Source organism: Diuraphis noxia, unplaced genomic scaffold, assembly GCF_037042655.1.
Source record: "Diuraphis noxia isolate RWA-SAM2 unplaced genomic scaffold, SU_Dnox_SAM2 contig0004, whole genome shotgun sequence".
Lineage (NCBI taxonomy): Eukaryota > Metazoa > Arthropoda > Insecta > Hemiptera > Aphididae > Diuraphis > Diuraphis noxia.
Genome location: NW_028301714.1, coordinates 10,358,104 through 10,502,282, shown reverse-complemented (window position 1 = coordinate 10,502,282; position 144,179 = coordinate 10,358,104). Strand labels below are relative to the sequence as shown.

Below are 144,179 nucleotides of genomic sequence, written 5' to 3'. Positions count from 1 at the left end.
GGTAAAAAAAAAAAATTAGCCCGCCGGCGCCGAAAACTCAAAGTCGCCACTGAATTTCGCTCCGGTTGATATATATAGGATTATTTTACTATTGTATATAATATATGAAATAACATACTAAACATAACGTGTATATATAATTATTATCATATACCGAATTAACGCGACGCTGCAAACTTTGAGTAAAATACATACATATATATATATATATATATATATATATAATATTATATTATAAATTTTTGACGCGCAGACGACATTACGCGCGTGTTATTTTACTTTATTTAACATGTTGCGTCCCAACTGACGTCGATTCATATATAAACGTAGAAATGAACACTTGATGTATTTAGTTATAATGTTATTGTTTACTTCACTTAATACAAAAATACAATTATAGTTAAATGGTGAGATGAGCGGCGTTACGACCTGACTTCAAGGTGTAATTTGCTAAGTCTTTGAGTGGTGTTAAAACCTGCCTACAAATGTCTTGTTTAGCCCCAACTGTCTAGCTCTTATTTAAAAACCGTCTGGCGAGCTGTTGTCCTCGTCTCTCTTATTAACGATTTGGTCCTTAGGAGTGGTGGTGATTTTCCTGTTACCTACGTCCTACATGTCAACATTCGGTCTTGTGATTCAACTTAATGTGCTGACCTTTTCGTATCCTTTCACACGGGTCTACAGTCATTTCTGAGAAGATACGTGTGAAAACAATTTTTCCACGTTCCTATTGTTGACCTCTGCATGCTTCTGATATTAATGGCTTATTAGTTTCAGTCATAGTTAATACTTATTTCATATCACAATTATTGCTCGTACATATTTTTTAGGTACGTAATAACAAACACAATACTATGCCATCGTCGCATTATTTCTGTATCATAATATAATATATAGGTACCAGTATTATATTATGTACGTATAGGTAAAATGATATCGTGCATATACACTTACAGCTCTCTACACATTATAGACGTAGAAATAATAATAATAAATATAGCTGCTTCTGCGCGCGGTGCATCGGCCAGTAGTACCACGGGTGCTGGAAAACTCGTCCGAAACACGAACATCTGTGGCCACGACTACTATTATAATATTACCTACAAACATAATAATAATATCATACAAGTACACGATACATTATTATTATTATATAATATGTACAAGTTGCGGTCCATGTATGAATGTATATATATATATATATATATACTATGCACTTGATATTGTATATTTAATGCGCACCTTCGGTATTATATTATTAAAAAATTTTTTTTTCTTATATTATTTCTATTAAAAACTACCATTATTTTTATTATTAGCGCCCGGACGAAGACGACGACGAGACTGCGCGATTGCGTCGTATAATATAATGTAATATTATTATAATACACTCGAAGCATATAGGTACGTCTTAAATTATGTGCCTGACGTTTCCGCCGACGGCGCGACCCGACGATTTCGGGCTACTGTTTAATAATCGCGCACTACGATGCTAACCCGCCCGCCCGCCTTACACGCACGCGCGCACGTCCTCCCCGAGGGGGTCGAGCGGCTTCTGCTGCTCCCGCGTGGTTCTTCGTCGTCGTATCCACCTCCTCCTCCTCCGCTCGATCGTGCTCACACACATACACAGTTTTCAAACTCGCTCATGTTTTCACGTACCAACCTACCTATACTACCACATTATCCCTCTGTGTATATATATATATATATATGTGTATTTATTATTAAAATAGCTTTGACTACCGAGTTTATAATAATAATATTACCTACATATATATATATATATATATCGATTATAATAATACGAGCAAACCGTGTAATTTATCGTGTGGGCCAACGATATAAAAAATATATACAATATCGGTCCGCGTGTGTGTGTGTGTGCGCGCGCGCGCGCGTCCGATCGTTACGAGGCGGACTTAATTAAAGTCGGTTTATTATTAGGCACTATGAAATGTTTATAATATCTTATATTATTATTATTATTATTATTATTATCATCATCATCATATGTGTATATTATACTCATATGACGACGAGAGGTATGCGGCGTATATAGAATAATATCGGCGGGGGCCATTCATAAATTATGTAACGAAATCCGTATATACACATTTATTAATATTTTATGTACTGCGGGTATATAATATGGTTTATTCGTGAGAGCCACCGCGCGTCGTCTAGTGCGCACACCCATCTCACAATATATATTATACTATTTTCACTGCATAGTCGTAGTTGCCTGTTATATATATTAATATTAAAGTTTTATATCGATTTATCGATCGTATAAATCCAACGCGTCTATAGGTAGACGTGATGCCGAAGGGTCGAAGCGCTAGTATTATATATGCCACAGCATCGTCAATTGAACCACAATTTTTGTCAAATATTTTATTATATTTTTTAGAGGTTATTTCGTATTTTTTTCCAAAGTTTCTCGATAACAGTCATCTACATAATAATATATCCGTTGCAGAGGGTACTGAGTTTTCATTCCTCGCGTAATATGCTTTTGTGAAAATTCCCTAAGTTTTACATTTTCCAATATTTATACAAAGAAATAATAGAAAATACCATGAATTCATACAATAAAGATCCCTTTTTTATGCTAACGTCTCTTGTTCAGCATATTGAATTCAAGAAGTTGTTGGCTTATCATTAGAGACCGGATTTATATGCATTTAAAAAATAAGATGTTTCTATGCTCAATAATTTCATAAAAATAATCTTTTACAAGCAAAAACATTCTTTTATGAAAAAATATTCATTTTCATAAAAATGTAATAAATACTGAAAACAAAAAAAAGATATTTAAACTAATACTAATCATTAAAAAATGATTCAAACAGTCATATTTAATACATAATATGGTGTTACACTGGTCTACCTACCAACTATGTTTAATTGTATTTTAGATGTGTAATTAAGACAGTAATTAAACTAAGTGTTATAATATGAGAGACATTTTAAATATTAAACTTGGTTGTAGCAGCTACAGCAAGTGACTTTTTTCCGAAACATTTATGAGATAAAGATGATCCTAAAAAAGAAGTGAACTCCAGACTAGAATCATCAATTCAACTACTCTGACCATAACCATCAATAATATAAAATATATTGTTGCTATACTGTAGTAAAAACAACAGAGAATAATAATATAGAACATTTATCGATACAATTTCGTTTAGTTTGATAGAATTGCGAGTTACAACTTGTAAGTAACTATAAACTGGTTTATTATAGGAAGAATAGAGAGAACTATCGTATATGGTAATATTTAAACTTTTTGGGCAATTTTTTTTTTTTTTTTGAAAAATCCATTTTACATTGAATTCCTAATAGATTTCCTGATTTGCAGACTGCTGAATCAGTATATCCAATAAAATGATAAATTATATCATACGCTCGCCTAACTATCTTGTTATAATACATATTATTAATAAGCAGTGTGAACTATATTTCTCTCGTGTATATATTATAATAAAATATATTAAGCTGTTTATGTTTTTAACGGCGAAGCGATGATTCTACTGCGTGTAGATAAAGGCACTACAAATGCTGCCGATCGGATTTATGTGTTTTTTTCACTCTGTCTCTTAGACGTCCACCATTGTTATGCACTCAAACGTCTCAAACACACACGCGTGCGCCTCAGTCCGAGATTTTTTTTTTTTGTTTTTGCCACAGCTTCAGTGTATACAATATATAACATTAAAAATTTATAACTAGTTACCTACCTGTAATGGTAACATGTATATATATATATAATATATGAATTGATTTAGGTGTATTTATGGTATTATTCGGTGTGTATAGATATACGAACCAAAATCGCGGTGGACCTTCCAGAGACTACACATATATTATAGAGAGAGGTAGAGAAAGAGAGAGAGGGTGAATGAGAGATAAAAAACCGATTGCAAATAAACATAATGTTTTTTCGTGTATTACACATAAAACCCGTCCCGTATCTCGAATCTCGATGATAATATTATAGGTAAAACTTTGCAATAAAAATATTAATAAACGAGCTCGGACGATATAAGATATAATGTAAGTGTCATAATATAATATTATAATGTACGCACGTCCAGTATTATAAAAAACGACTGCGCAACGGTCGAGCGTCAACGATTAATTCTTTCGATTTTGATCGGTTTCACGTATATATATTTTAATACTTTCAATATGTAAAGGAACATAGTAAATATTCTTCAACATGGCCTGCCAAAAACACTCGAGTTAAAAAATGGGCACATAATATTTTAATGAACGGCGTGCTCAAATTATATTATGTACACCGTCGTACATATGAGTAGAGTGTAGGTATAGTAACTATATACAGGGTGTTCCGTGAGGATTTACCCATTGCAATATCTCCTGAAATAATGGTGATATCAAAATTCTGGTTTTTTAACAAGACTCACAAGGATAAGAGCTACAATTATTTCATATTTTAATTGATTTTAATATTTTGGTAAAAAAGTTAAAAGATATATTTTTTTTTTATTTAATTATTTCCAAACAAAAATTAAAGACCGCTATATTGTAGAGTTTATTTTTCTAAAGATATTGACGTTTCAAAATTTTATTTTCATTAATTTCCCGATTTTTAATAATTTTTTTTAGTTTCGAGAAAAATTGCGAATTATTTAACATCGTAATGTTATCAAACATGTGACCCGCCGCGCCGCGCACATTCCCATACGGCCGGCCGAATACCTTCCGTGTTCCAAATACATAGTTATAAATTATAATCATATTTTATTTCTAGAAAAAATATTAAAAATCAGGAGATTAATGAAAGTAAAATTTTGAAACGTCAGTATCTTCAGAAAAATAAACTCTACAAAATGGCTATCTTTAATTTTTTGGAAATAATTAAATAAAAAATATATTTCTTACATTTTTTACAAAAACATTAAAATAAATGAAAAAATTGTAGTTCTTATCCTTGTGAATCTTATAATAAAACCAGAATTTCGATATCTCACGAAATAATGGAGATATCGAAATGGGTAAATCCTCGCGGGACACCCTATATATGATTTTTTCGTTGTTTCTGCACAGCTGATAATATTCTGCAGCGTGTTTGATCGACTAAAAAGAATATAATATGCATAATACGATCCGATTATCTGATTTTCCTGCACGTACAGTTTACGAAATGTCATGGGCGATAGATGGTATATCTTTTCGTTTTTTCGATATTATAAAATTATAACATTATCTCCATGACTATACGTTATGCACTCGGCGCGAATTGCACTATAATCGCAAACACGTCGTTATTTTTTTTCAATGCATTGCATATACGATAGAAAAATGACCATTTCAACTTAATAGATTATAGATAAGTGTATGTATGGATACACTCAAATTAGTCAAATTTAATTCAATAAAATAGATAGCTGAAAAAGAAAAATCAGTCGGCGAACAAATAAAAAAATTAAATGACTGCCGATTTCGAGTTAACGAATCGTAAAAAATGTATTTGTGCCCAACTGCTGCTATAATAATAGTCAACTTATTAAAATATCTCAGACATTCTAATATGCATCATCATAAAATATAAAATTGTAACTTAGCTTTTTGTATTTTAATTTACTATATTGACATTTTAAATTTTGCTGCATTCATATTATATTTGTAGCTTTTTGATACTCATTGGACAGTTTGAAAAATTATATTTGATAAGTGCCATCTATACCACAATAATATATTTTGTTAGAAAAACACAATATGAATTATTGATGTGTAACAATTGTTAGGCATACGAGATATATTATTTTTTTTACATACTTTATTCTATATACTATCAATGACCAATGTAGATGGTATATTATAATAATAAATGTCAAATATAAAAGATTCTTTTTAGGATCTATAAATGAGTATAATATCTATACTTTGCTGTATGGAAAATGTATATAAGTATACACAATTTGTAAAGTAGATGTTTAGAAATGTGAATATACAGACTGATTATCTTGACATTCAGAACACTCTAAAAGTCTAAAGCGGTCAATTTGAGGGTTTTTATTTTTTTTAAATTTGATGAATATACTTAAGAAAACTCTAGCAATATTATTACTGCATAGATGATAAAAATCAATATGTAAACAAATTAGATTCACTGGAAAACTGGAATTACTAAAATAAAAATTTCAAATTGTGCAAAAACTTTTTTTTGATTTCTTAAATATCAGCAGATGGATACTTTTGTCGTGTGAAGAATCTTTTGTTGTTGTTATAATATTTTTTGTAGAAGTAGGTATACACATTTTAAAACTAATCACATGCTGAGTAGGTAATCTCTATTTCAATGATGCCTCTATTATCCCGCAATATTATAATACAACATATGATGGGTTACATCTCACTAATTTCAATGAAAATGAACATAAAATTAATATTTTATTATTATCTCCGGGTGTTGAAATTCTCGTTACGTTAAATGAAAATCTTGTCCTGTATAAAATTTATAACCTCAAAATTAGTCTAATGCATAAGTGCTATTGTTAACGATCTTTCACAAAAAACTATTTTCATGGCATTTTAAAACCCTCAAATATACAATATATATAGTATTATACCTAATATTAATATATAACAAGGTAATATTCACCTAACGTCCTAACATGATTACTTCCTTCTATTTTATTGTTATGGATTTTCTATAACATTTTGTATAAGTTTACTTAAAGACCATAATATTTTCAAAAATATATTTGAATTTTAAAGCCCTTTAATGTGTGTCCTGGAATGGAAACTTCTTTTTTCAAATGGCAAACTCTGTTGTATACTATGATTGTTGAGCAGATTACTTTTGTATAGTTAGTAAATTTGATATACCTGACTACTAAGAAAAAAATCCTTTATAATTATTTTAAGTTAGAAATAACTAATAGGTACATAACTATTATAATAATATGTGATATTTAGTTTGGTATATAGATAAAATGTATATTTTATTGCACACTAAAAAATAAAATTCTTACAATTTATACAAAATAGTAGGTAATATATATTTGTATTATTTAACATAATTTTTAAATCATGATAGTCCATAAATCTTTTAAACTATTTATTAACATGTAATATTTTCCTAATAATATACGAAGCTTGATTATTATAATATTATTCAAAAACTAATATTTCCAATTTAAATTTATATTCATACAATTTAAAAATATAGTTTTATACCGATACAAAACACTATACTGTATTAAATTGCATATACAAAACGCGAAAACCATAATATTAGAATTAATGATAAAATTGGGGGACTATACTTGGTGAATCGCCCAGTAGGTACAGTGAACACATACGAGTATCACGGATATTATAATATATTAAAATACGTAAAAATAATATTTATGAACGTTGCAGCAGTTGACGTTTATTCGATTAGGTTCGAATTCGGTTACGATATAATATTAAGAAGAAAAAAAAAATTGACACTATAGTATAAAGCTTTAATAGTGTAATACAGTATATTAAATGATGCTCAACTACAGGCTCAATGCATACAATATCCAATATCCATATTATATAGGTATCTATCCATTATCCATCGCACGTGTATAGGGTACGTACCTATTACTCGATCGACACATCTGCGGCAACAGCGATCATATTATTTTCAGAACGTTTACGTCTCACGTCACGATTCTGGTGGAATAGAAAGAAAAAAAAACAAAACCGTTCACTGCGAGCAAAAATACATACATATATAATAATATCATAACAGTGCCTATACTATATGATATAATATTAAACAATTGTAACACCAGCTGAGCACATAAGTACATAATGATGTACAACATAAAATACCTAAGGCGCTCAGGAAAAATGGGACGAAAAATGCACGATAATGACAAGTGTGGCGCAAAACACTACCGGGTACCTACCTATTATAATCTATACATATGCGTGTATCATATAATATTAAGTATCTGGTGTACTTGGTGCACGACTTCAGTCGATAGGAATCGCCGATTGGACGTGTTCGAAATCAACTAAATATCGGGAAATCTTTACATATATTTGCGTAAATATTTTGTATAGGTACACGACCAAAAGAACCGATGAATTTAAATACGTTTTCCGCACGACTCATTCCAGCAAGTATGTGACGCAAAACTTGCACTTTTAAACTACTGTTTTGGATTTTTCATGAATATTCGTCTGCTTAGATTTTAACTTTTAGATTCCAGTTTAGATACTCTTCCGATCAAAAATAATACTCTGTTGAAATGCGCCATATTATTGCACTTGTAAGAGTGTTTTTTAATTTTGTTAGATACTATTACGTCATGTGCCTACTTTTTTTATTTTATCAAACCAAAATGTTATTTAATATTAATTCACCATATTCTTTCGCTATGGCGAACGAATTTTCCATTTTCAATTACAGTACATTATTTTATATTTTTAAGTGACGCTTATATTTTGACAAAAATAATATGTGATGGATGTTTGAATTAAAAATTAATGCCTAGTATTAGGAATTAAGACGATAAAAACAATAAAAAATATACAATAGTATAAATATATAATATATATAATTAATAACCCATACTAATATTATATTCATAATGTATTAAAATACAATAATCATATCATATATATTAGGCTGCAAATTATAAATTTTAATAATAATATTATTATTATACTAAGGATTTAATAAACATAACATTTTTATTTTATTTGAATATAAACAGGAATACTATATAATGTTTTAATTCATAGATTATTATATAATATTAAGGAATCGGCTGTTTATAACTATATCTAATCAGTAAATTGTTTTTTTTTTTTTTTTTTGGGGGGGGGGGGGTCAACCGACGACGCCGCGGGAATTGTTTTCGCATTACTACCGCGACGCCGCCATCGTTTATTTTACATCAATATTAGGTACAAGTAATACATCAAATAATTATACATACAGGCTTTCACCACGTGGGTGGTAGACGGGACATGTCCCCGACTTACCCCCTTACATTACTTTTACAATCATAATTTGCATTATTGGTCGTTTTGTCCGGATGTGTTAAAGATGTTTTTGCGAGCCGTCTGGAGTCCGCCGCCCTGGAATACTCCGTGCCTGGTGCGTTCTTAGTGCCGGCCGTAGTCCGCCGCTTTCGTTTCCCGTTCTGCGATCGTCTTTCGATCCCGTATGATCGTTCCCTCCCTTGGTGTCATCGTAAGTGAAAAGACGTAGGATCGGTGACACCTCCGACAATCGCGGTTCCGTGACTGCGAGTGTCTGCCTCTATACGTTATCGTACCTGCTCCGGTTCAATTTTCTTTGGTTTGAGGGTTTCGACTCGTGGTCCAAAATTCCTGACCGTCCGCCTGTTGTATTACGTTTGTAATCAGACGTACGTCTATGATCTTAACGTTCGTCTTCCTCTTTGGTCGACTGAATTGACTCAACCATGGCGACTAGCTCCAGTCGAAACTGATCAGTAGCTATAAAATATTAAATAAACATGAATTAGGAAATGTATATGATTAATTCATGTGTTTTGAACTTTTTTTAAGTATGTTTATATAAATTTGATGTTATTTGTATAATGTACTAGGTATGTAAAAAATATTTCAATAACATTTCTACGCTAGATTTAAATTTAAATGATTTTTTATAATTTTTCATAAAAATGAAATATTTCAAAAAATATAAATTTCATGAAATTTTAAAACCCTAGCTTATAATCGATTTGATGATGATGTAATGTTGTATATTTTATCTATAATAAATTAATAAACCATTCAGTGCGCAGTAAAAAGTTTTTTATTTCAAACTTTTATCAAGTCTATACCTACTTTTATCCCACAAGGCCACAACGTTCAATTTATTTCATATGTTTAAAGTAGCTCTTACGAATTTGTTACGTATTATTTTAGTATAATATGAATAATATTTATTAAGTTTATTTTCAAATATATTGTAAGCCAAAAATTGTAGATATTGTATGGGTGTAGATATAAGACGGATTGAAGAAACGTAAATTTATAGATTTAAGTTTTTCTTAAAGATTCCATAACCCAAAATCTGTATTTGGCATCAATATTTTCATTTTGTATCTATCACATTGGAATATCTATCTTATACATTATAATTCAGTTCAAGTGATGATAAATTATTTTTTTTGTCATCTCAAATAAAGCCAATGATGATTATATAATATATATGTATTATATACATATAGAACAATAAACGAGGCATGAAATAAACTCTTTATTTCTAATCCAAAATCATAAATTGAATTAATTTTTTTAAAGAATTCAACTGTTATAAATTATTTTATGATTATAATTTTGTATTAATTGTACAATATTGTGAACCAATGATTGTTTTTCACGAACTTATCTTTTCATCGGTTATTACGTCTTATTATTTTATGATGGATAGTAACACGTGAAACTAAAAGTACACTAATAAATTTTCATCTAGTGCCGTTTAAAAATTGATTTATAGTAAGTTGTATAATGAAGCATTATTATTCATTTTTTATGGTGTCACTTTCAATCATAGTATTTTCATCACACGGCGATATGGGTAGGCAAATTACTTAACATATCTAAATATGTCATTAGAAACAGTATATTTAGCTCCTATAAAATCATAGGAACTACGATATTTATTCAATTTAAAACTATCATAACATTTAAAGTGATTAATTGAAAACTTACAGATGGTGCTTATTACAAATAAATTATAAACTATTCGATTGACCACAGTAAATATTTATCGAATAAACCTAATCTAAATAATAATAATACATATTTGTCAGTATATTTTGTATATTATTTTCAAATGTATTAAATTATTTTATAAAATTAAATTGGAAAATAAATTAAAATCAAATCCATGCTAATAATTCGTATAAGTAAATTGATAATCGAAAACGCAACTATAGAAATTTGAAAAACAGTGGATCGTAGTCGTCTTTCATGATTCGAAATATCCATCAGTTGTAAGCTCTTCACCACATAGTTTCTGCAAATGAAATAAAACGTTGGTTTAAACGGTTATTAATTACTAGGTTTAGGATGATTATGAATATTGTGCATCTCATAATGTCATGTAGGTATATACTAACCAACAATCCCATTATAGGCCACATGTTTCTGAGAACTTGACGAGAAAACTTTTCGGTTTTCTTGCCGCATTGTTCGCGAATCCACCAGCTCTGCGATTGCCAATACTTCTGATAAATGCTGTCGAAGATAATTAGTCTCGATAAATCAACAGAATACGTTCAAATAAAAATATTGATTGTGCATGACGAAAAATTATCATGGACCTTGAATATTACTTAAATATAAAATTATGCTAGTATACAATAATCAAAAACTCACTAGCATTTCTCGAAGTCGTCCGTTTTCGTTGGTATTAGTCCGAATTCTACCTCTTGATTTTCCGAATGAATACGCCATTCATCGTCGGATTTATACATTGATTTCGTGCAAGCCGAGTGAACTCTAAATTCTGATTACGATTTAATTAATTTGATTGAACTTTTCTGATAAAATAATATTGCACAAGATGGGCTCATATAAACCTTTTACTAATGGACCGGCCTGTCTTGTTAAGACAGGTGGAGTCTATCGATTGCTGACTTATTCTGACTCATTAGATAATAATATTTATGTACATAATATTCATAGTATTTATTTATACTAAAGGGGCTGCGTCACCGCGTCATGGCAGTAAGCCACTATCAATGTTTTGTTCATAGGATGTCCGATCCATGAGTAAAAGGTCTGCGGATGGGCTACAAAGGATTTATCATATTTTTTTATCGTAAGTATACAATGGTGATATTATAAAAACATCATCGATGAATAATTGTTTATGAAATGTGACCTTTAACTGTATACTAATATGGTTCACATTAAATTGGGCCAACGACCGAATCATTCAATTGAACTGATGTATATAGAGTTAGTTTTGTTAGGTACCAATAATATTAATATACTTATAGTTATATAGTTAATAACTCAAACTTCGTGAGGGAAGTCTTTTTTACGACTACCACCATGATAAACCAAAAAACTACATTCACCGTCAATAAAATAGAAGATTAACATTGAACGGAAGAAAAAATACAAATAATTACTTAGCTAGCATACATAATTTCCAACATGAATTATTATACAGCTTAATAAGTACAACGACAACACGTAATATTGCATATTATTACATATGTAAATAATATTCAATATAATATCTGTACTACAATAATAATATTATAATATTATAATATTATAATATTATTATTATTTTGAATTTTTCTATCGTATTATATCTTACACTACATATGGAATTTTTTTAATGTGTAATCTTACCATTCTTATAATTCCGGCCTTCGATGCAGTGAATTTCTGCGCTCTCAGTACGTGGCAAATACGAGAAGAAGATGTTTCGCTCTAAATCAGAAATATACCAATAACAACTTTGTATGTACGACCACATACACTTGCCGTGTCGTTCAGCTATATCGAATCTGTGTTTGACAAATCGGAAACACAAAAAGGAAAATATTAACAACAGTATCGGTGCATTAATTTAGATAATTATAGGTATATTGTACATAGGTAGGAATCCTAAACAAGTATAATAATAGTAATAATTATTGAATTGTAGCATTAAAATCAGTGACACTGCAAAGCAAAGATGAATCAAAATTATTCGCTTGACTCCATTAGCAGGTGCACCAAACCAGTTTTAATAACTCAGTGTGGCCGCTATAATGTCACCCTATTAATTGAATAATGATATAAACACCCAACCGTTATTTATTTGTTATATTATTGATATACAAGGTGTGACTGATAGAATTGACATTTGGACTAACTTTTTTTCACATTAATATTTTTTTTATTTATTTTTTTTATTTTTGTTCATTAATTGGACCTAGCACTACATGTATAATACATTTTTTCATGTTTTATTTTTATGAACTGAAAAGAAAAATTAATTTAATTAAAAAAATGTTGGATAAAATCAAAATAGCCTATTTCATAAATCTGATTATAAGAACAATTTTTATGGTAAAATCAAGTAGTTTATTTTTTAGAATTTTTTTAAAATTCAATATTTTTTTGGTTTAATTAATTTGGAACACAATAACTTCTTAAGAAATATGATTTTTGAGAATTTGCCGACATGAGTATATTTCTTAAATTATTTATTCATCATAAAATATTTAAAAAAAATTGTCATACTATGAATTGGCATAATTTTTTTTTTTTTTTTGGTCAGGTCTTTCTGTTACACCCTGTATATGAAGCAAATCTGGAATTATAAACTATTAAAATATAGCAATAAAAGTTACATATTAATACTATTATAGTTAAACATAGTTTATCTATATCATAATATTCATATATTTGGCGATACACATATATCATTGTCATCTTAATAACGTGTATAAACATCGTTTTGTTTAAACACCATTTACAAAAAAATTCACTAGATTCTCAATTTTTTCCTGCAATTACACCCTGTAACACTAATAAAACATACCGGAAATGTTTACCACCTTCAGATAGTAATTACAAAATATTTCCATTAAAACAATTATGATTATATAACTCAATGCCCCTGAAGATGATTTTAATTAAAATAACTCGGGATAATTTCCTTCAATAAATGACAATAACTTGTTCACATTTGAATACTTTATCCTATGGTTGTATATTCTTATAACTATATTCTATAATATACTGATTACTGACGGGCAAAAGTTGAAGTCTGTATATTCAAAACTATCAATATTATCGGAAAGAGTTTGGAGCCAGTCTGTAATCTTTGGTATTGTACTACAGTTGCCCATTGAATTCGTTTCTTCACAAACCCATTTGACCGCAATCTCGGATCTCGCCAACACCATCAAAGTAGCTGAAGAAAGAGGAAGAAAATCTTGATTTATTATTGTTCGTATAAATAAAATGTCCTATCTATTACAAGTATAATAACATAACATTATGGTCGCACAAGAGTCTAATCCCAAATCAAACCATTAAAATGAATAATAAGGTATAAGTTTATATTAATAAAATGATACTCACAGATTACAAAGAATAGTTTCAGCATATCTGTAACATGGTATACAATATTTAGAATTTATTTTTATTATTACCTTTGAGATTTTAAACTCAAAGGTAACTCAATTTTAAAATTAACTGTGAAAGATCATTAGGATTAAGATGCTGCATTAATATAGCAATTAAGTTATGTAAATCTTTAAACATTAATTTTAACAAATTTATCAATCGATATATAGTTCTAAAAAAGAAAAATTATAATAATATTCTAACGCTGTTTTTTTTTTTTTTTTTGGTATAAATATTAGTTTAAGTACAATTCTTATTGCTGAAGTATTAGTTTTTTATGTAAAAAATTATTTTCTTACTTACTGCAGTAGTCTACAATAGCTATAAAAAATTATAAATTGAATAAGCAAGCAACTATATAATTACAAAAATTCTGTTTAAATTTGAGTGATAAACTTAAAAGAAAATCACAATTAATCCAATACTTGAGAATGATCTGAGTAGAGTGACCGATCTATCCCTTGAACGCTCACGAGCAAGGCCAAAATGATTCAAATTACTTTGGTTTGCCTCGGCTGCTTTTATTTAGACCTTCTTGACATCTTTCCAATAGGGTGGGGCAAATTGGTTTGGATATTACTATAATAACGAACACGTCGTGAGGACGTTTTTTTTTTTTAATCGGGTTAATGCAAATTTCACCAGATAACCTTAGTTTCCTGTAATTACAAATGCGCATAGTTTTTAGTACCAAAAGTGTGTTCAGATTATTAATTTAAATAAACCAACATCGATATGATATCTAACTTTGAGGCGTAGTAATCTAAAAAGAGAGATAACTTTAACATTAATGGTTTTATATTACTCATTTTTTTTTCAATATTTCATCATTAACTGATTATTTTGATGTGCTTTTATATTCAATTATGTAATATATAGGCTTATTCTAAGAAAATAAATTTGAACCTAAATTAGGAAAATAAATTATATTTCTTGATAAAAATGCTACTAATGAATAAAGAGCTACAACCTATGTATTGTAACCATACAGACTAAAGAGTATGTATGTATGAGTCATAACAGTTAAAGAACTCTTTATAAGTTAACAAAAACCAATATTATATTAATAAATCAAATCAAGTAGGAACAACAAAATAATGGATATCTATAGAGGTGTGAATATCACATGTTTGAACGAAGAAATAATGTATCACTGATCCTACTGTTGTATGACACTTTTTAGTCTTTGTACGGCCTCCTAGAAAAAAGTTAAGATCCCGGACAGTTTGTTTTATTTCAGATGGTGTAATAAAATGTATATAGCGGACAGTTTGTATTGTTTCAGCAAAAAAAATTGTGTATATCACGTCATCATTTGTTATTACAAAAACAGGTAGTTAATAAACAAAAATAATGATAATAGTTATTTTAATAAATTCGTGTTTAGTGAATTTTCTTCAAATCCGATTGGAACTCTTTTCATGTGTTACAGACAGAAGAATTTGATATTTTGATTCTCTACAGTTAAAAGCTCGGCTTTTCATATTGGTTAGTACAAGGTTTTCAACTTTAATATTTTATTACTAGAATCGTGGTTGTAATCAGTCCATTACGAAATAATTCATTCTATGATATAACTCATCGGTTCATAAAGTTTCGTAGTAACATTACCTGTACAAATCACTTTTGAACAATTTAAATTTGATTTATTTATTATCAAAGTGGCATAATTATACTATTATTCAAACATTTTTTGATTTAGTTTTGTAGTTTGGTTTTAGTGGTGTATTTTAGAGTGTAAATAGATTAAGTTCTACTGATCTACTGTGTCATCAAATGCGATCATGATTCACGATCTAATGTTTCGAGAAAATTGATTTTATCTTAATATCTTGTAAAATATATTTCCCGGTTTATTTATACCGAACGTAGTGCCAATAATCGATTTTCAGGAGTCTAATATCACCGTACAAAGTGTCAGCGGTATGTAACTCAAACAATAGACAGTACAAAGTCCAGAATGGCGTCCAGAACATATCCAGAAGATAAATATAACAGCTACTAGTATAATATATTGTATACATTTCAAAACAATACACTTCTATTCAAATATTTGTAATTTTTATTACGTTATTAACATCACAAATTACAATATAATATTTATATATATATATACATAAATATTATTTATAATAATGTGTATGTGAACATGAAAATTTTGTGTCTCGCATGGAACTAATCATCCGACATTCATGCAAGTTTTTTGTTATAATAGAATATTTTACGAAGCAGGTTTAAGTCATAGCTTTATAGACCCTAATTCTGTCCACGAAATTTTTAGTTATATAATAGGATACTGGTAGCGCCATCTGTCCAGTAAAATAAGATATATTGATAAATAATAATAATAATAGGCAATAATAATGATTAGTGATTACATAATATTTGCGTAATACTAATCATTTAAAGTTGGCATTCAGCTAGGTATACTATATTATAGTGTAAAAATGTATGAAACTTATAATGATGTCATGTTACATTTTTAAACGTTATCAATAAATATATTTATTTAGTTTAAAAAATGAACATTTCTCGATCATTTAAGTGTTGTTATATTGAAATTTTAATGTATTAAATTGTATTTATTACAGAGCACAATTAAAATCTTTCTATTTTAAACTTAGTTATATTCCCGACCACAAATATATTTTTACGTTTGTCATGGACCATTTTAATTTGTCAAGTATTGTTTAATATTGATAATATTTAAAACGTTTATTTTCGTAAATTATGTGAATTTAATAACATATAAATAATTGGCTTATAGCCAAATAAACCTTTTGCATAAGAGTTCCATGTTATTTGATCAGGTAAATTATACCCGGCGACAATGGATCAGCGACATTTAATCAGGATAAAAAAGAACCAGCACCAAAAATATCTGGCTTAAAAATTTCCGGTTAAAGATAAAAATATAATGTAGAAATTATTATTATAATTTTTAAAAACTTCAGGTAAAAAAAATAATAATTAGTCAACATATAAATTATAAATTATTGTTGAAGACATAATAATATACTGGAATTATAAAAGTAATATAGTTATATTCTATAATATTCTATTATACTTAGATTATTTTTCTAGAATTCTAGTTCTAATTTATATACATTTGTATTTAGTTTTTTTTTTTACCGGACGTTTTTCAGCCAGATATTTTTTGTAATAGTTGTACAGGTTCTTTTTGAACCGGTTCAAATGTCACGGATCAATCGTCGCCGGATATAATATACCAAACCAAATGAGGGTCACCTTGCCTAGGTCGATGTTTAAATAAATTATGTAAGTGTCTCATTTAAATATCTATTATTTATACAGTTCTAAGTGAGGATAAATTATTGTATTGTGACTTTAAATACATTTACTATTTATTGAATATAAATTAATAAATAAAAAAAATGTAAGAGCATAATACAATGTATGCATTATTTCAAGAATTTAAAGCATTATTTTCAATTATATTTACACTGGGATGCCATTGAGAATAGGTAGTCTACACACTACAAAAATGTTTGAAGAAAAGATGTTTGAAATCACGATTGTCCGTATTAAAATTATAAAAAATCAAAAAACAAAATTGAGTATTATAACAGAATAAAATACAACCACTTTACCACTTTTTAACATTAGTGTTATTCTTTTCAAACACTGTAGAATACCTTATATTTTTTATTATTTTTTTTTTTTTTATATTAAAGGCTTCAACAACTAGGTCATTAGCCTGTGGTTGTGGTTACAAAATCATTAATAAGTAAATATACAAGTAAATAACTAAGTTCTAAATTAAGGTTATGTTACAGTTGTGAATACCTTATATTATATTATCATTTAATGTGAATTTGTGAATACCTGTTCACTGTATATATGTATGCCTTCTTTATAAATTGTAATTGATATCCTTTTATGGATATCATGGAGAGATCATCGGAACACTTTTTTAGTAACCTAATATAATTAACAATTTCAGTTCTGAATTTCAACTAAAGATTTTAAGAGAACATATTATTTTTTAATTTTATTTCATGTACCTATTGAAAATAGCAGACATAATAAAATAAAATTAAGTGGTTATGCATATATGATATATCATACAGTATAATATTATCCAAAATCCGTTTACATTGTGTCATTAATTTTCTAAATTAGATAATCGTTCTCATCAAACTACGCATATAGTTACTCATAGAAAAGATGCGATTATAATCAAGAATAAACGAAGATAAAATAGTGTGATAAAATATTGGAAAACTTTCAGGAAAAAATGTATGTTTATAATATGCAAAGAAGATATAAAAAATTATATGTGAAGATTATAACAATAATGAATTATTAGATATTTTTAGAAATGTTTTTCATTGACGTTTATTTTAATTAGAAAATAATATTATGTAAGTGTTGATAATTTGACTTTTTTCAAAATTAATTTTAAATGTTATAAATTATAATTATGTAGTACCTATGAATTAAGACAATTTTTAATTTATATGACTTAAACAAAATAAAAAAATTAAATTAAATTAAATAATCAAATTTATGCCTTAAATACATTTTTAATTACATATATATTATGATGTAAGTATATATCAATCTATTTATTCTTTTATAAATTAAATATACAATGGTCTCGAAAAACATGTTTAAAAATTAAAATTATTTGGTGACGATAAAATATAAAAAATGTTCTGAATTTCAATCGTTTCTCAAATAAAGTTCTGAATAAATATGGTTCTTCAATTCATTTTCACATCGGATGACTAAGTATTATTAATAGGACTTGGAACTTATTGGACCCAAAGTATAAAAAATATTTATATAAATATGCACTAAAAAATTGTGTTCTATGTAAAAAAATTATTACAAAATATTAACGCGATAGAAATTGAATGCGTATCGCACCGTTCGAAGTAGGACAAAATAACGAAAAAATTTTAAGAAATGCATAAAAAAAATGTCATATTATAATGAAAAAAGCTATATCACAACATTGTCATTAAATTAATAGTTAACTGCGATGATAACAATAAATACCTAGCTACATTATATAATATTGAGGTATATATTCAATATTATTATTATTATTAGACACAGTTTAAGACAGAAAAACATCAATTTTTTTTTTTTTGGAAAATATTAAATATTCATATGAAATCAAGAAATATTCACATTTTTCTCTAAAATTGATGAAATATGGATCTGAACTTATCTATATTGAACTTATCATTGTATAGCTCGGATTTCTTGCTTGGTATGCTATAAATCGAGAGCATATTACAGAATAATATTCAATCCTTACAACTTTCGAACTCTACAAATTAACCTTATTAAAAATATTTTTTTTATAATACCTAAATAATCACTTTTTTATTGGCATCATACGTTTTTAATTTCATGTTTATAATCATAAAAATTCTTAGAATTATATATAAGTCATATTTTAAACGACTATAAAGCTACTTAAATGACTAGCAGATCAGTGAATCGACATTTTGTGTGGCGTGCCAATTTTAATATACATTGGAATAAACAAATGCAATTAATGTATGCTGTCATTACAAAAAAAAAAATGATGTTTTTTAATTATTTATAATCATGTGTTAATTATGATAAATAATCCAAATAACATCAGTTTTTTCATAAAAATGAGTGTTTAACATTAAAAGACTTGCCTAATTACATATAATTAAATTATAGCATCGATTAATAATGATTTGTTTTAGGTAGGTAATTATTTCACAAACCATTATTGTTGGATTGACCGCAATAATAAATATTTATCTTTCAAAATCTAAGTTACTATATTTTCAAGCGCATTATGTTATTTTATAAATTGGAAAAAAAATTACAATTAAATTTGAGTTAATAATCCGTACAAGTAAATTGATAAACGATAACGCAATTATAAAAATTTGAAAAGCAGACGTTCAAAGTTGTCATTCCAAACAGTCGGTCATGTTTCGATGTATCCGTAAATTGTCAGCGGCTCGTGACACATTCTCTGCAATAAAAGAAACAATGGTTAAGACGGTTACTATTAAGTACTTAGTTTAAGATCTATAGGATTATTATGAATCTGTGTATTTCATAATTTCATAATTTCATCATGTCATATTGTTTTAAGGCTTAAGTGCTTACTTATATATTTGATGGATATATTCACATACATTTTTCAGAGATTTAAAGGTTATAAGCATCCTAACCATATAAAAATGGGATATGGTTATAACTTAACATTGTTATTATTGAACTAACTACAATATTGCAAAATTATTGATGTCATATGATATGGAAAAGAAATGAAACTACTATTGTAATAAATAATTATTATCTGATAATTATATTGTAATAATTATATGTACAATTGGTAAAAAGTTTGACTAGTAAAAAAATACCCATAGTAGTCGTCACTCACATCTAATCAACTTACAAAAACGGTTCAGTCAACTACTTACGATCGGTGGATCGGTGGAAGAATTCGTTGTTCCATATAAATTATCGAAATTATCGATAATACTCCAACAATTGTATAATATAACCATTTAACTATATGTATACCCAATGTCCAAATAGCATACAAATAAACAGATTTTTTGATAAATATTAATGGACATTAACAATAATCATAAACTAACAAAGCAAAGTTTCACACAGTATACAATCTTGAATGCACACATTATTATTTTCTACAGAACACCGCAAACGCCAAAACTATAAATGTTAAAAACTAGTGGAGCTCATTTTTTGAACTCTGGCATTTAGGTAAATAATATATATTGTTTATGTGTATTCAATTAATATACTATATACATAGATGACATCATAAAATATACATTTATGAATAAAATTATTATAATAATATAGGTTTTGAAAACAATAAATTTTGATGAACTGTGTACCCAATTAATATAAATTATTACAATTATTATTAATGGCCATAAGTTTGTATACTGACCATCAATGACATTAAGGGCCACATATGGCTGAGTACTTGACGGGAAAACTTTAAGGTCTTCATTCCACATTTTTTACGAATCCATGTCATCTGACTGTACCAATACTGGCGAACGGTGCTGTCGAAAAGCAATATCGATAAATCAACAAAATATTTTAAGTAAAAATATCGATTGTGCAAGAGTATTGAATCACCATAATATTTTAAGATATTACGCGATAAATAAAACTCACGTGCATTTCTCGAGGATATCCGCTTTCTTTGACATCAGTCCGAATTCCACCTCTTGATTTATCTGATGAACAGTCCATGGATCGTCGTAATCTATTCCAAACATGGAATTCGTGCAAGTCGTGTGGTCAATAAATTCTGATAACAATAAAATAAAATTTTATTCAGCATTCCCGATAAGGTAATATTGTATAAGATGAACGCTTAGACGTTTTACTAACAAACTGGCCTACTTCACGGTTCCACCTTATCAAGATAGATGGCGCTTTTCGGCTGCTGGCCAATTCTGATAGGTACAAAATGTGAACATATATATTATATACATATATTACAAGTATGTATATATAGATATATTCAAAATAAATATTTATACTCAACGCTACAACAAATATATATATATATACTATATACATAAAATAAACATATGTTTATATTCATGATAAATATTTATACTAAGCGGACTACCTACATCAATGCGCCGTGTCGGCATCGGCATGGGTCGACCTCTGAGTAAAAGGTCTGCGGATGGACTACAAAGTGTTTATTATATTCTTTTATCATAAGTTCCTATACAACGGAAACATTATAAAAATGCCATGAACCAATAATTTTGTATGAAACGTGATCTTTACTTGTATTATAATACAGTTAAGTACATATTAAATTGGACCAACAATTGAACTGTTGTAAAAAGAGTTGGTTTAGTTAGGTATAACAATAATTATTATAATAATTCCATGTGTGCTATGCGTATAGAAAATATAATTAATAACTTGAATTTTGGTGGAGGGAGAAAGCCTTTTTATATGACAAGGACCACGATATAACTATATTCACCGTCAATAAAATAGACGATAGACAATGAACGGAAGAAAAAAAAATTAATAATTTGCCAGCCAGCATATATAATTTCTTACTAGAATATTATTATACCGTTTAAATACAGCGACAATACACTGATGTAATATGCATATTATTATATATATTATATACGAATAATTTTCAGTGTATTATCTGTATGATAGTAATATAATTATAAAATATTTATATTTTCGAATTTTTCTATTATATTCTTACACTAACTACCTAGGTATGTATTTTTTTAACTTTTAAACTAACCCTTCTTGTAAGGTCGGTCTTCGGAGCAGAGATCCAATGGGTTCTCTTCTTTTCGTAAAGTATACTCGTTTAAGGCGTGTCGCTCTTCTTCGGATACATAATTCTGACAACGTTCAATGTACAACTTCATACACCTGGCGTGACGTTCCACGATTTCGAATCTATTTGACAAATCGGAAACATGCATTATATCAATGCATAAAAATTAGATTTAAAAAAAAAGGGCATAACTATGTACTAAATAAGTATTATAACGATATTGATAGCAATGGAACTTTAGTCTCTTTAAAAATCTCTGACACTTCAAAGCTGAGTCAAAATTATTTGTTTAACACCTGTGGCAGGTGTACCAAACCAGTTTTAATAACTTGATGACTATTGACTACACATGCCATATAATAAATATATATATAACTATTTTTTAAATGAATTGTATAATAAAATGGATAGTCATTCATTTTTTTTTTTTTTTTTTTGTAATATAAAATTGGTATATACTATATATACGAAGCAACCCAGTAGCGATAACCTACTCAAATACTGCAATAAAAGTTACATATTAGTGCTAGTTATACCTATAATGTTCATACATTATGCGATACGCATAAATAATCGTTAATATATTACGTAATGATATATATTGGTACATTAACATCTTTTAAAAACTATTTCACTGCTATAAGCCTGCATTTCTGCGCATTAACACTTATAAAACATTTTGGAAATGTTTACCACCTTCGCTACGGATATTTACAAGATGTTAACATTAACTACTTAACTACTCACATATAACTTAATGTTCTTAAGGTTGATTTAACTTAAATAACTCGGCTTAATTGTATACATTAACTTTACGCAATATAGTACATAATATATCTAACTATGTGCAATATCCATCTTTGTATACTTAAATATTGTACTATACTATACTAACGGGCAATAGATTAAGTCTGTATATTCGTCAGTAAAAATTTTATCGGAAAGAATTTCGAGCCAGTCTGTAAGCTTTGGTATGGTACTGCAGTTACCCATTGAATTAGTCTCTCCACATATCCATTCGATCGCAATATCGGATTTCACTAATTGATTTACAACCTGGGATTCCGCAAATTCATTCGAAATTCCAGATTTTGCCAACATCATCAAAGTAGCTGTGGAAAAAGGATAAAAAATCTGATTTATTAACATTAATTCCATAAATAAAACCGTGTACTCATAGAAAGTTTTATAAAAATAATCATAAGATATAGGTATACATTTTAATAAAATGGTACTCACAGATTATGAAAAATAGTCTCATCATATCTGCAACATGGTATATAATATTAAGAATTATTTTTATCAGATGAGTTTTTAAACCTCAATATTATAATAATCATCGAAAAAAACATTTGGACTTAATTAAATAATCAGTTGAATTATTAAAGTATTTTAGAACATTAATTTTAATCAATTTATCAATCGATGTAATTTTTTTTTTAAATAAGTAAAATTATTATAATATTCTGATATTTTTTTACTAAATTATTAGACCAAGATTAATGTTTAATGTTGTTGAAATGCTCTTTTTTAAATACACCTATTATATATTTAACATTACATGTCTTATTTGATAAGTAAATTGAAATAATATATTTTATAAGTCAATAATGGAGTTTTCAGAAATCAGTGACCAAAAAATATGGAGATCGCATATTTTTATCGAGTGATGATCAACAATTTAATTCAATAATCAACGTTCACTAAATAATAACTTTAATTACAATTGACGGGTAAATTAATATTTTTATTTATAGATAATTAAAATATTAAGTTCCTTACTGATGATTGCCACAGTGATCTGTAATATCTGTAAAAATGTATCTGCTGAATAAGTCTGTTGAATAAGTAAGTAACTATTATTACAAAAATATTGTGCAATATATCGGGTAGATATTTATGAAAAAATAATTAAGAACATACTCAATAGAAAATCACAGTTGATCCAATACTTGACATCGACCCAAGTTCAGAAACTGATCAATCCCTCGAATACTAACGAGTAACGAGTCACAACCAAAATTCTACTGATTTTGATTTGCCCCGACTGGTTTTATTATGATCACTTTGACATCAGTTCAATGGGGTGGGGAAAGTCGGTTTATTATACGCCAAGGCCGAGTTTTTTTTTAAATAATATACCTACTATTATTGTTTTTACTATTACGGACACGTCTTACCGACGTATTTTCTTCTAATCGGGTTTCCGCAAATTTCGTCAGATAACCTTAGTTTCCTGTTATTGCAAGTGCCTACGCATAATTTTAGGTACCAAAACTCTGTTAATAATATTAATTTTAATACACCTACATCGATATGATATCAAACTTTGTGGCGTACAACTAAATAGAGAGATAATTTTAACGTTAATAATTTTGTATTACTTAAATATTTTAATATCTCTCCATTTACTGATAATTTATTATTTTATGTGTTTTACTTTTGATTTCCAATAATATTATAATAGTACATAGTTATACACAGGTATTGATCCGAGAAGAAATGTAGAAGTATGGATTAGTAGCCAAAATTTGATCTAATAGATTCGATTTCCCATGAGTTGTATGTTGCATTTATGTTTAAATTGTGTGGCTGCCACATTGGAATATCTATTTTATATACCAACTATTCTCAACCTTTTTATATATTGTATATTATACAATTCTAAAATTTGCACGTACAATTTGACCATTTAGTTTTTTGCTTACCAAAAATGTATACGATATTTTCTATGCGTGGAATTGTATTTCATTAGAAACTACAAAATGATAATGATATCATAAGCATTTAATGCGTAAAAATAAAATAAAATATGTACAGTTAGATTATTTATATTATTATTAATATCAAATAAACCAAATAATATTCCGTTTTATTTTATAAAGGGAGCTTATTTCATAGGGTACCGTCTGAGAGGTTTCCGCGTACCACAGATTTAGACACGTTGCTATATATACCTACTGTTGTAATTGAGTGTAAATAATTTTAAATAAATTAAATCAATGATTATTGTCCACTCTTTATTTTTTTATATATATATACAATATATATATATATTTTTTATATATATAATATGATAATAATAACGTATCTTGTAAGTTGTGACTATATGGTTGTATTTTGTTGTAGTACAAACAAACTGTTTTTTACAATCACTCTCTCATAGTCATTTAATATAATATTCTAGTAAAACGTTAATTTAGATTCAATGTCCTAACAGTCACAGACTCTGCTTTAAATTAATCACAAGACAAGTAACAAATATTATATATTATTTTAAATAATGTAAAAATTATTATTACACTCAATTAAACTGTTACTTAGTAATCTTTTAAAACTATTGATATCGGATATACGAATTTCAAAAAATTTAAATCTATATATCTAAGTTTAAATGATTAATGTCAGGAAAAATTTAATAATAGTAAAAAAGGAAAACGTTCAATTTCATAATGTATAGATATACCGATATATAGTAAACGTACAACTAAAACTTGGTAGTAAATTTTTTGTCTAGGATAGAGTTTATCTCAACAAAAACACTACGTCAACTCCGTGTAAAAAAACGCTAAGTAAAAAAAAAAAAATATATAAATGCAATAAAATGTGTGATATAAGGTGGAATCTAAGTAAATAGTTTAATGAATAAAATGTATGTATAAATAATTAATTCAAATTTAATAAAAATTGGTTATTTATATTAATTTATAATATGAATTATTTTAACTCAAATTGATCCAATTTTGGTTTACTTAGCCGGAAACAATTTATTTATTGTAATGGTGCTTTCATTATTTATTACATAAACTATTAGTACTTGGCTATACATTTTTTAGACTGAATCTTCCGGCCAAGTAAACCAAAATTGGATCAATTTGAGTTAAAATAATTCATATTATAAATTAATATAAATAACCAATTTTTATTAAATTTGAATTAATTATTTATACATACATTTTATTCATTAAACTATTTACTTAGATTCCACCTTATATCACACATTTTATTGCATTTATATATTTTTTTTTTTTTACTTAGCGTTTTTTTACACGGAGTTGACGTAGTGTTTTTGTTGAGATATCATTAGTTTTTATTAGGGTCAAGATGTTTTTTATTTTTTTTTCCATTATTATGATGTAATGTCTTATTTATAATTTTTTTAAGATGTTTAAACATATCGTTCTGTACAAAAGTACATTTTGTTTCCTATACTTCAGCACCCATTTTAATACTCTATCTGCACACCTACCTTGAACCAGAGGCATTTTTAATTTACCAATTGATCTATTGGCACATTTTTCAATATTTAATAAAATGGAAATAACTGTTTGGATTTTGGATTCTTTCTTTTTAGTGGTACTTCATGTACCGTGTTAATACTGCACTGTTTAATAGTAGTACTATTATAACTTTCAACTACGATTTTAGATTGAGTAGACTCCTGATATTTTTTTTCCTCATATCTCGCGCCTTTTGGAGTTAAGTTACCATTTTTAATGTAGACACAAATATGAAGACAGTCACAATAAAGTATTATAAATTATAATAAAGACTGTTATAATAATAATTATTATTATAACGACTATATATTATTTAACAATAAAATGCTCAATGGAAAATGATAGATAGTCGATACGGTTAGGTTTGGTGATACCACGTGCATTGAATAATAATATTATGGACACGAGACAATAACGCCGACAACAAGCTCGTACGCAGGACGCGAGACGAAAGAACGAAATTTCAAATTAGTAATTACGAAAACAGAATGCACCGATACCGATAACTGATAAGCGATTGTGGACCATGTTCGCGTGTTAGTATGTTGTATGTGTCTAGCGGTGGGGGGAAGCAATAGTAGTGGGAGACACACGCCGCCGTCGCAAGAATCCTCTCACTCGTCCCGTCAACATGACGCGTTTAATACGGCTGCCGGCGGCGAAAGTAATATAAAATGATCACTTAAATATCCACAGTTTTTTGATCATAACTAAAATACTATTCAACCGATTCTATTTAAAATTATAAAAGCACGTAGCCTATGATTTTCTCGATCGATTGATATCTCATTCTAACTATTTGGTTCATTTATTAGACCTACAGCCTTTAATAAAGAATACCAAAATATTAACACGTATTAAATGGGAATGTTTAGGTTTCTGTATATATACACGGTCGAGTGCTTCGCCTTCCTTTTTTTTTTACTTAGCTCGCGACACTACCGTGTCGCTGGATTAGGTAATTAATTTACTGAACGATTCCACATAAAGTCACGAATTAATATTATTTATGTTTACTTATATATAGTGTTTTTAAACACACGGCGATATGAATAGGCAAATTATACAGGGATTGAATATTAAATCAAATATAAAAATTAATAAATTCTATTTAAATTGGTATGCATAATATTACTACACAACATAATATACTGAAAATCAAAAATCGTTGACATTGCGCCACTAATTAACATTATGTGTAAACCATTAGATTTTTTTTTTAAAATGTTTTCTATATTCTATTAAAATCAGACAATTATTAATGATGATTACTGTAATAAGACTTTCAAAAAAAAAAGATGATTTTTAATTTTTAAAATATACCTTATCAATGTAGTAAATGATAAATATATTTTTATTTTAATATGATCTTAACCTCGTAATATCCGTTACCATTGCTTAAGTCCTATTAACCTTAAAAAAAAATATGTTTTAAATATTTTTTACTGCACCTAATATTTTATTAATTTTTTTTTTAATTACAGCATACATTTTTGATTTTACATTCCAAAGCTTAAAATTTCATAGAATTCTACTTAAATGAGTAACATGTATAAAATTCGTATTCCGAAAGAATATAATTACATAGTTATTTTATTTTATTTGAAGCTACTTAAAGATATGAGCAGAGCAAAATATTAACATTTTCAAAGTATCCCTTAAGTATAATATACATTGGAATAAATGGATAAAAATGTATGCTATCATTAAAAAATAAATGTTGATTTTCATAATTTAAAATAATATTCCAAATAAAGTTGGTTTTTTTAAGAAAACCAGTGTATGACTTTAAAAAAATCGTCTTATTAAATATTTTTTATAATTATTATTAGGTACATCGATCATAACTACTAGTTATGTGTATGTGCAGTGACTTTCAAACGAATTGTATTTGTTGAATCAGCTGCAGTCAATATATATCTAATTACCTTATGTATACAATGCAATGCAACCAAACTAATAACAATTTATCTTAAAGTCGGTAAATTTTCAAGGTTCAAGCTCACTTTATTATTTTATTAAATGGAAAAAAAAAGTTACAATTAAATTGATTTAATAATCTTAAAATATAAATTGATCAGTTGTGTGATTATGTAGATTTGAAAAGCTGTGGCTTGCATATTTGGTTTGGACTGTACATCGCCTCATGTTCTATAAGATGATATATCATGGCACATTTTCTGAAAAATTAATAAAACGTTGGTTTAAAACGGTTCAAGTACTAAGGTTATAGTATTATTGTAATAAAGACATATTTAATTGTTTTTTAGATTTGTTTTATATTTATTGGATATGTTTGCATGTATTGTCTTAGATTTTTTTTTAAAGTTAGGACCATCAAGTACTGGTATACTGTAAAATGAAATATGAATGGTTTTATATTACGATATAACAATGAAATAAAACATTACACATTTTAATGTATAATATAATATATTTAAAATATTATAAGATTCTTATAGTCTGTACAACTGGTAAGACAAATTTTACTACCTAACAAAAAAAATAAAAATAGTCAACCTACGATTTACATCCCGAATCTAACTGATTTACACAACAATTGATCGGCCGACTGCCTCCGATCTGTGGAAGAAACCTATGTTTTATATAAGTAAACGAAATGATCGATAAAATTATAATTCACAAATACGGTTTATCGTATAATAGGTATAACTGTCGAGCTATTCCTTATAGTATAAGTGTACAAATAATTCTAATATAAATATTAAAGGATAAACAATGAATAATACTAATAATATAATAATCAAGTAAAGTGTCACACAATATGCAATCATGAATTATATAGGTATATATTATCATACAGGTGTCCCGCGACCCCGCGAGGATTTACCCATTGCGATATCTCACGAAATAATGGAGGTATCAAAATTCTGGTTTTATAATAAGATTCACAGGGATAAGAACTATAATTATTTAATTTTTAAATTTATTTTAATGTTTTTGTAAAAAAATTAAAAAATATTTTTTTTTCATTTAACTATTTACAAAAAAAATTAAAGATAGCCATTTTGTAGAGTTTATTTTTCTGAAAGTATTGACGTTTCAAAATTTTATTTCCATTAATTTCCTGATTTTTGATATTTTTTCTAGTTTTGAAGAAATAAAATATGATTATAAATTGATTACTATTAGGAACACGGAAAGTATTCGGCCGACCGTATAGGAATGTGCGCGGCGCGGCGGATCACATGTTTGATAACATCATGGTGTTAAATTATTCGTAATTTTTCTCGAAACTAAAAAAAATATTAATAATCAGGAAATTAGTGAAAATAAAATTTTGAAACGTCAATATTTTCAGAAAAATAAACTCTACAAAATGGCTATCTTTATTTTTTTTTTTTGAAATAATTAAATATAAAAATATATTTTTTAACTTTTTTACCAAACCATTAAAATAAATTTAAATATGAAACAATTGTAGTTCTTATACCTGTGAGCTCTATTACTAAACCAGCATTTCGATATCACAATTCTTTCAGGAGATATCGCAATGGGTCAAACAAACCTCACGGGACATCCTGTATATTTGTATTGAACACACATTTCGAACCAACTAAAATGTTTAAAAGTAATAGAGCACGTTTTTTCAACCCTGACATTTTGGTGGCCAATATAGGTAGGTAATAATATATATTGTGTGTACATATTATATTATAAAATACATATAAAGGTACATATACAATATTTTTATTTTATATCACATGGTTTGATAATAACGAATTCGGCTGGTAGGACTTAATCAATATAAAATTATTATTACTAATTGTCATAGGTATACTGACCGAATACATCGATAATGGCCACATTTTGCTAAGCACTTGGCGGGAAAACTTTTCAGTCTTCCTTCCGCATTTCTTACGAATGTTCAAGACCATACTATACCAAAAATTGTTGATAAATCTGTAGAAAATCAATTTCAATTAATCAAAAGAATACGTCAAACTAAAAATATCATTTTTGCAGTTCAAAATAAACGCATTGTGTATTATTTTAATAATATTATATTATTATAAAACAAACTAAGACTCACTGGCATTTCTTATGGACCTCGATGGCATCTATTGTTTGTCCGTATAACAACTCTTGAATTTCAACGTATTGCTCCCATTCTTGGTCGGCATATAACAATTCTTTTGTGCAAGCTACGTGTTCTCTAAATTCTGATAACGATATAGTGAAAATTAATTTAGCACTCCTGATAAAATCATACTACGTAAGATGAGCAACTAACTATTTATCATATATTTTTTTTTTTATTGTTGGTATATAATGGAAATATTATGAAAACACCGTCGATGCATTATTTTTATGAAACTTAAAGTATACTAAATGACTAGGTATATGACATTTATACATTACCAAGGATAACACCGTTCGATCGAACTGTTGTATAATGAGTCAATTTAATTTGTTACCCATAATTAAATATAATTTGTTCCATCAGTGGGCAGTGTGTAACAATAATGTAGTGTCAAAACATCTATTATTGCACTGTGGCCTTTCAATAAAATAGGCCCAATACCTAGCATCTATATAGTGGCGGTCAAATTATTTTGTCAAGGGAGGGGATATAACTGATTTTTTAATATGTACTATTTAATATATAATTTATGGTTATTAGCTTTTAAACATTAAAAAAAGGTCGTGGGGTAACCCTCCCACCGTTTGATCACCTCTGCACCTATAATACATTTCTAAAATATTAAATATGGTCACAATGTTACAACTTTGTATTTTATAATAATAAATAATTTTCATATTTAATATTTTATAGTTTTTACTGTTATTCTTATTTATTGTACTATACTATTTTTTACGAGAAAACTAACCCTTCTTGTAAGGCCGGCCTTCGGTGCAGAGAGTTTCTGCGTCCACAATCTCTGGCATGTACGTGTAAAAGATATTTTGTATGGCTTCAGACATATAAGTATCACAACTTTTTACGTACGACTTCATACACTTGGCATGCCGTTCCACGATGGCGAATCTGTATTTGACAAATCAAAAACACAAAATGACAAATTAACAATAAAATCAGTAGAACCATTAATAAATATGATAACTATACTATTTCAGGGGTGGACTGGCCGGAAGACAATCATCGGTGTCCTATCTTTTTGTATTAAGTTGTTTAATGGCCTTCAAACATCTCTCTAAATACCCAATAAATAAGAACTACCAGTTGGCCTGTAACCCAGTCTACAATCTACCCCTGAGGCGGGTAATTGTTCATTATAATTTGTTAATATTATAATATGGAGTGCTATGCATATAATGTAACTGACACTGCAAGCAAAGATGAGTGAAAATGATTCTTAGACAACAAGTCCAACAGTGGTGGCGGTTATACCACAAAACAAATTAAAAATGTATACATAGAAAATGTTTTGACTTCATATTCGATGGATATTTAAAAGATATTTCCAATTAATCGAACTATTAACTTACAACTTCACACCCGTAAGGTTGACTCAACTTAACTAACTCGATTTAATTTATTTCATTAAATTTCCAATTTATGGTTTTTTTTATATATTATTCATACTAAGTATTTATCTTATATTACTATTAAAATATAATAATATACTGACGGGCAATAGTGTATGTCTGTATATTCGTAATTATCGCTATTATCAGAAATAATCTGGAGCAAGTCTGTAATCCTAGGTATGGTACTGCAATTGCCCATCGCATTGGTATCTTCGCAGATCCATTCGACCAAAATCTGGGATTTGGCCAACATTATCAGAGTAGCTGTGGACAGAGAAAGAGAACACAATTTATTAATATTAATTAAATATCTCGAGAAGAAAACGGTGTGCCTGTAACACGTATTATAAGTAATAACTTAACATTGTAGACGCACAAGAGACAAATCGCTAATTCGACTTTATTATATGTAGTGTTGTGTTATAGTCTTACAAAAATCATAATTAGTTATAAGTATATTTTAATAAAATGATACTCACAGATTACGAAGAATAGTTTCAGCATATCTGTAACAATGTATAATAAAATAATCAGATTTTTTTTAATCACATGAGTTTTCACACCTCAATATTATAATAAATTAATAAACTATAAAAAGTCATTCGGATTAAGAAGCTACATTACTATAACAATTGAGTTATGTAAATCCTCAAACATTAATCTCAACAAATTGCCAATCGATGAATCAAAATGGCTAAAAAAAAAATTAAGTTTAATTATTATATTATTCGAACAGCCCGAACAGGTACTGTTTTCTTTGTTATATAAATTATAAACCTAAGAACAGTTTTTAAATTTGTTGAAGTGGACTTTATTTTTGTTTTTATAAATCGGTTATATTTTTTATATGATGCATTTCATTTAATTAGTTTGTATATAATTACAGTATAACATAGGTATAGTATAACCTATTTTTCATTTATAAAGTTACTCATCGATACTAATGGATCACAAGCTGCGCTTGAGGATAAGCAGACTCGAGTAAAAACTTGTATAATATTATGTAACATTTTTTTGTTTCGCTATGTTTAATAATAAATAAATCAATAGCTAATATTAATAAATAATACTAACTTTGTGAAAAAAAACATAGATATATTTTCTCACAAAATTAAATGCACTTTATATATTAATGTAGCCTGTATAGGTACTGCATTTATTAATCACATGTATTCAGTAATTCATAAGGTTAAAACATATTAAATGAAATAATTTGGAACGTCTGTTTCTATATTAATAAATAATAATATATATAGTAATTTATAATACGCATGATTTGAGAGTTATAAATATGATAGATTTGATTGTCATAAGTAAATAATATCATTGTTGATAACCAACAATTTAAAACATCATCGACTTTAAAATATTGATAAAAATCATAAGCTTAATAATAATAAAATTAACAAGTTTACAAATAACAAAGTTTTATGTTTCTTACTGATGATTTCTTCTGCAGTGATCCGTATATATGTATTTGACGAATAAGTCCGTTGAGCTTAAGTATTATTCAAAAATACAGTAGTAAATCGGAAAGAAAAATTATAAATAAACTCAATTGAAAAATCACAGACGATCCAATGGAGTCAATGGAGAGAAACTGATCTAAACCTCGAATACTCGCGATCAAAATGATTCTACTGATTTTGGTTTGCCCCGACTGGTTTTATTTTGACGGCTTGTGAGCAGTCCAATGGGGTGGGGCAATTCGGTTTATTATTCGTTAAGAAAACGCTACGCGGACATTTGCTGTCTTCGTCTTACCAGTGCGTAACATTTAGTAAAATTATGCTCACCAGATGACGTTTAGCTCAGTTTAAAAATTAGAGTGAATCGACTTTTAATACAACTTGATGGTGCGTGTGTGTGTGTGTGTGTGTGTGTGTGTGTGTGTGTGTGTGTGTGTGTGTGTGTGTGTGTGTGTGTGTGTGTGTGTGTGTGTGTGTGTGTGTGTGTAACACGTTTATATTTGTGTGTGTATGTGGGTTCTTACAATACTTTAGTTTTTAAGCGAACTATGAGCATTTTCAATATAATATGTTGTTTTATATGGTAAATTATTGTAAAAATAATAGGTCAATACACTGTAATTTTTAAACTTCCGGAGCCAAACGTGATCTTCTGAGTTTAAATTTTCCATGTTACGCATTTGTATGACGGACAAAACAAAATATGACAATGTAGCATCCACTTACGGAATAATTATTTAAAATAAAACTATTATTATTATTACCTATTATTACTATTATTATTTTTATTATTATTATTATTATAGACACGTCGTGTGTACGTATTGTTCTAATTGGTTTTACACTTTATTTTATGTAAATTTTGAAAGATAACCATACGCATATCTAGTAGTGTAGATAAAGCCATATTTCAAATAGTTTTATTGAAGTATACTGACATCGAGAAATAAGAAATATGCCTAAATCAAATATTTTAATAGCTCGTCATCATCGACTCGAATTGATATTTGTTTACCTATTCAATAAAAATAATAATAATAAGTATTTTGTTAATAATGAAAAATTAGATGTCGTAGAACGCTTGTCAGACATGAAACAAATTTTTCTTAATTTTGAAATTATTTATTTTAGTTCTTTTTTTTTTGGGGGGGGGGGGATGATTACTCCACCGGCACCGAACACTCTCTAGTCTCTCTACAGGAGCTACTATATACTATACCTGAGCTATTTTATACTTATACGTGGATATCCCATACCGTCATCGGTCGTTGTCAACGATGAACAATAATAATAATTGAATATTGATAACCATTTGCTTGCTAAATAGGTAGTCCTTTTCAGTAATAATATTTTCGTATATACAAATGACAAATTATAATTTTACAGTCAATAACAAAAAATATAAGCAACACAATTTTGCTTAACAGTTATAATATTGGTACCTATGTACCGTTTCAACCGTTGTCTACGGACGATGATAAGCTATTTCCTGATGAAAAAAAAAATTAATTAGGCTATAGCGAATAGACAAAAACAGATATCGAATTGTCCATAAATGATAAACATATAATATTATATAATATATATAATATGTTGTAACGTCGAAGCATTACCACGACGGCGGCACGGTATTTTTATTTAACAAAGACTACAAATAAAAACAAATTAATGACCAAAGAAATAATAAAATAGTATCCAATTATACAATAAAAAGGTATCTATTTAAAATACTACTCAATTGTTACATTGTACTTTCAAAATAATAGTATTTATAAAATATATTAAATATGGGGAAAAAGGTATATGAATCCTTTTACTCAAATACTACAACCTTCATGTTGTTAACATACAGAAACTGGAAAGCTTTGAAAGTTAACCGGAAACAATATTATTATATAGCTAAGTAAGTAAGTACGACAAAATAGTGGACATAATATTATTTTCGTGTAAAGTAGTGGACGTATCGCATTTTTGAACGAGGAAAAAATTACACCCTTGGAGAATCGCACACGAATGGTTGGTAGCAGTGGAGACTCGCACACATAACACAAAGGCAAGTCACATATATCCATCTACCCGAACCCCGAACGACCCTCTTTTGTTGTCGTAGGCCGAACAGGTGGTCCGGTGGTCTTACCGAATTCCACGTTGAATCGTTTAATAATAATAGAAGGAATGTGGACATGTGGTGCCAGCAAGGCGGCGACGACCGGCGACGTTCTTATAAGCCTGCACGTGTGATCGTAAATAAACAAGTTTTCTTTGTTGCTGTGACACACCCCTAGTGTCGAGGGTCTTGCCTTTATATTATATTGTCGGTATTAAACTGCTTGCATTATATACACACTTCAGAAGGTTCTTAAAAACGTTATCTACACAGTCATCGAAAAACATTAAAAATACTGGAATATTATGTTCCGTAAAATGTTATTCACTTATTGATAAAGAAGACATTAGTACCATAGAGTTTTATTTTTGACGAAATTGCGTATTATATATTAATCATAGGAACTTGAAACTATTTTCACCACAACACCTATACAGTATTATATTATTATTATTTTTCTTGCACAATGAAATGTTCAAAATATTTAAGCTGATTATCTGCATCACAGACTTCTCTATATTCAGGCCAATCGACAGTACGCCGTGATATTGACTATTAAATTAATAACAATATTATTAGTAATGCATCTACGATATAATATGATAATAAATAATTGTGCGATATAATATGCAATTAAATAATATTATAAACGGAAATCGATTGTATTATAAATCGCTATAGTATAAACCTACGTATCTACTTAAAATTAACACTTAGATAGTTTGGATAAGGGGTGAAAATGTAGTAATATATCATTCGACTGCCGTGGAATGCGAGAGAAAGTGTCAAGGTTGTATATTTTGGCGACAAACAAGATTTATTGTAAACATGTACACGATTATCATATTATTCTTTAATTATTAATTATAATTCTAAATACTTCAGAAATTTACACGTCGTTGAAACCAAATATTTTAATCAAATCCATAGGTAATATCACTACTATGCCTATCTACAAATTATTATAATTCACTAAATTATTGCTATCATTTAATGGTCTTGCATAGAATAGTTACAATGAAATACAAAGGATAATATTGTTATACGCACTTAAATACCGTTTTATGATTGGACTGTCGACATTTTGAGAAAATACAGCCCTATATAATATGCAGATTGTGCTTTTGAAAACAGTAGTGAAATGTGTAAATTTAAGTATGTCGACCAAATTTAGATATTAAAAATGAATTAAATATGAAATTTAATTTAAAAATGAATTAAATATGAAGTTATAAAATTAATATGTTTGCCATCTACAGTGTTCCAAATGAATATAAGGACGCACCGGAATATTGATCAGGTTCATAAAATGTAGAAATTTACTTTGCCCTTCCCATTCGTGAAAATCTTTAGGTTTTTAATACATACAAACATTTTTGGTTATTTGATTTTTCCTCTTTTAGTACGTAAGTTATATTTTAGTTTTTGAAAGTTATAATCATCTTTTAAAATTTCAAAAATAATGATTTCTATAACAATGTTGGCAGAATTGTATTATATAATATTGTTTATGTAAAATGTATATAAATTCTTATACATTGTAAATAGACAATATCAGACTAATAAATAAAAAATACATAAACATTATAATTTTTTAATTTTTTAGCGACTTATGAACTAAAAAACTAATCACGTCAACTTTATTGGTTTTAAAAACATTTGGATTAGAAAATATTATTATTCTCGTTCTAAGATTTAATTGACTCAGCCATGCCACATAGTTTGGTCGTAACTTTCAGGTTCGATCATGTCTCCATGTGATCTTTTATTTCAATGTATTTTTTATTGTTAATTAAATTCTTGTTTTTCGTTTCCATTACAATCAATAAACACACAATAATTTGTGGGCCAATATTAATATATAAATAGGTATCCAAACACTTACTTTGACTAAACGCGTTCCATCGAAACATAAATCAAAATCTTATGAGACCATCATATTATTTACTTCAAATTAAAAAAAATACATCTGTATAATATTAATTTTTACAACTATCAATTATACAGTCCGAAATAAATAAATAATAATATTAAAAATCAACCGTCACATTTACAAACAAATATATAATAGTATTGGTAGTAGATACAAAATATATCATACATCATAATATAGTATAAACCTAAAAAATAATTCCTACCAACTTCATCAAGAGTACGTGGCATTTGTAAACGTATTGATAAATATTATACCATTTATTATGGGTACCTAACTATATATTATATTAAAAATAAATACAATACTACTACAATCAATCATAAATGATGTTAGTAATGACTTACACATCAAATAAGGAACATATTTTTAAACACAAGAACTGTAAAGTGAATAACCTATATAGGCAAATTTCATACGGCCTAGTAAAATAAATGCGACGACAGACTTACGCTGCAGGTAGAGAGTGTGGTCGAGAAATCCGTCAAGGCTGCAGTCGTAAGAGACCTTTTCGTCCTGTCTACTTCCAAAAAAAAAAAATATACATATATACTATAATATAATTTTATATATGACTACGAAAAATTTCTATTCACAGCTTTATAAACAATAAGATATTCATTGTGAATGATTCACTTTTACGTAATATAAACACAATCCTGAGGCGGTATGAATATTTTGACAAATTTTATAGGAAGGAACGCTAAAATCTACTCCAGCTGAGCCACGCTACTTCCAATTTGCCACTGAATAAATGATTTCAATAAAGACTATTTTATATTGTATAAACAATATGTCAATATTATATCTATTAAATATGTATGTATTTATTTATTCATTTAATACATATTTGACACATGTATCATTTTATACTTGTTGAACTTTATAAGTGCAGGTGGCAATAACTTATTCTTTCCCATAGTTATACGACAATCGAATTCATTGTTACCTACTACCTACCTACCTACCTATATTGTTACTTACAAGGCTAAAAACCAACTAAACGGTTGAATACCTAAAAAAATGAGTATAAATTTTAATGCCTATATATACTAATCTCATCACAAAACTTATAAATTAAAAAATCATACATACTACCTCTGACATATGACAATAACTGTTTTTACAACTTTAAACTCTTTAATACCTTTGGTGACCTACTACCTACCCTTAATAATATATTAACTATATTTATTGACTTTATTTAGGTCTTGCAGTATCAGTGAACCATATCGTCGTTTTAGTGAATGTATTCAACTCGACCACTGCAGCTGCCATAGTCGTTTAAAACATTTTTATTATGAATATTAGCTTTGATTTTAAATAGTCAATATAGATAATATTATCAACGGTATTAAACAATAATTTTGGTTACTAAAAAAATAAGTATAACATAATTATTATTTTCAATAACTTTCAATTTGACATTTGGCGTACTCTAATTAATTTTTAGTGTTAAATTTGATTTTATCAATTATTATTTACATCTTACTACCATACTGCCGTCATAAGCCATTATCAGTTGCTTAATTTTTGTCAAAATCGAGTTTTCGGTGTCTATCGACAGAGATTTAAATTCATTATCGATTCCTGTAATAAAATTAAAGGTTTTTCTCATTAGAAATCTATATAAATTTTATAAGAAAATAAAAAAGTAATAAGTGATCAAGTAACTCTTGATGTTACTGCTTTTTTTCCTAGTAACTATTGTATTCAAAAGGTAGTATCTCCAATAATTTTAAAAACCATTTAGCAGTAACTCCAAATAAAAGTGTACTTACTGCTCTTAATCTTCTGACTAATTTAAGCTAAAAAGCAGTAAGACCATTAAAATCCATAGAAATGTATCACACAATTTTATTTTTGTGTTCAATAGTTTCCTTATGAAAAATACAATAATATACCATCTCTTTAATGGTTAAAAAATTATTATTTTTACTCTACGGTCTAATTTAGTGTTGAAAACAGTTTTATTGTTTCCTGAAAAACTCGTTTTTTTTAGTTACTGCTTAGTGGCTTATGACGGCAGCGTAGGACAGGGCCTATAATATATTATATAACATAATATTATACATTTATATAGTCAACAACGAGTTAATTTCTCAAGTACTATAATTACCTAGTCGTAATATAAATTTTTTTAAGATCTTAAAACCCTTAAGAAAATACGTAGGTATGGAATACGTTTTGAATTTAAAAATCTTTATTTATCTGTTATGGTAGTTGTTATTATACCTTCGCATATTAGCACGTATCAGGTAGTTTTTAAAAACAACACGTCTCGTGAAAGCTAATGGTCTATGGCGATATAATACTTATATTAATATCGATAACCATTAACCAATATAATGCGGAAATAAACAGTTAAAGTCAACTCTCCGATCAAAATATTCTAAGATAGGTACTATTATTATCTATTTCTTACAAGTACACATTATAAATCTTATAGATGTCTAAAATTTGCAAATCTACAAAGGTATGAAAATAATATCAACAAATGCAATAAAAGAACCTAACTATAAGGGCATCATTGCATCAATTAATGTGAAATGTTATCATTTAAGGACAGGCACATATTCGTTATTTAAGGGGTATAGTATAGGCAATTTATATGACATTTGAGAAGAAGAATTATGGAGACTCGTACATTTGAAAATTAATAACTTATTTTTGAAACATTAATAGATTTTAATTACTTGCCGTAGCACCATGTGTGCTGAAACATTTTATGATTATAATAAATATAAGATTTTAATAAGTACCTGCTATATATAAAAACGTTCATAAAATAAATTTTAAAAAAGTTTATTCTTCATGAATTAAACATGTTTTTTATGGCTTAATTAACTTTAAGTAGGTAAAAAATCATAAGATTTTAAAGATTTATAAAAACATAAGCTACACGAATTCATTAAATATATTTGCAATCAAATTCATTTTTAATAACTAGATTTACAAACTGATTTTTTTTAATTTATTTAAAAAATTATTTAATTTTAGTATCAAAAAAAGATAATAATAATAATAAGTAAATAGTGGGTAAGTGATAGTGATGATCTATATACAGTAGGTTACAAGTGATGGTTCACTGTATTAATAGAAGGTGTTTAGGTGTTAAATTTGAATTCAATATGATATTATAATATTATTGTCTAAGTAGGTACGAAAAATGATTTTGAGCAGAGACAGTCTGTCTGCCTATGCCTTTAGGATATTTTGTATCATATTCGTATTATTATTATTACTAGGTAGGTTGAATAAATATTATTTGTATATAATTATATTATGCTTTAAAAGTTTGAAGTACCCACGAATAATATTTTTAAATTACGGCAATTTAACTAAAATCATTATTCTTGATTGTTTAATATGTACCTAGGTAATTTCGTTAAAATTTTAAATGAAAATAATCATAATTTTTTTTAACCGTTTTTAGCGTTTTATGTTATAATTATGTTATAATTATACGACTTAAAAATAAATAATCATATTAAAATAAAATATTTTTTTATTTTATTATCGTCATAACTATAGGTAGGTAATTAGGTATTATATATAAATAATATAGTGTTTCTGTTTAACATCATTTTTGCATTGCGCCATTGCGTGTAAATTTTTTGGGTAATGTGGGCAGTGCCGTGTTAAGGTGTAATGCCGCCGAAGGTACACATATTTCACATATTTTGCGTCCTCATAACTCCCCTCCCCCTAAATCATAAAATGTAAGAAAAATTCTAATTTTGCCGTCGGGTGGCGAATGCCCCCTTTACCCATCGGCCATCGTTAAACACGCCTCTGTGTGTGGGGACAATTCACTCACGACACTAAATGCCACAAGATATTTAATACCCCGACTTGTTAGCCAGGATTTCCACATTTGGATGTAGGTAGGTATCTAATAACATTGCATGGATATCGTACAGATAGTATCGAGGTAGCTCGATAATTCATATTAAATCAATCCACTTTAGGCAGTTTTATAACACTTTAGCAGTTTACTGATAATTTACGTTTTATTATCAAAATCGTTTTTCAGATTGTAAATTTTTTTTGTTTTAAAAAATCAAAATAATATTTATATATTTTAAAGATATATAGACCTATGCAGACCTTACGGTGTTATGTTGACCTACTTATTAAAATGGATACCAATTTTTTATTTATAGAAAATATATCGTTGCACCGCGTAGTCAAGCTTTAAGGTCATATATAATAATAAATTGTTGAAAAAAAAATTATACATTTGACACATTAAAAGAAAAATACATTTGTCTAATGAGAGTTGTCACATTTTTCTCAAAAAAACTACATTACCTATTTTATAAGTTAGGTTTTTTAAACAAATTAAAAGCAGACGTGAAAATTGTTTGGAAATTAATTTAAAAACAGTATCAGAAAACAAAACTTATCAATTTCTACTACTTTCCATAGCGCCACAGCGATTATAGAATACCTATGATATTGACTTACGAATAGTTGGTAAACAAGAAAACATTTTAATGCAATCATTAATTAATAATATTATAATATGTATATTGTATATTCATTATATTAAAATATTATTTTCCAAATTATAAGGAACTATTGTAAATATACAATAGGTAATTGTAGTAGGTATTAAAAAATGTACAAGAACATAAAGAAAATTATTAGGCTAACATAACCTTATAGCTTCAGTCTATCTATATCTGACTCATTTCTCAGATCATGTGGTGTTGAAAGTAAGCCCACACAATGATTTCAAAATCAATTCACTAAACTTATACCAGTACAAAAAAACATTTTCCTATAATATTTTTAAATTTGTTTTTTGCTTTCTTTTTTTCATGATATAATTTTCAGTAACACACATAGTTTAGTGTTTATTTGTTATAATTATGTTTTTATCCATATTTATGTATAATATATTCATATAGACATATAGTAACCAATTGTCTTTGAATTCAAAAAATTAACTCTGTACATATTGTGTTATGCATTTTTAGATTAGGGGTCTAATAGACTCTCACGCAACTATGAATGTTAAAAAGAGGCGCAAGCCTGATTAAGGATTAAGCTTCTGGCATTCTGGTAAATTAAAATCTCATACAGAGTGTATTTGTTCATATAATTTGCAACATCTCTCCTAAGACGCATAAAATGGCTCTGCAGCGAGGAATCAAACCATGATATGTGTTTTTACTCTTCACGCAATTCTCAGAATTACTCTATAACAAGTTATCATCAAATTCTGAAGCTCCACCTTGAAAAAATAAAAAATTACTTTATTAAAAACAAAAATACAGATTGATATAAAATAAAAATAAAAATTTGATTATAAAAATTAGCTTCATCGTTTTTTTTATTATTATTATTCTTAATTAATAATAAAAAGATAAATTAAAAAATAAAAACAAAATACAAAATGCATAAACTTCTGAGCCCTATTCATAATTATGAATATCTTATTACTTTTTTACTGCAATAATTTGAGTTTTAAAGAAATAAATAAGTAAATTTTGTAGTTATCAGGCCTATTAGGTACAAGTAATCAATCAAGAAGTCAATGTATTTTAAAAAAGATTGATCATTTAAACTAGCGTCTTTGGATACCTGCACTCATTTAGATTACGAATAGATTTAATAATGTTTTTTCTAAGATATTGAACAAATCCTATATCCAACATATTTTGATCATTATTTATTTCATTATTTAATCCAATTATACTAATTATTGTCCGATAATTTATAGGTGATAAACTTTGGAATGTTTACTGTTTTTTTGTTATAAATATCTAAAAACATAAATTTGGCTTATTAACACATTGATTTATGAAGTTCTCTAGCTATATAAATGTTTGCATAATGAGCCAAAAAAGTATAATTTTATAATTATTATTCAACTAAACTCAATTTTTTTCTCAATAAAATACAATTAAATTTAAATAATCAAACTTACGCAAGGTTTTTTAATACTGAATGTATCTGAAAAGCTTTTTATTTTTAAAAGCCTTTATTTAATGGATGGTGGATTGGAAGGCAAATTAACTGATAATAATGATACAATTTCATCTTCATCGTTTGTACTTTTTGCACAACTGACAGAAAACTAAAATATAATAAGAAAACAAAATTAAGTGTAAAAATATTCAATAATAATAATATAGTAATTAGATACCTGACCATATGAATTAAAATTTTTTTTTAACATTGACAAAATACAATTGATATCAATGAAATATCCATTAAACCTTTGATATTTAATAAATTAAATCATTTATAGAAAATAACCACCTAAAATAAAAATCATAATTCATAATTATTATTAATATTTATTGCTTATTTGTAAACGTGAAGTAGGTAAAAAAGAAAAATTAATAAATAAGTGAAATAATTTAAATACATTATTTATCTAGATTTCAGTCCTTTCAAACAATCACAATAATTGTAACGTCTTGCAGTAGGCTTATTATTATTTGAAACACTTGAAAGGAAAAATTTTACTAATTCTGGATGAACTATTTAGGCTTAAAATATATAATATACCACAGAAGTCTTAACTTTTAGTCATTTTTTGGATATTATATCATAATATATCAAGACATTTTTTGATCCAAATTGCAGTAAAATTATTTCACATTATAAACAATATGGAGCAACAAAGGCACCGCTTATTTTTCATATTGGTTGAAATTGTCTAATTTCTAGTATAGCTTACTTTTTTCATTCTTACAACAATAGGTCATGTTGGAACAGCAGCTTTTATAATAATCCCCATGATTTGATTTTGATTAAAAATAAAGCATATAGAGTCAAAATGAACAGAACATATTAAACTGTTCATAATTATATCAATGGTGTTTAAACCAATTTGCCAATTTAATTTACAAAATTCAACAATTTTCTTTTACCGGAAACGGCGGAAACCTTTTAAAGTAAATAATTATTATTTAAATTACGAATTTGTAAAAAAATTAGATGTGTGGTGAGTGTTTACTGTGTACTGAATTATCACTATTCACTAAACAGTTAACAGTAACAGTTGTTATCTCTTAAAATGTAATTTTACAGAATAACTAATAGATTATAAATGAATAATTAATTTTACAGCATAGGAAATAACAAAAAAAGCACAAAATTGTTTTTAAAAAGCAATAAAGCAAAAATTTACATATATCATATGTATATATATTTTTTTTAAAGTAAAAGTAAAGCATGACCAAAAATTAACATGAATTAATTGTAAAACTGAAATAAAATTGAAAAATTAATTTAAATTATAAAAATAATTCACTACCATATAATTGGCAAGATATTCAGTAGTGGAACTGACTCTAGTGTCTGACAGGATGTTTTTATACATTTATAAAAAAAAAAACATTTAGTCCATACTGCGTATTCCGTATTTTCTTATTAATTAAATTAAATTTTTTTATTACTATAGCTTTATAAACATAATATACAAAATTCACAGTTAGAATAATTGAAAAAACCAAAAAAGCATTTACCTACACAAAAAAAGGGGAAAATGAATTGGTATATTTGGAAAAAAAATGTTGTGAAACGAATTTATGTATAAAAATTAGACTTCTATCTCACATATAAAACAAGAAGCATTTGCTTTAAAACCTGAGCCTTACTAACTAGTAACTACAACAGTTATTAGTTATTCAAATTACAAAAAAATGAGAAATTGTTAATTTATGAAGTGAGTATGAATATCCAATCTCGTCAAAATTTAAACTTCAAACGTTCATAAAAAATAATTTGATGTTCCTGTAAACTTTTTTTCAAATATTAAATGATAGAAAAAGTTAAAAGTAGTTTTGTAATACATTGCCAAGTCCTAGATATAAAAAGAAAATTATTATGGAGTTCTAACTCAAAAAATTTTAGAATTAATGTTCATGATTTCGTTGAGTTTTATAAAAAATCTAACTTCAGATAAGACACTATTGTGAATTTACACTCAACTTTTTCAATTCTAAGTGTAGTGATGAATGTATTTTACCTATTCACTATAATGTGTGTTTTTTCTGCAGCTCGTCATCAACATTTGTAGTAGTAAAATGCTTCAATTTTTGACATCATCATATCTTTAGAGGTTAAATTAACTTAAAAGTTTTCAAAGAATTTTTTGTTAGGTACCTGCAATTATACATAATATGACCGACACCAAGATTAAACACACTTCAATACTATAACAACAAAAAATGTATTTACCTACCTACTTTAAGGTTTCCCAAAGTTTTGGAGCAACAAAAATTGTGGACATGTGGCCTCAGAAATGTAGAAGAGATATGATTAGTAGAATCCTCAAAAGTTATATATTTGTTCAATACACTTTAGTTCAGATGTTTTGTGCACAATCTGAAAGCAGAATACTAAGGTAATCTTCAACAAAATGTTGCCTTTGGATTCTAACAAATAAATATTCATCACTTTTTATGACACAGTCATAGAGTTCAAAAATTAAAAAAGGATGCTGTTCTAAGTGTTCCAACATTAAAACTGCCAGCAGCTTTTTTCAACGAAAATAAGATATCTATATCAGCAGTCAATTGACAGAATAGAATAGATGCCAAATAAGCCAAAAAGTTATTAATTGATAAATAATCATATAATTTTAGTAAAAATGAATATGTTCTTTAATTGTATACTCATATTTAGAGCCAGAGTTAGAGCTTAGATTTGTATGCATTTATTGCCTTTAGATGTATGTAAAAAATCAATCAATCAATCTGAACTGATAATAATATATTCAAATATGTACCAAAAGTTAAAATTCATTATTACTATTAAGTATAGTATCGAAACCAGAAAATGTATATATTTATTTTATGTTTCATTCTAAAAAGACCAACATAATAATCACTAGCTTGAATGTAACGTTGTTAATGCATACATCTTGACTACCTACCTCGGTTGTTAAATGTAATCGATTTAAATATTATTAAAGATTTTATATTAAAAGTATAATAAATTGTTTTCCTGGATATTATATTTACATTTTTATTTCTTCAGGTTCACAATGAACGTGTTACATCAAGTCTTTTATCAATATTACCACCTGCAACATTGATCATTAAATATGATATACTGGACTGAGAAATCAATAAGGAATCACATATGAAAATCCTACATTCTTAATTACTAACAGATAAAGAATAATATATTATGATCTTGATTCATCTCACTTACTAAAGCTTCAAAGATTGGACACCGTTTTTATTTTAAATAATGCAGAAATAAATACAAAACCAATATAATCATTGATAACCAAGATATCATCTAAAATAAGTATAAATTCTGAATTGAAAAAAGAACATTTAACATGTGAGATGTGAAGAAAGTCAAAGCCAAATCTAAAATTAGCTTCTCAACTTCAGTCACATACTACTGCCACAGCAGTACAGCACTCCAACATCATACACCTATTGAGTATAAAAAATTATTAAATGATACTGAAAATTTCATACTGATTATCACTAATTGGTTTGTTATGGCTAATTTTGCTAATCCAAATAATAAAAGCACAACATTAAAAATTCAAATCACCATATAGATCATTTTTATAAGATCAAGACAAATTGTTGAATTATGTTTAGGATGCTATTATTTCGATGAGATGTAAAGGAAATGACTATCTGAAAATTTTCCATAAAGAAATTTCAGTATATCAGTTAAAGAAAAAGTTTAAAAAGGTTCAAACGTACATTAAACAAAATATAATTATATCAATAAAATATTTTAATTACATCAAATGACCTATGAAAATATTACTATAGTACTACTAAGTTTTATATATATATTTTTTTAATATTGTAAGCTACCACATAAGTCATTAGTGCTATTATTACAACTAATACCATTATTATAATTTTATTTAGTTTTAAATCTTTCATTGTTTTTTTTTCATATTTATGTATCTGCCTATTACCTGAATCTCTATTTTAGCTTCATGTAACACACCTCTCACAGCCAATGTAGTCGAGGCAATAATATTATTATTATTATAAGTATTCAATTTTTGTATTAAAAATATTTAATCAATTCATAGTAGAATGATTTTACACATATTAAATTGTTTAGTTAACTAGGTAATAGTTAAAGTTTTCTCAATCATTATAAATCTGTTCCAGTAAAGTGACACAATAAAATATTACACTCTATATAATATATGGCACATGACATCTAATACAAAAGGGAAATAATAATGATTTAATTTAAAAGCCAAAAAAGTAGTGATAATTTGAAGGAAGGCAAGATAATGAAGAAGAAAAGAGAAGTAATAGTGTAGCCCAACTGGGTCAAATTGGGCGATTGTATTAAAAAGGTATTTGAAACTAATTTCTGTAAGATTGATTTCACAAAATGTTACAGATCGTAAAACTAGTTGAGGGGTAATTTCAACTATTACCTACCATCAATTTTAGCTCAAAATACCTTTAGATTTGACAAAATTTAAATTAGTTTAAGTTGACCAATTTTTTTTCTGGAAAAAATTTGAATCAGACAGAAAATTATACATAGATCGTACAGAACACTTTGTAAAAATTAAATCTTGTATCATTGTAAACTTTAATTGAATACTTGAAAATATGAATTTTGTAGATTACAATTTAAAATCAAAAACAAAAAATCTTTCGTTCAATCTATAAAAAATTTTCTGCCGAATTCAAATATTTTTTCAGAATCAAAATCAGACAACGTTAGCTAACTTTAGTTTTGTCAAAACCACAAGGCAGTTTTAAAATTCGTGTGGGTCGCTAAATTTTTTTTATGGGTCGTGGTTGATGATCCATAGATAAATATTTGAAAATAATTTTAGCCGTTAATTTATAAATGCTTAAATGATGTTTTATTTGATACCTCTACGTATAATAATAATAATAATAACAATGTGAAGATAACTAGTATTGTAGAATACTCGTATACTAATATAGAACATATAGATTTTACAATGGATATCAATATTATTTTATGATTGAATTATTTTACCTGTACCTAAAAAGGTACATATATATTAATTTCATAGGCTTTATACAGCCTATAGGTACAGTAGGTACACAGTCAAGTGTCTCTCGTGTTTGCGTACTTAGGGATTTGTACCATGGACGAAAACCTGTGTAATATAACATAATTTGGATACGGCCACAATTCGCGATTACAATGAACTCCAAAGGAGCACTGCGGTTTGGCCTTCGCAGGTAGGCGAAATAAGGTGCCCAACGCCAATATCCATTATACGTATATAAGTGTATAGTACTTCATGAACGTTGTGGTTATGCTACCATATATATTACCATTGAATATAAGATATTATAATACTAATACGAATACTATAATAAATTATCCTAACCTACTGTTGGCCATCAGACGTAAAAGAAATGAGAATTAGACTATAAATCAAAATAATATATTACATTATAATATTCTATCTATACTGCAGTGGTTCTCAAACTTTTTTGATTACTGGTCACACTATTATACATTAATAGTTTTCGCGGTACAATCAAGTCGATCAACACAAATGTACCGAAATCAAGTACCTGCTGTTTTCAATATTTTTTACCAACATAGTTACAAAAATCCGACGTTTCTAGCAGCACAATGTTGTGCCGCGGTACACCGGCTGATTTTAATCCTTGATCATAAGAATTTATTAATTTATAATATGACTTGAGATAGTTTACAACTGTGGATACGTGGATCGTACAGATTTTAGTTTATAAATACTCTGAAATGACATGTGTCCAAAAAAGTTTGAAGCAATTTTATTGTTATTAGAGTGATAAGTCTTTGTATTTGACGAATAATCTAGGTACACGTGTGTATTAAATTATTAATTTGTTAAAATACCATTTATTGGGATTACATCTTGAAACAAATATGAGAGATCAATGTATGTTTATACCTCATATAGGTACCCAATAATTACAACTATTTAACTGATTTTGTGAACATTTTAAATTGTTCTCGGAGATATCAGAAAAGTTTAGAGAGTATAGTTTGTGAACCACATTCGATTTATACAGAATGATCCAATCTGTTACAGGTGAATTGCCCATCTTGGTGGAATTGGTTCATAAAGTGAAGTACATGGACGCAATTTCGGCCGTGTATTGAGGTACACCGAAATCAAGATCCAACAATAAGCGCTGTATTTTATCATATTTCTTTTTTTCAAATGTTAAACAGCTAAAAATGGACCTGGATCACCTGAAGTTAATAGACCAAAAAACTACTGGATGGTTTAAAACCATTGGTTTTCCACATTAGGTTTCCAACATTTTTTTCAACTCCTATTTAAGTGTATAGCTCACACACGATTTTTTTTTAGCTTACGAAAAAATAAATTCATTTTGCTTATACCTACCTATCTGAATGATTACATATTTCTATTCAAGTTAAAAGAAATGTGGAATATAAATTTTTGTACAAATATTTTATTATAACTACAAATCTTTGGCCCAGGCAACATCAGGCACGACAACTATTATAATAATAATAAAAATATATATTATGCCGACATGATCAGTAGTAATTGCAAGATTGCAGGTCAGGTACATAACACAATGATATAATTTAATATGTATATGGCCAAGCGGAAATCTGCACACAGCTGAAGACTATAAACTAGCATTCTGGAGCTGCAGAAATTCGCAATTCTCATCGATCGGTTCCGGCGATGGGATAATTTCGTCGTTGGTCTGACCGATCGCAACTTCAAGAGTCGCCACTGTCGGAACTTCCATGTTGGTCATGCCCGTCAACAATTCAGTCGGGTGGTCCGTGTACATTTCCTCGTCTTCGTGCATGGTCGACAATTGGTACGGGTACGGGTACGGGTCATCGTGCATGAACTTGGGCGGGTAAGCATAATAAATACACTGGTACAAGGGAGGTGGCTGAAAAAAAAAATAACAATATCAATAATTAGCAAAAAAAAAAAAAAAAATGAACATTTAGACTTAATTTTTTGGAAGCAGCTTGGCTTGATTAGTATGAAATAAATGGTAACTACCTCTCCGAAGAAAAAAAATTATTTAAAAACCAAGATTAGGTATACTACGAAATATCGGCAAGTAATCTTGTAAAGTAAATTTTTCAAAGTTTATGTTGTTTTTTTAACAAGGTTAAGTAAATTTAATATGTATCAATAAGAATAAGTTCAAAGTTAATTAAATTTTATGTTAAGTTTAAAAGTTATAAAGCACACAATTTTTTTAAACTTTTTACTATAGGTATCAGGTACTTAAGTTAATATAGTATTTCGATATTATAGACGTTTTTGTCACTAAAATCATAACTTACATTAATATAAAATCGATTGAAATGTAATTTAATAAAATTTAAAACAATTGAGTTAAATTCGTAGTTAAATTATCGGAATCCTAAAAATAGATGATTAGTTAAATTAAAAGTAATTTTAAAGAATATTGACATTGACTTTAAATTTTCAAATCGTTAATATCCAGCCTTACTAGCTCCATTATGTGTATATTAAATTATAAATATAATATATTATAACTAAACAACTACTGATCGTTGTCCTTTATCATGCGTGATATAGGAAAGGTGTGAGAGTTGTATAAATTTGTATGATATTTTATCTCTGGGATTTGAAATAATAATATTTTCGGAATGCGAAAAAGTGTTAAATGATTAATATTAGAAAATGTGAATGATGAAAAGCACCTCGTCGCCTCTATAGTCACATGGTCACGCCGCTGCAATCGCAGTAGCATGGGTAAAGTATTGTATATCCGGTATAGGTATGAGTATCTATCGATATGTTATTTTATTGTATTTAAAAGCACTAGATACTATACTTTATAGAATGAGATAATACGTACCTCGTCGGCGTCGACATCAAAAGGAACTACACGATCTTTTCCAATGTCTTCGTAACGCGGCGGCCTGTCTAGCATTTTCCTCATGATGAATTCGTCCAATGTAATTTCGCAGGCCACAGCTCTCAACAAATTGCACCTGTAAAAATGTCATTAGGTCAAACTTGGGTAAAAAAAAAACCCTACTAAATTATATAAATTATATCCCGGCAGAGGGAGTATCCGATGCATAAACACAATAATACAAGGTATTCATTTTTTTTTTTTTTTTTATTGAAGTACGTATAAAAAATTAAAGATGACAAATAATATGGGCAATATATGCTAAATAATCTAAAAATAGTCAATATATATGCACATAAATGTCAAATATGCAAAAATATGCAAAAGAAGTTTACATATTTGTAATTTAGACTTCATGAATCGAATTTAAATCTTTCTCGGATGTAATATTTTGGTAGCGAAAAAAAATATGCGAAGTCATAAACAAAAGCTCAAGTGATATGTCATATTCGAGCAAAACAAATAATAACTAATAACTAAAAACAGTAAAAACCCTTGTTCACATGACGTAAACGGTGTCTGAACTATGGCTTTGTAGTTTACACCTATTATTTTTGAAAGGTAATTTAAACGTAGTTAATAATAAGTATGTATATATTATTTTAAAAAAATGCACATATCGTATACCTACTTGAAGGTAAAAAAAAATAGTTTCTTTTTATGAGTAAGTTTAAGAAAACTACAAATTGTTTTAAATTTAGTTCAATATAAACAACTCATACGTGCCTAATACCTAGTATTTATTTATAGTTTTCCAAAAAATGATGGGTTAAAAAAAATTTTAATTGGTATAATAGTTAAAGTGGTTATCACAATTAAAGATAGTACTATCTTGGTTATTATTGTTATTAAGATAAATAATTATCGGCTTCAGCTTACTGCTTGTTACTCAGTTCTCACTTCTCTTACGTAGTATGTTCTCTTATTCACTATTTAGTTTTTAATTATAATGTAACTAGCTGATCCCCATGCCCTTCGTTGCCCGTTAAAAATACAGACTCTATATGTTTCAAAATGTTTGTCTAATTCGTCGTTGATACCCAGATAGTCATGATCAAAACTTTCCATGACAAATTTCCGTGGATTTACCGTATCTTTATCTCAATTAAAGATTTTTAACATAGTCATTTAAAATACAGGACTAAATGTATATTAAATCATAATATTTTATCAAATTTTTAGCTTTGTAAAGGTGAAATAATTTTTAAAATCGATACCAAATTACAAATAACAAATTACTAATTTCTTATTATTCCATAATAAATTGTATAACTGTTAGCAATTCAAAAATAACTGTATGTTTATTATTATTATTTCTATAAAAAATATCACATTTGCAATAAAATAATTAGGGGCCACCTATCAAGATGAAATATAGCCTATAGATTCATGGGATACCTAGTGTACCTTTCAGATGGATAAAAAAAATGTTAAAATCGGTCAAGTAGTTCCAATCTTCCAAAGATTAAACTGAATAAAAGAACATACTTTCTTCTTTATATGATATAATCTTTTCAACCCCTGTAAGGGTTGAATTTTGAATAACTTTTTAGTGTGTGTCTGCATCAGTGGCGTCATTTGGGAGGGGGGGGGGGGGTTGGCAAGGTGGGCATTTGCCCCTGTCTGATTTTTAAAAGCAGACCAATGGGCCGGTGTCCAGTTTTTGTTATTTAACCATTATTTTATTTTATTAGTGCAAAGACATGATTATTTACAAATTATAGTCAAAAACTCACAATGACACATTTTTAATTAATAATTGATAGTAAGAATAAATTTATATTTAGACGCATGCGGGTTGTGCATGACGCATGTATGTTTTGTGTGTGCAATGTGTGCATGTGTAATAATAACGATAATAATAATTAATATCATAATCCCATATAATTTTATTTATAAAATCTAAAATTATTACAAATTCTAAAAACAACAATCGATTTACACTCTTACCTATTTATCATTGGTCTCAGAACTCAGACTTCTGTCAACTTGCGATAGCCGACAGTCGTGTATCACAATAATTCACTGTAAACCACCTATACTGTATTTTGTTTAATATTTAGTATTTTACCTAGTTTAGTAACCGCTTGGCGCTTATTCTACCTATATTAATTATATTCGTGACGTGTGTTCTCATTATTCTTTTGATATGGACAAAACATTTCTTAAAAAAAAAGTAATGGGTGGTGCGGCTAAAAACCGTCGTGCAAAAAAAATAAAACTACTGTAGTTTTATTTTTGTAGTTTAACTACAGCAAGTCGCCCAAGAATCAAAAACAATTTCTGAATTGTTTAATAAACAAATAAACAAAACCTGAACCAGTAAGCAAGCAATAATAAATAAAAAAATTGGTATAACTTAAGATAATATTAATTTCTAAATTCGATTTTATGTACCTATCTTTTAGATTGATGCACAATTAATACAACCTGCAGTTATATTACAGTTGAACAAATTAATCGAAGAACAAGAATATTCAGTTGATTATCCTGTAAATGATTATTTTTTTTTTATAGACTCAAATTATAATGTTAAATAATAAGTATACTTTTAAGTTATAAATATATAATATATTTTAGGATGATCATGATAGATCTGTTAGTTTGAATATTGAACAACCAGATCCATTTACAAATGAAGATGATACAATGGACAATAAGGTGTGATTTTTTTTTTTTAATTTAGTAAAAACAAAATTATTGTAAATATCAATCTATAAACAAATTTTTAACTTTCTCATTATTTTAGGATGTAGTCGTAGTGCCAAGATCAGCAGTTGATGTTTCTATTCCTACAATTGAAAAACAACACATGTGTGATCCAGTAAGTACCAAACAAATATAAAATAACTTGCTTACATTATGTTTTAATTAAAGGATTATTTTCATACTTTCATAGGTGAAACTAAAACTCTATAAAGTAGGGTGCTAAAGTATTAAAAACATAAGATTGATGGTATTTAATTATAATTATGATAGTTCTTAAGAAACAAGGGGTGCTAAATTAGAACTTAAGGGTATTACTTTAAGGAATAATTCCTTAACTTTCTGTCAATCCAAATTATTTTTAATATGCATAATACATTTAATATTGTTTATAGGAAATTAATAGGTTTGGCACGGGATACTAATTATTTATTACAAATTTTAAAAATCAGCACATTTACTTCACATAACTAAGTCATTTTATGTGTGATTAGGAAATAAAAATCCTTTTTATATTAATTATTTTTATTTTTATATATTTAATGTAAAAACTTATTAAAATATAGGTATCAAATAATATTTTATTCATAAGTATAGTCAAACAATTTACTTATATTTTATTGTATTTTTATCAATTTTTTGTATTGGAAATTAATATTTATAGTACCTGTATAATATTTTATTTTATATTTGGGTGTATAAAAAAACCATTACGTTCTGCCTCTAGCCCTCTGAGTGCTGAGTCTGCCCTCTCTTAAATCTGTCCCTGCTTACAGCATATAAAATTACCTAATTTAAAATAATTGAATAAGTTAAAACTAACATTTACTTTTTGTGCTTAGGTTCAATTGCCTATAAATGCATTTCAAGAAAATTATGATATATCTTTATCAAAAAATGATGAACTAGTTCAGCCAGAAATGTTGTTCCCCGCTACTAATGGTCGACGATTTACAAGTAGACATTATAAAATTTACAACTGGATAGAGTATTCTGTATCAAAAGATGAAATTTTCTGTTTTCCATGCAGTTATTTTTCTGCCAACATTATAGCCTCTGAAAAAACTGCTGGTAATTTATGTTTTGTTAATTATGGTTCAAAATGTAAAAATTGGAAGGAACAGACCTTATCTTTAAACAATCATCAGAGATGTAAGACTCATGTTATCTGTGTACAGCGTTGGAACGATTATATTCTAGTTAAAAAAAACTATTCACTATCTATCGCTAATCAAGTTAATAATGTACAACAACAAAATATTATTGAAAATAGAGAACATTTAAAATTCTTACTAAAGGCGACACTTTTTCTGTCAAAACAGGGTTTGGCATTTTGTGGACATAATTAGTCTGATATTTCTAAAAACAAAGGGAATTTTTTAGAAATGTTAGATGTTTGCTGATGATAAAATAAAATAACGATTACAGGCCCGTTACGGTCACTACACAAGTCCTGAGTATCAAAATAATTTTATAAGTAGTATAGCTCAATGTACAAGTTAGATTATATTAAACTCTATGAATAAGTTTGGTGTCTATCAATTATGGTTGATGAAACCAAAGACTTATCAAAAAAAGAACAAATGAGTTTTTTAATGCTGCAGACAAAGAACTAAATATTTGTAAGAGATCAATTGGTTGCTACTACATGGCAAATTCAAATGCTGAAAGTTTGGCAAGTGAAATAATTAAAATACTATCAATAAATAAATTGGATATCATGAACTGTATTGGACAATGCTACGATGGAGCTTCTGTTATGAGTGGACAGTATTCCGGTGTTCAAGAAAGAATACGCTCTAAAGTTCCTCACGCCATTTATGTCCACTGCTATGTGCTCATCGTTTAAATTTATGTTTAATTCAAACGCTACAAAATATATCCCACTTATGTAATTTTTTCAATACAATTCAAAACTTGTATAAGTTTTAAATGAATGGGCAAACAAGGTATGAGCTATTTGTCAGAGCTCAAAAAGATAAACAAATACCTGTAATTCATTTGAAACGGTTGGTAGAAACAAGATGGGCATATTGGTATAAATCAATACAAAAAGTTAATATGCGTTATACTGAAATTTTAGAAGTTCTATCAATACTGAGTCATCAGGGAGATCAAACTGCAAGAGCTGTATGTATATTAAGTGAAATTTCAAATATTTCATTTATAAAAACTTCTCATGCTATGGAGATTTAATTTCTTAATAAAAATAAATATAATTTGTTTGGTTACCTAATACTTTGTGAAAACGATTACTAAGTTATTATGTTATTAATCATTAATCATTTGATCGAATTTATTTGCTTTGTTATGAAATCTTAATTTAAAATATTTGGCATCACCAAATTTATTGAATATAGATGTGGAAAGTTTTAAGGCAGAAAATTTTTAAAAAAAAATCTATAGACAATCAAATGTTGGCACCTTTGGAAATGGCTGAAATTGTATCCTCCAACGGCTCCAACACATTTCCAAACTTATATAAATTGTTGAACATGACTTATACAATCTCTATTAGTAGTGCTACTTGTGAAAGAGCATTCTCTGCTATGTTGTGTGTAAAAAATCGGCTATGTTCAACAATGTCACAAGACCGTTTTTCTAATTTAGCTTTATTAAGAATAGAAAGAGATTTTACCAATAACATAGACAGTGATACTATTATAGAACATTTTCTAGGTAACAATAAAAATAGATGAGTGGATCTCGGTATGTAAACTATAATCAATGACCTATGTGACCATATAACATTTTATGTAAAACTTACAAGTACATCAATTTTAATAATATAGTATGCTAATAATTTGTCATGCTTGTTTTTTTTTTTTTTTGAGTAATAATTATTTTTCGGTGGATGGGGCCATGAGGGGTATGGTTTCTACTTCTTGTAGCTATATGCACACCTTTTTTATTTTGGATATCTATCTACTAATTTCTTTAAATATGACCACTTTATAGAATTTTCATAATCATCGTAGATTACAGATTGGCTTGCAATTATATGTTGGATAAGCTTTAGCATGTGCGGATAATAAGGGTAGAATGTAGGTATATCAGACAACTTGATATAGGTTGGGAAAACCAAATATTCATATTTCCAATAGAAATTATGGTTCCTACACAATTGGCCATACTATTATACTAATATGTTATGCAGCGCCACAGAATGTGAGCAAATAACTTTTGAACCACTTTCATAAATAAAACAACACTTTTCACAACTACCTAAACCATCAATGAAGAAAAATAAAATTGGAATAATATAATATCTATTCATAAGCTATAAAAGCTATAGCTTCTTTACTAAATTCAGAGGAACAGTCAACACTTTTATACCATTTTTTATTTCACAACTTAAATAGAGTATAGATATATTTATAGCAAAACTATTTACAAGTAGGTTAATTTAATAAATTTAAAATGTATGCACGGCTCCTTCAAATTAAACTTGTATTAGTTGTATTGGAGGTGAAGTTCTTAATTTAAAGTTATATCATATTAATTTGTTATGAGTATGACTTATACATTAATTTAAAATAAAAATTAATAAATCTTTTAAAATAGATGTTATATTGGATAAATTATTTATTAAATATTTACCATTGTTATTAATTACAAATTACTAATGTTGTTGGATTAAAATTAATCACCAAAATTGTCAAAGCACCATAACATATATTCCAAACCCATTATTTAAAATGATCGTGGATCTAGTGTCTTTAAGACATATAGTTAAATAACTCAAAAACTACTCATTTCGATTTTGGTTCTGGTGAGTACTAACATCAACATTCAAATTATCCACTAAATAATTATTTAATGTAGAAATTTTTATTTCCACAGAGCACTTCTTAAGAAGTACGAATATTTCAAGAATTTGAAAATATAGGTAATCTATATTATTTGTTTAGGTACTTAATATTTAAAAAATATCAATTTTATATAGGTCACTGCATTATTGAAGAAAATTAGAGATGTGTGTGTTGATGAATCACTCTGTATACAATGTAATTCTTTAATCGTTTGTATTTGAACATATTATATATATTTTCACAAATATTCAAGTATGTATTTTAAATACTTTTAAAAATAAATATATTTTACAAGACAGCTTTGAGTACAGTTATGACTTATTCATAATCTTCAGTTAAGTCATCAATATACATTTTACTGCACATGTGAGCTTTTATAAAGTTTAATTTGAGAATATTGATTTAGTTTCCTAAAAATAAACTTTTAATAAAAAAAAATTTGTTTGTTTTTTTAATGGTACTTATTTGTAACTAATCCTATAACTAGGAAGCTGGAATACTTTGGACACATTTTAAGAAATAGTCAACGATACAGTATACTACAGCTTATATTACAAGGAAAGATAGAAGGAAAGATAGAAGGAAAAAGAAGTGTCGGAAGGAGACGGCTGAAGAATCTCCGTGACTGGTACAATACAACATCTATTGATTTATTTCGGGCATCACTTGACAAGAATAGTATAGCCAATATGATATCCAACATCCGGAACGGATAGGAACTCACAGAAGAAGATTTGAAAATATTAGTGTATATTACTATATTTTACATACATAAAATGGCATTTACAAATATAATTTTTTTGACAAAAATTAATTTAACCTACGTAGTGTAGTCATAATGCCTAGCAGAAAAATAAATTACATTAATCGCAATAATATCATAAAATATACTTGGTATTTAGTTATATTGTAGACCATCGTCTTGGCTCAGAATCAATTTCACAGGTTTTCTTATACATTAAAATTAAAATTTCACATTTCCAATACATTGACTTTAGACAAGAAAATCATATAGGTAGTAAATAAAAAATAGTATAGAATAGTACACACCTAAATTACAGTTAAGTGTTACCTACATAACTACTTTTAAAAATAAATTATGTTGCAAGACAAATAAAAGGCATGGTCAAAAAAGGATGTGAGGGCTTTGCCGGTGGTCAAAAAATATTCATATCCCCTGCCATAAAAACTTTTTTTAATTACTTATGTCACTAATCTCCAATTGTCAACTCTTCTTGATCTACTTAAGAACCTATTACAGTACTACCTAAAGTTACATATTAACTCTCCAGAGTCTATAATAACTTTTTTTATCTTTATACATTGTAATTATATTTTAATGATTATAATAATAATTTGAACTTACTAATTTTTTGTATTTTATGTACATTTGAATCTCATTAAAAAAGATAAATTATATACATCATTATAGTAAATAATAAAAATAATAATAATTTAAATTAACATTTCAGCTTAATTTTTACAATTATTAGGTATAATATGAACATTTATTTATAATACAACTCGGGAGAATTTACATAATATTATGTTGACCCGGGAGGTTATTACCTAGTTTTAAGTGTCTTAACTATTGTGAGAGTAAATCACTGTCAAAAAGGACAATGGCCGCCGAGGAGTTTATTCAAGATAACGCCTAGTTACCTATCTGATATCTAATTCCCAATATACCTTATATTTTATTTATCCTTTATATCTGGCGATTATAAATTAAGAATATTACTCACAACATGTCAGCATCACTTTGGTCGTCATCGGGGTTTCTTTCTGACATATCGTCATCAGGGTCCCTCCCTGGCAAGTCAGCATCGCTTTGATCGTCATCGGAGTCTCCTCCTGACATACCGGCATCGCTCTGGTCGTCATCGGGGTCTTCCGCTGACATACCGGAATCGCTCTGGTCGTCATCCGGGTCTTCCCCTGATATATCGTCATCGGGGTCTTCCCCTGATATTTCGTCATCGTTTTGGTCGTCATCGGGGTCTTCCCCTGACATATCGTCATCGCTCTGGTCGTCATCGGAGTCTCCTCCTGGCATGTCGACACCGTTCTGGTCATCGTCGGAGTCTCGCTCTGGCATGGTGGTATCGCTGTGATCATCAGAGTCTCCAACCGGCATGGCGTCAACGCTCTCATCACCGTGGTTTGACGTGTAGTTGTTAACCTCATTCATGATTTGATGTCCGAGAATGATTGCCCTCAAAATCGGATTCCTTGCAAACATCATCCACCTTATCCGCTCATTATTGACATTAATCAAGCAGGGTTCCTCGGAAACAGGAGCTTCGTCATAGCATAGATTATAGTCGACGGATAAGTGGGATTCGCCGTCGCTCGGCGACATCGTTGCATTGTTTTCAACCGAACTGCTCCAACAGGAATCGTTCGAACTGCTACTTTCATGATCAGACATGTTTTCGAGTACCGGGACACTGGACAGCTACAATACGACTACTACAACATAGACGATAAAAAAAACCGCAATCGTCACGAGCAAAGGTTCTGAACGTCGGACGCGCGTGAAGCGGTTGTGAAAATCGACGTGACGATGAAAACGATTTCAGGCAAACGACCGGCCCAATGATGTAACGACAATCTCATCAAACAGTCACATGTGCGCGTGGTATCGTAAGTGTCGGACAACAACAAGTACAATGTCGGAGGTCGGACACGGACACGCGTGGGTAGGGTGGCAGGACACGTAAGGAATGCGGAACCCGCAGTGAGGCGATTGGTTGTGCGGTACCTCACCACGGCGGCCAGCGACCGTGGCGCACCCACAACGCGTCGGGTGGCCGGACGCTTGGATGGTTTTTTCCATGGAACGATTAAATTAACGGACAACCATCGTGGGTCCCTAGCACGATGCCTACCTGTAGAATTGTACCCATCCAATAGGTACTGACGCGCCGAAACAGCAGTGCAGCTGCCGCGGCGCCTCCCAGTCGCGCCAAAAATCGAAGTTCGACGTCGCGTTAACTACAACAGCCGTCGTATGAATACACTGCGACAGTGTTACAGAGTAAGATTTTGAGATGGCGCCAGCCCCGAACCCGTGTCAAACCCATAATAGAATAAACGTTTATCATTCGAATAATAAATGCATTTATTTTGTCACGCCGAAATCGACGTGACTCACTGGCAATTAGTGCGTCTGGAGCAGACTAACGATATTGTTTCCATTTCGAACCGAATGCTCTGGTTAATCGTCATTACCTGTAGTTTTCCGTGTAATTACCTATTAGCATTGATTACATCGTATACAATATAAACAAGGATTTCGAGTTATCCAGGTAGTCGATTACAAAATACTTGAAATAACCATTTATTGGTTATTATACGTTTCAAAGAAAATAACGACACGTTTAAAAAAAACTATTAACCAATCTTTACCTAAAATTTTATCATGTATACGGCTGATTTTCAAGTAATAACTTATATTGATACTTTTATAAGAAAATTAATTTTTAGTCTTGTGGTAAATACCTACCCATAATAATATGATTTTTACATATGCCTAATGCCTGGATGATTAAAGAACTCACCAGGTAAATAAAATCGATGGACGTTTTTTATTTTAAAATTATTTTGTGTGTAAAGGCACAATAAACATTTTTTATAGGCAATCAACTAAAAGTTATATTACCTAGGTAATTGAAATTTCGTGATTATTTCAGAAAATCTAAAAATTATAAGTATCTATTTAATCAAACATATGCAGCCCACGCGCTGAAGAGGCCTGTGGGCGCCTGGCATTTAACTTTTAGATTTTTCTTAATATATGGGTATACCTTGTACGAGAATATCAAGTTATGTATATTATAAGTTTTAACAGCGACCAAAAATGAAAATAAATATTTATTTATTTTTAGTGTGGAAATGTGTTCGATGATAATTAGTGTAATATACATGAAGATTATTATAATAAAGAAAATCAAATAATATACTTAAAAACGTTGGTCGGTACAGACAAAGGGCTGCCACTGCCACAGGCCACTATAATATGTTATTCAAACTCACAATGTATCTAATGATAATAATGATAAATGAATAACAATTACCTAATACTAAGTAATAATTAATAATGAGTTATTGTGTAGTTATGCTTGCACATTACTTGGGTCCTCAACTTACGAAGTTACGACCTATTTGATAAAGCCGATAGGTAATAAGTTTGCTACACAGCATGGCGTAGCCAACATATTCATCTGGCATAGTTAAGGCCAATATCTTTTTGGAACCTCTTACGATCACTCATTATTTTTATGTTTTAAAACTGATTAAATAAATTACTAAAAATTTTCAAAAAAACAATTTAATACATTAGATCAAAATTCTATTGAAGAAATACTATTTGTATACCTGATGTTATTTCTCCATTTATCATTTGGTAAAAATTAACAATTTTTATTATTCGACGTTAAGTTATTGTTAAAGAAAAGATAATTGCATTTTTATTTTTCAATTAATGATCAAAAAGAAGTCGCATCAAATTTTACTTTTTAGACATTTATTCTTTGATAGAATTTTTTAAAGTCTTATTAAACAATTAATAGAAATAATTTACACAATTTAATTAGATATTGAATACATATCAAATGAAAAATGTAATTCTAGTAATGTTTGTAATACTTCATTACAAAATAAAATACCTAACAATAATTTATTCTTGAGTACCTATAAAAGAGCTTATTCTGAATTTCAACACTAATATATAATTACGTTATTATTATTTTATATACTTTTTTATAATAACTGTATATTATTTAATCTTTTTGTAAACACTGAAATCAAAAAATTGTTTAATTACAAATAAAATAGTTTAAAAAAAAAAATAAAAATAAAAAATTGAAGAAGTCAGTATTGTAATACATAGGTGTATTAGATAAAAAAAATAAGTGACCTCAAATGCAACCAAAAGGCAAAAAAGGCATGGACCTTAATTGTGCTGACTGTATCTGAGTTGGAGTCATAAAGCATACTACATAACTATTGACAATGATTGTGTATTTTGTGTATCTAAAATTGATAATCATGTATTATAGAGTTCATAAAATAGTATATGCTGTAGAAGTATAAAATCTATAATTAGGTCCAAGTGTTTTTGAGAAACAAATAGAATATTTAAAAACGATAAATAATATCTCAATCCTATATTTTAATAAAATTATATCTTTTAAATTTCAACTTATAATCTGAATTATTATGACAATTTGATTTAAAAATATGTTAAATTGTGAATATTCCCTACATTTTTAAGTGCTATAGAGTTATCAGCTTGGTTTAAATATTACAATTACACTATTACCTACCTCCAGATGTTTGGACTTTTATTGGGCTCTTTAAGTTAAGAATTCGAGGTTGATTAAATACACCGTATATTGTATAATACCTACATTTGTATTTAAAATATATACATATACAATATAATTATTATGTCCTAGGTACCTGACTTGAACTACCTGTGGACTATGCTGTAGACCTAAGATTGCTGGGTTTGAGTCGAGTTCCGAAATTTCTATGCTAACTAGGTAGTAAGTACTATACACTAGCCAGCCAGTAGGGTCCTAAATTAGTTTAGGTACAAAATACAACACTATACTGCCTGGATCCCGGATTTTTTTTGTGGTAAAAACTAAAATTTACCTTCTAATTTTAACAGGCTGAGGCATTTAACACTATCTATAATATAAAGTCTATACGATATATTTTGGAGGTATGGTTAAAATTTTTTTTTGTTAATAAAGATATAAATTATTTTTATTCATTTTTATGATAATTTGTAGTATTGTACGTATTTTATGTTTATAAAATATGAGCAAGGTGAAATAATCATTACAATATCGTACACAGATATTTTATACTAAATTCGGTAGACGTAATAATATTATATTGCGAAAAGACAAATTCGATGTTTATTTTTGATGTAATTCTAATAAAAATTATCGTATATGAAATTTAAAATTTTCATATATGATATAATATTAATTATTTTTATCATTTTTATAATAATAACAATCATAAAAATATGATAATTAAGTAAATAATATAGAAAATACGATAATTTTTTTAGAGTTACATTAAAAATAAATATCGAATTTGTCTTTTCGCGATATAATATTATTACGTCCACCGAGTTTGTTGAAAAATATGCGTGTACGATATTGAACGATTGTTACAAATTACTTATATTTTATAAATATAAATTAATATGTACAATACTCCAAAATGTACATATTATATTATTATACATGCATATGTACCTATGCATGTATTTTTCTTCCAACATTTTTTGTTTTGAAACTTTAAAAATGTTCCTAATGAGCCACTTTGTGCTAAGTTTATTTTTATTATTTGTTAAACTAATATAATTATATAAATACTGTTTGTAGTAATTACATAGTTGAAAATTGTTAAGTATATTTTAAACTAACAATAATTACTATGGTGAAAAAAGGTCTGGGGGTAACAGGAAGGCATATTGTCATATAATATAGATTTTATAAACATTAAAATAACATTTACAATAATATATTGCTGACTAATAGATATTAAGTCCCTCCTGCATGTGTCATCCGCCTCTCTAAACCTTTTTACCGGGGTTAATAATTATTGTTAGCTCAAAGTATACTAAACAATTTTTTAATTATGCTCTACTAACAGTATTTATATTAGTTTAACAAAAAATAAAAACTTAGCACAAAGTGGCTCATTCAGAAAATTTTTATATTTTAAAAACAGAAAATATTAGAAAAAAAATAAGCGAAAACAAAATCTGTCATTAATGAAAAAAAATGTCACAAAGTGGCATTTATAGTAAAACAAAATAACTAGGAAAACAATTAGATTGGATAGGAGACATAATAAATGAGAATACGAGATGGTAAAGTGGTTGTTGCAGATTTTGATTTGCTAAGTAGGTATATTTCAGTCCACTGGTCACCGCTTCAATATTATCTTAACAAATTATAGTCAGCATATTTTCAAGTGTATTATATTATTTTATTAAGCACAACAATTTATAATGTGTAAATGTAAATTAATAAACTACAACGCATGAACGCAATTATATATAATTTTAAAAAGCAGTGGCTTACAGCCCACGTCGATGAGCCGAAGATTAGGATAGACTGAATAACACATCATGTTTCATAGTGTGATAAATCGCTGTCGCAGATTTTCTGAAATCAAATAAAAGTTAGTTTAGAGTGAATACCACTAGGGTTAGAATGTTAATGAATTTTGCATAATTTTTTTTAGTCATACTCTGATGCACATTACAGAACAATTTATTATAAATCAATTTGGTATGACATATCAGCAATTATCTACTTACAATTTTACTTTGCATGTTTTTTAATCACTCATAGCCTTTAAATGTATGTTTTGTATTTTATATTTTGTAGTTATTTTTTTTATTTTTTTTTTGTTTATTGTACATATAATTTTATTTCAGTTTTCAAAGAAAATGTAATAAAATAGATTATAATAATGTAACAATTTAAAATAAATTTTGAATGAATAATAAATAAAAATAATGAAATTTATATAGCACTATATATTATGTGATATTTAATTATTTTAAGGCATAATACCAACATGCTTTGATAAATTATGTTGAGCTTATTTACATGACTTTTTTAATACCTAATACTAATAGATAGATATAGAGTCGACCTAACTATTACTAATGAACATTAAAGGATACAAAATACATTACTTATAGCATAAACTAACCAGCTAGTGCCTAGTATAATAGGGTATCATATAATATATTAATATGCAGCCGTGAATTTTTCAGTGGGAATAACTTAATCTCCTCTTTTTATCTATTGCTTTAGGTATAATATAATATATGTGGGTATATAGGGCTTAGAACCTTTGGATTCGGGCGTACCAAATAGATATAAATAATAATTATTAATAGTTATAGCCTTATAGGTATACTGACCGCCATCGCTGAAAAGGGCCATATGTTGCCGAGCAGTTCGCGGAAAAATTTTTCTGCCTTTAATCCACATCTTGAACGCATTTGCATGTATTCCAACCGCATGAACTCCTTGATATATCTAAACAAATTGAAAATATGTTAAATAAAAATATCGATTGTGTGACCTAGGAAAACATATGCCTTGGTATTATCCCAATATTTTTTTAAAATTAATTCAACATGAAGGGTAGAATTTCAATTAAAACGTATTACAGTATTTAGCATTTATATTTTGCTAAAAATCATTAATGTACCTATAGGAGAAAAAATAATAGTGTTGCTTGTGGTTTGATGAAAGTATAACATATAAATATATAATCAAGTAAAGTAGGAAAAAAGAGGGGTCTAGATTGATCCTGTCTCATACAGTGAGTAACAGGTTAATTATTCTAGTACCTAATTAGTAATTAGTAGTGATTTGAGTAGGGTAAAGCGAACTGAGCCGTGTTATAGGTAGGACGCACAGGAACTCTTAAGTTAACGTGTTGAAGGAGAGAAGGAGAATCAATTTTTCACAGATAAGATTCTAAACGAAGATCAAGGACAAATAAGACGGCTATCGGTCAGAAAGGAGATGAGATAGGAGATTTACGTTTTGAAGTACTGGGTCATATAGCCATGATGAAGAGGATACAAGATATATTAAACTTGAACCCGCCGAAGCTGAGAAATGTACGCTGATGGACACGTTTCATTCATTGACAGTATACCATTGAGTAAGAATACCAGGAGCGACGGAACCATACTCAAGAAAGGACCTGAATAATAAACATTATAAAACCTTTAAAGACCTTGAAAATTTAAATTATACACCGTGATTCTCTCCATAAAACCTAATACCTACCTTAATAATTGACTTGCACATAATACGATCACTATGAGTTCTAAGGAAACTCGAAGGAACAATAATAAAACCAATAATTATAATATACACACTAAACTAAAACTCACTGGCATTTTTTTGGGTCTTGCTCACGCCAAAAATGCAAGTTTACAATGTCCTTTATCTGATCATTTTCCAGCTCCTCCTGTTTTTTCCGTTCATATTGCAACTTTTGCTCTTCCACATAATTCTGCCACTGCTTGTATGGTACTTCTAACTTATGTTTGGATTTGGCCAGTTCGTTTGCACAAGCTATGTGTTTTTTGAATTCTGACAACGATAACAACATTTAATTGAGCAGGCTTAATAAGGTAATATTACATAAGATGTATTACTAACGATTTATCATATCTTTTATCGTAGGCACTTACAACAGAAATATTATAGAAAATCATGGATAAATTATCTTTTTGAAACTTCTATACGTTTTACTTACATTATATGTATTGGGCTAGGTAACGATAGAATTATTCATTCAAAGTGTTATTGTTGTTAGTAGTATTGTGAATAAAATGATTAATGAGCTAGTTTAGTTTGTATTTTATACTCGCAACTAACCTAACCCTAGGTCCATCATATCTATTAATATTCCATCCATTATCAATATAATTATAATAATATAGTTAATACATTTTAATTGGGCCTCCTCCCCCCGGAAAGGTGTCAGTTAGGTAGTATTAAAATATGATATAATATAAAAGATTATAATGTTAGGAGTTTTTTTTCTATTATTCATATAATAGGTAATACTATAATTTAATGTGTTAACAAACCTCTCTTGTAAGCCCGGTCAATGGTACAGAAATGAGGGTCATCAAACGTAGGCAAGTTATTCGAGAAAAAAGTTTTCTCTTCTTTGGTCATATGGTCATAACAACTCAGATAGTACGCGTGTACACACTTGTCGTTCCGTTTCACGATATTGTATCTGCGTTTAACAAATCCGAAACAGAAAATGACGAATTAACAATAACATGGGTGCATTAGATTATATGATGATTAATAAAATGTATAAACATAGGCACAACTAAATCTCTAAAAATAGGATGCTTTAATTGTAAATGCTTCACAGCGCTAAGTAACAAACCTATATAATAATCAATATTTGAAAACTTTATATGATTTATTAAAATTTTAACAGATTTCATATGTTATTGGTGAATACAAAATACATAATTATTATAATACTCTGTTTATAATATTAAAACATTTAAGACTAATGGGACATATAATAGGTACCGACTGACAGTACCTAATATTGCGTGCAGACGTGCAGTCCACCCCAGTGCTTATCTGTACTATATTAGGTACCTATAGAGCTTTTTGATTTGACCCATTTGCTAAAAATAGCTTGTAAGCAATTTGCAATATGTATCTAATAATATTCTATTCGTCTATCAACTATTATAAAAATACGGAGTAATTCATGACGAATTCATTTTATGACTAAAATAGTATTAATCAATAATTTTTATGATAATTAATGTTATATAATTACATCAAATAATCAAATAATTTCATGATTTGTTTTATACATAGTGTTTTCTAGGAGCAATATAGTGTCTATAAATAATTTAAGTACTAACTTAGTGTTATCAGGTATCTATAATCTATATACAATATTCAAAGTAGGTACTTATATCAGATTATTATATGGAAAATATAATGATTCTATAATTTAATTCTAAAATTGTTTTTTAACTCCTGCTTTACATTATTTTGTCCTGCCTAGTTAGCATATACCTTTCAAAAAGTTGAATTGTCAGTATTGTCACCCCTGTAAAGTTTTAATGTAAAAATTGATTTTATTTCATAGAAAATGTTCAACAATTTTTAGTAGTTTATTATAGAAAAAAAATCAAAATATTGGCTTTTAAAAGTTATCAATGGACTCGAATTCATATCATTTAATTACTACATTTATATGACACTTATTGAGTAATAGGCAGTAATGCGTCGTATTTTAATTAAAAATTGATTTAAAAAAAAAATTATCTTATTATTGCGTACAATTACTGTATGTATATATACAACGGTCAACGATATTATATTCAAACTTTAAAATTAGGTAACTATTGCTAAAGTTATTATTTTTTTACTTTTTAACTTAACTTACCAATTCAATAGTTTATTTCTAAATTGACTCAAAAACTTAAATTGTAAAGTATTCATTGTACTAACATAACTTTTTCATTTAATTTGAAAAAGTAATAATTAAAAAATAATAATATTTATATATATTAACTCAAGTTAATTGATTTCAATAACTTACCCATCTTTGAATATATTATATAATAATAAATTATATCATTAATCTAATTATTATTCAATAATATACTGACGGACAATAGTAGGTGTCTGGATATTCGTTAGTATTGCTGTAATTCTCCATCGTTCTCAAAAAGCGTGAAAAATTAGGTAACGTACTACAATTGCCCATTTGATTGATATCTTCACAGATCCATTCGGCCGCATTATTAAATGTCACCAATGTCATCGAAGTAGCTGTGGACATGTCCGAAAAAGATAAAGCCGATTTATTAAATATCTCAAGAAGAAAACGATGTTCCTATCTCATTAGGTATATAATATACTGTAGATTCATAAAAAACTAATCTCAAATTCTACCATGGTTGTGTAATAATTTTGTAAAAACAATAATTAGGTATGTATATTTAAGAGGTCTGCACATGACATATTTGTTTTCTCAAAACACGATGTATATGAAAATACTCTTACGCCTCTTAAAATGATTCAATTTTGTTTTTTGTTTTTAGAAGAGAAAAAAATTTTTATCGGTCACATCGTACTTGGATGTTTTAAATTATATTTCTCAACCGTATGTATAATATACGATTTTGAATTTGACCAATTTTTACAAGCTTTTATTATTTTTATGTTTGTTTTGACAAACAAATAAAAATTTAATTAAATGAATTTAGAGACATTATCTGCTTTAAAAAAAAAATTAAATCAGACTACCCCATGACGATTCAGTTTTTCCTGTAAAGCGTGTTTTGAGCAAAAAATCACGCTCTTCATTTTTGATCAGTGGTACCGTTGACATGTGGGCACAAAGGGCACCCGCTTACGATTTACACTCATACTAATCGTCATTGACGACTAACACAAAATTTATGCTTTTGATGCATTTGATGCTATGGTTGATAGAAATTAAATATATTAATTATTGCCTAAGTATTTCTCCTTGACACACGACCAGGCCACTTAGAAAAAGGTACTCACTGATTACGAAGAATAGTTTCAGGAGCATATCTGTAACATATAATATTTGATATAAGAATATTTTTTTTTTCAGTTATGAGTTATTACACCTTAAGTAGATAATGACTAATGAGTAATGACTGATGAATATATATGGCTAAAGATTTCAGCATTTATGCCTTAAAGAATCAGCAAATATGCTATTCAAGTAATCATTTAAAAAAAAAATGTATTGAATAAAACTTTTTTTAATATCTAGATAAAATTTGAAAGATTATAAATCTTAATTTATAATAAAAAGTTAGCAAATAATTAATTTTATTTTTCAATTTGTTATCTTGTATACTAATAAATAATAATATTATATAAATATAATAAAATAAAATTGTTTAATAACAAAATATTGCCTTTCTTACTGATGATTACTGCAATGATCTGTAACAGCTGTAAATAATTATTTGTTAAATAAGTCCGTCAGATGAATGTAAATTATAACTATTATTATAACAATGCTGTAAAAATCGAACATGAATGTATGGAAAAAAAATAAAAATGAGAATAAACTCAAGAGAAAATCACAATTTACTGCACTCTCAGCAATGATCGGAGAGAAACCGATCCATCCTCGAGTACTCACGACCAAAATTATTATTCTACTGATTTTGATTTTACCTGACTGGTTTTATTTTGACCAGCTAAATGGGGCGGGGTAAGGTTGATTTATTATTCACCAAGGTACAATTTATTAAAATAATAATCTATTATTATTATAACAATTTTACGGATATGTCGTATAAAGTATTTTAAAATCGGTTTTCCGCATATTTCATTAGATAACCATATTTCCTCGTTATTGAAAATATGCATAATAGGTAGAATGTAGTAAGTACCAAAAACTATATTTACATTTTTTATTGAAGTACACCAACATGAATTTGATATCAAACTTAGCGACAAAAAACTAAAAAAGGAGACTATTTTAATATAAATAAATATTATTTTCGAAATTTTGATCGATTTCAACTATCTATTGCAATGATTTGTTTTTGAATTACAACAAAATAAGAATAATATAACTGAATAACAGTACCTAAAATATATTATGTATATGATATAACATAATACATGTGATATTTTCGGCAAAATACAATTCTATATATGAGTTGATATTCCATATTACTAATTGTTTTTTCCAGTACCATTTCTATTATTTGTTTATAGAATATTTATTTTATATTTATTATTTTGTTAACCGTAAATTTAATGTACGATGACGAAGTGTCGCTGACGATAACAACTATACTTATTTATATTTTATTATATTTATGTATATAATTATACCAATTAATTTATAATATTGATACGATTGATTGAAAAGCGTTTAGACAGCAGTCGCCGCTAACATTAGGTGTATTATTTTAATGGAATGTTAGTGCAATCAGCTCGACTTATGGTCCTATAACTAGCTGTAATCCTAGTCCGGTAACTTTAAATAACTATACACGAAATTTAAAAGTATTATATCTTTAAAATATTTTAATAGCATTATAATATTATATTAACAGAGTTTGTATAAAAAGAGATTGGGTGAGATATTATGGTCAAGGACTGCGAAAAGTCATTTCAAGGTCGTAATTTTTGGCGACAAACACGATCAGGTATGTTATATTATTATTTTAATAGGCACCTATAGTATAATATGACAGTATGACACCAACAAATTTAACGCTGGTTAATTATATTTCATCAAAACCTTATATTTTAATAAAAACTATAAAATAATAAGCTATACATTATATAATACTCATCAATATTGTGCCATTGAATGATCGAATACAGCGTAGTTATAGACAAATATAAAGGATGATTTTATATCATCTTGTCCATCTTATAGTTTTACCATCAACATTTTGAGAAAACACAGACCAGCTAACTGTAGGATTTTCTTTCAAAAGTAGTGACGAAATCTATAGATTCACGAATGTGTTAAAAAAATAAGAATAGATGTAATTTTAAATGGAATATATATTTATATAGTTATCTATAGTCCTCAGAGTCCTCTTAACTAGTTAATATCTTAAAATATAAGTCTAAAAATTTTTAAATTTTTAAATTTTAATACTCTTTAGAAAATATGTAATGTTTGAATTTAACAATATGCATTTATCTGATACAGTTTAGTTGTTGATTTTTATTCTTAGCATATAAGCACGTATTAGTAGGTAGTTTGTAAAATAACACACTCGTGAAAGTTGATGGTCTCTCTGCCCATTACACTATGTCTCGGACTGACTGACAACATGTTCTCATATTGATATCGATATTCAAGTAAACTCGGAAACAACTATAGTTAGAATGTTAAATCTCTAATTAAAATGTTCTAAGATAATACCAATATTTTCTATAAAAATTACACAAATTAGAGACTTCCCGGTTTTCTACTGTCAAACCATATAATAATGGTATATATATATATATATATATAAAACATTGACATAAATACCTACTTATAAAGTTTAACTGCAGCAATAATATTAATTTGTGTTGATAAAAAATAACTAATAACTAATTATTTATGCTAATTTTAATAATAAATAATTTAAGTACCTACCTAACCAAAAACATATATTATGACGTATTGATGTAAAAAGAGTTCGTAAAGCACTTAGTCAGCACAACCACACAATCGAATTTCGAATGTTCCAGTTTTAATTATTAAAATTATTATTTATTGAGAAAATCAAAATTTATAAACTTAACCTCTCACTTGATTGGTATATTAAATATTGAGTTCGCACTATTATATACAATATAAACTGAGTAATCCACCTTATATTGAAGACTTTACTAATATAATATACTTAATATACTTAGTATATTGACCTACTAATTCTCACACACTGTTATTGGTTATCAAGCGCCGGCGCCAACGTTTCCACAGTCCATTGATATAACTATACTATTAGAATTTAGAAAACATAATAATTTAATTGTCATCATCAAAATATAAAATGGTAAATTCAATTTTTTTTTTTATCAGTATTATGATTTTGTAAATATGTAATATTAATGCACTACATAAGTCTTAATAGTCTTATAGTTATAATCACGTCAAAAACACTTCATGTAAAAAAAAAAACTAAGTTAAAAAATAAATTAATTTAGTAATGAATAATGATTAAATTTTTAAAAGATGTGGTTAGTATGGAAACTAAGTAAAATGCCATTTTATAATATTACAAATACCTATGACGAAAAATAATATCAATTGTAATGTTAAATACTTGGTCAACATATTTTTTAGGTAACGATTTAGCAGGACGTAGGTCGTAGGAGTGCCTACTTAAATAAATACAAATAAGTAACCACTATAGTATTTTTATAATTAATAATGTATAAACAACATGTTGACTAAGTATTTAAAATTACAATTGATCTTATTTGTCATCATAGGTATTTGTAATATTATAAAATGGCATTTCACTTAGTTTCCATATTATTATTATTATATCACGTCTTTTAAATATTTAATCATTACTAAATTTATTTTTTTTAACTTAGCTTTTTTTTTACTCGAAGTGTTTTTGGTGTGATATCAGCTATTTTTTATTATGTCCGCGGCGACTGGCATCATTTTCAATAATAAGTACTTATTTTTTTTTATTAATTGTTTAAGACATCAACTACATGATTATTATCCGGCGTTACATTTTTAAATTACATTAATTGCTTACATATATTGCTTAATTGCTACTACCTATTTTTACAAATGTGCATTTTAATCTTATGTTCGAAATATTTAAATAAGTTGACGCAGTTCTGTTGAGTTGACGAAATTAAAGAGTCTTTTGGCCGCGCGTCTCCGGAGTGGGTACTAACATCTCGTAGAGTGTCTCAGGAAGTTTCAGTTCAATGCGCCTTTCACTAAGTACTTATTTATTTCTATTGTTTGCCGAAATATATAGCTGTTTTCTGTTAATTGCCACTTGTGTTGTATGAAAAAATAAATTCTTACAACTTAGGTACCTACCTATAAGTACATTTTATTGGGCCTATCAATGTATCTATCTATAAATATTTTTAAGCATAGTAATTTAAAAAGTAAGTATAGTATAAATTTGAGTATAATTACTTATTTCACATTTTGCAATTTATATCCTAATAACAGAGTTAAATTACTATAGCTGTAAGTATATAATATTAGTTGATGGACACTGGACAGAAAGAAATATCAAACAGATTGTTTAAATAAATCTAAATACCTGCCTGTACTATTCGATTGAGAAAATTATTGTAGCATAACTGGTAGGAGGTCCATTTCAATGGTATTCCTACTTACAAAATTTAAACTTCTGACCAAGTCAAACGTTTTTATATCGTTTGAGCCGAAGTGTGCACGAAGTCTTATTTTATGTGCAAAAAACTTAAAGCGCTATCACAAAAACTCCATTATTGTGTGGGGTTAGGAGAAGCATTGAAACGGAACACTCCTTTTTGAAATTTGAAAATTTGAAATATATCTTATATAAATTAACGTCATATAGCAATATGTTTAATAGTATTTAACATTGTTACTATTGTCGTGTAAATTCCAATACATTTTGGTTCACGAAAAGTGATCGTATTCAAGGCCGATTGGTGGTGCTCAAATATTGCTGAAACAAAGCGTTTTTTATATTGTACGTATTATAGTTGTCAGTTTTTAGATAGAAACAGTATATAGTTTTAAAAAGAGTTCTAATTTTGATAACCACTAGTGATGTTAATTTGCCACTTGCAGACGTAATTGCTCATTTTTCGTAAACCTGACTGTGAAAATAGTAAGAACATAATAAAGTACAAAACAATTCCTATTGTATAAATTATCAGCTAAGGTGGGCATTAACTTGTTCAAAAGTTAAAGTGAGGTTAAAATGTTAATTTTGTTAACTTTTTAATTTAACTAGTTAATTAATTTTATTTTTAACTTACTATTAACTTATTCAGTTAACATTTTTATTCTTACAACTTAACTTTTTGTAGTAGATTATAGTCGTCGTGTAATAATCGAGTTAATTTTATTTCATGGCATACGTTATTATCAACTAGACAGTAGGTATTGAATCATTGACTTTTTTTCGATTTTGGTAATTTATTTTCGAATTATTTAGTATAGTAATCTAATTCTTTACGCAGTGTTAAACGTCTATGGTAAATGTAACCTAATTAATAAAACTAACATAAATTAAGACGGGTTTTCAATGGTAAAACTCTTGCTCCTGTTATTATACGTTCGTAGCTACTACGCTTCGCGTCACTACCGTCGCGCTGGATATTTAATACTATAATATATATTATAATCGTATAAAATAAACTACAAACCAAGATAATACATATATTATAACTAAAATAATATACTAATCAGAATCTAATGAGTAGATAAGGATTTAATTTTTATATGCACACATCATTCGTATTATTTATGTCAAATTTAATTGTTTGATAATTTTTCAATATTTCATTGTAGACAATAATTGTATATTATTTATTATTACGCTTTGTATTCAGAGACTAAAATATAATATAGTCCTTAAAAATAACTACCCACATAGGTTATATTTATATCTGTATCATAATTATTATATTATATAATATTAAATAGTATAGATGATTCACTAAAAACGATTGACTCGATATATTATAGAGGGGGAAATGGAACTCAGTACATCGCACATTATACAGATTTATTTTAAATAGTAGCCACTAACCAAACGACCGTGGACCGTTTGACTGTACATGAGTACAACTTATCCATTGTGCCTTTTTTTTCGCATTTATCTCCGACAGATATTAAGTGTTTTATGTTTGATACACCTTATAATTGTAATTATTATTCAAACTAAATATCGTGTGACGTTATTTCAGTCATTGAGAAGGAACTTCGGTTCATATTATATTATGATTACAAATACCACGTGAGTATTTTATAATAATATGATCAAAAGCCATAACCTATTTAAAAAAATCCTTGAAAATCAGTACCTTCGAGACTAAAACGAAAAGAAATTTGTCAGAAACATAAATATCCGAAAAATATTTTATAGTCTAGATGGGACTTAAATACTTAATAATAACAACAAAAGAATCAACAAAGATAAAATAACTGACATAGAGGCAAGAGCAATGATAGTTTTTGTGAAAGTTTACCTTAAGATGAGGACGCTACACCCGCATGTGCTGTCTCCGTCTTACAAGTGCGTAACATTGCAAAAACTGTTTCGCGCGGGAAAGAACCGAGAAGGCTACAGTTATAACTAAGAAACGAAATTTTCACCACATAATAAGGAGAACATTTACTGTGCAACGTTGTTTTCAATTTTTCGATATCACAAATATAAAAAAAGTTCTTATTGTTTCAAAATTCATTATTTTTGCGTTTTTCAAAATCGAATAACTTTTTTTCAGTTCTTATATCGAAAAAATAAAAACAGCGTTGCACAGTTGAAATTCCCTTTTATCTGTGGTGAGAATTTCGTTTCTTAGTTATTACTGTAGCCTTCTCGGGTCTTTCCCGCGTGAAACAGTTTTTGCAATGTTACGTACTTGTAAGACGGAGACAACACGTGCGGGTGTAGCGTCCTCTTAAGACAAAGTTGTAATGATCATCGTTGCCAAAACAATACAACGTATCTCCAAAATGTATTTTTTCAGGAAACGCCGCATTAACTGATACGGGTACCAATGATACTAGGTATTATGCATGACAATGTTTTAACATTTATTCTCTCGTTGGGATTTGCATTATGTGTGGTATTTTCAGTTGCGTACTCAGGGGTTGGGTTTTAGGATTCTGAGCCCCTTTGAAATTTTTTCATTTAACAAAAAAATATTTACCATTTCAATATATAGAGTCGATCAATTGTTGGTAATTTTTAATAGATGTAAATTAAATTTTTAATTTATTATGAATTATAACTAATTATATAAAAACTGTTAAACAAAATGTTTAATTATTTACTCATGTACAACCCTAACCGAACTAAAATCCTCCGTACGCTACTGGGTATTTTAACTACATTATGTGTTTATATTTCTGTAAAATTTGAAATGTATGACTCATTTTGTATTTTTTTGGAGATACATATTTTGTATTATTTTGAAACGATGTTATATTATAATTAGATACATCTTAATAATAATTAAAACATTAAATATTATTATATTTGTAATAAATTACCAGGTTAATTATGTGGTGTCTCCCTCGAAAATTCAGTATTGTTAAATTTGTTAGGAGCGTAAAGACAAAGCTTATAGAATAATATATTATAGAATATTTAAACCCTCCCCCGCCTAATATTAGCCATGATTTCCATCTATAAATATAATCTGATTGTATTAATATATATATCATTACATATAAGTATGCAGTTGAATATAGTTTTATTTAGGTAGTTGTAAATTATACTGAATTTACTTATCGCCATATTATTGCTAGACAGGTTGTAAACTGTCATGACAATTATTACTATTGTTTTAAATAATAATAAAATAAAATTGTATTTATACTATAGTATGAAAAATATAATATTCAAATACGCAAGAGACTTGAGGTTGATATTTTTACTGAAATGGATATACCTATTTTTATTTTTATATCGTTACACCATTTATTTTAAAGTAAAGAATATTATAGATCTTCAACACGTTATAAATTTAAATATTTTTTATAAAAATAATAAAATAATACGCTATTTTTTTATCCATAAAAATTAGATTATTTGTGTTTAATTATAAGTTAAATACAAATTAGATTAAATGAGAAAATTAAAAAAAATAAATAATTTTAGAGTAGTAGAAAAAGAAACTTCTTAATTTCGTCTACCTTTCAGTCATTGTCATAATATATATATACTTTTCACTTTTCCCTTGGATATCAAATTAATCGAGATGTAACTTTTGGTTGAATTATCAAAAATAAAAAATGTTCATGTCAAATTAACGATGTACATACATTAGTTATAATTATGATTAAGCATTTTGTATGAGAAGAGTCAATATAATGAGTAAACACATACCTCACAATAAAATATAATCAAACGATATAATTGTGTTTTTTTATTACAGGTAACTTGTCTTAATAATTCATTTATTAGGAGCAATAATTTACGCATTTGACAGAGAAGAACCGAAACACTTTCGAAGATGCTTAAATCGGGAGTTCATAGACAAATATACGCCACTATAGCCGGTAAGAGCACACGTATAATAAACGAGCATACAATAATTTCTAGATAAAAATTATGATTGATCTTTAATTTCTTAACACAAAACAACAAGTCACATATATAACATAATAGTCATAAATTTAAATAAAAATGTTTGGTGAATTATATTTTTAAAGTATTTAAAAAACTATAAGAATTTAAATTATAAGTGGAGCGATATTTCATCACTTTTTAAGACGATAAAAGTTACTTATTTGATTTTATACTGCATTTTTTCTGATTGGAAAAATAATCTTGTTGATACTTAAGGGGATAAAAAATAAATAATGTAATATTGTAAACTGTATATAAATTTGAAAATAATATATAAACGCAGTTTTTAAATACACATTATAAGTTTTAATTTGAACGAAATTAGACATTTAAACAAAGAATAATGATTTTTGTTATTTTGTTATAATATTAATATTATTTATGGGTACTTGAAACTTTTAAAATATATTATTTTACACACAGTGGAATGACATTTTTCGAAAAATGTTAATTTAACCTACTGTAGTACCTACAAATGACTTATAGTTCAATAAAATTACATTAATCTCAATAATATCATATCGGTACAATATACTTAGACATAATGATATTAGAGACTGACAAATCGTCTTCAAATTTAACACATCCACTACGGTGACTGCTTTGAAACTTAATGTACATCTGAGTGTTAGTAGTGTTATCCAATCGCCATTTTTCAATTTGAGAACAACAATTTATCAGTTTATCCAAACTAAATCTGATTCTATGAACTTTCCTCACTAATTCAAAATTATTTTTTCTACATATTATTAATTTATAAATCATACAGTAAAAAGAGGTCGTTATTCATATTATACTCATTTATATAATACTTATAAAATAACTGCATTTAAATATTTACACAAAACATTTTGAATTAAAGCTACTGACTTTCCGGTATCTATATAGATCAAAATTGCACATATTATTATTAAACAAAATTATTTCCTTCTGCATGAATATTCTACTTAAAAATGGAATGAGTCACAATATCTACTGCTAAAACTGTGATATTAAATGACCTGTTTTAAATAGGTTTAATTGTTTTTGGATTTAACTGTCTTTAATATACTTACATCAATATGATTTATGAATATCTACCTAATATAGGAGTCTATAAATAGTTAATACTAATCTAGTAAGTAGTAATATTATTACTTTATACAATAATGTAACTGGAATCTGGAACACTAGATTATGAATTTTGTGTTAACCGAGTATAATTATTATTAATAAGTAATTACTATAGTATAGTTTATGACTTGATGACTGATGAATATCAATATTATACTTTAACTATAAATAAGTCCCATTGAGTATTACTAAAGGCGTTTAGATTAATCAAATAATTTAAATATAGAAATTGTTGCTGCATAAAGTGATTAACATATCGAACAATTAAAGTTAATGTTAGATATATCTAAAATAATAATATGCTTATGACTTATCGTCAGCAATTAAAACCTTGTGCAGTTTAGTTTTACTATGACGTTTGCATTATAATAAACGATGACAATGGGAATAAAAACATACCGAAATTTCATCAACTTTTTATTATATTTTAAACGAGAAGTCATCGAACCGAGAATACAACCATCTGCTTGCATGGTTCATAATATTTTGCAATAATCAAATGTTATAGGTACCCATGTAGACGGAAATTTATGAAAAGGACGTGTTTATACTGTGTGAATACTTTTTTTTTTTAATTTTGATGGGTCTGAGTCTCACCTTAGGGCTTGTTTTATAATTTTGTATCAGTATTTGTATCAAATTGCCTTAATATACCAATATTTTTATGCAAAGTTGATTAGATTTTTTGGACACCAATCTATTATACAAATATGTTGGAGATTGTACTAAAAAAGTCGTATTTTTTATGAATAATAATATTTAAAGATAACATATTTTAGAACACTATTATGCGAGCAGTGGCTTGACTAATTTTTTTCTACATTTAACGATGCAAATTTACCAATATTACAATTTGTTATAATTGTTATGGATTTGATAAACAATTTTCTAATTTCGGTTGTAATTAATTTAATATTTATTTATTACAAGAATCAGGTTATGGCCCAACTGTAAATAGCATGATGTAAAGTGATGCTAAGTATTTTTCCTTAAATATGTATCTTAATACCTGTTAAAAAAATAAATAGATGTTCAATAAATAAGACATGTTGCAAGCGTGTTATACCTACCTATGTACAATTTTTACACACAAAATTAAATAACATTTTTTTTTTACGGGACAAAATTAACAAACTTTCAAAAAGAGCGATCAAAATTATTGTAGCATTTGTAGATAGTATATATTAAATTATAAACTATGACAATTGAGCAGATATAGTGTTTTACGCAAATATAGTTTTGTTCTCGGTAACTCAAACATCGACATTAAACGTAAAAGTTATATTACTAAATTTTGAATACTATAATAGGAAATTAATATGTTTAACAATTTCATTTTGAAATATAAATAAAAAAAAATCATAATATCAATTTCGATTACTTAATTTGTAATATGACTTAATATAGAATTTATGATTGCGTTAGTGGCTTTATAGTTCAATATAACAATAAGAGGTACCTAATACCTATATATATAGTTAATCTATTTACAATTTACATGTATTAAGTTACACTCTACCGTGTCTATCTGGCTACCTATACAGTATAGGTTATACACTATTATATTGTTTTAGGTTCCGTAATATTTAAGTATAGGCTATACTTAAATATTACGGAACCTAAAACAATATAATAGTGAAAAATATCAATAAGTATAGCTGTGTAGACTATGTTTGGTATGTTTGGAATGCTTATATAATATGCATTTCGTTAATTAGTCAGACCCTCAAATTAATGCGACTTGGATCAAACTTAGAGTTTAGACCTGTAACTACATAACATTTAATATTTTATATTCTCTGAATAATATACTCTGCACGATACGTTCATTACGATGTAATAATATGATGATATATTATAACCAGGGCCAGGGCTCATAACTTATAGCTCTAAAAAAGGTTGTTATAAGCGCTTAAAATCATAAGACCATTCTGGTCTTATGGAATAGCAATCTGAGGCCCAGCCAAGCCCTCGAACATCAGGCCAATTCAGGCTTTTCAATCAATAGCGCTAAGGTTAGTAACCAAAGCCCCCTGGTACGTTTCAAAATCTACCTTACACAATGACTTAAAAATATTAACTACCACTGAACTAGCCAAAACAATGTATACACGTTTCCACCAAAATTTAAGCACTCATCACAATACTATTTAATATCACACATGTCCTCCCTCACCCTCCCAAAAAACCCACCACGCAGACTAAAGCGAAAATGGTGTAGAGTCGTAGAGACCTATTAAATTAGTAAAGGAGGTGTTACCATTGGGTTTCTTCCTCATCACGTCATTCATGCTTCTTTATTCTGTTTTTATCTTATTTGCTTATTATAATTATTGTGTACAGATTGTAAATTGTCTTTCTTAATAAAAAAAAAAAATAAGCGCTTAAATATGCTTTAAAAAGTATTCATATAAGCGCTTAAATATGTACTAAAAAATACTAAAATATGTAAAAAAACATTTGTATACAAAAGTTATTATTTATTATATTATTTTATTATTTTAGCTTCTATTATTAAAAAAAAAATTGATATATATATAACATCGGAATTATTGTACTTTATTGTATCATAAACTACTTGTGCTACTCATTTATTATGCGATTGGTCTGTTAAAAAAAAATTTATAAATTTATAGGCTACTGAAAAAAATTTTTAAAAAATAAATGATCAAAATCATGCAAAAATCCAAAAATAAGCGAAAAAAAGCAAAATAGCACTTATACTCTGGAATATGCAGAAATATGCAACATAAAATTTTGTATGTAGCTTCTTGGTTATCTGAAACAAATGTATAGCGCACATAATAGGTACCTCTAGGACCTCACAAAAAAAAAAAAATGCAAATGCTAGAAGTTATGAGCCCCGATTATAACCAACCGCGGCTCCCATATTATATTATTTATTATTATGATTATTAATATAGCGTCCATGTCGATATTCATCAGTGGCATGTGGCTGGGATGGCCAAGCTCGGCGTCCGAGAAGTTCATGAAGCACCAGACGGGCGATCTACACGTGACCTACGACCAGCTGTCATGGATAGTGTGCATGATGGACCTGGGCAATTTTATCAGCCCGCTGTTCGGCGGCTACCTGATGGACCGCTACGGCCGGAAGATGGTGATCGCCGCCCTCGGCCCACTGTTCATCGTCTCCTGGACGCTGACGCTGTTCGTGCCCACCACGGTCGCCCTGTACACGGCCAGGTTGATGGCGGGATTGGGCAAGGGTATCTCGTACACGGTGGTGCCGGTGTTCCTGGGTGAGATCGCGGGCGTTGGCATCCGCGGCGCCCTAGGCAGCGTGTTTACCATACAGCTCAGCGGCGGCGTCCTGTTCGAAGTGATCGTCGGCCCGTACGTGTCGTACCACGCGCTCAACGCTACGTCCGCCGTCGTGCCCGTGCTGTTCTTCATCGCGTTCCTCTGGGTGCCCGAGTCACCGTACTACCTGCTCAAGGTGGGCAGGGCGGCTGATGCAGCTCGGTGCCTGCGCTGGTACAGGGGCTGTGACGCCGAGAGTGGCAGCGGCGACGAAGACATAGACGCCACCGTGGCCACAGAGCTCCGGCTGATGGAGACCAACGTGCGGAAGGACATGGAAAACGGGTCAGCGATCGGCGAGCTGTTCACCAACCGGAACAACTTACGCGCGCTGGCCGTGGTGGTGGTGGCGTGCGCTGGACAGCGTGCCGGAGGCATCAGCAGCCTGACAGCGTACTCCGCGCTCATTTTGCCCGAACCTTCACCAATCCTGGGCAAGTTCGAGTTCATAATCGCGTTCGCCATCGTCCTGGTGGTGGTCAACTTCGTCGGGTTGGCCCTGGTCGACCGGGTGGGCCGGAAGCCACTGCTGATCGGCTCCGAGGTGGGCCTGGGAGTGGTCACGTTCGTCTTCGGCGTCTATTACTTCGCGGCCGAGCACTTCGCGGGCGCCGCAGCGGCGTACCGGTGGCTTCCGTACGCGTGTCACACCACGTTCGCCGCCACGTTCTCCATCGGCATTGGCTTCATACCCGTGGTGTTCCTCGGCGAGATGTTTCCGGTAAACGTCCGGTCCCGGTGCTCGGCGATCGCGTCCGTCACGCTCGCCTTCTTCTCGTTCGTGTCCAACAAGACGTTCCTCGTCGTCTCGCACTGGTACGGCTACTACACCATGTTCTGGACATTCTCCGCCGTCAACTTTGCCTGCGCGTATTTCTCGCACAGGTACGCGGTCGAGACCACTGGCAAGACGTTCTTGGAAATCCAAGAAATCCTGGACGACAGCGTCAGAAACGGACCCAATACGCGGAGGAAAAACGCAAAAATACCGCAAGTCATTTCCTACGACAATCCATCGGTCGATATTTAGATAAATTATAAATATATACTATTATTCTAAATATTATTGTATTAGGTTTATTATATAAAGACGCCCGTTTAGTATCTTTTATCCGCGAGTTCACGATTCTAGGTTTTAAAATCATAGGTATACATGATATGTTGAGATAATATATATTGTGTGTATAGGTATAATAATTACTGTAGAGTGAAGGGTGGTTCAGTATAAAGTGAAGATCTGTTGTCATAGAATTCCTAAAGCCACTTCAGAACAAAATCATCGAAAAAAATCATTTTTTTTTCACTTATTTTTTTTTTTTCTAATGACGTAGTAATTTTTTACACCTATATTTATTATACACTTTTAATGTCATATTCCTCAATAATAAATCTACCTGTACTTGTAATTTTTTCAATAAATGTTGTGTCACAATGACTTAAAATTAACATACAAGTATTTTTCCAGATAATGAGTGATTAATGTTAAAAGAGTGATGTGTACATGTGATGTAGACAGGTAGGTTATAGATAGGTATTATATAGATGTTATAGATATTGTACTATTATAGTGGTGTTGCGAGTCCTGTCACTTTGCCGCTATTGCTATGTCTAAAATTTTTGAGAATCAATTGGATGTAAATAGGTAGGTATATTTAAAATTATATAGGTATATAATAATTATAATATATGTTATGGACTTATAATTATTTTTATTAATATTATCTATTTTGTTTGAAACAATTTTTAACGTTCTAACAAGGTTGAAATTGTTAATCACATACGGTATGCTCAAGTACAATTTATTATTATTTGTTTAAATAAATATAATATGTTTGTATTTTTAACCTTGAAATTTAAATTTGTTTCTCAACATTTTATACGAGGAGTAATGTTTAATATTTGTACAAAATTGTATTTGATAGTTTAGTTCTATAATGATTGTCATTAATTAGAATAAAAGAACCAATTACGTATTTTACAGTTTTTAATTCTTCAACCTATAGGCTATGGTGGATAATGTACTGATGCTTTTAAAGTAGAAACGTATAGTATCCCATATTTTCATTCTACTTGTCAGGAACGTTGTGGGAGAAAAATTCAGGCCAAGAAAATGTAGGTACCTACTACCCGAGCCACATTTTTATGTCTTCGTCATAGGCATAACTAAGAGGGTTGTAGTGAGAAAACAGACCATAATATACGCTGAAATCCCCCCTCCCCATAAATATTTTTTCGACTATTTATGAAATTTATTTATTTTTATATACCATATGGTATATACATATATAACCATACGATTTCGAATTTTATCATTTACACACTTAAAAGCAGATTTATTGATTGATATCAGTCCACCTTGGTTATAAGTATTTTATGTGATAATAGTTATAGGTATATTCAAGTATATAATATTAGCAAAAATGTTTATCTAATATCGTATAATGATAATTTTTAACACACCACAAATAAAACAACAAGACTGTTGCAGATAAATTGTTATTCATATTCATTATTCTCGGATAGTGTATTTATTTTACTATTTATAGTCTTATATAGACGAATCTGATCCTGCAAGTCTAGTAGGTATATTGTATAAAGTATATTAATAATAACTACCTGCAGAGGTATTTACATTTGTTGGTATACATTTCTTTACACTGAAGTGTATACTGTTTTGTTTTGAAATTCATGACTTATTTAATCAGATAAAAAAAAATAGATTTTTAAGCCAACATAACATTTTTATAAAGTAATTTGAGTAAATTTGTTTAATTACTCTTAAAACGATATAATTCAAAGTTTTTACATGCACTCTTTCTGAATGGATATATTTAAACCATTTTTAGTGCCCCAAAAAGTAATAACAGGCATACAAAAAAAAAAAAAAAAAAAATGTAAAATCTATACATTCATCGCTCCACTCAAAATTTAAAATATTTAAAATAAATAACATTATATTCTGATTTGTCAGAAACTATTTTAATGTTTTGATTTTTAAGGTTTTAATAGTTTAAAATCTATAGTGTATTTAAAAATTAATTTATAAACAAACAATTTTGCCAAAAGTCAAAACAGATTAGGTAAGTAGATATATTGATAAAAATATATTAACTATATATATATTCATGGTATATTTTTATATTAGAATTTAGAAGTCGCTAGTTAGTAGTTATAATGAATTTTTTTTTTTAATTGAAAACTTTTTAAATTTACTTTATTTATAAATGGGCATAATAAGTAAATGAAATGAATGAATATAACATGAACATTAGTTTGAATGACTTGAGGGGGACCGTTCAGCAACAGTGCCTTCAGCGATAGTTGGGTTGTTTTATTTTATTTTTTGTATGTTAGCCCAAGTTTGTCATTTATGTGAATTGGCTTCTAATTATTTAGTTGTATTTTGAATTGGTAAAGGTATGTTATTGAGGGATAGTTGGGAATAATCAGAAAGTAAAATTAACTTGTACTGACTGGTTTTGTCAGTGATTCAATATATTTAATAGATTATTGAATGATATAAGGGAAAACTAAATTGGTTCTTGGATAAGAATTTCTTTTCTTTGATAATCGGCACAATTCTTTGTAGTAGCAACTTTTTAAAAAGAGTTTTTCTAATATAGGTAGTAAGCTTATTGAACGGTATAAAGTTACTAGATGATTTAATTTTTCAAATATAGATAGTAAGCTTATTGAATGCTATGAAGTTATTAGATGATTTAGTTTTTCAGGTTTAGAAATTAATGATAGTTGAAAATATTCATATTGGAGGTATATAAGATGATCTATTGAAATGATGCATTGAAAATATGTATCAGAAATAGGATATAGTATTTTGTTGTTTATTAGATCATATCCTGGATATTTATTGACTTATTGTTATGTAGATTTATAATATGTAACTTTTTTTTATAAGGTGAGAATGGTTTAACTGGTATTATCATAGATAAAGGGCTACTTAGGAATGGATGGCAATGAAATATTAAATAATGAATATTATGTAGAGATATTAAATTATATATTTTACAATACAATATGTGTACAAATAGATAATATGTGGGATTGTACTCTCTCTTAATATTTATATGATACGGAAATTACTCTAACATACATTATACCGGGTGATTCCTTTATCACTAAACACTCCTTATTTCAAAAAAGTATAAACGTTTTATGAAACAAACATTTTTAAACAAATATATATTTTAAAATTTTAAAAATTTTTAAACTTTTTAGAATGGCAACATACAATTATAATTTCATATTTCAAAGCAAAAAATTGTTCAAAATATTTCAATGTATAAGAATTTAATTTGAGACAATTAGCTTATAAGTTGTAAGTATTTAAAGTTTGATGAGCAAAATGAAACATGGTTTACTCATTAAATATGTTGATCCATTACTCAGCTCATTTAAATTCTAAATACTTATAACTCATAAATTACTCATTCTAAATTCGATTTATAAGCACCAAAATACTCGGCAAACTATTTTGCTTTAGAAGATGAAATTAAATCCGTAATTGTAAGTTGTAATTCAAAAAAGTAAAAACTTGAAAATTCATAAATATAATTTGTTAGTAACAATATTTTTTGTAACAACTTAAGAGGACGCTACATCCGCCTGTGTGGTCTCCGTCTTACACGCATACTACATAGCAAAATTTCGTTCGCTAAATTCAATAGTGTGCTGTTAGTTTTGATATTAGAGCGAATTGACCCACTATCAAACTTTTAGGTACGGACATTATCTGTGTTCTCATGTTGGTTTTTTACGATATTTTAATTTTTAAATAAGTCATGGGCATGTTAAGAATGAATATTTGAAAATTCACTTAACTCATTTAAAAATTAAAATATCGTAAAAAACCAACATGAGAACACAGATAATGTTCGTACCTAAAAGTTTGATAATGGGTCAATTCACTCTAATATCAAAACTAACAGCACAATATTTAATCTAGCGAACAAAAATTTGCTATGTAGTACGCTTGTAAGACTGAGACGACACATGCAAGTGTAGCGTCCTCTTAAAACCATATGAAAAAATATTTTTAAAAACATTAAAACTTTTAAATATTAAGTATTCTAAGTTAAATGAATCACCCAGTATATATGATAATATTAAATAGGATACTCCATTACGCATTTCCTTATACACAATAAATGTTGTCTAAAGCCCCATCCAAACCGAAGAAACATTTATCGAAATGTTTCTGATTTTTCATCGACAATATTTTTAGTTTCCTATCATAACTGGTAACATAAACATTTGTTGGCGACAATGTAATAAATATTAGTTTCTGACCAATATTTCTCAGTCTGGACAGGGCTTTATAAGAACTGTAGCATACACTAAATATATAGAAAATTGTGGGATATCAAACATCACAATATAAAATATTCGTATTAAATCTATTGTTTCTAAACTTTAATCATCATAATATGTCCCAGTATCTTCATCACACAGACCATACAGTTCACTATAGTAAGCTGTTAAAGAGTTATACCTTGAATTAAGCATATTCTGTTGTACCTCAATAAAACCATCTTCTGAAGATTGAATGCACTGAAAAAATATAATGAAACATGTGTTATATGTGATTATTTGATAATTATTAGTTATTACATATTTCTCATTACTAAGGAACAAATTTATATGCACAAAAAATCCTCAAAATATGCTTCCAAAAATACTGTAATTTGCTAAACTTAAACATATCACTGATAACAGACTCTATTTCAATGTACTAGTTTAAACGAAAACATTTTATTTAAAACTATGTTAAAAGTAAGTATTTTGTCGTCTTCACTAAGTTCTTCACCAATCACATTCTTAATACACAATCATAAAAAATGAAAAAAAAGTAATTCATAATATTTTACCTTGTTGTACTGGATGATCAAATATTGTCTTATCTTACAATTATGTCTTTGACAATCAGTCATAATTATATTGTTATAAATATTTGAGACAAATAGTCAATATTATTATTATTATTATTTTATTTAATTTGATAATGAGTTAAGTATTACTCACTTTCATAAGTAATTTGATAAATGATTAATTTGTGTGGCAGTGAATAAGAAAATATAAGATGGAACAAAAATATGTACTAGAAAATAACAAAATATACAAAATACAATCATTTTAATAATAATGATCTAAATCAGGGATAATCCTCATCAAATTTCAAACAGCTTAGTTTACAAATATATGCACTAAATTATAAATCTGTTCCTTAATAATTACATTAAACACATTATTTTGTCTTACATCAAAAATATTAGTATTCTTAGGTAAATGTAGAGCAATATTTGAGGTGATTTGCCGAGTCAAACTCATCATTTCTTTTATGCCACCTTTCTCAGGCATTATGTAGCTCATTTTGTATTCTTCAAGGTCTGTAAAATCAGGACCACCCCATGGTGGTGACAAAAACACAACATCGCCTTTAAGAGTTGGCGCTAAAGTAAAGTAATCACCAATGATAAATTGAATTCTATCTGCAACACCATATAACTCTGCATTGTGACGAGCCATTTCAATTTTTTTTGGATCAATATCAATAGCTATAACTAAAATACAAATATAAATTCAAATTATTAGTGGTATGTGTGAAACATATGACGTTTTAAAACTTACCGAGCTCACAAGTCTTAGCAAATTGAATAACATTACTTCCAGCTCCACAAAATGGATCTACAAGCAAATAGCAGCTACATCGTTCAGCTATATGAATGCTAATTATTTCAGGAGTAACAGAATACCAACTCTCTGAAACCAATTATAATTTATAAGACATTTCAAATATATCAAGTTTAATATTTATGGAGATTAAATTATAATTATTTAAATAATATGTTTTAATATTTAATTATAATCTGTAAGTACACAATTATAAAAATACCTTCATCTAGTTTTATCCCTTTATCAAATTCAGAAAATAACAAATATCTTTTTTTCCAATATTTCAACAATTTAGGTTGATTTTGCAAATAACTATAGCCCAATCTATCCATTTGTTCAATAGCATTTTTTTCTTTCATATCTTTCCATTCTTTTTTTTTTAATGCTTTTTTATTTTTGACTTTACTCTTCTCGCAATTCTCAGAATTACTTAATAACAAGTTATCATCAGATACTGATGCTCCATGCTAAAAATATAACAAAAACTTTTTGTTAAAAAACAAAAAAATTAAAAATTAAAAATAGAAATAAATTTAATAATGGAAATGAGGATCATTGATTTTTATTCTTCATGAATAATAAAGAAATAAACTAATAATAGTAATAACTAATATTAGTTCATATAAATAACTTAAAAAGATAAAAATTGATCAACATTTAAATTTTAAAAAAATAACATGAGATGTTTAATTTATATTCTTGTCACAAATAGTACAAGAATTTAATAAATACCTGATATAATAACCAAGAATATGACTATAACTGTTAATTATAAGCCAGTTGTATGCTGGAGAAAATTGATTAAATATGCCTTATGTTTGCTAAATTTAAATCATTTTAACAATATCATATCATTATACTTTACAAGCAATACATTTTTAAACACTGAAATGCTGAAGTCGATTAGGAAAAAATAAGTTTTTTATATTTTAACACTCTAATCATAAATACTGTATGTCTATAATAAATATTAACATAAATAACTATAAATATTACATCACTTTGTCACCATAATAATTAGATTTTTTAAAGTCCATGCTATTATTTAGACATTTTGTACTTATCAATCTTATTAGACGCTAGTAATCAATCAAGAAATCAATGTATTTAAAAAAAGATATTAATCAAAACCACGGCTGTAGATAGGAATACCATCCTATCTACAGCCGTGATCAAAACTAACCTTTTTTGGATACCTGTACACATTTAGATGACGAGTAGATTTAATAATGTTTTTTTTAAGATACTGAACAAATCCCATATCAAACATATTTTGATCATTATAAATATGTCCAATTATACTTATTGCCCAATAAGCTTTGGAAAGTTGACTGTTTGCTCGTTGAAAATGTCTAAAAACATAAACTTTATTACAACAAAACTAACTCAAAAATAACCTGTTGAACAATAAATACTGATTTTTTTTAAATATTAGGTAATTAATCAATTTATGAATACATAATATAATGATAGTAAGTTATTGATTTTATGCTTTGATATATTTTATTTATTATAGTAACTACTTATATTTAAATTTATAACTTACTTATATTTGTAAAGAAAATCAAAATTTGAAACATGATCATCATCATTTTCTTCGTTATGGCTTAAACTCCACTCATCATTCTCACTGTTTGGACATAATAAAAATAATTTTATAATTAATTGATGATATAAAAAAAAAATTAAACTAGAACTTACGAATTCTCAGAGATAGACTTTTCAGTTTCTGAAACAGTAGGACCAATCTCATTGATAAATTTCCAATATAACATATTATACTGCTGTTCCTTATGATTCTGATATAATTCTTCGGGGTTTGTTGGAAGGTCATCTAATGTGCAACTTCCATACAGTTTTATCCAAGATTCATTAACCAAGTTTTCACCATTTTTTTCCCAATAAGCATACCATTGAGCATGTAGTTGAGATTCATCGGTACTTAAATTTGTAAACTGTTCTTGAATGATTGCACAATCGTCTTCATTATCAGGTACTGTTTGCTTAATGTACCTTGCATCTAATTTACTAGAAGCAAGAAATACAATTATAAATCGCTAAATGTTAATAGGGGACCCCTGACAATTTTCAAATGTTACAAGAGAAGGTAAAAATCTAACCGCAGAGGTTCCTTTCTAATATTAAATGAAAAATTGTTCTATTTCATCATTGTTATTCACAGCAAAAGTCTGTTTTGAACATTAAACAATAGCTCTACCTATTATTTATATGAATATACAAAAAAGTATTTTCAGTAGAAATGTAGAAGTCTCATTTTAACATTTAGCGATTCAAATAGATAACATAAATAGCGTACCTATACATTTATACATTTTAAAATCAACAGTTTAATCATTTTAAAATGTATTCAACAATATAGTCTAACATAAACCTAATCTTCACTTAACAACTAAATAAAATACATCATTAATTATTTATATGTACCTTAGATAACTTCGGGCCAAAAGGCGACTACATAATAATTTAACATACTGATTTTTTGAAGTATTGGCATGAAATGATATTTCTGCAAGTACTTCATACTTACAACTAATGTCAGAATTTAAATTATTCATGATCTGTAAATTAAAAAAAAAAATAATAAATACAATTTTTTGTTCAAAAACAAACATAAAAATCAAATTAAAATTAAAAAAATACACCTAATATAAGCAAAGAAATAAGTAACATATTATATTATACATACCTATTGATATGTTTATATCAAAAGTAAAATACATAAGCTTAGTTCATAATTTAATTGTAATGTTGTACGCTTGCATAATATTATGAATTACTTCGAGATAATTTTTTGTCCACATGTGCAATGCAAAAAGTTCCAAATTATTTTGTTTACTTACAACAATTTACAATACTATAATTATATTATATAGGTAGTACATGAAATAACGGAGGTATTATCTTCTCTCTTGAAAATCTTGAACAATTTATGAAGACCATAGTATAAACCCGAAAAATGTCAAGAAATTATGGACCAGATAAATCCCAATAGATATTATTCGAATATTGGCAGAATTCAGATAAGGTAACAAACAATAATATTATGATCTATGATTATGATAGCACTGCATCGTTTTAATCACAGCTAGTTATATAATGTTGTTTTGATATTTTGGCGGTTTTTTAATACAATGATAAGAAACAAATAACAAGTAATTTAAATTTCGAATTACTTTCACTTTATCTTCATGATAAATTAAATGTATTTATTTATTTAATTATATTCATCATGTTTATTATATTTAATTTTATTATTTACTAGATGTTAATTACCACTTATAAGTTATAAGAATTGTTTGCTTGATTTTCAAAATAGAAAATTAACATTTAACAGCAAACAAGTGAATTACCTACGTTTTCACATTAAAGAAAATGTTTGAAGAGTACCTGTACACTTACCACGAAGAAGACCTATTCAATATACTAAAATCTGAAAACAAAAATCAACACTATTCGTTAACAATTAAGTATGTTGTCATTAAACATTTTAATCTATGAATTCATTAACAGTTGTTTGGGTTTTTAGTTTTTTAACACTTTTTGAGAAAAACGCCAAATTAGGAGAAGAAATTCTGGAGGACTCAATTAATTTGCTTGAACAGTTTGACAAAGATTTGATTAATGTTCAAAAAGTTTTGAAAAAAAATTACAAAGATAATTCGGTCAAACTCAGGGTTAAGAAAAAAATACACACCCGAATTACTGGTTTGTATTCATATCCTATTGATACTAACATTAATTATTGAGCATATTTTTTTATTTTTAACAATTTACTTACCTATATGTTTATTTATTTATATTTCACAGAGCAAATATATTATATTGTAAAATTATTATTGTTTTTAAATAAATATTTAAATATTTAATACTTAATTAGTATGACTATGTTTATTTTATAATAAATTAAAAACTCTGGAGCTTGTAAATAATTTTGACTTTTATTATATAGCATTACCTTTGTGTCCAGAACTTCATCGTACAATATTTCCTCGTAATGAAGATATTGGTTCATTTTTACGTGTCAATGGCACTGTTGTACGGACTGTTTTGCCCAAGTTATTAGAGTACAAAAGAGTTTATTATTGTTCCAAATGTAAAGAACCATTTGATGTTAAGGTATAATTTAAATATTTCATATTTCTAGTCCATTTTATTTTATAATAACAGTGATTGCCCTAAAGGCTCAATATATAAACCTAGAGCTTTTAAATATAATTTAAAATTATGAATTATGATGTTGCTTTTAAGATTGATTATGAACAATTTAACAAATTAATAGTTCCTTTGAAATGCCCAAACTTAGAAGGTTGTCCTGGTACTAATTTAAAGCCATTAAAAGATGAAGATCAATACATAAAAGATTATCAAGAAATTAAAATTCAAGTAAGTGTCTATCTACATTTATGATATTTGAACATTAAAATATATTTATACATTATTTTAATATCTAAGGAACAAATTGGTAAAGTAGGCCTTGGAGCAATGCCTCGCTCAATGTGGGTATCACTAGAAGATGATTTAGTTGATAAGTGTAAACCTGGTGATGATGTAATAATATGGTAAAAATAAGTATACATCCTATTTTTATTTGAATTTATGGTACTTATATGCTTTCTTGACTACCTTGGGTGCACAACCGTGTTATCTCGACTACCCTAATACGTCTTCCATCAACTACCTGGGTATAGGAATCTATTTAAAAATGTGCATTCCTGCGGTGTCATCTGTAATCTGTATCATCGTTATTGATCATTTAATTTTGTTTTCAATGTACAATTTACTATCCACGTATCTTGCCATCATACCAGGTATTTATGTCATCAATCAGTTGTCAGCCGTCCTTGTTACGTCCATCAGTTATTATTTACTGTATAGTACCTACATACACCCTATGACTATACATTTTTTTAATTTACCATCTTCAGAGAAAGAAGCTGTGCAATTTCTTCAAGAATGCGAAGTGTTGCCTAGTGTATGGATTTGTTAAGACAATCACTTGGCAAAGCTATATTTTGGAAGTGTGATGTCAAAAACTACATATTATTTTTAGATTTTTTATGTACATTTTTAAATAGATTCCTATACAAAGATATTTGATTCTAACAGGTAGTCTTGGAAATATTTTGGTAGTCGAGATAACCCATAAGTATTGAATTTATAATGTATTAAATTATTTTTTAGTGGCACTGTTATTCGAAGATGGCATCAAACTATTGAAAACTCTTATATCGACATTGAATTATGCTTCAGAGCTAACCATTTGATTGTTTGTAATGATCAACAGTCTGCAATTATGATAACAGATGAATGGGTGCAAGAATTCGAAAAATTTTGGGAAGATAATAAAAACGATACATTTGCAGCTAGAAATCTTATTATTGCATCAATTAGCCCTCAAGTCAGTTACATTCTAATTATCTTTAATTCCTATTTAATTTGGTTTCGAAACATGAACTTTAGACTTACGGATTGTATACTGCGAAATTGGCCGTAGCTTTAGGTTTAGCAGGTGGAGTGCAACGGTCAGCATCTGAAGGAGGTGGAGTTAGAGTTCGTGGTGAAACGCACTTATTATTAGTTGGTGATCCAGGTACAGGCAAATCACAACTGCTTAAATTTGCATGGAAAGTATGTCCTAGATCAATATTCACCACTGGAGTTGGCTCATCAAAAGCAGGATTGACCGTTGCAGCATTCAGGGTTAAAAATTAAATCTAAATAATAGTTTAATAATAATACTTAATGTTAAAGATTTTTAAATTTGTTATTATTAACAGGAAGGGTCTGAATGGCATTTGGAAGCTGGTGCCCTTGTATTGGCTGATGGTGGAATTTGTTGTGTTGATGAGTTTGGATCATTGAGGGAAGATGATCGTACAGCAATTCATGAAGCTATGGAACAACAATCAATTAGTGTTGCAAAAGTACTTACAATACTGAGTCATATAAAAATTATTACTTATTGTAATTATGATAGACCTTTCATTTTTTTAAGAATTAATTTATTTTTTATTTTTATTATAGGCTGGTTTAGTATGCAAACTAGACACTCGTTGTACTGTTATGGCTGCAATGAATCCAAAAAGTAGATATAATCTAAATTTATCCATTACAGATAATATTAAAATTGCTAGTCCACTGTTAAGTCGTTTTGATTTAATTTTAATTCTTATTGACACGAAAAATGAAGAGTGGGAAAAGTAATGTTATTTTGCTTGTGTAAGTTTAATTTTGATAAAATATGATGTATGTTTTAACTTATTTATTAGAGTTGTATCATCATATGTGCTTCATGGAAAAAAACCTGGAACTCATAAAAACAGTACAACATTATGGAATCTAGAAAAACTTCAACACTATTTTTGCACTATAAGAAGCATGACTCCAGAGACTACAGAAGATGCTAACACAATTTTAAGTAAATATTATTGGATGCAACGTCAAAGTACCTACAGAAATGCTGCTAGAACTAGTGTGCGGTTTTTGGAAAGCCTTCTGAGGTATGATATTAATAATATAGTCATAAGAAGATGTGGTTTTAAACCAAAAAATTTAAAGTAATTTGTTTTGAAACTTTTTGAAGGTTATCCCAGGCACATGCAAAACTCATGTTCCGTAATCAAGTTTTGGTTCAAGATGCCATAGTTGCTGTGTCACTGATGGAATGTTCAAATGATGATGGATCTCCAGATAGCATCAATACCTTATACACTAAATTTCCATCAAGTCCTAAAGAATCATATATCAAAGAAAGTAATGCATTTTAGTACTATTATAAATTTAATTATTAAATTGTATTTTTAACAATGTTTTTTGTTTATAGTGGAAACAATTTTGAAAAAGTTAAGCTTAGATGACATTCTCGAAAAGGAAATGAAGCTATGGTGTAATACATCATTAGAAGATTTGTCTGACTCAAGTGTTTCGAATATAGATGATGTTAGTACATTGAATGTTCTTTCAAAAAGTTCAAATAATAGTTTAACAGACAAAATATCTGAAACTATACAAAATATCAAAACAAAAAAACAAAAAGATTTTTACAAGTCTCAGATGCACATAAAAGAAATAATGAAACCGTCAACATCTTCTAAAAATAAGAAAATATGTTCTAACTCTCCCAAAAATACGCAAGTTATGATTGATGAAGACTCTAATGATGAAGATATTTTTGTCAACAGTACCAGTAAAAAAATAACCAACATAAAATCATCAACCTTGCCAATAACGGCTGTATCACCACCAAAGCCGTCAACTCAGATTTGTAATAGTCCATGTTTGAAACGAAAAACTTACACTTCACAAACACCATCTAGTGCTAAATTAGATACAGGGCAATTGGCAAGATTGAAATTGAGTGCATATAGATGTAACAAAAAGCCAACTAATTCAAACAGAGGTCAAGAACAATCAAATACATTGAATTCGTCAACAATCCAAAATGAACCATCCTCAGATTTGTCAAATATTTTCTCATTAGGAGATGAAGATGATTTATCATATTTGGATATAGATTGAATGTATTTTAAACATTAGAATATTATATAAAGTAAAAATATGTTTAGCCTTGTCTGAAGATTGTAAAAATGTATTGTTATTTTTTTTTTTAATTTAAAAATATTATAATGTGATAAATAATTAAATAATATAATATAAAACAATATTTGTTGTTAAAATAACTATTTTATTACTATTAAATTAATTTTTTTAGTACCATTTTAAGTTCTTAATTATACATACTTTGGATTTATATTAAAAAATTATGAACAATTTGAGACAGATTAATTTAAAAGTAAATGCTTATTATCAGATTATTTTACTACTTGTATCTGATATGTGAATATTTTTAGTAGGTACCTACACTAATTTATCTAATTTATCAAATTCATCAAATATCAAAATTACAATTAATTTTAACAAATTTTGCAACTTAATGTATTTTAATTTCATATTAGGTATATTACTATCTAAATAAAATTAATAAATTTAAAAAAAATGATGAGCTCAATACATTTTAGATTCTGGACGAAGTGATGAATGTATTGATTTTACAATGATGTGTGTTTTTTTTTTTTTTGTTTTTGTGTCTGTGTACAGCATAACTAGTAGAAGTAGAAATAATGCTTCTATTTCAAACTTTGAGGATGGTTTCCGATGTAAAAGTGAATATACTTGGTGCATTATAGAGGTCAAAAGTTAACATTTTCCAACAGTTTTAAAAAATCAAGAAAAACAAAAAAAAAATGACAGAAAAACGAGAATTTTTACGCAAAACCAGCTTTCGACCAAATCGATTTTTTTATATGGTTGTAATTCAAAAACTAATCACTGTAAATACTTGAAATTTTCACCAAATGTTTATGGTAGTGTTATCTATATACAGTTTAATTTTCAAAAATTTTTTTACTTTTTTTGAGTTATTTATAGACCACTGAAATTTTCGATTTTTTGAGAATTTTATTTTGAAGTTTCAGTAAAAAATGTTAGATGACCAAAAAAACTTGAAAATTTAACACAAGGTTCCTTATGAGTTGTTCTTATTGTAGCTAAAAAAAATTAAAAATCGTTAGTCACAATTTTTTTTTATAAGCGTTTATAGTTCAAATTTTTATGAAATCTGTCGAAAACGCAAAAATTTGCAAGTAATTTTGAAGTTGAAAAATCATAAAATGTTTTGTGTTTATAACTAAGGATTAAAATATATCACTAAGTTTTCCATAAGTTTTTCTACAAGTAGCTATAGAGAAAACTCGAAGCATCACTATAGGATAAATTTTAAGTGCATTTGAATTTTAAATTTTTACGAAATAACGTAACGATAACGATTTATCCTGAAACGATTTTAAATATTTGTGATTATTCAAAAAGAATAAGTCCTAGATACTAAATTTTACCAGTTATTTAGAATGGCATTTTCTTTACATGATTTAATTTTCAAAATATTTTGACTTTTTTCGAGATATTTATAAACAACTGAAATTTTCAATTTTTCTGAAATTTTTTTTGTAGTGTCGATAAAATTTGTTTGGCCCAATCAAAATACTTGAAAATTTAATACAAAGTTTCTCATAAGTTATTCTTATAGTGATTAAAAAATTATAAGAATACAAATGCACAATTTTTTTTTATTAGCATTTGAAGTTCAAATATTGACAAAAATTCGTCAAAACCATGAATATTTGCAAATTATTTTGAAGTTGAAAAATCATAAAAAATGTTGTGTTCATAACTAAGGATTAAAAATACTATACTAAGTTTTTCATAAGTTTTCCTTCAAGTAGCTATAGAGAAAACACAAAGCATCATTATACGAAAAATTTTAAGTGCGTTTGAATTTTAAATTTTTACGAAATAGCGTAACGATAACGATTTGTCCTCAAACCAGGTACATCTATGATAATATAAGGTATTATGAATTATGATAACTACATGCAACGGTTTTGGAAAAATTGATTTACCATGCCTTATGCAAAATGCGTCCTAATTGAAAAATAAAATATTTGTTTCAAAATAGAATATATGACAATATTTAAATATAATATATCCTAGACTGACAAATCATCTCCGTTCAGAATCGTTTTTCGTATACAATAATGATACCTATCATTGCATTCAAATCTAACCTACCCTAGTCAGAGGTCCACCCCACCACCTAATGTACAGTAGAGCGACATCCACCTACCCGCTTTTAGATTCTGAGCGGAGCGATGAATGTATTGATTTTACCATGATGTGTGTGTTTTTTTTTTTTTTGTGTCTGTCATCACGTTTTGGGGCAGTAAAAGTGCTTCGATTTTTGACTTCAGTACCTCGTTCGATCGGAAAGTGAGTCTAGTTGGTACTTTGGGGGGGTCAAAAGTGAAAAATTCTTAACACTTTTCTAAATAATCGAGAAAAACAACCTAAAAATGAAGTATTATAAAATTTTCAAATCTTAGATTTAAAACAAAAATTTTTTTATGAATTTTTAGCTTAAATAATTTGTGAATTTTCGTGATTTTTACATAATATGTTGTCAAAATTCAAACTTTGAAGTTTTTCTTTTTAATTCTAAGATTTGAAAATTTAATACAAGATTCCTTACAAGTTTGTCAATCTTTATCACAAATAAAAAGTCCACCGGAAATACAAATTAAATTTTTATGAGCATTTGAAATTTAAATTTTTAAAAAATTGGATTTTCACTGGATTTCACATTTAGTGATTTTCTTATTTTGGTGTAACTCTAAAAGTCTAAAACAAATGACCGCAGATACTTGAAGCCTTTTATTAAATTTTCAAATCTTAGAATTAAAAAGAAAATTTTTTATGAATTTCTAGCTTCAAATAATTTGTGAATTTTCGTGATTTTTACGTATTTTGTCAAAATTCGAACTTTGAATGCTTATAAAAAAAAATTGTGCATCGACCTTCCACGTTGGTATGTTGCTGCAGTGAAATCAGTTTTCATGATGAAAAATCTGGAAGAAAGTGCGCCGCTAGGCGGTACTTACAACATATACGATACTCGGAACTCGGAAGTCGATATGAAACTATGCGGAACTATATGGATGGAACACATATTCCTGTAATGGTCTTATAATATTGTTACTAGTCCGAAACCATAAAATCCACTTTATACCAACAATTAACATCATTCTACATATTATTAAACTATTCCATCAACATTAGCTAGTGTATTAATCGAGTAGAAATTCAAGTACGAATGTGTTATGTACTATATACTATATAGAGATGACGTAGTTATGAGAAGACACATAATCTCCTGTTAGATTCAGAGCAGACTTGCAGCAGAGGAATATATGTATTGATTTTACAGTTATGACGAGCATTATATTTTATATTTGTCATTCTCTTTGGAGACTATATACTATACATATATTATAACCGTCTTCGCTCAGAATCGTTTTTCGTATACAATGATATAATATCATTGGATTCAAATTTAATTCCATCCATTACAGTAACCCACTTGTGTCCTACTGTACAGCAGAGCGACATCCACGACTTACCCGCTTTTTTTTTTTTATTGCATTACCATCATACACGTGTCGTATATACTTATATGTAGGTATATACGTTATAAAGCCACTGCAGGATAAATAAATAATTTTTTTTTTTAATGTGGCTATTGTAAATTGTTTAAACAAATTTACTACTCGTTATTATTACTCTATAATGACATCACCAAATAGTATTTGAACATAACATCATAATTAATTAATAAATTTACATACATACAATTTAACTTTATATAATAATGCATGATTGAAAACGATTGAACAACTTATACCGGCCATACACTATACCAATACCAGCCACCAGGCATGTCAAACTCAAGGCATGTCAAAGTATCAAGTAGGCCAAATATATTGAAAAGCTTAAAATGATGGCTGCACACAAAAATTTAACAAAAAAATTTTTTAATAAATTCTTATTCGATTACAATTTATCAGACGCGGCATTAATATTTTTTATTTTTTATTAATATTTTATGTTTTTATTCATTCATTAATATAGCTAGCCAGGGGCACAACAATTAAGCTGAGGACCGCATGCGGCCCGCGGGCCTTGTGTTTGACATGCCTGCACTATACCTATAACCTATTACCTATCATACTATATGTGCACAATTCACTAATTTAGCACCTTTTTTTTAATTTTTATAATCTATAGCCTATAGGAATAGGACAATATATTATGTAAATTGTGTATAAACCACAACAATAATATAGAAACGAAAACGAAACTAAAAAAATAAATGATTGGCTGTATTTTTTGTGGTAGTTGTATAATAATTTATAAGTAATAGATGTGTTTTCACGCCAGTAATGCAAAAACAGTCCCCGCGGCATCGTCGGTTCACTCGGTTCAATCGGAAAAAAATATGTGTAAAATGTGCGTATATATAAATATATGACAAAAAAAGTAATTTCACTACACTTTCTTTGTTTATTAACTTCATAACTATTTAAAAAACTTTTTAAAAGTAACTTACTCGTTTATAAACCGGTGGATATAGCCGGTATACGTACGAGCTATGGTGTAATGTTGATGGACAAATTAGAGTTTTTTACATCTTCTTTTTGCAGTTATTCTTATGTTTCATTAAAAAAATTACCCACGATCGGCACCGTAAAAAAAAAAAAAACAGTAATCACGATATATATTTATCATTTAAAATTGCAATGAGTTAAGAGTACTGCGTTTACATATTAATGTAATTGTCATCCATTACATTCAGTGACTGACGCAATGATGAAGTACACACGACAATTACTATGTACCTATAAAACAGTGGTGCCCAACATGCGGCCCGCGAAGGTATTCCGTGTGGCCCGTTACAAATTTTTTAAATAAAACAAAATATTGTAAAAAAAGTAAAGTAATATTTATTTATTTCATTATTATTATTAGTCATTACTATTATAAAATAAATAAATATAAATATATTTGATGGTCCGCTCGAAAATGATTGCTTACCAAAGTGGCACGCTGAAGAAAAATGATTGGACATCACTGCTATAAAAGATTAGAAAGACAAAAAATGTTTTAGTTCATCAATTATTATATTTAAGGATCTAAAATACATATACCTATCTATTTAAGTAACATTTTTTATACTAAATACAGTCTATATATTATATACTCTTTTAAGCTTATGAGATAAAAATGCGTAACAAAATTTATTTCTTATAGGCACCTGTAAATATTAATAGATTATAGCCTATTGCTATATCATATATGCATAAATCTCATATACAAATATGAGATATAATTACCGCGTATGTATTACGAGAGCCGTCAAATACGATCATACGATGAACCCGAAGAAAATGTCTTATGATAGCTCCTATAGGATCCAACTTTTATAACGGTGAATAACAGACTAGTATATATAAGTACGTCTAGTAATAACAATTTTTCATACTCATCATATTGCGAATTTGTGTCCTGTGTTGTCTTATTATTTTAAACAAAAGAGCAATAATAAATCATTGAATGTGTAGAAACCGGTTTTGTATGTAGGCGAATCTCGCTCTACCCAAAAATTGTCTTGAAATTCAAAAAAACTAAACTATAGAAAAAAATACTCGTTTCAATTATAAATGGGAGAAATCCTATGTCCATATTTCGAAAAACAATCGATATTTGTCTAAGATTCAATATAATATAATAATAATTTATAAATTCATAATATACATGACAATGTTTAAGAATTATTATTTTCCTATAAATATATGGTGGTCCATTTAACGCGGGGACCATGAGTGTCTTACTATAGTAATTGTATTATGATCACTGATCAGTATCATATACGGTTAAATGGATCATCCCGCATAAACTCAATAAATTATAATTACATATTATATAGTATAGCCAAAATGAAACAATTAAATGTTATTATACACTGAAAACTGTATAGGTTACACATAATATTATAATTTATAATATAGTTTTTAATTTTTCTACATTATTGTTTTTTTTTTTCAGTTAAGTATCGTTTTATTTAAATAAAAATCTATGAGATACATACTAAAACATACTACTTACGATGCGAAACTATTTATTATTACTATACAGATTCATTGAGTAAATGTACTTATTGATCTCAGATTGCATACAAAATATAATATAATATTATACTTTATCGGCTATCGTTATTTTTAACAACAGATAACAGTATATACCATGAGATACCATACATTGTATGCTGTATACCTATATACAGCAATATAGTATATTATATGATATTTATATAGGTAGGTAGTGATAATGTGCAGACTTACATTATATATTATATTATGCAGCAGGTATTCAATATTATAGTTTATTATTCAATATTTAGTCATCAAACGAATACAATTCGATAAGATGGTATAAAAAGCGAATAGTTTTCAACTTGACGATTTGCATATAATATAATATGTATATTGTATATATAATAGGCAACAGCATTATATATTTTATAACTTGTAAGTTGTAATAGGTTTTTACCTATTATTATAATTCGTAATCCTGAGATATTCTTAACCTTATGACATGACAACATGTATAAATATGTAAGGCACACACATGGGCGTATGGCATATATGTACGTTTGGGATTTCAGCTGTCGCCTGACTAGGGATTATATTATTATTATGTTGCCGTCGTCTCATGAGTGTCGTATATAGGTTCCTACATTGCAGTGCTCGAATTGGAAAAATAAAAGAATGGGGGACTCTGATACTTGAACAAAATTAGCGCGACTTAATATTATTGAACTAAACCTATAACTATTTTAGATGGCAATCATCAAGCATAAAACAAATAATTATCACCAATATATATATACTAACAGGCCAGTTACGACTATTAATGACCAATAATATGTGATGTTATGTACATTAAAAATAAATTTAGTTAGTTAAATGTTATGTAAAAAATAACATACACCCGGGTAGGAGGTCCTTTTCGCGTTCTAATGAAAATAATTGATATGCGGAGCGTTTTAAAGATATTATACTTAACACACAAACAGAAGAGGTTTTTCCCTGTTCCTCCTTCCACTAATTCGAGTACTTCGTATAAATCATCCATGATATTTCTAATCGGACAAATGAAAATAATATATATTATAAAAAACCTCGTCGCTTATTTGTTCACGTACTTACCTCTTTCGTATTATATACACAAGCAAAACACCACGTAACTCCCTATACCGGTGTCTTACCACGGGTATATTACAATATAATATAAATTTTATATAACACAATATATATATATATATATATATATATATAGGCACCTTACCTATCTACATATTGTGATGTGTTTGTGGCGGCGGGCGCACACGCGTTTAATCAAATCGTCGACGTACAATTATAATAACGATAATAACAAATAACGTTGCCGTCGTGGACCGCAAGGTACACGCACAATATAATAATATTTAAGTAGTTACCTTAGGTGTAGTGTGTGCGAGCGAAAGAATAAAAATCTCGTCTACCATAATAATACTCAACAATGGGACGGGCGTCGGGCAACGACTGAAAATGTTCATGTTACCGCGCGCAAAACGTCGTCGATGCGGCGGCAGTGGCGGCGGACCATGCGGAGGAGGAGTGGTCGGAGAACCAGTCGCCGCCGTCAATGTGGTCGACGCGTCACCGTCGTCGCCCGTGGCCGTGCGGCGGTCCACCGTCGAGTGTCGACGACGGTGTGTCAGTACGTTCGTGCGATTCGGGCACGCAGCAACGGTGTAGTTCTATTGTCGATATTGTTGTCGTGCGTCTTGTCGCGTGCACTAGAATTCGTCTGCACAATATTATTTCATTGGTAGTTTTCTCTTCCGATTTCGTTAATAAGGTAATATCGTGTCCGTGATATTATACGGCCGTAAACCGACAGCCGCAACAACGACGATATTTCAGCGTGTATCGATATCGACAGATTTTCGCGATCACATGCCCACCGTCTATCGGCGGTACTGGCGTTCCTGTCAAACCGCCGCTATGTGAAAAACGTGCAGTGCATTGAGCGGCGCTGCAGCGTACAGACGATGAGCCGCCGATGGCCACCTCGACAGGCACCGAACACCATCGCGACGACCACCGTCACCACTACCACAACTACGGTCGTCCAGTGCTACAGCAGCACTATGCGTACAAGACCGTGTCCAAGAAACAACGGCCGTCGTCGGCCGGTGGCAAGAAGAAATCGACCGGTAATCGCAGGCGACGTCTGACGCACGTGTTGGCCGGCATCGTTCTCGGACTGTTTGTCGGCTATACGTTCGGCGGATCGTACGGCCGATTCCGCTTGTACGCCGGTTGCGGCGGAGTTGGTAGCGATGGCGCCCGGTCCGGCGTGCTGCGGCCGCTGCAGCAGTCGTCGCAGGCCCACGACAAGGACGAAAGTGATGGTGGTGGAGCGAACCCTATGGCCAGCGACGCGAGAGCCGGAGGCCCGCCCGAATCGTTGCTGTTCGTCGGCGTGATGACGGCCAACAGGTACCTGGCGACCAGAGCGGCCGCGGTCCACGGCACCTGGGCGCGTCGTGTGCCCGGACGCGTGATGTTCTACAGCTCAGAAACATCGGTCCGGCCACCGGGCGCGGCTGACCTGCCGCTCGTCCGGTTGCCGACAGTGGACGACACGTACCCGCCTCAGAAGAAGTCGTTTCTGATGCTGCAGCACATGTGGGACAACTACGGCAGCGCATACGAGTGGTTCATGCGGGCCGACGACGACGTGTACGTGCGTCCCGATCGGCTGGCCGCACTGCTCCGGTCCGTCGACAGCCGTAAACCGGTGTTCATTGGACAGGCTGGTCGAGGAAACCAGGAGGAGTTCGGCTTGCTCAGCCTCGAGTACGACGAGAACTTCTGCATGGGCGGGCCCGGCATCATCATGAGCCGCGAGACCCTGGCCAGGGTGGTGCCGCACATCAAACATTGCCTGAAGAACCTGTTCACCACGCACGAGGACGTCGAGCTTGGACGGTGCGTGCAAAAGTACGCGGGCGTGTCGTGCACGTGGTCCTACGAGGTAGGTTATATTTTTATAATTATTCACATCGATCACAATAATCGTTTTATAATTAATAATATTTTTATATGGGATAAATCACAAAATATAACATCAGTACGGTTAAAATTATTACAATAGATAAGAAAATTAAAATAAAGAATGCGCAAATATTTTATGTTTACACAACAATTACCTATTCAGAATTTGAAGTTCGAGTTTCAGTTGTCAATTACATTAGTCCATCGTAAAACTTCCATCTAATCATTCGGGATATGTTTGATTGTTTGATCTTTGCTATCATAATCACGCAAGGGATTGTCTATCATTTTCAATTTAAACACTAGCTGATCCACATCCTGCACTCAAACGGTTCAGAGTTCTCCATTTCTATCTTGGTACGTTCAACTACCCTGTCAGCTGCTTGTAAAGGATTGGTATCAAATCAAACTTCGCATAGTTCCAGTTTTCTATACACACATGCATATAGTTTACATTATAAAATTGTCATAGGTACCTAATAATTTCATAATAATCGTACCTAAATTTTGTAATGAGCATAGTCTTCGCCATCGCTGGTAAAATAATATTGTCGATAGTGGTCAATTGGTCAGATCGTACTTATGTATGTACACGTGGTCATTGGTCACGCTTTCGAATAATACATATTAAAACGATATCCGGACCCCAAGCTCCGCGTTAATCCTCCCACCATAACAGTCGCAAATGTTTTTTTTACTCGCTGTTTCTTGTTGGCGAGAAGTAAGTATATTATATCGAAACCTTGCACGTTTCATTAAACTTTATTATTACTGCAATGTAGGTATATTAATATAGTCTTTTAAAATCGTCCGATCGGTTTATGTAAACAGACACGCGAGCCGCGAGGGAACTGAGTACAGTCTATGTATGTGGGTTATAGCAGTGTAGCGGTTGTTGCGTGCGTTAAAATTTTATGAAGGATTTTTACCCATTACACTGAAGTTCTTTCTTTGCAGCTTCACTAGTTTTTTGAATTTTTTCATCTCGAAACGACGTTTAAATGAATGTACTTCGTGTTTCAAAAATCATTTGTACGCCCTATACCTAGTATATGCATTTAAATAATATATAGCTGAGAGGTGATATACAACAACGGAATTCGACAATTATTTCTTTTTCTCAACATGATATTATGTTTATACGATACATTTCGGTTGCATCATTTATATAAGTTGAAAACTGGTTTTATGGTCACATTCGATTTCCACGAGAGTTAATATACAATCCATATCAATATTAGGTATTATATATAATTATGTTACACGCATTTTTGTTTTTGTTGTTTGTCTCAAGATTCTTGATTAAAAACATTGATTTTTTCAAATTAAATATTTTTATTATTCATAAGTATGTGTTATACCTAACGAAGTTGTGGCATAGTAAGCAGTGTTAGGAACAGATAAAAAAAAATCATCTGGATAAAGATAAAGATAACAACACTAAATTTTATCTAAGATACAGATAAAAGATAAACAAATTTAATTCATCTAACAAAAAGATAAAAGATAAAAATATTTTATCCAGATAAATAACAGATAATTATAGAAATTAAAATTAAAACAATTAATTAAAAAAAACATATATAATTTCATGTAAGTACATGCCTATATAATATGTTTATTTTCGACTTAACTTATTATATCATTATGTGTATCACCAAACATTAACTTCAACACATATAATTATATAAGGAACCAATAAGATCCAAGGGACTCTAGGGAGTAACAAAGTATAAATAAAAATTTTATCTAAAATAAATACTTAGATAACTTATATTTATTTATCTAGATAAGATAAAAGATAAAATAATTATTATCTGGATAATTTATCTAGATAAGTCCTAACACTGATAGTAAGAGGTGCCAGAGAGTAAACGCATTCTTATTAGTTGATAATTTTAAATTCTGAGCAGAGCGATCAGCAACCTATATATTATATTGCTCTGACAAAGACGAGTGTTTAAAAAAAATATATCTGTGCTCGATAGATACATACAATTTTCACTGAATATTTTTATTGGCATTTTAAATACTTGATAAAATTTTAAAAATATTTCAATTTTTTTCTATAAATATTAATAACATTTTATTCGTTTGGTAAAAAGCTTCAAAATGTAATACAAGGCTCCTTATATATTGTCACTACGGTAGTTAAAAAATATTAAAAATGCATTGCTATAATACCTCGCTCGGTAAATCACCGTATTTTAGCTTAGGTTGTATTGGATCGCAGTCATTATCCTAGAAAATATAGTCTGATAGTAATATAAAATATTATATTACCTATATACATAAGTAAGTAATTGATAGTTTTCGAGTAATCGTTAATAATTTAAGTATTTAAAAAATATGACTGTTGTACTGTTAATATTATATAAGTTTGATAGTATAGTTACTTTTATATACCCTACATATATAATGTTACCAAACACATATGGTGGGCAATATATTTAAAGCTTGGTATTAACTAGTTAGAAAGTTAAAGTTAAGTTAAAAAATTACTTTTTAAATAACTTTCTAACTTAACTAATTAGTATTAAATTTTTAATACACAATAAACTTTTAAACTTAAACGAATTGAATTGCGATGAATACGTAAAATAATCCAAACCTAACTAGTTAGTTATTATTATTGTTACTTTATTTTTCATTCCAAAATTCCAAAATCTTAAAAGTTGTTCCTTAACCATGACATTATGGTTATATGCCTAGTTACAAAACTTATTATTTACATTTGAATAAAAAAGTTTTTTAATCTAAAAAAAAACTAACTTTTACCTAACTTCTAATCTAACTGAAGTTACTGTGTTCACTAAACTAGCTTCTAAGTTAGACATTCGAAAAGTTTCAGAAACTAATTACATTCTAATTTGGTTAGTTTCTTTATTAAAGAAACTTAACTTCAACTAGTTGAAAAAATAACTAATTTGCCCAGCTTTGAATATATTGTTATATCATACATAATGATGACAACATTGAAGGGGCGGGCTGCCGCTTTTTCTGGTCAAACCCTCGCGGATATCGAGAGCATAAAGTTGAAAAAACGCGATTGTGAAATTATATGAGAGGCACCAGAAAAATGACGATTTTTATCAATTCTGTGAATTCAATCAACAGTTTTTGACGATTAATACCCATTACCCATAGACCAATTCACCCATTAGACAGCTTAAATGCTACAGCTATTTTATAAAACAGTATGACTCATGTATTTTGATGTTCGTGAAGTGTATAACAATTATATAATTTAAAAGCGTGATATAACTTAGTCATTTAAATATTTTTGCTATTTACTAAATAAATGATTATGATGCCACATTTAAAATGCCATTTCCATGAAAAATAAATATTTGATTTTGCCTCTCCATCCCCCCCCCCTATAATTTAATGTTGAACTTTTTTTTCTTAGAGGGAACCCGCGGCAACATAGGTACGCTATGGGTTATTTTTGTTTATTTGTTTGTTGGTTTGGAAGTTAATAGGGTTGTAACACGTATTTGTGTAAGTAGGTATGTGTGGTAAGGATATTATGTTGCTAAAAATCCCGAGTGGTCACCCATTCGACATCCAGCAACTGCTGCCGATACTTACGCTCAGTGCGTTTCCGCAGGTTAGTGCAAAACATTTGTGTAATATGCCATCAATAAACCAATTCATAAACTTTGATTGATTACTGCTAAGTTATTCATTATCGATGTTTCTTGTTTATATAATCAATATATTCTTTCTAATCAGTAATCATCTATAACCGAATACGATTAAAAGAAGAAAAATATATCTCATAATTTCATCGAAAAAGATATTTCAATTGAACATTTTTTAATAAAATACCTATAACTTTGAATAATACATCAATATGTAGTATAAAAGAAAGTCGCTTTTTTTTTTGTTCGAGATTAACTCCGAAACGGCTTCACCGACTTGTCTGATTTATTATTTGTTATGTTCGTTATGATTTCGTTATGATCAGTAGGTATAGTTTAGTACAGGGACAGAATTTGAATTGAAAAACGCACAATGTGTATTATAATATTTATGAATCAAACAATCAGGCTTAAACGGTGATGAACAATAGCCAATAAATATAACATAAAATATTGAATCACTGATCATCATATTATTATAACATTTCATTTATTTAATCAATAATATTATAATTATTGTGTTTAAGCAGTACAATACTTGTATATAGTACCTGTTTCATTTAATATTGTTTAATCTATGTATTTGATTATTCTCTCAAAAAATATTAAGGTCGTTTTGTTATTCAGATGTAAATTTCAATAATTATCAACAGCATTAACAACCTTTGAACATATTTTAAATTATTTATCGAAACTAGATAAAAAAATACGTTAACACCATATATTAATATTAATATTGATTAAGTATTACTGATAATAAGATTTAATTTTGATGACTAATAAATATTTACCCGAAAATTATGTAAAAATGCTTTCAAAGATTATAGTTTTCGGTTTATTTATCGACGCAAATATTAATACATTTAGTAATGGACACGAGCTCCTTATGATTTATATTTTATTTAGACCTTCTTGTGGACATAATAAATCATGATCGACCTTTTAATACATTAACAAATTATACTATTGTGCTTAATAAATAATGTAAACTATATGTAGCTATAGGTGCCTAGGTATAGTAATAGTATTTATGTGACTACGTACAAGTGGGCATTACCTACCTAAATATGGAATTTATATACAACAATAAATATAAGTACATATCTATATATTTATATACTTGTATATTTTAAATAAAATATATCTATTTATTTTATTTTAATTTCTATTACCGTATATTACCTCAATTGTTCTTATTGTTTTTTTTTTTTTTTTTTTTTTTTTGAAACGGATTGAATAAAACATTGTAAAAAAAAAAATTAAATATATAATATATACAGATGTTTGAACAACTAAATTAACTGTTATTTAAATGGAATGTAAATACAAGTATGATTTTCTGCATTTCATGTCTCAATAATGTAGATATAAGGCTAGGCAAATTAATGATTTTTTATAACTCCGTTAAATAATTTTATAAATCAATGAAAAAAAGCTATGAGTTAAAAGTTAATTTAATTTTTGATTGGCTCAGTCAATTTAAGCTAAGACTTAAAATAAATAAACATTTAAAAAAATGTATAAGGTTAAAAAAAGTTTATTTTATTTTTATACAACGCTAGCAAAAAAACAATAATCTGCAGCTATATATGATGAGTTAGATTGAAAAAATATAGTATTTAATTTTAAACAATTCACTTTTAATTTTTGACGTGAAAACGAAATAAAATAAATATTTTAACTTACTTCTAAAAATTAAAAATGAATTCGTTAATTTCTCGTAAATTCAAAAGTAAATTTAGTGAGTTGATAGTTTAGGACCTAAACTTTTTAGATTTTTATTACCTAAACTTTAGCTGATAAAAATCTAAAATTTACTATTTAAGTTAAAAAGTTAAAACTAAACCGACTTTTTAACTCGTTAATGCCTAGCTTTGTCAATTACTTTAGGACAGAGAGTAATCTGTAATATAAAATAAAATAAAAATGATATTTATCCACTTGCAATGTACCTATCGGAAAGTATATGTAATACATTTTATATTTATTATAATTTTTTGTAGGATCTCTCGTGAAGTTATTTTAGTTTAATTCGAATGAATTTCAAAAACTATTCATATTACCAATTACCATATTATATTATATATATAAATATGTCTATTTTAACTTAACATACTAATGTTGTTGGTGTATACGTATCGGGAAACGTATTTAAATCGAAACCTTGATAGCTTTGATATCATAATCTGTATAAATTCGAGAAAAAAATGATAGCATCTAGTTAACAACGTGACGATTTTTTAATATATTAATTCTAATAACTATTAAAAGTAATAAATCATTCATTAAATAAATTTAGACATTATAGGCGTACGTCGGTTTGAACTACCTATAGACAATATCGGCTAATGAATATTAGTATTTACCTAGGTATATTATAATACTATAATAGGTAATTGCTTATATATCAAAATAATATAAAACAAACAAATTTAAAAGTCAAATAATGGTCAATAGATATTAGTTTGGAAATGTTTCAAATTTCATTACCAACCTTTTTTATAATTTTGATCATTTTACAGCAGTCTTAAAATAATGTAACACTCAGAGCAACAGTGATAAACTGATAAATATTATGAAGTCTATATTATTACTTTTATCATCGATAAAATAATATTGACGTTTCCTGAACAATCCGAGCTAGCCGCTATAGCACATATTATTCACATCTTTGTCTGTCTTTTGGAGATTGCAGTAAAGTAATTTGTCCGTTACGCCCGCAATATAATTTGGTGTAACGTAACGGGATAATTATTATTGTTTAAATAATAATATATTCAAAAACCATTAAATAATTTCCAGAATGACATATTAACATATTATTATGGTATAGATTGAGAAAATGTATAATACAATTTTGATAAATAATATTTACATTTAAGTTTTCATAGTAAATATTAACGCTATTGATTCTTTAAATTATTACAATATTTTAATATTTAAATAATTATAAATCATTCCTAAACGTTTTTCAGTGGTCTATAAACTGAGCGTATAGGATTATACAAAATCATGATTAATAATTTTGAAAATTGAAGAGGTTATTTTTATTTTTATATTTATTATTATTAACAATTAAAAAAAAACAAAAAGTATGGTAAACCAAGGACTACTAATATTTTTAGTACATTTTGATTACACAGAAAAATTAATTTCAATTTTGATCTGGACACATCAAAATTTAAAAAAAAAAAACCATGTACTTAATAATTTATAGTAAAAATTATGATTTCATTTAAAATTAGAATTTTATGTCATTATGGACTCTCCTTAAATATAAAAAATGTCGAAAATCAGAATTTGAAGGTGTTTATTATTATTTATTAACGGATAGAAACGATTTGATCATACATTTAAGTTACTTATAGCAGCATCAATAGAATAATGAAAGGTATGCTAGGTTATAAGCAATTATTTCCCTATAAAGGGAAAAATTTAAAAACAAAACTAATAACGTTTAAATATTTTTAAATTGATTACACCTTATAGGTATATAATATAACTTATACCTATATAAAATGATAATTAATATAGAAAGGTAGTACAATTTCATTATCAGTCATTATCCATTGCCCATCGTAAAATGTATGAATTTTCTTCTAGGCTTACGGAATATAACTCTATATCTGTATCTACTAAATAAAAGTTTAATATTTTTGATATTTTATTTATATAATTCTATAGGACTATACTTTAAGATACAGCTATGCCAACAAATTCAAATGCCATTATACTAGACTTTCATGTTGGGAGGTCGCTCGTGATTTTATGTTAAGAATATGTTCACATGTGTTAAAAAATAATCTTATCCATATAGCCTTGTAATTGAATAGCTTTTATGACCCTCTTTAAACATTAAAAAAACAAGATCTTGTAGGGTCTAATATATTTGTATTTATATAATAAATAACAGATTATGCATTAAATCCTAAATGAAAACACGTGTGTTTTAAAATTTTAATTAATTTCTGATCTGGAAACTTCCTACGATGCGACGGCGTGATGGGTAATGGTTAAATGTAGCCATATCATGTTCATAGCGATATTAGAAACTAGGTATTATTTTATTCTTTCCAAGTGGATATATTTTCAGAAGCATTAAAACTTTACCGAGAAGTTTACAAATGTACATTTAAGATTATAATTGTCTGCATAGCGACGTTAAATAATAATTGTATTAAGTACAAGCAAATTAAGCATTCTATTAACAAAATGATTGCAGTTGGATTTTTAAGTTAAATTGTATGTATACATAAACTTTAAACTAAAAGTACCTAGGTACATCTGAACTACATTAGAGACTAGAGTAAGTACTCCAGTCTAGAATAATGTTAGTACATAAGAAGATATAGGTATTATATAATATTATTATTATTATAAATATTATATAATTTGCATATGCAAACACAATTTTCGGAAAACAAATTACATTACTTGGTGAGTTACTTAAATTTAAATTATGCAAATGCAAGCGTAAATAAATAATAAACAGTGAAAAAAAATCCTAAGTGACTCTTAACTCATAATAATAACGCAATACTTATGATGACGTTATAATATTTTTCAGAGGCGGCATTTCGTTTGTATACCTATACTCATCGATTGTGTTTATTGACTTTTTTTCGTTTCTTGCGCGTATAAAAAACCTGCTGCAGAAGTATGTGCGAACGTATTTTATAAATATAATGTTTCAAACATATAATATTATTATGATCTAGTTATTTCGATTAGGTGTTCTGAAAGTATCGTCTATCGTCAATGTGTCAATAATAATAATAATAATATATATAATAACATATCCTACAATATAGTCAATATAGACGACACGTATATTATATGCCCGTATAATATATAGGTATACGTGTGCGTAATATAATACAGTTGTGTTCGTTGACGTGTCCAGTGCAGGTTTTGCAGGAAAATATCCAAGTGAGTGATGTGTAATGAACCTGGTTTTTATTTTTTTTGTAATTGGATTTCATTGTAAACTGACTTATTGATTGAAATGAGTTTTTTTTCATACCATCGTAATTTTTTTTAGATATTTTGACAAAATACTGTATAATGACAATGATTTTCTTAATATATCATTAAACATTAAACACTGCCAAGAGTATAATGTTATAATGTATGCGATACACACGATGAGTGTTGTTATAACTCGCCCCGTTGAATATTTCAATTTTTAAATATATATAATTTATATATATTATATAATTACTGGTGCCTGGTAGCTATATTTTCAGAAGCAAATCAGGTCTTCGCGTGGCACGTCGAATCGTCTGTCATACGAACACGTGCAGACCGTATGCGCGTGTATTTTTTTTTAATATAATATGCACTGAACCGTATAGTTTAACGAAGAAAAAATGTCGTCTTGAAAAACTGATCTGTCGGTCTGATTCTTTGACGTGGGTTTTTCGTATGTGGCGTGCACATGTCTAGCGTTTGTTTTTAAAGACACGCTGGAGTCTGCAGGAGCACTTATAAATAAATATAATATGTTATTCTACGTATATTAGATATGGGAGTGGCTTTCGTGCGATGTTGATAATGTGATATATTGTGGAAAGACTCGTGTCACTTCCTCGTCCTGTTTTAGAGAGCTTGTAGAGTCTCAACTCGGGTTATGGTGACGCGTAATATTACCAAACGGTACAAATCACACGACTGCAAGTTGCACCCATTTCGTCACGTCTTATATAAATATATGGACATCTAAATGTATAAGTGCGTAATATATTGTGCGTGTGCAACAGATTTAATATATATTGCATCGTGTAAGACCCCTGCGTGTGTCAGAAGTAGCGTCGAAATATTAATTGTTATTATCAGACTGTATTGAATTAAAATAATGATATATATTAAGTAATATTACACTCATTATAGCACGGATATGCATTTGAGTTGAAAACTTCAACAACTTATGACGAATTATTAATGTTATCGATGAAATCGACTCGAGAATTTCGGATGTTGATACTTCACTTTGTGTAATAATAATTAATGAATACTATAATAAACATTAAAAAAAAATAAAATAATAAAATCATAAACAATAAGCTTATAAATATAAAACCATAATAATGATGTCAACGATAATGTAATGTTAATCGACAGTGTGACTTTTGTACAATTAGTATGTACTTACCCGAGATAAAATTAAATATTTAAAATTGTTTAGCATGTGCTACTGATCGAGAAGGTGAAAAAAATTGCAATGTGAAACTCAAAGTATTTTTTTTTTCACTACGCGCGTATTGCTATATTTAAAATTAGACACGTTGCACAATACACTATTCAACTTTCATGGTGAAGTAATGTGACGGTTAACATTGTAGGTAACTATCTATACGTAAGTTACTGCTAAGCGCCAAAAAAAATAAAATTATAGAATAAAAAATGCAAATAATAAAATTGTACACATTAATAATTCAATAATTAAAATACCTTATGATATGAAGAACTAAAAATATGAACAACAATTTTGTTCTATAAATGTTTGAATGATTCGACTTATTTTATGTTCGTAAAAAATTAACACTTTTATAAAGAATTTGAGAATATACTCGTAATGTATTCATTATTGAAGTGTTGCTGTGTATAGGCGGATATCTTGCGACAGTCGTGATTTTGGATTTCTATTTAGTGAGGATACAATAATTTGATTATAAACCTTTAGTATACTACAATACGAAAAAAGTGTCTTGATAAATCCGTAAGAAACAAATCGACTTGAATTAAAATCCATTAAAGTAGAATTAAGATTATAATATACAAATAATACTTTTTATTCAGTTTAAAATGTTTAAATTTTATATATTATTTAAAGTTTATATAAACTTTATACCTGTGTTGTTGAAGCCTTAATAAACTTTGAAAAAAAAAAACTTTATACCGATTTTATCCCTACAATTATTTTTCCATTTGATATTGTATTTGCTGCAACAGTGCAACTACACTTCGCATTAAATCATCTTAACAAAGAGACATTGCAAAATCTGTAAATATGTATATATATATATATATATATATATATATATATATATATATACCTATATAGGTGCCTTCGTGTACATACTGAAGTGTTGTTTTTTCATGTTTTCCGATGTACTTATTTAAATTGTATATGTGTATATAATAACTGTTATTTACTAGCATGTATACAGATTTTACAAAGTAGGTACATAACTATAATATATATTAGATTTTAATTAGATTTTTTCAAAAATTACCTGCATAATGTTGTAGTTACTATTTTATTTGAAGGTAAACATGAACGTATACTATACTAGCACTACTATTGCTACTACTAATAATAAATTAATAGCAATAATAACTTCATTACCTAGCTGCCTTTTGAAAATAAGATTTCAAAAATTCATTGAATTCATGTGTAAACCATTTAATATAAAGATATACATATCTAAATTTATGACCATCAAATATTCTTTTTAATAGGCGATATTATATAATATACAATATACATGTTATTATAATGTAGTGATATTATCATAGATATTTAAATTTTAACATAAAAACCTATTTTAATGTTTAACCTACTATTAGAATAATTATGGGTTAAATTAATAATAATATAAATATTTTGGTTTAGATATGATGCTCAGTAATTATTTGATTAAATTAATTGAAAAAATGTATGACAACAATAATTTATTGATGAAAAAGTCTGTATAAAACATAAACAAATTAAACTGAATGTACCTAGTATGTATGAACCAATTTGTAATCGTAAACACTATAATGACCAATCATAAATGTTAATTATATGATCTAATAAAATACATTTCATGAACGTTTGCTAGTTTTTACGTTCGAATAATAAAATAATTTCGACTGCGTAATACTTCTTGAAAATATGTAATTCATTGATGTGTGAAAATCAGTGAAAAATTCAATGGCGATCGGATTTATATTTAAATTATTGGAAGCTCGGTACTAATCTAATCAAAAATTGTAATGATTTATTTATTTTCAATTCCATTTTTTCCCCTACTAATGATTATTATTTTAAAAGCATGTTGGGTGCTTCAAACATATTTTGAGTGGCTTGTAATTTAGTGACCAAAATTACTATACGTTAAATTAACTAAAAAAGTATTAACTCTAGAAGGAACTTGAAACATTCCACTTTTATTCAAACCATAATTCTACATACTTAATGGCATTTTAAAAATATTAAGGCAAATTTTAAGTTATTTATATGCATTTTAATATTCAAATTTTTACTTGGTTTTTTTTTTAAGTATCTAGAAAGTAGATAAAAATGTTTAGGCTGTCAAAAAGCTTGGCAATTTAATGCAAAATCCTACTTAAATTGTTTTTTTCGTTATTTGAAAATATTATAGATACATAATATGTATCTATGTTTTTTTTATATAAACTCACAGTGATATTTTCAAATGTAATATTTTTGACAACATTTAATTTAACCTATACCGTACTGTATTTCTAATAATAAAATAAATTACTTTATAATAGCAAATAATTAAAAAATAATCATAAAATATAATTAATAATATATTAATATGTCGTATAGGCTGACGGACCGCCTTCGCTATAAGAATCGTTTTGGTTTTTTGGTATGTAATAATTTATCACTGAATTCAGATTTGACATATCCATTACAGTAATAAGACGTTACTAAATGGCGATTTATACACCCGACACCTGCTGTACAGCAGCTACTTTTCTCGTATTTCTTTCTAATTCCAGACCGCCCCCAAACCGATTTTACATTATTTTGGGATCGTTTGATCGTTTATTAATATGCCTTTATATGAATAATAATTTTTATCTTTATGGTGTTTTAAGTCCCTATGTTTTAAAACCCTATACATGGCCACATATTTAACTCCGTTTGAACCAAAATCGGAATGAATTACCTAATGCTTATGTTGTACAGTGCTGATATGGCCAAAGTTAATTATTATTTATCGGTCAACCTGGAAAAAGAAGAATCAGAAGACGAAGGGTGCGTGTGCCTATAGTATACAATAAAACTAAGCAACTGCAGCACAAAATAATAATATATTGAAATTTATTCGCAATCGGTTTGACGTGTTGGTGAATCGTTTGGTGCGTTGGAGACTTGGAGGATACCATGGTTATATCATATCTTATATACCAACATATCAATACACCACCATCGCCATATTATAATAATACAAAAATAGTCAAATTATAGGTACCTACCTATAATTATATAATTATCAAAATTACAAGTAAAGGTTTAATTGATAATTTACAAATCATAACATTATTATAGTAGTCGATCCGAACACGTTTATATAAGGTAGTATAATGTAGTTCAGTGGTTGTATACTGTTATATACTTATATATATTGTTCGTAATAAACACACGATGCATATGCATTCTCTAACATCATAACATATTTTACCACTACTTAACAGTCTTAACTGTTTAAAAAATTTAATTTTTAATCGTTATGAAAATTCATAGTACCTTCAACACATCCTCGAACGCGTTAAAAGCCGAAATGATAATATAAAAACGCGAATCTTGTACCAAACAGGACGTCACGGTCATCGTTCAACTTACGACAATAATTATTCGCGACGGACGAGAACATCACGAAGACGTGTCGACATATATTTAAATGTACATCATACATTATTATATATGTATACCTATGCATGATATATATGTAAACGCGTATTAAGGTTAGATTTATAGACCAATTACGAAATTAAGAACCCTTTTCATATTATTGTGCCAACTATTTCGCATATGCTGCGTGCTCGCGCTCTATAATAGCGTATAAATAAAAATACGCGTTAAGGAAGTCACTAACCTATGTGTGCGTGGCTCAATGACGACTGCGATCACGTAGGTAAGTCGAGGAGAATATTATGTGTGTGACGCGGCCAACTACCAAGGCCGCCGGACCTAATGCGATACCGTTGCTATATTATAGTCGCGGGAGGACCGGTTTTTATTTTTTATTATTATTTTTTCCTCCCGATCAAATAAAATGGTGTTTTTCTGTGTAGAGGGTGAACAACACCGCGGACAGCGGAGGAAATGGGACGAAAAAAAAATAATAAATCGAAAAGAAATGTGTACACTGCGCTGCACACCAGTACCTATTACATACGAATTCGTTCACGGATAATTAATGGATTTTTTATGAATCGAGCGGTACCTTAAGAAAAAACAAATTGTTTGTCCACAATTCCACATTATAATAGCACACGAGGAATCGGTTTAGACAGTATAGTGTATAGAGCACGACAGACATCTGCAGACGCACGCGTTACTATAATATGTCGTGTATTGTATTATATGCGAACAAATGAAAAAAAGGAAGAAAAAAGATCCGAAATGACGCGCAGTATAACAATGCTGCACATCCTATACATAAATTATAGGTAATGTATATTAAATTATAGGATGTATAGTAATATTATTATTTTACATATTATATTTGTCGGACAAACGTCAAGCGCAGACAAGAATGGACTCGTTTTCCAATTATGGTCACTCATAATTAATTCGTTTTTATTCGGTCGCTTGTTTGTTTTTTTCTTAAATTTTTTCTCTATGTGTAGGTAGGTATACGTTCCTTTATTATCTATATAGAAATAGAACGGTATATGTACGAAACGTCTGGTCGTTTTGAGACACTCGAAAAACCGTTTTGAATTGCACGCCGCCGCTCTTATGGTCATAATAATATAATAGTTACGTACCTACATATAGGTACGTCGTACGTGTGATGTTTTTTTTTCCCACCCGAGTCTTACAGAGTCATGTGCGCCGCAAATATTATATGCAATTATCGAGGAATGCCGTGATTTTCATACCACGTTTGCCAAAATCGTACATGTCTTGTCCTATATATATCTACCATTATTATTGGAAATATTATATGGAGGTTCCTCTGTAATCTATATAATAATATAAGCATGTGAAACGATTAAGTTGTTTCGACCACAGACCCAGTGGTAATCGGGTTTTGTCGGGTCTATTCGTGCTGAAAAATATTTTAAATCGGCCCAAGTACGGACGAGGAGGCGCTCGTCAATCCTCTTGGTTCATGACGCATAATATAATATAACATTTTAATTTGATGCAGAGTCGCAGTGCGTTGTTAATAATAATAATAACATAAGATTAGTTGTAATATTTAATTAGCTTGTTGACCATATAAAGCTTGTGTAATTTACGTTTATTACATATTACGTATTGTTTTTGTCTATTTTCAGCTCAGAGGTCGGATATTATCATTAAAAAAAAATCCATTAAGTAGGTATATTGAAAATCGTAAGATGGATTTTACTTATATGGCTACCTATATATAGACTATATATTAGCGAACTTATACCTATATATACTATATAGTTGTATATTTGTATATTATATATATATATATATATATATATATAATAGGAATTCGACCCTTTCAACCCCCGCAATGGGCGCGCCGGTTCCGACTGTAAAATGTTTTAACAATATAATATAAATATAATATGCAGCTGTCGAGCAACATTGTATGTTGTAGAGTAAACGAATACCCACGAAATATTACAAGCCCGTATAACAACGAATATCATTATCATCAACATTTAGGAGTACAAATCAATTTTAATTTTATTAAAATAAAAACGTCGGTAAATGGTTTAAATTATTTAATTACTACTATTTGGACGTATACAAATTAAAGTGGGTATACGATTACAAAAACGCCATTAACTAGTGCTTGAACGCGTCGTTATTATATATTACCTATATATATATAATTTATTAATTTATTATTATTATAATATTATACAAACTTGAGGATAACACCAATAGACTATAAGTGCAAACCGTTAGTTGTTATAATACATGTGCAGCAGCTAGTATTATAATATATAATATAGTTCTACATTATAATGTTGAGTATACTCTTCATACAATATTATTATTGGATTGAAACATGTGGTTACATAAACGAAAATCTATTTAGCTAATATGGTTATTAATTTGTTGGAGTGAATGAACTTGAGGAGAATATAATTCATGACCAATGGCTATTCTGTAACTGTACACAGAGAGCCAGAAAACATAAATGTATCCGTTATTACTTTATTAGTTAATGTAACGATTAACGTTACCTATAATACACGTGTCGACTGTACATCTACTGTATTGTCTGTATTTGTATTCATCAAGTTTTCTACATGGCTAAGAATATAATATGCGTCTTATTATTGTTAGGGATAAATAATATTATTTTAACATCCCAGTATCCCACTCTGAACTAAGAATCACTCGATTCACTCGTATTTTATTCGTATTTATTTAATAGGTATTTCTATAAATATTATAGTCTGTGGCTTGTGCGTTGTTCGTCAGTACCTATAATACAATACTATGATTTTGATTTAATTTTTTTATGCCTTAATGAATAATTTAACGTAAATGTTCTTTAAAACACAACAAACTAAAAAATGCATTTTTATTGCGCTCTGAATTCAGATACAATGCAGTCTGCATGATATATTTTCTACGTATAATAAATCTTATCACACGCACACATGCAATTTTAACACGATACTGTTCTTGCTTAAAATCGAGCATATTATAATATTCTTATAGAAATATAGAGCTATGTTTTTGCTGTGTTCACCTTTGTTGTATAACTTGTATCTCGTGCTCAAGCACCAGTAAGTCCTGAGCACTCCTTTATAAATAGTTGTGTCGCCATTTCTTGGTGAAATTAATTTAAAGTCAATATTATTATACTATATACTTATGTAATGATTAATTTTGGAATTTTATTTTTAGATGCAAACTATTTTGTATCACAACTCCAGTGGCAGCGATGCATTTACTGGCAATTTGAAGCAAAAAGAAGTACACCGAGCAATTACTCTACATCCAGTCAAACAGCACACTCACATGTATAGGATACACAACTATATGAAGGTATATCGCGGCACGTCGAACATTTTATTTGACTTAATAATTTTTTATCGTTCGGGTCGACTATACTGATTTTTTTCGTGACCTTTTCCACGTTGCTGTGTAGGGTCTCGAGCTGCAGGAAATACACCAGAAGAAGATCCTGTTGCACCGAGACGTACGTTCCATGATCGACCAGCTGAACAGCGTGCACCCGCGACCGTCCAACGAGTTCCGGCTGACCAGCGACTCGAAACAACTGTTCGCGTCCCGACCGGGAAGTCCGAATTACTTGGGCGACCCAGATCTGTTGGGTAACTAAACAATATTGTATTATATTACAGTTCCGCTTATATTATATCATGCGGAACCGGCTAAAACCGTATCGTTTGTGCATTATAATAATGTAATAATATTACGTGTATAGGACTTCCGCCGGGCCTAAACAAGTATAGGCCACGCAAGGTGGCGGACGTCATCAAATGGGACTTCATATCAAAGGCTTGGTACTCGGACACGGATGCGAATCCCAGGCGCCGGATCGACTCGTACACGAAAGAAGGACTCGATGACGTCGTCCGGGAGGTATCTATTATAGTCGTATGATAAAATTTCACAAAATATGAGTTTATTTGAGCATATTCGTTCTACATACCTTACCTACATTGAATGAACGAACGAAATAGTTTATTAGGCATCGATAATTGTCATCAAAACTCTAATCTTTATGTACTTACCTGCCTACATTATATCTACCAGTTTGGCAGTATAATATCAGGGGTGGCCAACCTGAATAGTCTTATGATTTTGGTTGTCATATTTTATTTCACTTTAGCCCGTGATAGTTAACCACTTCTTCACGTTAAGTCACCAGATTTAACACACGAATTTTTCGTAACTTGAATATCACTTACAGTGGTCAGCACTCATTGGCTATTGGCATATAACCTAACTCAACGTTACGAATCGGAATGAGTAGCCAAAAATTGATATGAGGGACAAAAAACAAGCACATGCATATTCGATATTCATCAATAATAATTATCGTCAGTAAGCCTGTAAATTAATAAATTGTTCGAAACAGGTTGACAAGGGACACTATAATATTCAAAAACAGTACAGTCTCTGCCAAAATGGTATATCAGAGACCCACTAATAATCGAACTTTGAGTTTATTGTATGTTGTCGCGGTCGCTATCGATATCAATATCGTTTAATAATTAATTATAAAAAAAAGCCTCTTTAATATGCATGTTGTAATATGTATAGGTATGTGCTATACTTTTTATTTAAATAACGCTTGATTGTATGAGTGTACACTGTACACATCAAATAGTTTAATATATTCATTTCGTTTATAGTATAGCCAATATGTGCTAATGGGTTGATCCATCGGATTACGTATAATGTCCATAGTCACTGATTCTGAATGGATGATTTCGTTTTTCATAGTTATTTGTTATCAAACAAAATCAAATATTATTGTTTGAAAGTTACATCGAATTGTGTGAGAGTAATAAATAATTTTTATATCCGTGGTTATAAAAATGATCAAACGAACAAAAGATTATAAAAAAATGTTTTATTAATTACTTTCTGTAAAAAAAACCACAATGAAAAACGAAAGGAAGTCGCGATTTCCCTCTTGACCTTCCCTAATCTATATAGGTATACATTGTGTACTTATCGTACGGAACTAAAGTGTTTACTCAGCTGGTTGCTGGAATCGGGAAAGGTTTGAATTCCGAATTCAAAAATTAGTTTTGTTATAGGTTAGGTTGCCTGCCTCATAACTTCTTTTTTTTGTTCTTATAATAATGCAAAACAATAAACAGTTGTAACGATTCAGGTCATTCTGTTAATGCAATTTTTTTAGTATTTAATTACACATGTAGGAATAATCTATATACAACACAAATTTATAGTTTCTAATTTATAAGTATTCAGTATTTTGAAAAATAAGGTCAAATAATATACCTAGTGGTTATCGTTTAGTATGTGACCCACCAAGCAAATATCGAGTATAATACACTCAATGTATAGGTAATACCTATTGGTTATTACCTATATATTATTCTAATTTATAATCTGATATTTTTAATACTGAAAATGTATGTAAAATACAACAACAATAATAATAATAACAAAAATGATAATCAAACACTGTGAGTAGACTTCTGAAAAAATCGTATCAATTCTAATATTCACAATAGTATTATAGCAGAAAAATCAGTGTATCACATACAAATGAAAATAATAAGACAAAATCTAATAAATAGATTGTTGAACGAAATTGAACATTTTTGTAGACATAAATATTATGTTATAAGCACGATAAATTGTTTCTGACCGATTTTTGGTTTTTTTTTTTTTTGTCATGATACGTACACATTAAAACCTAAAAAAAAATCAAATAAAGCAATGCTACCTATATTATTATAGAAATTTTTTATATACCTATATAATATATATTATTGTATTTTGCAGGTGATGGATCTGATAAATAAATTTTCCAAGCAGCGCGGTCGGGTGATTGATTTTAAAGAAATATTTTATGGTTACCAGAGGGTGAACCCATTGTTCGGCGTAGACTACATGTTAGACATGTTGCTAATGTACAAGAAGTACCGGGGGAAAAAAATGACAGTTCCTGTGCGGCGGCACGCATATCTCCAACAGCAATTTACCGGTAAAAAGTGTATGATATTATTGTGCAACCATAGTCTATAATAGCGGTTTTTCGTCCGTGTTTTCCGGACAAGACAAACGAATTTAATGTTTTAGTGGATTTAATTTCAATATATGAGAATAACCACCGACCATACTACTTATATATGTAAGTGTATTTTCTTAGATGATATTAAATCCAAAAATCTATCTTCGTTCAACGTTTTGATTTCAATAATTATAAATAAATAGGAATTATTCAGTAGGTACCTATTTAATGACAGCTGGTATACGCTTTATAAATATTTATTTTTCTGGAAATACAGAAAAAACTAGTTTCATCAAAATAATTTTATGACAATATTAAAAGTTTATTGGAATTTATTTTTAATCTTCAAATTTTTATCACACTGATAAGTTGCAACTTTATTTTTAATTGCTATAAAACTATAAAATACAGACATTTTGATAATATGAAAAAAAAACCCATTGCTTATTTATTTAAGAATATTGATCACACATAGGAATTTGAAGAGAATACCAAGAACGCCTATTGTTAATAGTTTGCGATTAAATTTGCATTAAAAAAATTACCAACCAATATTTTGAATACCTATAGAATGATATTGGGAAAATATATTATATAAGATGCAACTGGTAAGCGTCATCAATATTTTTATTGGTTGAATATAACAAATGTTGGACGAAATAATCAATAAACCTATTCTGCATTTTACTGATGTTCAAATTTAATCATAAAAAAAGTGGATAAGTCGTAGATGTCGCTCTGCTGTACAGTAGGTTACTAGTGGGTTACTGTAATGGATGGAATTAAATTTGAACCCAATGACATTATATCATTATACACGAAAAACGATTCTGAGCGGAGACGGTTTATCTGTCTAGGATATACCTATTATATAGATTATTAAAAAAATTTCGAATCTTAGATTTTAAAAGAAAAAAGTCGCTCAAATGTTTTGAAAATGTTTTACCATGTCTAGGTAAGGCTAATATAAGTAAACAACCCAAATTTCAAGTTTTAAAGAATGCTTTTAACCGAATTACAACAAAAAACTCCCAAAATTAAAATGTCTATAAATAGCTCATAAATGGCTAAAATTTTCCGAATTTTAAACCGTAAGGGACAAAATCTAAAATACAACAAAAATATTTCTTGTCATTTTTCATTTGAAGCAATATTTCTGGTAGAAAATGTCGTTTATAATTATTTAATATTGTAAAATCGTGAAATCGTTTTTCTCCTTTAACCGCTTTTATTTTGAGTACCTCAAGAACATTACCTTTCAGAAAAGATGCTACACTTGATATTTTTGAGCAAGTTAAGAGGGAGAAAAGTGTTTACAGAATAAAAAAGAAAATGAAATAAACATCATTAATTTAATTTAAAACCAATACATTCCTCGCTCCACTCAGCATCTAACATTTAACTTGAGGAATTTAGACATTGATAATACATTTATTCCAGTTATTTTAATTTCCATTACCATTACCATTATTTTACGACGTTTTAATCAAGTAGTAGGTAACAATTTAGAAATAATAATTATAATTAACATTTTTTTTTTTTTACTAAATATTTTTTGAAACGTGATATAATAAAGTGTCATCAAAATGTATACTTCTTTAATACAATTATACTATTCATGGCAGTATCCAGATGTCTTGATATTACAACTAAATGATATTGCTCGTTTCTAAATCTGACCACTGAGGATGTCCGGAACTCGGAAGTAGGTATTCAAAATGAACCAACGTAATATACTTGAAAGGGGTGATACCAAATGAAATTGAATAATCCCAAAAATTGTAAAGGTTTAAAATTGCTTCCAATACACTAATATAAATCACTGGAAAATAATTAGAATATTATTTCAGTTATTCATATAATTTTATATAACTGTTATAAAATGGTGTTTTATTTTTATTTTATTTCTATTTGAAATTTTAAACAAAACATAAATATTAAATAGGTGCCTGTACTAATCCATACGATTCGGTCATTGCAGGTTTCGAAGTGCGGGAAGTGCTGGACGGGTCGGAAGTGAAGCTTAATGCGCAGCAGCAGGACGCCGAAGCGTACGACAACGACGACGACGACGCGGCGGGCAGTCCGTCCAGGGACATTGTGGACAACGGCATGGTCCGGGTGCAGGACGGGCCGCCAGCTAAGCGTCGGCCGGACAGCCGTGCTAAGACGGTGCACTTCGTGCTGCCGCTGTTCAACCGGCTGGCCACATTCGCCAGGTTCGTTGACAACTACGAGTCGGTGTGCCTGGCGAACGGTGAACGCGTCACGTTGACGGTGGTCCCGTTCGGGCAGGCCACCGCGGACGGGGCTGCTGCCGCGGTGGCACAGCTCGCAGACCGTCACCCGGACGCCCAACTCACCGTGCTGCCCGATCCCGGTGTCCCGTTCGCCCGCGCGGCCGCACTGCACGCCGGAGCCATTCACGCGGCCCGTCCGCCAACGGACGATCTGCTGTTCTTCGTCGACGTGGACATGCTGTGGACGGCCGCGACGTTGGATCGCGTGCGGCTAAATACGGTTCGCGGCCACACCGCGTACTTCCCGATCGTGTACAGCGAATACGACCCCGTTGTGGTGTACGGCCGGGCGGCCGGGTCGCCGAACCACTTCCTGGTCAATCAGGACAGCGGATATTGGCGACAGTACGGGTTCGGCATCGTCAGCGCATACGCTACCGACCTGGCGGCCGCCGGCGGGCTGGACACTTCCATCAAGGGCTGGGGCAACGAGGACGTGGACCTGTACGAGAAGTTTGTGCGGTCGCGAACCGCGGCGTCCGTGTTCCGCGCTGCTGACCCGGACCTGGTGCATGTTTACCACCCGGTCGAGTGCGACGCCGGGTTACCAGAGCCCAAGGCCCAGATGTGCGCCAACACCAGGTTCGAGACGTACGGCAACGTGGACCAGTTCGCCAACATCATCTATAGGAACCGGGACGCGGTGTATGAATTCGCGGCCGGTCGGCTGCGGAATGGGTCGACCGCCGGGACTGCACAGCTACAACCGCTGCAGCCCGCGTCGGGGTTGGCGCCGCGGCCGCGCGTTTAATATATTTATTACGAAAAATTTATAATTGTTTAACAATAATATCATAATTTGTACATGTTTGTTTGTCATTTTTTTTTTTTTTTTTTGATTGTAAAAGAATAAAAACTGTGATTCGCGTCGTGATCTCAAGTCGATCGAGAAAATCGTGTCTCTCTCTCTCTCTCTCTCTCACTCCCTCTTTTTATGTATCGCATTCTCTATATGTATATAAATGTAATGTATAAAACGTATCGTGATATTATTATAATGCCCTTAAAATGAAATTATTAATAATTGTAGGTATTTATAATACTGTTATTAGTAGTTATTACGACTGATAAATGTTTATTATAACGACTAAGACAATAATAATAATATTATATTTAAAATACATTTTGTTGTGTTCTATTGTTTATGAAAAGAAAACTTCAGCCATAAATACAAAAAATAAAATCAGTGAATATCACTATTCGCCAAAACATAAAAAAAACTAAATATTATAATACAGAGTGAAAACTTCTTAAAAAAAAATCATTCAGTTCTCATGATGAACTTATGCTCATCTCACAAGATGATCACTTACTCATCCTGACAAGTGTTTGTATGCGATTCATTTGCTGTTTCCACTGACCATACCAGTTATTTAAAATTTCATAGTCCACTAATTGTTGTTCATTATTTTCAATATTTTTTCCCTCCCTTTTAGGTATATCATATCCTTGGATGTTGTTGCAAAGTGGTTTTTGTATAGAACTATTATTGTGTTTCACAAAAGATATCTTATGGTTGTCAAGATGATTATCATAAGAGTAATTTTTATTTGTAGAATCTTTATCAAATCTTTTATTTTTTGCTTCTAAATTAATTTCATCCTGATACTCTTTTTCTTTTTTTTCTTTTTCATACGCAAATCCATCATCATATTCTTTTTTACTATCACTATGTTCTCCATTGCAATTTTCTTGTTTAACATGGTATTCTTCTTCATCATAAGATTCTTCTGCATCAGAGCGTTCTTCTTCATCAGAGCATTCTTCTTCATCAGAGCATTCTTCTTCATCACAGGATTCTTTTTCATCACAGGATTCTTCTTCATCACAGTATTCTTCTTCTTCACAGTATTCCTCTTCATCACAGTATTCTTCTTCTTCACAGTATTCTTCTTCTGACAATTCTTCATTCGACAATTCTTCATCTGGCGATTTTTCATCTTCACATATCAAAGTTGAAACATTATTCTCTCCTATATTTGTTGAATGAACAACTTTACTATCATGCTGTGCTGGCTTTAAAAGACTAAAATCTGGTATTTGAAATAAACTATATATATCGGTAAATCGTAGTTTTTGACTATTATTTGTATCAGTTTTAATGTCATCAACCATTTTTGATTCATTTGAAAAGTTGCTTTCTGAACATGCTTCATTAACAAACTGCATATTGTCTTCAACATTAAATTGAGCTTCATGTTGACTCTGTAATTGCTGATCTGTATCTATGTCGTTTATTTTTTTATCAATAGTGTTGGATACATTTATAAAATCATTTTCTTCAGACACTTGATTAATATCAGAGAGTTCATTTTCACTCACGGTTTGGAGTGATGTGTTTTTTAACATTCGGTTTTTATCAGCTTCATATTTATCAAAATCCGAATCATATTTTGTTATAATTTCTATTAGATCTTCAGGACTATATTCTGGATATTGATCATTCTTTAAAAAATAAGGTTCTGGATCAAATAACACAAAAGATCTATCACCGGTTAAAAGTTTTTTGTCAATCAAATTTTCTTCAATAAGTTTTCTTTCGGTTTCTTCAACGACTTTACGTAGCTTTTGTAGTGACTCCGTTTCAGCCGCACTATATGCATAAACAGATTTTATTTCAGAGCATGGGTGACATTCTTCAGATGCACCATTGGTATTTGATTCAATGCAATTAGCACTAAGGTTAGAATTACCTTAAATAAAAATAAATGAATTATAATGTATACTAACTATTAAAAAATATTGTCTTACTTTTACTATCTTTTGCTATGTCATTTCCAGTTTCTTGGATTGGTAAAACTTCAGGTTCAATTGATAAGTTGAGATCTTCAAGCTCGTGGTCTGCATATTCAAGTATAGGTTTTGTAATTGCAATCGGTAGCATTTTAACCTTAACACTTTCAATACTGTTAATAATTTGTTTAAAAGTTTTCAACTCTTTGTCATCATCCAATATTGTAAAAGCATTTCCTAAAAAAAAATAACTCAGTTTTTTGTAAATTCGGACTTATCAAAATTATTAACCAACCTTTATTTCCAAATCTTCCAGCTCGGCCAATTCTGTGTAGGTATGTAGCCCAGTCATTTGGACAGTCCATATTAATCACCAGGTCTACGTTTGACGAATCTATTCCTCTGGCTATCAAATCCGTGGCAACAAGTATTTTTGATTTAAAAGATGTTAATCTATCTACCAACTTTAATCGAATACTTTGATCTTGATCACCTCTAATGTAATCAGCTTTATAGTTATGGTCACGTAGCATATTACAAACAGCTTCAACTCTATAAAATTATAATGAATACAATACACTATCTTTTTGTTTAATTAATGAAAGTACCTTGTCATGTAGTTAGTAAATATGATACATTGTGTATATGGCAAATTTTGTAATATATTGAGGAGTCGCACATTTTTTGCAGGTAATAATATTATATTAGTACTAACTGCTTTAACACATGCTACATACTGCTTAATGCCTATTAGGAACTTTGATGGATCTTGTAATGCATTCATATCTTCTTCTGCTCCCTTGACCATAATATACTCTTTCATAAACTCATCAAAGAGAGACATATCGTTCTTATCAATTGATGCACTTACAACAATAGTTTGTTTTAATTTTGGAAGTTTAGCATCAATCAGTCTGGAAAAAATAAATATTGCCATTCATTATCAATTTTAAAAATAAACATTTTATTCATTTATAAACAGCAAAAATTAAATTTAAACATTACAAATAAAAATCACTATTTTTAATCTAAGTATAACTTTTGATTAAAAAGAAAATAACCGAATTTTGTCCTTTAAAATATTTTCATCAAAAATGTCATGATCAAAAATAACTAATTCAGGTATTATTCAAAAATAATATATATATATATATATATATATATATATCACATAAATTTTAAAGGTATGTTAAAAAAAAAATGTAACAACATCACTATTTAGGACAGTAAAAACGTTTTAATTTTCTATTTCAGCATCTTTTATTTTAGGAAAATGAATCAAGTTGGTAATTGGGTGGTCATAAACATAAATTATGTATTCAAATGTTAAACATAAATTATAATTAATTTGGTAGGCCTGTTCTCCAATGATTTCCCAGGTCAAAATTTTTTGTCAATCTGCCTCTGCATATTATGTATGTTATAAATGTTTTGTCATATTAAAATTATAAAAATGATCAGTTACAATGAAAACATTTGTGTAGGTAGTACAATTACATACAATTACAGTAACAGATAACCAATTTTAACTGATCATTATAATATATAATAATCTATGTGAAAATCACTGTTAGACTTAATTTTCTAAGTTAATCTTTACATTTCTTATAGTTATTTTTTTAAAATTAAACTAATATTTGAAATAATTCAAGGCATAAGTATAAAAAAGAAGGAATAATCAATAAAATGTATGAAGTACAGCTAAATACTGTAAAAATATAATAACTTGCCTTTAAGATTACATTTTTTGATTACAAAATCGAGTAATATACTTTAAATATTAGATAATAATGCAAAAAAAATATGTTGAATTAACTATTCATTTTAATATCTATTGTGAATAAGTAACTGTGCAAACAAATTGTAATATAAAAAAAATATTTACTTTCAAGTATACATAAAGTTGCAATTAATATAGGTAGTATTAATTTAATTTATTTTCTATATAAGCCAATATTAATAATATTACCGAACATCTTTCGTAAAGTTTTTGTCAGTAAATAGTCTATCAACTTCATCAAGTATAAAGCTCTTTACTTCTGAACATTTTAACACATGTTCATTGATGAGGTGCTTAATGCGTCCCGGAGAACCGACAGCTATTTGACAGCATTTCGCCTTTTGTTTGTCAACATCAACTGGAGTACCACCAATGAAATATTCACATTTCAGTTCTAAATTTTACAAACATATAGGTTTAAATTAGATTTTGTATCTTAATAAGACGTATAACCATATAGATCAGAGATATTCAATCTTTTCATCCCGTAGGCCATAACCTATATTAGTAGATATCTATATACTAATAATATTATTAGTATATTATACTATATAGTCGGTATATTATAAACTAACTAATATTTATAATTATACAGTGAAACTTTGGTAAGACGGAAACCCCAGTAATACGAACAATTTTATTGGTCCAATTAAAATACATACCTAATGAATATGAACTCCCCCCTCCCCCGTCAAGTCAGAAACTCTATTGAGACGGGAAAATTGGATGGTTTTAAGCGATTCCGTCTTCATGAGGTTTCACTGCACAAGACCTGGGTACTATGTAGGTTTCGGATGCTTTGATGTGGCTCCCTTCACATACTTACACGACAACCCTAGGAGGCCGCGACGCACAGTTTGAATATCTCTGATATAGATACTAATGTACACTTAACTATGTTTAACAACTTCAAGTACTTAATAAGAAATAAATAATTATTTAATTAATCTATACATTAAAGAGTTTAAACTAGGGATTGTTTTATAGTCGAGTTAAGAGAAAATAACGTATTTTTGTAAGTACCTGGCAAGTGCTGTCCAACTTTATTGAAACACTGTTGTATTTGGACAGCGATTTCTCGTGTTGGTGCCAAAATAATAGTTTGTAAATTAACCTGTTCTAATTTTAATCTTATCAAAGTAGGTATAACAAAAGTTAATGTCTTTCCTGTTCCATTTTTCGCCTCAACTATTGTGTCTATAAATATAAAATCATATATCATGAAAGAAATTATTTTTGGAGGTAAGGGGTAAAATGAAAATACTTTGTACAAGTTACCATGTCCTGCAATAATTGTTGGTAGTGCAGCAATTTGTATTGGAGAAGCATTTATAAACCCACAATCAGATAGACCTTTCAATATAAGTGGATGTTCCGATATAATGGAGTCGAAAGGCGTCTGATCGTGTGTCTGTACATCTGTGGTTCGGTCAAAGTCCTTTGAATATTCAGACACCGGCATCATATCAATACAAAATTAAGCAAAATAAATTAAAGACAGCTGAAAAAAAGGTCTTAATGAAATATGTATGAATGAATGAAATGAGGCAGATAACCCAAAGATTGAAAGATTCATATAATTTGAAACTTCGAAAATCATACACCGTTTCCGTTTCAGGTTTGTTTCTGTGTTATGATTGATAACGATTATCAAGACAACATGTTTTGTAATTTGTAGATTATTTGATATCTCTGTGGTATCACAAAATATAACAATGGTACATAGAGTAATTTATTGCTCTATGCAATTTATGGTATTAATTATCAGTAATCAACAATATAGGTTGTTTCAAAGCTGATATTGACGATATTGTAAGACTGGATAGGGCCAAAGAATCACAGAACAACAGAATAGAATAGATATAGATATGGATTACAACACATATTATATTATTTTATATTCCATGCAGAAGTAATTTAAAAGCCAAGATATTATTATGTACGACTGTGCGAGAGAGAAGACTCTAAAGAGGTTTTCTCATGGATGAGAATAAAGTTGTTTTTTTCAGTTAAATCACTTGAATCCTAGATTAAACAATAAACATACATAATATAGCGTTTCTGGTTCAGCGGAGCTTAAGTAATTTTCTAAAAATGTTTAAGAAAATTACTTTAAAACATCTATTATGGAAAAAAATACTTTTATATTAATTAATAATGTATGAGCCATATGGAATAATCTCTGGGCTAACTCTATATTCAATAACCTACTATACTTCTGCTTAATATTATAATTTATTATAGCTTTTAATTAACATAACTTTTGAGCAAGTGACCACACTAACGGCCATCGAGTCTGGCGACCGGAGCCACCATACTTAATATGTTACCTACTTTAACTAACAAGGTTAAAATTACTTGTTAGGTAGTCCGTCTGCCCGCAGGGCAAGTATGCTCTACCCCCTCCCCCACAGGTTTGCTATTTAAGCCCCCCCCGGGGGGGGGGGGGCGAGCCACAATCCAACGAGTCCGTAGGACCTCGAGGTTGGCGACCGGAGCCGGTAGGCGGATTTCACCATTATTCTTAAGTCGTTAAAATACGTAAAAAAAAAAATTCAAAACTAATTATAGCCTACTGCCGGCGCTGCGCTCAGAATTAAAGCAGTGTTGCGCGCATGCATATTAACGTAAAATCGCAAACTTTGGATGACTATAACTTCCAAAATAATGGCGTCCGCGCAGTTTTTTTTTTTTGCACCATCGTTCTTAACTCCCAGAAATGCATATATTTCGAAAAAAAATTCAAAAATGTGCTGGATATCTAAAGTGAATTTGTTCCAAAAGCTAAAATGCTAATAAAAAGTAGGGGTTCCACGGATAAAAAAGTTTAAGAAACGCTGGTTTACTCTATGGTTGAATTATATGGGTGGCATCAGCTCAGCCTGCTCTTAAGAGAACGTGATACCTGCATGTGTTGTCTCCGTCTTACAAGTGCCAAGTGCGTAACATTGCAATTTTCACGCTCAGCAGAACATGTGTGATAGCTTTGTTAATTTATAATTTAAAGCGAATTGACACCTAATAAAATTTAAAGCTAAGATTATTATTTAGACAACCTCATAGGCTTTTTATCATATTTTAATTTTAAAGCGTGTTATGAGTATATTAATATGTAAAAATAAATACAATTTTAAAATACTCATAACTTTTATAACTCGCTTCAAAATTAAAATATGATAAAAATCATATGATGATCCACATTACGCACTTGTAAGATAGAGACAACACATGTCATGTGTTTCCATTGGAAACCACCCCCAAAGTTTGAAATTGAAGCATTATTTCAACTAGTTATGCTGTACATAGACACAAAAAAAAAAAACACACATCATTGTAAAATCAATACATTCATCACTCCGTTCAGAATCTAAAATGATAAAATAAAATTGTTACAGCAAAAAAACCGTACCTGGTCTTAAATCACAAATAAATAATTTTATAGTTTATAATTGATGATTTATACAGTCAGCACAAAGCAAGTTAGGTAATGCTAATGGTTCATATTTGGTTAATATGTTAAAAAGGTAAATATAATTTAAGTTACTACTGTTTTTAAATCCATTAGGTAATCTAGTTAGTTAATGTCATTATTAGTCCATGAACTGAAGTAAGTGCTAATTTATATTGGTATATTTTTTTCATTGGTAATTGAAAGAGCTCACTGTTCAGTGTTCAGGTTATTTTGCCTAAAGTTCTTGGTAAGTCATTGGTCTTAAACAGTGGTGCAACTATAGGATCTATTTTGGGAAGAGGTTATAATATGAAAAATAAATTAACAAAAAAAAAGGTTTTCACTTTGAAATATTTGATTTTTAAAAAGATTTTAGAGGTGAAGGGAGAGTTATGACCCCCTCCCCCACTAATTGCGCCAGAGGTTCTTAATAAAGAATATTAGTCTGTTTCAACTCTTTCATTTAATTATTTGTAAGATATTACTAATCTGTATGATATTTTTCTTCTTTTTTACTAAGAATGCAAGTTAGGGAGGATCCTCTGCCCATACTATTATTGTGTATGTAGTGAGAGGTACTAAAATGTTATTCATAGTTAAATCATAACCAATACTATTTCACACTTGATAGTAAGTTGCATAGGCGCAACTAGGGTCAATTTTTTTTTTTTTTTTTGGGGGGGGAGGGGGGGCTAGAATTGTATAAGTCACACTAACCATCTGCCAAGTTTTTAATCTACGCATAGAAGAAAACGAACGTTCGCACGTTCCGGAACTAACAGGTATTGTGAAAGCTACCTGTAACAATTTATATAAATTTGGGTACACATCTTCAGTAACCACTTGTTTAATATCATCAATATCAAAGTTCTCCCTAACTCTAGTCAGGCAGTTTTTGGCAACAAGCATCTCTGACTTCAGAAAATCCATTGATGTATGTTACATCCTTAGTACAAAAAAAAAAAATTATTATTTACTTACTCAGGTTACTACCTATATTAACTTAAATTTACCTTGTAGTGTTCGACGAAATAAAGTCTATTATGATTGTGATATAATGATACACAACCGTGGTGACAACAAATATAACCAGTGTGACTATAATAATGCGTTTAACTTGTGTATATTTTAGATTCTGAACGAAGTGATGAATGTATTGATTTTACAATGATGTGTGTTTTACTTTTACATACCTATCATTGCATTCAAATCTGACCTACCCTAGTCAGAGGCCCACCGTCCACCCCACCACCTAATGTACAGCAGAGCGATACCCATATTCCCGCTTTTTTTTATGGAATTTGCAACCTGGATAATAACTGAAATAATAACGATATGAAAAATTCGTAAGTCATGGATTTATTTGGGGGGGGGGGGCTAAGTCCCCCTAGCCTCTACCTAATTGCACCTATGGTAAGTTGGCGGTTATAAACTATTATAAAATTAATTAAAATAATACAATTAAAATTGTTCTTATAAACCAGCGGTTCTCAAACTTGTTTTTTCGCGTACCACTTAAATAAATTTCAATCAGTCGCGTACCACTATAGTGGTACGCGTACCATAGTCTGAGAACAGCTGTTATAAACAATTATATACACAATGTTCATATAATGTGTAAATAACATTGTTTAACGTTCTTTCGTCTCACGGATACCTGCAAAGATTGAAGTCCCAATAGTCCAAGTCTGGTGAGAATTCTTAATTAAAATTTAAAGGTGTAAAAGTTTCCATTGTTATTGTATATTCCCGTATCCCGTACAATATTGCTGTAATAATTTTATTTTTAACTCTCTTAATGTTGTAGTAAAATAGTACTTATATCGTACTTTAAATTCAAATTTTTGTTTAACGAGTCAAACAATTTGCTTTTACCACAATCGAGCAATCTCACTCTCACTCTCTCGCCCTTTCTCTGGTTTTATAAAACTTTAGAGTTTTTGACGTTTGTACGTAGGTAGGTATACCCAATGATATTTATATTTTGTTCTTTATATTTTTGCTATTCAATTAATAAGTAATAACAAAGATTAAATTTAATATTTTATCTCATAAATAAAATATAACTGAATTATTATCCAGATGCAATACTGTGGGCGGACGCTTTTACTGTAATAATTTACTGTCACGACTTGAAATCGTGATCATTGAAGTAGTTGTCCATTTCCGATTCTCTTATTGTTACCTTTCGGCTTTCATAGTTTCATGATAACACGCTTTATACTCATATTCTATAAACATTTCATTGCTGCATAATAAGTAATTACAAATATAAACATTGAGCATCTTACAATACATATATTATGATAAGGAGGAAGAGGTATATTTAAATTAAAATGTTTATTTAGAATTTTTATATTATCGCTTGAGTTATTTATTTTGTAATTTTGTCTAGAAAAACATAAACTGAGCATAATTGATATTTGTAATTAGGATTTATGTATTATTAATTACACTAATTACAGCAACAGAACACAAAAAAAAAATCTTTTTAATATTAATTTTACCATAAATATATAAAATATTTTACCATATATGACCATTGCGCATTAGCTAAATATATTATACAAATGCAAATATCAATTGCAACTATTAAGTCTTGTTTCCAACAAGTTGTTGGAGATGCATCAACACGCATGTTGTAGACATCTAAAACACTACAGTTTTTACAGTTATTCGTCAATGAGTGATGTCTGCCGTTACGTCGTTACTTGATGTTAAAATATTGTCTTGGTTAAATTGCTTTTAAAATTAAAAAGTTCCGATACTGTATATAGCACTAGTTTTGTATGTAATATCATTAAGTTTCTACACGATATAATGTGTATAATGTGACCAACAACTGGGCAATTTATACTTGTAATAGATTATAGATATTAAAGCTTATTTCTTTATATATGTATTGTTTCTTGTATTTGTATCTTTATGTAGTCGTGTAAACGGCGATCAACTGATTATAATCACATACAATACCTGTAGTCAGTTAGTCAATGTATAAAATTATATTACGTTTGTATATAATGAAAGACCAAAGACAATGTATTTGATTTAAAATTGAACACGATCAAAAAGCACGATTTCGAAAAAAAAGTTGTAGACACCATCACCGAAATGACTTCCTCTTTATTCCACGCGCGGGCTCGTCGTAAATACGACAATTTCTATAATAATAATTTACAATAAGGTACACTATGTTGCATAACAACATCAAGATTTTAATGTATTAAAATTTAATGTTTCAATAACAATCGTAGATGGTTTTTATGCATAATTATAATATTTTATTATTCAATATCTCGAAATGCAATATATAAACACCATGATGTACGTCATAATATTATTGTTTAGAAACAATAGAAACGTTAATAGATAATATGGACCTACCTATTATTAATTAATTATTAAAAGTCACTACTTATTATATTATAGTAACCAGTCTTGATTGTATAAAAGTTAAATACTTATATAGCCATATAGTTAATAGGTACTGTCGTATAAACCGATTACAGACATACACAAAAATTGAACAAACAATAAATTAAGAGCACTGTATTTAGACACTGGCATCCAGTGGCAACCGAGTAAGACGGTCACCACACTCTGACTTTGACACTGGTGGCCAGAGGTAATCAAGTCACAAAGACACAATCATCACCAACAGGCAACAGACCACAGTAAATTCGACTCGTGAAATTATATAATATAACATTACCTTATTAGTTTATTACACACAGACGTCTATTGACATTCGAGTCCACGATCACCAAATTCTAACTATAATTCATAATAAAACACTATTTAAACACGCTCAATAATTAAAAGGTATAACACTTTATTAACAATTTTGTTCAACATTGTCGCTGTACCGCATTAAGCGATCGCCACTGAAAAACTCCCGTTTTTCTATTAGTACTCTTCCTTATAGGTATAATATGTATTATCGTTTAACCTAGTTCTATTTTGCTACATGTGCTAAAAATGTACTGACTAAGAATTACTATTAAATATTATTGTAACTTATTACATACATGTTTACTTAACCTAATTAACAGTTTTACTATTAATAATGTTTTTTTTTTTTAAATATTAGTTATGTATAATACAACAAAATGTAATAATATGTATAAATGTACCTAAGTACCTTTTTTTTTTTTCTGTTTGAACCGACAGCAGGGGAGGATCTGTGTGAACATTACTACTCCCCCAGTACCTAAGTACCTAATATATGATGTCATACAGAATTCCAGAATCCATATTATGCTGTTCCGAAAATAATAACTTTCGTTACACAACGAAGACGTTTAAATATTATTATTATTATATTTAACTATATGGGGGCACTTCCTATTATAACTTCTGTCTTCTGTCCCGTATCGGTTGCAAGTGTAGGGGAGGTGCGCGATCTACTCACGAACCTGATTGTAAGTATATGCATAAACCAATAACATGTAGGTACTCGCATCATAATATATGTAATGTATATTATTAATTATTATATATTCACTATGCTAACCGCAAGCAGCCGGTTTGAAACGATTGTGACATGTTTATACCCGATTACGTTTTTGGGCAGTACGACGACGATGTAATTATATTATTAAAATTTAAAAACATAATAATTTTCTCGGTACACCACACGTCATACACAGCATAATATATATATATTATAATACATACGTTGGCTGCACGATAAATACGTCACAACAACGACGATGATAATAATAATAATATTATGCATTTCATCTCGAGGCGGACGCCCCCGTTCTGCAGACTTGACGTGCTCACGGGCGCGTATTTGTATACCTTATTATTACCGCGGTATAGGTAACACACATGCGTACGCCCCATACCCTATACCTAACCCCACCAAGTCGATATACCTGTGCGGCTGTGCGCCCGTTCATATATTATATTCATATTATTTGTATTTTGTAAGCGTCGTAGTCGTCATACACTCATCATAATATACTCGACCTGTCGACCGTCGGGCCTCGTGAGATACGACTATTATAGGCGGTGGGGCTACCGTTGGCGCGGATGATAGTCACGACGACCGCGACGCGGCTCCGATGACTTTCTCTCCCACACGTTCGCGTCGTAACGATACAACGCCGACGGCCGAGATAGCCGAGTAACTCGCGTCCGTACAGTTTGCCGCGATGACCCCGCGCGAATCGCCGACGACCCTATATTACACTATGTCTATACATAACATAATAATATATAACCTACCCGCGTGTATATATATATATATATTATATGTATATGTATTATATGATGATAACTATGCATAACGCTGCAGCATAATATAATATAGTTGTGTTATGTATACGGAGAGGTTCCCGGGGGCGTGCGACCTCTGAACCCGCGAGCTCGGGGCCTTCTCGCGTTATGCACACGTACACCTATACCAACGATACTATCGCCGTCGTCGTCATAATATTAACTAGGCATACAGGGTGTCCCAAAGAGATATGACATTCTGACAAATTAAATAACTTTTGTTCTAATCAATATTTTTTAAAAATTTCTTTTAAATATAATCCATAGTCACTTGCGCTACATTTTTAGAATACGTTTTTTATTTTTATTTTTTAATACTGAAAATAAAAAACTTGAAAATTGATAATTTTTTTTTCGAAATATTCAATATAGCCAATTTGTAAATCTGATTTTTAGAAAAATGTATATGGTAAAAACACTTATTTAAGTCAAATACTCAAATGGCTGATTTTTCAAAAATTTTTTAAATATCAATATTTTTGTTAGGTAAATTATAGTAATTTATAGTTTATACATCTTCATCACATATATTATTAAAATAAATACAATAAAAAAAAATAATTAGATTTTAACATGCACTTATTTAAAAATGTTCTTATAAAATATTTTTAAAAAACTTTATTATTATTTGAAATTACAAGGTTTCTAACATAAACTAGATCGTAATTTACTTAACGAAAATATTGATATTTAAAAAAATTGTAAAAAATCAGCCATTTGACTTAAATAAGTGTTTTTATCATATACATTTTTCTAAAAATCAGGTTTAGAAAATGGCTATATTGAAAATTTCGAAAAAAAATTTTATCAATTTTTAAGTTTTTTATTTTCAGTATTAAATAATAAAAAATGTATTCTAAAAATGTAGCGCAAATTTCTATGAATTACATATTTTAAAAGAAATTTTTTAAAAATATTGATTAGAACAAAAGTTATTTCATTTGTCAGATCTCTGTGGGACACCCTGTATATATATATATATATATATACCATAGTATATAATGTGGTGTACATGGCGTTACTCTCATCGAGTTATAACTACGTATAAATCGCCAACGCTCGTATAGTCATGTGGTTCGTGGTTTTTGCTTTGAAATCGTTTATCGATAATATCAATACCTACTCGCAGGATACTATAACATTTTAAAATAAATTGCAGATCTATAAAATTTCGACCAAATGATTTACAACTCTCATAAAAATATGACGCCAAAAATTTGGCAGAATTCGGCGAAGTGAACGGAGTAAAAAACTTCGGTAAAATCAATATTTGTGTGACGTATAATTGTATTACTATTAACAATTAACATAGAAAATGATATAAAAATAATGAAGTGCAAGTTGAGTACATGAAGATTTCTATCTTAAGTATTACAATTTATATTATTTGTTATCAATAATATTTGTATCAGTTGTTTTTTTATTCGCGAAATGTAAAAATGTCTTAATTAGTTGCAAATTAATATATATATTATTCACGGAACTAATTATGTAAAAAAGAAAAAAAATTGTTTGTGTTTATAATATGTATAGTACCAATATATAGTATATACTCTACTATAATATGTTCAAATTTGTTTCTGTAGATACTACGTAATTCATAATATGTTGTTTATATATCTTTGAAATATGTTATATTAACTTAACGCTATAACCTATAAGGCCTATAACCTATATATATTTTAATTTTCAATCGGGTTGCAATTATTATTATAATATCAACAGAACAAATAAATATATTATCATACACATGTCCTTAGATTTGCGAGTAGTTGAGTAAAGCACCTTGTCTAATTGATAAATATATTATTTCTTTTTAGAAGATATGTTTTTTTTATCTGTTTAATTATTTTATATTACTAATTTTTATTTAGTACAATATAGTATTTATATATTAATATGTAGTTGCGTTCATTTATAGAATTATGCATTTTCAGTATATTCATGCGCACATTTTATATACCATATTAAACTATAAAGAAGCTAGTTATAAACAATAAATATAGTAAAAATCTGCAAAACTTGGCAATCTAAAATTTAATAAAGTTGATTAAGTTATGGTCGGATATAGCGTAACTACATAAAGATGCATGTATTAAACGTGTATTATTATGTCACACCCAATTCAAATTTAAACTAGTTAATTATAATTTATTAGTCGTTATATACTGTATGTGCACGCTCTACAATCCATCCTTGATAGTTTCTGATGATTGAAAAATATTATTCGTGTTTCGTCATCTTGACATCTTGGAATTATCTATTTTACAGTTCTGTTTGTCCCGACGAACTCGATGAAGTAAGGACCGTATAGGCATATCAAATAAAGGACCAATGTGACGCGAATTAAATAATAATGTTTTAAATATTAAGATTTAAGACGTACTATTTGTTTTATGAGTGGTAATCATTGATTAATGTAAAAAATAAATACATTCGATAAGTTGTGTTGGTATATTACAAGTATATTACTGTACCTATTAGCCGTTAGATTGCTCAGCATCAGCACGCTTAATCATAGAAGATACTTGTGTAGAAAGATCAAGACTTTCGTTTATTACGTCGACTTTATAGGTACCTTTCCCTCCTTCCAAAAGCTTTAATGGGTAACAGTTTATTAAATTTATTAAATGTTATATATTATTATAGGAAGTAAGCGAATTATTTAATGAATTAATAATAATCATGTCAGATAAAGTAAATGGGATAATTACGTAAAATATTATAAATTCAGAAAAAAAACGATAAGCTGTACAAAAAAATCAAAATATTAAATTTGCAATCTGAATATATCTAAATAATTACCTAGTTATTACTTATATTAAGTTTGAAGTTTCTTTTATCAGGTATATTTTGAATAGTTATATAAATGTGATTACAATTAATTAACAATACGATTTTTACTTATAAAGCAGACAATTTAAAATAAATTTTGCATTAGGCATCTATTACATTTTTTCATTATAGCCACGAATTTTACTAAATATTTAAGATGAGATTTCACTAAAATATTAGATTGTCGTAAAACTTAGATTAT

General features: G+C 28.8%; 10 protein-coding genes across 15 annotated transcripts; 3 read left to right on the top strand and 7 right to left on the bottom strand.

The window, feature by feature from the left end:
- Window positions 1-10,800: 10,800 nt before the first annotated feature.
- Window positions 10,801-14,601, bottom strand: LOC149055695 (uncharacterized). 2 transcript variants are annotated; one of them, XM_089227556.1, is made up of 7 exons: window positions 14,436-14,601; window positions 14,092-14,118; window positions 13,759-13,921; window positions 12,367-12,524; window positions 11,377-11,506; window positions 11,118-11,235; window positions 10,801-11,014 (listed from the first exon to the last, which is right to left on the bottom strand). In XM_089227556.1, the coding sequence occupies exons 2-7, from the start codon at window positions 14,114-14,116 to the stop codon at window positions 10,967-10,969; spliced, it is 642 nt and encodes a 213-aa protein (XP_089083682.1). In that variant the 5' UTR covers window positions 14,117-14,118; window positions 14,436-14,601; the 3' UTR covers window positions 10,801-10,966. The 2 variants fall into 2 exon arrangements, with proteins under 2 accessions (XP_089083682.1, XP_089083681.1); XM_089227555.1 differs by having other exon boundaries at window positions 14,440-14,601.
- Window positions 14,602-19,868: 5,267 nt separating this feature from the next.
- LOC107165679 (uncharacterized) lies at window positions 19,869-24,499 on the bottom strand. Its single transcript, XM_089227554.1, has 8 exons — window positions 24,395-24,499; window positions 24,254-24,308; window positions 23,711-23,737; window positions 23,367-23,583; window positions 22,433-22,593; window positions 21,316-21,451; window positions 21,083-21,200; window positions 19,869-20,128 (listed from the first exon to the last, which is right to left on the bottom strand). Exons 3-8 carry the CDS (start codon window positions 23,733-23,735, stop codon window positions 20,081-20,083), a joined length of 705 nt encoding a protein of 234 aa, XP_089083680.1. The 5' UTR covers window positions 23,736-23,737; window positions 24,254-24,308; window positions 24,395-24,499; the 3' UTR covers window positions 19,869-20,080.
- Window positions 24,500-28,737: 4,238 nt separating this feature from the next.
- On the bottom strand, window positions 28,738-33,892 carry LOC107165685 (uncharacterized). Its single transcript, XM_089227558.1, has 7 exons — window positions 33,707-33,892; window positions 32,745-32,771; window positions 32,367-32,529; window positions 31,605-31,762; window positions 30,806-30,935; window positions 30,558-30,675; window positions 28,738-28,931 (listed from the first exon to the last, which is right to left on the bottom strand). Exons 2-7 carry the CDS (start codon window positions 32,767-32,769, stop codon window positions 28,896-28,898), a joined length of 630 nt encoding a protein of 209 aa, XP_089083684.1. The 5' UTR covers window positions 32,770-32,771; window positions 33,707-33,892; the 3' UTR covers window positions 28,738-28,895.
- A 16,328-nt stretch (window positions 33,893-50,220) lies between these two features.
- Window positions 50,221-60,899, bottom strand: LOC149055694 (uncharacterized). The gene is made up of 3 exons (XM_089226700.1): window positions 59,936-60,899; window positions 51,613-51,748; window positions 50,221-50,664 (listed from the first exon to the last, which is right to left on the bottom strand). The coding sequence occupies exons 1-3, from the start codon at window positions 60,619-60,621 to the stop codon at window positions 50,386-50,388; spliced, it is 1,101 nt and encodes a 366-aa protein (XP_089082826.1). The 5' UTR covers window positions 60,622-60,899; the 3' UTR covers window positions 50,221-50,385.
- A 4,327-nt stretch (window positions 60,900-65,226) lies between these two features.
- LOC107165693 (uncharacterized) lies at window positions 65,227-71,103 on the bottom strand. 2 transcript variants are annotated; one of them, XM_089226601.1, is made up of 7 exons: window positions 70,723-71,103; window positions 70,328-70,357; window positions 69,424-69,586; window positions 67,855-68,009; window positions 67,150-67,351; window positions 66,160-66,277; window positions 65,227-65,389 (listed from the first exon to the last, which is right to left on the bottom strand). In XM_089226601.1, the coding sequence occupies exons 2-7, from the start codon at window positions 70,353-70,355 to the stop codon at window positions 65,351-65,353; spliced, it is 705 nt and encodes a 234-aa protein (XP_089082727.1). In that variant the 5' UTR covers window positions 70,356-70,357; window positions 70,723-71,103; the 3' UTR covers window positions 65,227-65,350. The 2 variants fall into 2 exon arrangements, with proteins under 2 accessions (XP_089082727.1, XP_089082728.1); XM_089226602.1 differs by lacking the exon at window positions 70,723-71,103 and having other exon boundaries at window positions 70,328-70,651.
- A 628-nt stretch (window positions 71,104-71,731) lies between these two features.
- On the top strand, window positions 71,732-84,482 carry LOC107165739 (trehalose transporter 1-like protein). Of its 3 annotated transcripts, XM_089226715.1 has the most exons (4): window positions 71,732-71,788; window positions 71,872-71,964; window positions 78,410-78,533; window positions 82,641-84,482. In XM_089226715.1, exons 3-4 carry the CDS (start codon window positions 78,488-78,490, stop codon window positions 84,068-84,070), a joined length of 1,476 nt encoding a protein of 491 aa, XP_089082841.1. In that variant the 5' UTR covers window positions 71,732-71,788; window positions 71,872-71,964; window positions 78,410-78,487; the 3' UTR covers window positions 84,071-84,482. The 3 variants fall into 3 exon arrangements, with proteins under 3 accessions (XP_089082841.1, XP_089082840.1, XP_015369604.1); XM_089226714.1 differs by having other exon boundaries at window positions 71,770-71,964; XM_015514118.2 differs by lacking the exons at window positions 71,732-71,788; window positions 71,872-71,964 and adding an exon at window positions 76,032-76,260.
- Window positions 84,483-87,036: 2,554 nt separating this feature from the next.
- LOC107165872 (uncharacterized) lies at window positions 87,037-92,762 on the bottom strand. The gene is made up of 9 exons (XM_015514306.2): window positions 92,438-92,762; window positions 92,176-92,309; window positions 91,432-91,758; window positions 91,277-91,360; window positions 90,914-91,082; window positions 89,951-90,197; window positions 89,686-89,817; window positions 89,317-89,618; window positions 87,037-88,608 (listed from the first exon to the last, which is right to left on the bottom strand). Exons 2-9 carry the CDS (start codon window positions 92,304-92,306, stop codon window positions 88,471-88,473), a joined length of 1,530 nt encoding a protein of 509 aa, XP_015369792.2. The 5' UTR covers window positions 92,307-92,309; window positions 92,438-92,762; the 3' UTR covers window positions 87,037-88,470.
- A 137-nt stretch (window positions 92,763-92,899) lies between these two features.
- LOC107165702 (DNA helicase MCM9-like) lies at window positions 92,900-97,412 on the top strand. Its single transcript, XM_089226713.1, has 12 exons — window positions 92,900-93,218; window positions 93,278-93,456; window positions 93,701-93,867; window positions 94,000-94,134; window positions 94,204-94,310; window positions 94,933-95,149; window positions 95,212-95,451; window positions 95,529-95,675; window positions 95,776-95,951; window positions 96,021-96,251; window positions 96,335-96,504; window positions 96,575-97,412. The coding sequence occupies exons 1-12, from the start codon at window positions 93,124-93,126 to the stop codon at window positions 97,267-97,269; spliced, it is 2,559 nt and encodes an 852-aa protein (XP_089082839.1). The 5' UTR covers window positions 92,900-93,123; the 3' UTR covers window positions 97,270-97,412.
- Window positions 97,413-104,976: 7,564 nt separating this feature from the next.
- Window positions 104,977-129,018, top strand: LOC107165880 (chondroitin sulfate synthase 1-like). Its single transcript, XM_015514316.2, has 6 exons — window positions 104,977-106,284; window positions 122,763-122,903; window positions 123,007-123,193; window positions 123,307-123,464; window positions 125,367-125,568; window positions 127,577-129,018. The coding sequence occupies exons 1-6, from the start codon at window positions 105,307-105,309 to the stop codon at window positions 128,644-128,646; spliced, it is 2,736 nt and encodes a 911-aa protein (XP_015369802.2). The 5' UTR covers window positions 104,977-105,306; the 3' UTR covers window positions 128,647-129,018.
- LOC107165735 (uncharacterized) lies at window positions 128,704-134,189 on the bottom strand. Of its 2 annotated transcripts, none has more exons than XM_089226712.1 (7): window positions 133,687-134,189; window positions 133,432-133,605; window positions 132,598-132,802; window positions 131,366-131,542; window positions 130,924-131,180; window positions 130,647-130,865; window positions 128,704-130,588 (listed from the first exon to the last, which is right to left on the bottom strand). In XM_089226712.1, the coding sequence occupies exons 1-7, from the start codon at window positions 133,871-133,873 to the stop codon at window positions 129,201-129,203; spliced, it is 2,607 nt and encodes an 868-aa protein (XP_089082838.1). In that variant the 5' UTR covers window positions 133,874-134,189; the 3' UTR covers window positions 128,704-129,200. The 2 variants fall into 2 exon arrangements, with proteins under 2 accessions (XP_089082838.1, XP_015369592.1); XM_015514106.2 differs by having other exon boundaries at window positions 131,237-131,542; window positions 133,687-134,188.
- Between the last annotated feature and the right edge of the window lie 9,990 nt (window positions 134,190-144,179).

Excerpts from the sequence above, each read along its gene's own strand:
- LOC107165679 (XM_089227554.1), bottom strand. The coding sequence starts at position 23,735 with ATGATGAGACTATTTTTCATAATCT. Across the intron at positions 23,584-23,710 it reads GAGACTATTTTTCATAATCT|CTACTTTGATGATGTTGGCA; the intron begins GTGAGTACCATT and ends CTTTTTCCACAG. Across the intron at positions 22,594-23,366 it reads ACAGACTTAATCTATTGCCC|ATTCGAAATCGTGGAACGTC; the intron begins GTTAGTATAGTA and ends TTTGTCAAATAG.
- LOC107165739 (XM_089226715.1), top strand. The coding sequence starts at position 78,488 with ATGCTTAAATCGGGAGTTCATAGACAAATATACGCCACTATAGCCG. Across the intron at positions 78,534-82,640 it reads AATATACGCCACTATAGCCG|CGTCCATGTCGATATTCATC; the intron begins GTAAGAGCACAC and ends TTATTAATATAG.
- LOC107165880 (XM_015514316.2), top strand. The coding sequence starts at position 105,307 with ATGGCCACCTCGACAGGCACCGAACACCATCGCGACGACCACCGTCAC. Across the intron at positions 123,194-123,306 it reads GGGCGACCCAGATCTGTTGG|GACTTCCGCCGGGCCTAAAC; the intron begins GTAACTAAACAA and ends TTACGTGTATAG. Across the intron at positions 125,569-127,576 it reads TCTCCAACAGCAATTTACCG|GTTTCGAAGTGCGGGAAGTG; the intron begins GTAAAAAGTGTA and ends CGGTCATTGCAG.
- LOC149055694 (XM_089226700.1), bottom strand. The coding sequence starts at position 60,621 with ATGTCTGATCATGAAAGTAGCAGTTCGAACGATTCCTGTTGGAGCAGT. Across the intron at positions 51,749-59,935 it reads CAAAGTGATGCTGACATGTT|GTGCAATTTGTTGAGAGCTG; the intron begins GTGAGTAATATT and ends ACATTTTTACAG. Across the intron at positions 50,665-51,612 it reads TTGATGTCGACGCCGACGAG|CCACCTCCCTTGTACCAGTG; the intron begins GTACGTATTATC and ends TTTTTTTTTCAG.
- LOC107165735 (XM_015514106.2), bottom strand. The coding sequence starts at position 133,873 with ATGATGCCGGTGTCTGAATATTCAAAGGACTTTGACCGAACCACAGAT. Across the intron at positions 133,606-133,686 it reads AACAATTATTGCAGGACATG|ACACAATAGTTGAGGCGAAA; the intron begins GTAACTTGTACA and ends TTATATTTATAG. Across the intron at positions 131,543-132,597 it reads AACTTTACGAAAGATGTTCG|ACTGATTGATGCTAAACTTC; the intron begins GTAATATTATTA and ends TATTTTTTCCAG.
- LOC107165685 (XM_089227558.1), bottom strand. The coding sequence starts at position 32,769 with ATGCTGAAACTATTCTTCGTAATCT. Across the intron at positions 30,676-30,805 it reads GAGGTCCATAAGAAATGCCA|ATTTATCAACAATTTTTGGT; the intron begins GTGAGTCTTAGT and ends GATTTTCTACAG. Across the intron at positions 28,932-30,557 it reads GGCCATTATCGATGTATTCG|AAAATGTGCCATGATATATC; the intron begins GTCAGTATACCT and ends TTAATTTTTCAG.
- LOC107165702 (XM_089226713.1), top strand. The coding sequence starts at position 93,124 with ATGTTTGAAGAGTACCTGTACACTTACCACGAAGAAGACCTATTCAAT. Across the intron at positions 94,311-94,932 it reads GGTGATGATGTAATAATATG|TGGCACTGTTATTCGAAGAT; the intron begins GTAAAAATAAGT and ends ATTATTTTTTAG. Across the intron at positions 95,452-95,528 it reads TGACCGTTGCAGCATTCAGG|GAAGGGTCTGAATGGCATTT; the intron begins GTTAAAAATTAA and ends TATTATTAACAG.
- LOC149055695 (XM_089227556.1), bottom strand. The coding sequence starts at position 14,116 with ATGCTGAAACTATTCTTTGTAATCT. Across the intron at positions 11,507-12,366 it reads AGGCCGGAATTATAAGAATG|AATTTAGAGTTCACTCGGCT; the intron begins GTAAGATTACAC and ends AATCGTAATCAG. Across the intron at positions 11,236-11,376 it reads GACGACTTCGAGAAATGCTA|CATTTATCAGAAGTATTGGC; the intron begins GTGAGTTTTTGA and ends TATCTTCGACAG.
- LOC107165872 (XM_015514306.2), bottom strand. The coding sequence starts at position 92,306 with ATGAATAATTTAAATTCTGACATTAGTTGTAAGTATGAAGTACTTGCA. Across the intron at positions 91,083-91,276 it reads GATTTTCTTTACAAATATAA|ACATTTTCAACGAGCAAACA; the intron begins GTAAGTTATAAA and ends TTATGTTTTTAG. Across the intron at positions 89,619-89,685 it reads TGCTAAGACTTGTGAGCTCG|TTATAGCTATTGATATTGAT; the intron begins GTAAGTTTTAAA and ends TTTGTATTTTAG.
- LOC107165693 (XM_089226601.1), bottom strand. The coding sequence starts at position 70,355 with ATGCTCCTGAAACTATTCTTCGTAATCA. Across the intron at positions 69,587-70,327 it reads GAAACTATTCTTCGTAATCA|CTACTTCGATGACATTGGTG; the intron begins GTGAGTACCTTT and ends ACATGTCCACAG. Across the intron at positions 67,352-67,854 it reads TGACCGGGCTTACAAGAGAG|AATTCAAAAAACACATAGCT; the intron begins GTTTGTTAACAC and ends TATCGTTGTCAG.